Consider the following 131,004-nt stretch of genomic DNA (forward strand, 5'->3'; position numbering starts at 1 on the left):
TTCAAGGGCTATCCACTGTGCCAACTTATAACTAAATCTGAGGGGGGTGCGATGGGGAGGTTCCCTTGTTTGGACATACCTCGTGCATTGAGACCTACAGCTGTGAAGCGGCAGTAACGTTACACAAAGATGAACGAGGATGCAAAAACAGATGAAAATCTTAATGTTTGGATGTCTCTGGATGATACCTGTGTTCAGGAATGAGTGATGAATGATGGCTGATGATGGTGACAGTCAACGCTAGCTTTGTAGCAGGGCCGAGGATTTCCCCGTCGACTTCGTATGTGGGGAAGACCAACTTCTTCCCGCGGAGGTGACAGAGACCAACTCGACCCGCGCTTGCTGCAGCCACGTAACTGGACACACGTTGACGCAGGTTAGTGGGGGCCCCTACCACCCCTCCTCCCTCCCCCCCCCCACCACCTACGGATTGGCTGACTGCCTCGTTCGCCGTACACAGTACTCCAGTAGCGTGCCGCACTTCCACGGAGACGCTGGCGTATGACGTCATCCGCCCCGGTCCAGGAGTTGCGCCGTTTCGCCGACTCCAGCTAAGTCGAGTCAGTATTTTATGGCACATAGTTTTCTACTTTCACACGACAGGGTGCTACGGCCCCGATTCCAATTCCTCGTTCACCATCCGACGATGCTCTGTACCCACCGAAATTGTTTACACAACTCTACAAGCTTTCTTCCCTACCTTTCGTTCGTGTAAGGCAGCGGTTCCCAACCTTTCTGAGACCATTAACCCTGAATGCAATTGGACATTAGCTAGTACCCCCGCTCCCCCGCTTCCCCTGCTGTCTATAGCCCCCCCCCCTCCCATATTATGACCAACTTTTGCACCTATCTAAACTATAGAATGAAAGACTTTTCCTGGAATACTTTTATATTTAAAATGATGAAACTGAATGATATTCACGTTTGTTTGTCTGGCCATCTTTCGCAGCAAGTATATAAATACTTGTTTTGCAAATCGAACTGCCTTTTTCTGCTGCTAGTTACTTTATTTAATCCATACGCGTTTCGCCTTCTCCTGTTTTAAGGCATCACCAGTGGGACCTATAACGATACAGTTTTGTTAGTTATAGATTATCAAACAGTTCACTTCGCCATTTTTTTGTAAAAAATTTAATTACTTAGCCGGCCGGGGTGGCCGAGCGGTTCTAGGCGCTACAGTCTGGAACCGCGTGACCGCTACGGTCGCAGGTTCGAATCCTGCCTCGGGCATGGATGTGTGTGATATCCATAGGTTAGTTAGGTTTAAGTAGTTCTAAGTTCTAGGGGACTGATGACCTCTGAAGTTAAGTCCCATAGTGCTCAGAGCCAATTGAACCATTTGTAATTACTTACGATTTGCTGATTTGCGTTTCCTCACATCTGGTCTGGAGGTCGCACTACCACTTTTATCACTGCTCTATATTCACCTCTTCCTGTTTTCGCCATCCACACGCTGCTCAGCATGTTTGTCACCCTTTTTTGTGGTGGACTATCGTTCTGCTCTCACTCGATACAACTATTTCGTCGTACACTTCTTCCCACAGCGTAAAAAAAAAAAAAAAATATCGGCTCAATCCCCCCCTCTCTCTCTCACTCATACGCACACAGACAGTATAAACAGGATAACAGCATAAAAAGAAGTAGTAACGAACATATACTTCGTTAGGTCGGCAACAAATAGGTAAACATACCAAACAAGATGAAGCACGTAATGGAGTCGCAATATTTACGCTGTGAAAAGAAGTGTACGACGAAATAGTTGTACCGAGTGACAGAAGAGCGATAGTCCACCACAAAAAAGTATGACAAACATGCTGAGCAGTGTGTGGATGGCGAAAACACGAAGAGGTGAATATAGAACAGTGATAAAAGTGGTAGTGCGACCTCCGGACCAGATGTGAGGAAACGCAAATCAGCAAATCGTAAGTAATTACATTTTTTTTACAAAAAATCGCGAAGTGAACTTTTTGATAACATATAAGTAACAAAACTGTATCATTATAGGTCCCACTGATGATGCCTTAAAACAGTTGAAGGCGAAACGCGTATGGATTAAATAAAATAAATAGTATAAGGAAAAGGCAGTTTGATTTGCAAAACAAGAATGATATTCAGTTTGTGTGTGTGTGTGTGTGTGTTAGAATGATGAAGGAATTCGTGGTGCATCGCAAGTGCTACGCTCAACTCCTTCTCAGGAAAGACAGCTAACTAACCTCAGTGAGGGCAGACACTTTTTACGAAACACACTTCCCCTGTATTACTCCTCTCCATTGCTCTCCATTGCGACACTTGCTTGACTCGCTCACTGCAAACCCATTTAAAATCGACCAAGTTATAATGAATACACTGTACTTACAGTTCGCAAATCACTCGTTTGCTGCTCCTTATTTCTGAATTGGCAGAAATTGGAAGACTTGCGGCTGTTTATACACTGTGTCTGACCATAGCCGCTACTACTAATAGTAATAATAATAATAATAATAATAAAGTGTGTACAACACTGTAGTTGTCCTTATGTAGTTACTGCTATGTCGGGCTGCCAATTAATACTGCTATGCCGTGCTGTCAATTAATTCATTTATCTAAGCGAGTAATGAAGCAATTTCTGGACTACTGCCGGTACTAACTACAACTTGGAGAAGACCTTCTCTTAATATATTTAATATTTGTTACCTATATGTCTCACTTTCATCATCAGCGATGTACGGGACAAAGCCCAAAATATGTGTATAGTCGGTGGAGTATGTTAGGAACCTGTAGCCTCCATCGCTTTAGTGCTACTAATTCAGAAAAAGTACGAGTAATTACTGAAAACTTGTATAGTCAATACTACGAGCCGTGTTTTTTTAAGTAAGTACCGGTTTGAAATAGAAAGAAGACGTGCTAAGATATCTCAATAATTTTATTTTTACATGAAAGCCTGTGCCTTAATCTACTTTTCTACACAATTTCCGTCAATATTGAGGCACTTGTCATAACGTTTACCAGTTTGTGAATACCCTCCTCATAGAAGTCTGCCGCCTGACTTGTTAACAACCACTGTATAACCACTGTTATGACTTCGTCATAGTCTTCGTCATCGTCATTGTCTTCGTCGTCGCCTCGCAATGAGACAATCAATGCCGCAGCTTACTGTAAGACATTGCACCATCTGTGCCGTTCAATTCAAATCAGAACAAAAGACGTGGCAAGTTGAGCAAGGGCATCGTTTTGCTGCAAGACGATGCCCGTCCGCATGTGGCGAATCAGACCAAAGATCTCATCACATCTTTTCGGTGGGAAACTCCAGATCATCCCCCGTACAGCCCCGATCTTGCGCCCAGTGACTACCGTCTGTTCCTGCACTTGAAGAAACACCTGGGCGGTCAGCGTCTTCGAGACGATGACGAAGTCAAAACGGTGGTGGTGCAGTGGTTGTTAACAAGTCAGGCGGCAGACTTCTATGAGGAGGGTATTCAGAAACTGGTACAGCGTTATGACAAGTGCCTCAATATTGACGGAAATTATGTAGAAAAGTACATTAAGGTACAGGCTTTCACGTAAAAAAAAATTATTGAGATATCTTAGCATGTCTTTTCTAAATTTCAAAACGGTACTTACTTAAAAAACACGGCTCGTAGATGATGATGATGATGTTTGCTTTGTGGGGCGCTCAACTTCGCCGTTATCAGCGCCCGTACAATTTCCCAACCTTTGCTCAGTCCAATCTCGCCACTTTCGTGAATGATGATGAAATGATGAGGACACCACACACACCGAGTCATCTGGGGCCAGGTGAAAATTCGTGACTCCACCGGGAATCGAACCCGGGACCCTGTGCTCGGGAAGCGAAAACGGGATCGCGAGAGCGCGACATGCGGACATCAATACTAGAGTCTTGCAAAAATGTCATAATAGTAATGATCTTTTATAAATAATTTAGTTTCGTGACCGAAACAGAATCCAAATCGCCGGCCGCGGTGGTCTAGCGGTTCTGGCGCTGCAGTCCGGCACCGCGGCACTGCTACGGTCGCAGGTTCGAATCCTGCCTCGGGCATGGGTGTGTGTGATGTCCTTAGGTTAGTTAGGTTTAAGTAGTTCTAAGTTCTAGGGGACTTATGACCTAAGATGTTGAGTCCCATAGTGCTCAGAGCCATTTGAACCATTTTAGAATCCAAATCGTTTAGTTTTTACCCCTCAGAAAATTTCATTTTACCCCTTAGCGGTTAATTATCTCCAGGGTGGGAAGCACTGGTGTGGCATTATTCGCAATGACGTCGCTCGCGACATGTACGAAAGAACCAAAAATATACTTTCTAGTTTATCTGCTGTGTCAATAGGACATACGAGTACCACAGAACATTCGTGTCGCAGTCGTGATTTTATTCCAATTCGGGATGCATTTCGAGTCCTAACGTCTCATCCTTCAGCTGCTTTGACAATCTACATTGATTATTTCTCCAGATTTTTCGCGGATGATGCTGTAGTATACAGAGAAGTTGCAGCATTAGAAAATTGTAGCGAAATGCAGGAAGATCTGCAGCGGATAGGCACTTGGTGCAGGGAGTGGCAACTGTCCCTTAACATAGACAAATGTAATGTATTGCGAATACATAGAAAGAAGGATCCTTTATTGTATGATTATATGATAGCGGAACAAACACTGGTAGCAGTTACTTCTGTAAAATATCTGGGAGTATGCGTGCGGAACGATTTGAAGTGGAATGATCATATACAATTAATTGTTGGTAAGGCGGGTGCCAGGTTGAGATTCATTGGGAGAGTGCTTAGAAAATGTAGTCCATCAACAAAGGAGGTGGCTTACAAAACACTCGTTCGACCTATACTTGAGTATTGCTCATCAGTGTGGGATCCGTACCAGATCGGGTTGACGGAGGAGATAGAGAAGATCCAAAGAAGAGCGGCGCGTTTCGTCACAGGGTTATTTGGCAACCGTGATAGCGTTACGGAGATGTTTAATAAACTCAAGTGGCAGACTCTGCAAGAGAGGCGCTCTGCATCGCGGTATAGCTTGCTCGCCAGGTTTCGAGAGGGTGCGTTTCTGGATGAGGTATCGAATATATTGCTTCCCCCTACTTATACATCCTGCGGAGGTCACGAATGTAAAATTAGAGAGATTAGAGCGCGCACGGAGGCTTTCAGACAGTCGTTCTTCCCGCGAACCATACGCGACTGGAACAGGAAAGGGAGGTAATGACAGTGGCACGTAAAGTGCCCTCCGCCACACACCGTTGGGTGGCTTGCTGAGTATTAATGTAGATGTAGATGTAGATTTAGGCTAATTCTGGTCCCAGAAAGATTACAACGTTATATTACAAAGCGGGCACAGTCTGAATATTAGTTTACAAAACTAACACAAATGTAAAAGTAACGGCTTCCATTGGTGGATACGTGGTTTTGAAGCACATTGTGACTAAACATGTTTATGTACATATGTACACCTTTCATTCTGTAAATGGAAGTCGAAACAAGCCAAATAATATCGAATGTGAAGATGCTGCACTTCTACAAATACACGGGTGTTATTATTTCAGAGGAGATATAAAGCCATTATATTATTAGTTATACAGGATATTGTGTACAAAACGAATATTTGTGAATATGTCAAATGTGAATAATGTTAGCAAATGGTTTCACTATAAAATATTTGTTTCTGTAGGAAAGAATAAACTTCCGAAATTACTGAAAATACTCTGGCCGCTAAACTCTTGTTTGTTTACCAAAATGTTTTCAGGAGATTTTTCTTCGTGTAACATTATTTTCTAATTTTCTAGTGGAACAAGTTTTTTACCGTGGTATTCTGTGCTACAAAGAACACACCGATGCATTTAGACTAAGCCACATTGACAAATTTACAGTAGCCAACGATTTGTACCTTAAGAGACACAGACAAAGTGACATTTACAACAGCCTAAATGTATTCCACACAGGAAGCCATGGTAATAAGCTTGATCTACTAGAAACAATGAAATAATCTTACACAAAGATGTCGAATGAACAAACAGAGTTTAGTAGCCATGGTTTCGTCAGTAATTTTAAAAATTTATTTTTTCTTAAAGAAACAAATATTTAATAGTGTGAGCATTTGCTAACACAATTCACGTTTTACCTTTACATTTACAAGGTTGAACCACCTGAACATGTCGAACAGTTGCTCCGATGGAATATTGTGGAATTTGCACAGCGTGATCCAGCGGCAAAACCATGAAGACTATTTACTACACATTTTATGTATTCAGAAAGAAATATTCGTTTTGTAAATGACATCCTGTATGAGTAATAATACACTGAAGAGCCAAAGAAACTGGTACAGCTGGCTAATAAAGTGTAGGACCACCGCGAGCACGCAGAAGTGCCGCAACACGACGTGGCATGGACTCGACTAATGTCTGAGGTAGTGCTGGAGGGAACTGACACCATGAATCCCGCATAGCTGTCCATAAATCGATAAGAGTACCAGGGGGTGGAGATCTCTTCTGAACAACACGTTGCAAGGCATCCCAGATACGCTGAATACTGTTTGTGTCTGGGGAGTTTGGTTGCCAGCGGAAGTGTTTAAACTCAGACGAGTGTTCCTGGAGCCACTCTGTAGCAATTCTGGACGTGTGGGGTGTCGCGTTGTCCTACTGGAATTGCCCAAGTCCGTCGGAATGCACAATTGACATGAATGGATGCAGGTAATCAGACAGGATGCTTACGTACGTGTCACCTGACAGGGTCGTATCTAGACGTATCAGGGGTCCCATATCACTCCAACTGCACACGCCCCACACCATTACACAGCCTCCACCTGCTTGAACAGTCCCCTGCTAACATAGAGGGTCCTTAGATTCATGAGGTTGTCTCCATACCCATACACGTCCATCCGCTCGATACAGTTTGAAACGAGACTCGTCCGACCAGGCAACATGTTTTCTATCATTAACAGTCCAATGTCGATGTTGATGGCTTCAGGCGAGGCATAAAGCTTTGAGTCGTGCAGTCATCGAGGATACACGAGTGGGCCTTCCGCCCTGAAAGCCCATATCGATAATGTTTAGTTGAACAGTTGACACTTGTTGATGGTCCAGCATTGAAATCTGCAGCAATTTGCGGAAGGGTTGGACTTCTGTATCGTCGAACGATTCTCTTCAGTCGTTGTTCGTCCCGTTCTTGCAGGATCTTTTTCCGGCCGCAGCGATGTCGGAGATTTGATGTTTTACCGGATTCCCGATATTCACGGTAGAGTCGTGAAATGGTCGTACGGGATAGTCCCCAATTCATCGCTACCTCGCAGATGCTGTATCCCATCGCTCGTGCGCCGACTATAACACGACGTTTAGACTCACTTAAATCTTGGTAACCTGCCATTGTAGCAGCAGTAACCGATCTAACAACTGCACCAGACACTTGTTGTCTCATATAGGCGTTGCCGACCGCAACAACGTACTCTGCCTGTTTACACATCTCTGTATTTGGATACGCATGCATGTAACAGTTTCTTTGGCGCTTCAGTGTGTAATGGCTTTGTATCTCCAATAACAATACGTGTGTACTTGTAGAAACGCAGCGTCTTTACATTTGAAATTTTTTTACTTGTTGGTGCATGTCAGAGTACGGTGCAGCGAGTAAGTGTGCAGACGTTTTCAGACGTGCTAACGGCGACTGTGTGTTGAAAATGGCTCAAAGAACACATATTGATGACGTTATGAGGGGTAGAATACCAGGGCGACTGGAGGCTGGTCAAACACAGCAGGTCGTAGCACGGGCCCCCCGTTTGCCACAAAGTGAGATCTCAAGATCTGGGCAACGATTCCAGCAGACAGGTAACGTGTCCAGGCGCTACAGTACGGGACATCCACAGTGTACAACACCACAAGAAGACCGATATCTCGCCATCAGTGCCCGCAGACGGCCACGGAGTACTGCAGCGAGCCTCGCTCGGGACCTTACCGCAGCCACTGGAACAGTTGTCTCCAGACACACAGTCCACAGACGACTCAACAGACACGGTTTATTCGGCCGGAGACCTGCAGGGTGCATTCCACTGACCCCTGGTCACAGGAGAGCCCGTAAAGCCTGGTGTCAAAAACACAGTACGTGGTCATTGAACAGTGGTCCCAAGTTATGTTCACGGACGAGTCCAGGTATAGTCTGAACAGTGATTCTCGCCGGGTTTTCATCTGGCGTGAACCAGGATCCGTATACCAACCCCTTAATGTCCTCGGAAGCGACCTGTATGGAGGTCGTGGTTTGATGGTGTGGGGTGGGATTATGACTGGTGCACGTACACCCCTGCATGTGTTTGGTAGAGGAACTGTAACAGGTGAGGTGTATCGGGACCGGGACGTCATTTTGCACCAGTATGTCCGCCTTTTCAGGGGTTCAGTGGGTCCCACCTTCCTCCTGATGGATGATAACGCACGGCGTCACCGAGCTGCCATCGTGGAGGAGTACCTTGAAACAGAAGATATCAGGCGAATGGAGTGTCCTGCCTCTTCTCCAGACCTAAACTCCATCGAGCACATCTGGGATGCTCTCGGTCGACGTATCGCTGCACGTCTTCAAACCCCTACGACACTTCAGGAGCTCCGACTGGTGCAAGAATGGGAGGCTATACCCCAGCAGCTGATCCAGAGCATGCCAACCCGCTGTGCGGCCTGTGTACGTGTGCACGGTGATCATGTCCCATATTGATGTCGGGGTACATGCGCAGGAAACAGTTGTGTTTTCTAGCACATGGGTTTAGGGACAGTATTCTCATCTGGAATACCGTGGACTTACAGATGTGTGTCGCGTGTGTTCCCTATGTGCCTATGCTACTAGCGCCAGTTTTGTGTAGTGCCACGTTGTGTGGCACCAACTTTGCACAATTTATGAGCATGAGTATATACACTCCTGGAAATTGAAATAAGAACACCGTGAATTCATTGTCCCAGGAAGGGGAAACTTTATTGACACATTCCTGGGGTCAGATACATCACATGATCACACTGACAGAACCACAGGCACATAGACACAGGCAACAGAGCATGCACAATGTCGGCACTAGTACAGTGTATATCCACCTTTCGCAGCAATGCAGGCTGCTATTCTCCCATGGAGACGATCGTAGAGATGCTGGATGTAGTCCTGTGGAACGGCTTGCCATGCCATTTCCACCTGGCGCCTCAGTTGGACCAGCGTCCGTGCTGGACGTGCAGACCGCGTGAGACGACGCTTCATCCAGTCCCAAACATGCTCAATGGGGGACAGATCCGGAGATCTTGCTGGCCAGGGTAGTTGACTTACACCTTCTAGAGCACGTTGGGTGGCACGGGATACATGCGGACGTGCATTGTCCTGTTGGAACAGCAAGTTCCCTTGCCGGTCTAGGAATGGTAGAACGATGGGTTCGATGACGGTTTGGATGTACCGTGCACTATTCAGTGTCCCCTCGACGATCACCAGTGGTGTACGGCCAGTGTAGGAGATCGCTCCCCACACCATGATGCCGGGTGTTGGCCCTGTGTGCCTCGGTCGTATGCAGTCCTGATTGTGGCGCTCACCTGCACGGCGCCAAACACGCATACGACCATCTTTGGCACCAAGGCAGAAGCGACTCTCATCGCTGAAGACGACACGTCTCCATTCGTCCCTCCATTCACGCCTGTCGCGACACCACTGGAGGCGGGCTGCACGATGTTGGGGCGTGAGCGGAAGACGGCCTAACGGTGTGCGGGACCGTAGCCCAGCTTCATGGAGACGGATGCGAATGGTCCTCGCCGATACCCCAGGAGCAACAGTGTCCCTAATTTGCTGGGAAGTGGCGGTGCGGTCCCCTACGGCACTGCGTAGGATCCTACGGTCTTGGCGTGCATCCGTGCGTCGCTGTGGTCCGGTCCCAGGTCGACGGGCACGTGCACCTTCCGCCGACCACTGGCGACAACATCGATGTACTGTGGAGACCTCACGCCCCACGTGTTGAGCAATTCGGCGGTACGTCCACCCGGCCTCCCGCATGCCCACTATACGCCCTCGCTCAAAGTCCGTCAACTGCACATACGGTTCACGTCCACGCTGTCGCGGCATGCTACCAGTGTTAAAGACTGCGATGGAGCTCCGTATGCCACGGCAAACTGGCTGACACTGACGGCGGCGGTGCACAAATGCTGCGCAGCTAGCGCCATTCGACGGCCAACACCGCGGTTCCTGGTGTGTCCGCTGTGCCGTGCGTGTGATCATTGCTTGTACAGCCCTCTCGCAGTGTCCGGAGCAAGTATGGTGGGTCTGACACACCGGTGTCAATGTGTTCTTTTTTCCATTTCCAGGAGTGTATATGCATTTGGGACAGCGCATGCAGCATAAGTTTGCTTGGCCAAAGCTGACGTTATTGCACACACAGTGGCTTACTTCCTCACCATTACAGAACTGCTGATATGCAAACGCAGCTGTGGTAGAACTTATAACGACTTAAACCTAACTAACCTAAGGACATCACACACATCCATGCCCGAGGCAGGATCCGAACGTGCGAATGTAGCAGTCATGCTGTTTCAGACTGAAGCGCCTAGAACCGCTCGGCCACCGCGGCCGGCACGCACTGGTCCACCGTTGGCCCTTGTACGAGCAGATATTCGGCTTGCCACTGATTGAAAGATTATTGGGCGTCCTCCTGGGTGATATCGCCCCAAACTCTATCCAGTTGGCGCGTCAGATCGTCAAAGTCCCAACATGGTTGGGACTTTGACAGCCCTACCCATGTGGTTCCAATCTTTCTCAAATGGGAGGAGACCCGGCGATCTTGCTGGCCAGCGGAGGATCTGGAGCAAGGACGAAGAGAAGGAGTAGAAACTATCACAGTGTGCGGCCGGGCATTATCTTGCTGAAATGTAAGCCCAGGAAGGCTTGCTATGAAGGGCAAATAAACGGGGTGTGGAATATAGTAGACGTAATGCTGTGCTGTCAGAGGGAAGCGTATGACCATCAAAAGGGTCCTACCAAGAATATAAATGGCTCCCCAGACCATCGGCCCTGGTTGTCGGATAGTATGGCAGGTATCCACTCGCTGTCCAGGGCATCTCCAGAGCCGTCTTTACAGGTCATCGGGGCTCAATGCGGTCTCATCATTGAAGACAATTTTCCTCCAGTCACAGATATGCCAGGCTGAAGATTTGTGAGGAGAGCTCCCAGACAGCAGGGGGGTACCAACCTGATTGTCGCCCGCCATACGATCTGACAACCAAGAGTCATGGGTTGGGCTGCCATTTCTTTTCATAGTGGGACCTCTTTGGTTGTCGTCCTCGGCACCGTTACAGCACTGCGGTTTATCAACCATATTTTACGCCCTGTTTTGGTTCAAATGGCTCTGAGCACTATGGGACTCAACATCTTAGGTCATAAGTCCCCTAGAACTTAGAACTACTTAAACCTAACTAACCTAAGGACATCACACACACCCATGCCCGAGGCAGGATTCGAACCTGCGACCGTAGCAGTCCCGCGGTTCCGGACTGCAGCGCCAGAACCGCTAGACCACCGCGGCCGGCCGCCCTGTTTTGTTGCCAGTCCTGGCCTTACATTTCAGCAAGACAGTGCCTACCCGCACACTGCGAGAGTCCGTAGTGCTTATTTTCGTGCATGCCACACCCTACTTTGGCCAGCAATGTCGCCGGATCTCTCCCCACTTGAGAAAGTTTTGGAACATTATGGGCGGGACCATCCAACCAGCTCGGGATTTTGACGATCTAACGCGCCAACTGGACAGAATTTGGGGCTATAACCCTCGGGAAGACGCCCAACAATTCTATCAATCAATTTCAAGCCGAATAAGACACTATACATTCCGTTCAACTGCTATTCCAAGTGCTTTGCTGTCTCTGACAGAATTACAATGTCATCGGCAAACCTCAAAGTTTTTATTACTTCTCCATGCATTTTAATGGAGAAGTAATAAAAACTTTGAGGTTTGCCGATGACATTGTAATTCTGTCAGAGACAGCAAAGGAATTGGAAGAGCAGTTGAACGGAATGGATAGTGTCTTGAAAGGAGGATATAAGATGAACATCAACGAAAGCAAAACGAGGATAATGGAATGTAGTCGAATTAAGTCGAGTGATGCTGAGGGAATTAGATTAGGAAATGAGAAACTTAAAGTAGTAAAGGAGTTTTGCTATTTGGGGAGCAAAATAACTGATAATGGTCGAAGTAGAGAGGATATAAAATGTAGACTGGCAATGGCAAGGAAAGCGTTTCTGAAAAAGAGAAATTTGTTAACATCGAGTTGGATTTAAGTGTCAGGAAATCATTTCTGAAAGTATTTGTATGGAGTGTAGCCATGTATGGAAGTGAAACATGGACGATAACTAGTTTGGACAAGAAGAGAATAGAAGCTTTCGAAATGTGGTGCTACAGAAGAATGCTGAAGATTAAATGGGTAAATCACATAACTAATGAGGAGGTATTGAATAGGATTGGGGAGAAGAGAAGTTTGTGGCACAGCTTGACTAGAAGAAGGGACCGATTGGTAGGACATGTTCTGAGGCATCAAGGGATCACAAATTTAGTATTGGAGGGCAGCGTGGAGGGTAAAAATCGTAGAGGAAGACCAAGAGATGAATACATTAAGCAGATTCAAAAGGATGTAGGTTGCAGTAGGTACTGGGAGATGAAGAAGCTTGCACAGGATACAGTAGCATGGCGAGCTGCATCAAACCAGCCTCAGGACTGAAGACCACAACAACAACAACAACTGCTTGTACAAAGGCCAAAGGTGGACCAACACGTTATCGACTTGCTCAATTTTTGAATATCTTTCTCTTGAATAAATCATCCAATTTTTGTGAACTTAGCCGCGTGGGATTAGCCGAGCGATCTAAGGCGCTGCTGTCATGGACTGTGCGGCTGATCCTGGCGGAGCTTCGAGTCCTCCCTCGGGCATGGGTGTGTGTGTTTGTCCTTATGATAATTTAGGTTAAGTAGTGTGTAAGCTTAGGGACTGATGACCTTAGCAGTTAAGTCCCATAAGATTTCACACACAATTGAACATTTTTTTTCTGAAATTGTAATCGTTTGTTTGTCTGTAGATGTACAGGCGTCCCATTCGGATAATTCCTTCGTGGTGCGTCCCTTTTTGTCTCAGAGTTATGCAAAGAACAACAGTTGTCCTATCATACTTCCCTGTGCCTCTTCTGACAATAAGAGTTTCTGCGATGAACATTCGTCTTTCAGGACAACGTACTTGGTTCTATTACTGAAAAACAAAAATCGAACCCGTTACAAATCTGAGAACCTAATCCGTATACTCCGGTGTTCGTTAGTAGTCTGTAGTGGGGCACTGTATTAAAGGTTTTCCAGAAATATAGAAGCCCGTTCACAGTAGCAGGTATCTCTTGGTGACTTTTGTACTGACGAAGTATCAGAAAAACATACCAATGCTGTTTTCTATTTTGTGAGAAGATAGAAAGTATGAATGAGTTTGCATTTGCGTTTCCTCAGCTCTGAAAATGCTTGACGACCGACTGATAAAGATGCAGAATTCACTGTGTATCGTACATGTACCTAAGCTGGCCTACCTCTGGTAGCTGTGCCTCCGTGAATCTGGCTGGGAAATAATTGTCGAATGTAAGCTATTTTAATTTACATGGTTCATCCAGGTTTGCAGTCCAGACGCTTTAATAGACCTCTGACGTACTTGTTATGACCAGTTCGAGTCTCACTTATTATAATATGTGCACAGGTAAACTATTTCCCACATACTACACTCGGCTGATGTCCTATAATGTGATTGTTCGAGTGCAGTAAACTAACACTGAACTGGCACAAAAGTTCACGTGTGCCAAACAAATAATCGGCACAGTCACAGACCTACACTCTTAACATAGTGACTTTCACATCTACAACTTAAATCAGCACGAAATACGATATGCACATTAGGGAACTGTTGGAGATAACTTTGTTCATCGTCTCATGCGATTGCCTTAGTAAAAAACATTACTGAATTTTGTTGATGACACTAGTTATATATCCCCTGCCCAATTAATCATTTAAAACAGTCACTAAAATACAGAATGATCACCTGGATGCGAAAGTTAGATAAACTCTTCATTTTTTTTTTTTGAGTTGTAATATGTACTAACACGTCTCCACACATTGTCCAGATCTTGCTCATATCATATCCTTCTGCAGACAGATTTAAATGGTGTTTTATAAGTTTTCGATCATTAAAACTGAACTCAGCTATTCTTGTTTGCTATATTTTCATAAGTTACAATTAAAGATTATATTCCTGATAGTTGAACAGTGAAGAGATATTGGTTGCAATTAGGACATTTAGATGCAACAATAATGTCTATTGTATTACACTGTCTAGTTTGCCAAAATACGGTATAGAATTTCTGTAACAATGTTATGGTTAAGAATGCTAATTACTCGAGGGTTAAATGAATGCAAATGATGCTAACATACAATGATGACCCAAAACATAATGACCAGCTGCTTAATAGCTTATTTGTCCGTCTTAGGAGCGAAATACATCAGTGATCCTGCGTATCAGGGATCCGACAGTTTGTTCGTACGTTTTTGGAGGTATGTGTCATTAGATGTTTACGCACAGGTCACGTACACTACTGGCCATTAAAATTGCTACACCAAGAAGAAATGCAGATGATAAACGGGTATTCATTGGACAAATATACTATACTAGAACTGACATGTGATTACATTTTCACGCAAATTGGGTGCATAGATCCTGAGAAATCAGTACCCAGAAGAACCACCTCTGGCCGTAATAACGGCCTCGATACGCCTGGACATTGAGTCAGAGCTTGGATGGCGTGTGCAGGTACAGCTGCCCATGCAGCTTCAACACGGTACGACAGTTCATCAAGAGTAGTGACTTGTGTATTGTGAGAGATCTGGAGAATGTGCTGGCCAGGGTAGCAGTCGAACATTTTCTTTATCCAGGAAGGCCCGTACAGGACCTGCAACATGCAGTCGTGCATTATCTTGCTGAAGTGTAGGGTTCGCAGGGATCGAATGACGGGTAGAGCCACGGGTCGTAACACATCTGAAATGTAACGTCCACTGTTCAAAGTGCCGTCAATGCGAACAAGAGGTGACCGAGACGTGTAACCAATCGCACCCCATACCATCACGCCGGGTGACACGCCAGTATGGCGATGACGAATACACGCTTCCAATGTGCATTCACCGCGATGTCGCCAAACACGGATGCGACCATCACGATGCTGTAAACAGAACCTGGATTCATCCGAAAAAATGACGTTTTGCCATTCTTGCATCCAGGTTCGTCGTCGAGTACACCATCGCAGGCGCTCCTATCTGTAATGCAGCGTCGAGGGTAACCGCAGCCACGGTCTCCGAGCTGATAGTCCGTGCTGCTGCAAACGTTGTCGAACTGTTCCTGCAGATGCTTGTTGTCTCGCAAACGTCCCCATCTGTTGGCTCAGGGATCGAGACGTGGCTGCACGGTCCGTTACAGCCGTGAGGATAAGATGCCTTTCATCTCGACTGCTAGTGATACGAGGCCGTTGGGATGCAGCACGGCGTTCCGTATTACCCTCCTGAACCCACCGATTCCATATTCTGCCAACAGTCATTGGATCTCGGAGCAGCAATGTCGCGATACGATAAACCGCAATTGCGATAGGCTACAATCCGACCTTTTCCAAAGTCGGAAACGTGATGGTACGCATTTCTCCTCCTTACACGAGGCATCATGACATCGTTTCAGCAGGCAACGCCGGTCAACTGCTGTTTGTGTATGAGTTGGTTCAAATGGTTGAAATGGCTCTGAGCACTATGGGACTTAACATCTAAGGTCATCAGACCCCTAGAACTTAGAACTACTTAAACCTAACACACATCCATGCCCGAGGCAGGATTCGAACCTGCAACCGGAGCGGTCGCTCGGGTCCAGACTGAAGCGCCTAGACCGCACGGCCACACCGGCCGGCTGTGTATGAGTAATCGGTTGGAAACTTTGCTCATGTCAGCACGTTGTAGGTGTCGCCACCGGCGCCAACCTTGTGTGAATGCTTTGAAAAGCTAATCATTTGCATATCACAGCATCTTCTTACTGTCGGTTAAATTTCGCGTCTGTAGCACGTCATCTCCGTGGTGTAGCAATTTTCATGGCCAGTAGTGTAGTTTGCGTAAATAACGGGCCGCTGATTTGCGTACGGGGCGATGGCGCCCGATAGCGACCGAGATGGTTTCTCTAAGATTTACAGCAGGCGAATTTCGTTGCCAAGACATCAACGTCAGTCCACTATGATGCTCCTCAAATCACTGTAGCACGGTTATGGCTGCGAGACACGGACAACTGTACTGCTGCAAGATGACCTCGCCGTCGGGGAAGACATCGAGCGTGTCGGCGATTCGCAGCTGTCAGCGTGTGTTCGATTACTGCCACAGGTCCCATGGAAGCGCAAGAGAATGTCTCCCATACCGCGATACTGCTCCCACCAGCCCGTATACATAGTGCGCTGCACATTTCGAACGGCCGTTCACCTCGATGACGGCGTTTGTGGAGACGACCGTCGCCCCTGTGTAGCAAAAATGTGATTAATACGTATAGTCCGTGAGACGAGTGATTGGTAGTGACAGTTCCGGCGGGCAGACGGCGCTGTTGCCGAACGTGGCTGCCAGCACGCGGCGCCCTGTCTGCTACACGAATTCTCTAGCAGCAGAAATAAAAGGGAGACAAAATACGAGGGCAGTTCAATAAGTAATGCAACACATTTTTTTTCTGAAACAGGGGTTGTTTTATTCAGCATTGAAATACACCAGGTTATTCCCCAATCTTTTAGCTACACAACACTATTTTTCAACGTAATCTCCATTCAATGCTACGGCCTTACGCCACCTTGAAATGAGGGCCTGTATGCCTGCACGGTACCATTCCACTGGTCGATGTCGGAGCCAACGTCGTACTGCATCAATAACTTCTTCATCATCCGCGTAGTGCCTCCCACGGATTGCGTCCTTCATTGGGCCAAACATATGGAAATCCGACGGTGCGAGATCGGGGCTGTAGGGTGCACGAGGAAGAACAGTCCACTGAAGTTTTGTGAGCTCGTCTCGGGTGCGAAGACTTGTGTGAGGTCTTGCGTTGTCACGAAGAAGGAGAAGTTCGTTCTGATTTTTGTGCCTACGAACACGCTGAAGTCGTTTCTTCAATTTCTGAAGAGTAGCACAATACACTTCAGAGTTGATCGTTTGACCGTGGGGAAGGACATCGAACAGAATAACCCCTTCAGCGTCCCAGAAGACTGTAACCGTGACTTTACCGGCTGAGGGTATGGCTTTAAACTTTTTCTCGGTAGGGGAGTGGGTGTGGCGCCACTCCATTGATTGCCGTTTTGTTTCAGGTTCGAAGTGATGAACCCATGTTTCATCGCCTGTAACAATCTTTGACAAGAAATTGTCACCCTCAGCCACATGACGAGCAAGCAATTCCGCACAGATGGTTCTCCTTTGCTCTTTATGGTGTTCGGTTAGACAACGAGGGACCCAGCGGGAACAAACCTTTGAATATCCCAACTGGTGAACAATTGTGACAGCACTACCAACAGAGATGTCAAGTTGAGCACTGAGTTGTTTGATGGTGATCCGTCGATCATCTCGAACGAGTGTGTTCGCACGCTCCGCCATTGCAGGAGTCACAGCTGTGCACGGCCGGCCCGCACGCGGGAGATCAGACAGTCTCGCTTGACCTTGCGGCGAGGATGACACACGCTTTGCCCGACGACTCACCGTGCTTTTGTCCACTGCCAGATCACCGTATACATTATGCAAGCGCCTATGAATATCTGAGATGCCCTGGTTTTCCGCCAAAAGAAACTCGATCACTGCCCGTTGTTTGCAACGCACATCCGTTACAAACGCCATTTTAACAGCTCCGTACAGCGCTGCCACCTGTCGGAAGTCAATGAAACTATACGAGACGAAGCGGGAATGTTTGAAAATATTCCACAAGAAATTTCCGGTTTTTTCAACCAAAATTGGCCGAGAAAAAAAATGTGTTGCATTACTTATTGAACTGCCCTCGTACAAGTCGTATTGGTACGCGTGAATTTATTTAAAGTTGATGCGTGAAATATATTAACTCGAAAACTGATAAGAGCTATTTAGTACAAGTATCTAAGGTGCTGAAACATAATAAAGTTAGCCCGCATCTCGTGGTCGTGCGGTAGCGTTCTCGCTTCCACGCCCGGGTTCCCGGGTTCGATTCCCGGCGGGGTCAGGGATTTTCTCTGCCTCGTGATGGCTGGGTGTTGTGTGCTGTCCTTAGGTTAGTTAGGTTTAACTAGTTCTAAGTTCTAGGGGACTTCTGACCACAGCAGTTGTGTCCCATAGTGCTCAGAGCCATTTGAACCATAATAAAGTTATTTGTTAAACTTCACAACTGAAATGAATACTATTTTCGCAAGTTGTTGAACATTAGCAGTTTTGGTTTCCATTGTTAAGTATTAGCATTATTAATTTGTTCTACTACAAGCTACAGAATAATTGGTCAGTGTATTAAGAGTTACAATCTGAAGAAAGTACTCACAATATGATGATCTGATTGTAGATCGATAGCAAACTCCCTCCTTACGTTCCTGAATACGTTGTAGTTACTGTAATGGAAAAACACCACTCACATCACTGTCAGAATCTGATTTGACATTGTCTTCCTCAGCACTACTCCAACTATCACTGCTCTCTCTCAGATGTATAATTAAATTTTCGATGCATTCTTCCACAACCCCTTCGGTTTTGGCCGCCTCTCTGATGGCACTTGCAGTGCAGTTTACAATTTTAGCCCATGTCTCGCTTGTCACTTTATTGATAGCTGCTGGAAGGAGAGTTTCCACTTCAGAGATCGTGAATTTTTTATTGTTTGCAGCAATGTAATTTTTTATCTGCGGCCACACTCCTTCAATTGCATTGAAGTGACAGTGGTATGGAGGAAGCCGAACGATTTCATGCCCGTGCCTTTTAGCAATCTCGTCAATTACATAGATTGGAAATTGGGGTTTCTTTTGTGCCACAATTTCGAGCAGTTCCGCCTTCCTTCAATCTTCTCTGAAATCTACTTTTCGCCGTTTCAACCACTGAATGATATCGTCTTTTTTTGTTGCCAAGGTTGGTGCCTTATCGTGAACAACGGAATGATAAGGCGCATTGTCCATAACAATCACTGACGGACTTGTCAGATTCGTCATAAGCGATGTCTCGAACCATTCTTGAAATACTACACTGTTCATTTCTTCATGGTAATCTCCCGTCTTTTTTGACCGAAACATTTTCGAGCAGTTTGGCACAAAACCTTTCGATGTTCCTGCATGTAAGACAATAATACGCCCTCCTTTGCCAACAGGCACTGCCATTGTCCCCTCGGGCGTTCCATCATTCCAGCCTCTACGTAAAGAATGGCTGGCATTGACCCAAGTTTCATCTAACCACACTATACTTTCCAATTCCACACCCATGATCCTGCGCAGAAATCTGCACCGCCATGCAACTACACCTGTCCTTTCCATTAATATTTTGCGTCCGTTAAACAGTGAATAGCTGAAGCCTATGTCTTTCAACACTGTACGCAATGAAAATTTGCTCCCTTTAAAAAGATCGTCTTTCTGAAGCGACACCAGTAATTTAGATAGAGTGGGATGTTCCCTTCTCTTATAATACCTGTATATATGACGACGAATAGCGTCTTTCTGAAAATCGTCCAAAGCTGTCACCTGCTTATTTCTCGGTCGCTTCTTTCCTGGTGTGTGCAGCTTTGTTGTACCACTCTCGTCACAATCTACACTATACTGTTCTTTCCCTATCTTTACAACAGTGTTCTTACTTATTTTCAATGCTGTTGCAGTTCTCTTCACGACCTGAACAACAGGAATTAAGGGCCCACCTTTGTCCTTTTCTTTCTCAAAGTAATCCCTCACAGAGCACACGAATTCACGGGCCTGGGTGTGTAGCACACTTTTCTTCCTCCGTTTCACTTCTTCTGTTGGGCTGGTACTACCCACCGCACTAGACATTGTTTACAACGAAACATAAACAAAGAAACACTACAAACAACAAAAACGAAATAAACCGCGAATTCAACTTCAGACAAAGGACGAACGACCGCACCGCCTGCACGCGAGACACTGGTAAGTTTCATAAGCGCGCGCGACCGGGTTTCAGAGCGGCAACGTGGCCCTTGCTACCCGCTCAAACTCAGGCCGTCATTGGCTGCCTGCCTGCGGTCGCTAGGCAACGGAAAGACGCTACCGAGCTGTCAATACCAAAGACTCGTCTCCCAGACTATAGAGCCAACACGTTCCCATTGATCGACGGTCGAATCCCGATGGTACCGTGCCTACTACAATGGTAACTCATGATGTTGGGTCAACATGTGAACACATAGGATTTGTGTGCTCCGAAACACTTGTGCGTGCGCCAGCATTGTGCTCTTACAGCAGAGATGCGACCTGTCACTATCCATCATAATTTTCAGAGCAGAAGAGCCTCCGAACCCCACGTTCTGTGAAGAGAGGTGGACGTCCAACCATTTACACTCCTGGAAATGGAAAAAAGAACAGATTGACAGCGGTGTGTCAGACCCACCATACTTGCTCCGGACACTGCGAGAGGGCTGTACAAGCAATGATCACACGCACGGCACAGCGGACACACCAGGAACCGCGGTGTTGGCTGTCGAACGGCGCTAGCTGCGCAGCATTTGTGCACCGCCGCCGTCAGTGTCAGCCAGTTTGCCGTGGCATACGGAGCTCCATCGCAGTCTTTAACACTGGTAGCATGCCGCGACAGCGTGGACGTGAACCGTATGTGCAGTTGACGGACTTTGAGCGAGGGCGTATAGTGGGCATGCGGGAGGCCGGGTGGACGTACCGCCGAATTGCTCAACACGTGGGGCGTGAGGTCTCCACAGTACATCGATGTTGTCGCCAGTGGTCGGCGGAAGGTGCACGTGCCCGTCGACCTGGGACCGGACCGCAGCGACGCACGGATGCACGCCAAGACCGTAGGATCCTACGCAGTGCCGTAGGGGACCGCACCGCCACTTCCCAGCAAATTAGGGACACTGTTGCTCCTGGGGTATCGGCGAGGACCATTCGCAACCGTCTCCATGAAGCTGGGCTACGGTCCCGCACACCGTTAGGCCGTCTTCCGCTCACGCCCCAACATCGTGCAGCCCGCCTCCAGTGGTGTCGCGACAGGCGTGAATGGAGGGACGAATGGAGACGTGTCGTCTTCAGCGATGAGAGTCGCTTCTGCCTTGGTGCCAATGATGGTCATATGCGTGTTTGGCGCCGTGCAGGTGAGCGCCACAATCAGGACTGCATACGACCGAGGCACACAGGGCCAACACCCGGCATCGTGGTGTGGGGAGCGATCTCCTACACTGGCCGTACACCACTGGTGATCGTCGAGGGGACACTGAATAGTGCACGGTACATCCAAACCGTCATCGAACCCATCGTTCTACCATTCCTAGACCGGCAAGGGAACTTGCTGTTCCAACAGGACAATGCACGTCCGCATGTATCCCGTGCCACCCAACGTGCTCTAGAAGGTGTAAGTCAACTACCCTGGCCAGCAAGATCTCCGGATCTGTCCCCCATTGAGCATGTTTGGGACTGGATGAAGCGTCGTCTCACGCGGTCTGCACGTCCAGCATGAACGCTGGTCCAACTGAGGCACCAGGTGGAAATGGCATGGCAAGCCGTTCCACAGGACTACATCCAGCATCTCTACGATCGTCTCCATGGGAGAATAGCAGCCTGCATTGCTGCGAAAGGTGGATATACACTGTACTAGTGCCGACATTGTGCATGCTCTTTTGCCTGTGTCTATGTGCCTGTGGTTCTGTCAGTGTGATCATGTGATGTATCTGACCCCAGGAATGTGTCAATAAAGTTTCCCCTTCCTGGGACAATGAATTCACGGTGTTCTTATTTCAATTTCCAGGAGTGTAGTACCTAGTGGTAGTTTTACTGTCCTCCTACCTCTTTCCCTAGATGCTCACGACAGTAGCACGTGAACATTCGACCCGCTTTCGCCGTTTTCAAGACACTCATTCACAGGCTTTGTGTAATAATAGTCTTTCCTGTGGCAAAGTCGCTGATCTCACTGGATTTCCCCCTCTGCAGTCCACACCTTCGCTAGGGTGATCCCCTGTTCGTGTCTGCTTCGCTTACATACCTTTGTTACCGCGTCACGTGACCGCAACGTCACCAGGCGGCATCCAACATCGTGGTGGCCGGTGGTCACAGTGTACTGGCTTATGAGAGAATTTCCGGCATTAGTTGCATAAATTCTCTAGTTATTGACATATCTTTTTGATATACTCTATCAGATAATTAGTAATTGTGTATATGTTTACTTATGAACGATGATAGCGAAGTTTTAAAGTTACTGATGATTGTAATTACCACAGTTTTTAGGCAAACTAACTGGCTGATTAACTCCTGATAAGGCAAGGGTTTGTAATCTATATGAATAAAAATGAAAATGTTCGTGTATGTCCGAAAACTCTTAGCTGACTGCTTTGAAATTTTGAAGCAACGTTGCATTCTAATGCAAGCATGTTTTCAGTTATATATGTAGACTGAACTTCAGCATTGACATTAATGATTCCTTTACTCATGGCAAACGGATGGTTAACCGTAGCCATTGTAAGAGGTGGTACTGGTGTTCCAGCTGTTGGTGGCCTCGAGAGTTTCGTCGATAGAGACATTATAGCTTACCGTACCTATCACGTGACTGAACATGCAAATAAAGACTTCGGCAAATCGGCTTATATGTCACCTTCTCCCTTTTCCCTTTATACCTGTAATAGGAGAAAAGTACCTGTAAATGAGTCTGTATTCATTTGGATTAAAGGCAAAGTGTCATTAATATCTATACTAAAATTAAGTCGACATATATATATATATATATATATATATATATATATATATATATATATATATATATATATATATATATATATTGTGTGTGCGTGTGTGTCTGTGTGTAACTTTTTGAGATTTTTTTTTGTAAAGTCGCTTCCGTATTACTAAATCTGTAAAGAATTTTATATTACATATATTAAAAAATAGGTATAAAAACAGATGCATATTCCAATACAACGTTCTCTCAAAATTTCGACGCAATATGTCACAAGCTTCGGGAGATTTGTGATTAGGAACATTTACACTTTCCATATAAGTACAAGCGTAGATCCTCGTTTGTTCAAAATCTCAAATCTCCGAACGTTCACTACGGACGGCTTTCAAATTTGGACACAAAATTACACTCGAACGCCAAAGATTTTCTATATACCTACTGGAACACCGTCTGCTATACATGTAATATATACAGGGTGGTCCATTCATAGTGATCCGGCCAAATATCTCACGAAATAAAAATCAAACGAAAAAACTACAAAGAACAAAACTCGTCCAGCTTGAAGGGGGAAAGCAGATGGCGCTATACTTGGCCCGTGCTGCCATAATTCAAACGGAATAGGACCACCCTGTACATATCTGTGCGTGTTTGTGACTTTTTGAGATTTTTTTTGTAACGTCGCTTCCCTATTATTGAATTTGTAAAGAATTATATATTACAAATATTAAAAAAATAGGTATAAAAACAGATGCGTTTTCCAACGCAACGTTGTGTCAAAATATCAAAGCATTTGGTCACAAACTTTTGGATATTTCCGATTAGGAACATTTACACTTTCTATATAATTACAAACGTAGATGGTCGTTTCTCCAAAATCTCAAAATCCCCGAACTTTCTCCACGGACGGCTTTGAAATTTTGACACAAAATTGCATTCGAATGCCAAAAATTTTCTATATACCCACTGGAACTCTGTCTGCTATATATGTAATGTATGTGTAATGAAACGGGAAACTTTATAAAAAGGTAAATGTTGATTTAGTCACAATCGTTAAGCTCCGAAAGTTCTTGACCGATTGCTTTGAACTTTCGACATGAAGTTGAATTCTAATACGGGCATGTTTTTAGGTATCTAAAAATCTTGTTACCAAAATTCTCAAAATGAACCTTTCCGATTTACTTTAGAGCTATACACGTTAGTATAATGAACGTTTCGAAACATACAAATGGTCCAAATGGCTCTAAGCACTATGGGACTTAACATCTGAGGTCATGAGTCCCCTAGAACTTAGAACTACTTAAACCTAACTAACCTAAGGACATCACATACATCCATGCCCGAGGCAGGATTCGAACCTGCGGCCTTAGCAGCAGCGCGGTTCCGGACTGAAGCGCCTAGAACCGCTCGTCCACAGCGGCCGGCCGGAAACATACAGACTATATACATTTTAATATACATACATAAATATAGAAGATCCAGGATGCGATGTAACAATATAATGAAAAGCGTAGTTGCTACTCACCAAGTAACGGAGATGCTGCGTCGCAGAAAAGCACAACAGAAGGACTGTCACACAATTAGCTTTCGGCCAACAAGACCTTTGTCAAAACTAGATAACATACACTCTGTTAGCTCCAGATGCCAGAGACTGTGCTCATGAGTGTGTGAGTTGTGTTTGCGCCCGTGTGTGTGTGTGTTTTTGTGAGTATGTTGTCTAATTATGCCAAATGCCTTGTTGGGCGAAAGCTAATAGTGTGACACTATTTGTTGTGCCTTTCTGCGGCTCAGCATCTCGGCCATATGTTGTGTATACATAAATATACTATGTGGAACTGTGTTAATAAAGGAAGAAGTTGTATTTATGGCTTACAGGTTTATGATTAGTATACTACCACATATGTTGAATTTGCAATGATAATAAACAAGGCTCAAGTTCATAGAGAGTGGAGAAGATGGACAGAAGGGTGGGAGGAAATGTGTATATGTAACAGGAAGGAGGAGATAGAGAGAGGTGCTGCAGAAGATGGAGAGATGGAGAGGAGGAGAAGGTGAACAGAGAAAGGTGGGAGGAGGAGATAGAGAGAGGGGGAGGGAGAGGAGGTGGACAAAGAAAGGGAATGGTGAGATGGACAGAAGCAGGGGAGATAAGAAGATTAGGGTGTATATCCAACTCCGATCCACATTAGAATTGTGTGCTTTCTGTCTTCCTTCTTTTCCGCTTAAGGAAACTGAGATACAGCGAGACGTGGACAGGTAAAGCCACACTGATGAGCCAAACAAACTGCTACACCTGCCTAAAATCGTGTAAGGGTTCCTCGAGCACGTAGAAGTGCCGCAATACGACGTGGCGTGGATTCAACTAGTGTGTAAAGTAGTGCTGGGAGGGAGCGGACACCATGAATCCTGCAGGGCAGTCCACAAATCAGTAAGAGCACGAGAGGTGGAGGTCTCTTCTGAACAGCACGTTGCAGGGCATCCCAGGTATGCTCAATAATGTTCATGTCTGGAGAGTTTGGTGGCCAGCGGAAGTGTTTAAAGTCAGAAGAGTGTTCCTTCAGCCACTCTGTAGCAACTCAGGACGTGTGGGGTGTCGCATTGTCCTGCTGAAATTTCCCAACTCCGTCGAAATGCACAATGGACATTAATGGATGCAGGTGATCAGACAGGATGGTTAGGTACTTGTCACCTGTCAGATTCGTATCTACAGGGTGTTACAAAAAGGTACGGCCAAACTTTCAGGAAACATTCCTCACACACAAAGAAAGAAAATATGTTATGTGGACATGTGTCCGGAAACGCTTACTTTTCATGTTAGAGCTCATTTTATTACGTCTCTTCAAATCACATTAATCATGGAATGGAAACACACAGCAACAGAACATACCAGCGTGACTTCAAACACTTTGTTGCAGGAAATGTTCAAAATGTCCTCCGTTAGCGAGGATACATGCATCCACCCTCCATCGCACGGAAACCCTGATGCGCTGATGCTGCCCTAGAGAATGGCGTATTGTATCACAGCCGTCCACATTACGAGCACGAAGAGTCTCTACATTTGGTACCGGGGTTGCGTAGACAAGAGCTTTCAAATGCCCCCATGAAATAAAAGTCAAGAGGGTTGAGGTCAGGAGAGCGTGGAGGCCACGGAATTGGTCCGCCTCTACCAATCCGTCGGTCACCGAATCTGTTGTTGAGAAGCGTACGAACACTTTGACTGAAATGTGCAGGAGCTCCATCGTGTATGAACCACATGTTGTGTCGTACTTGTAAAGGCACATGTTCTAGCAGCACAGGTAGAGTATCCCGTATGAAATCGTGATAACGTGCTCCATTGAGCGTTGGTGAAAGAACATGGGGCCGAATCGAGACATCACCAACAATGGCTGCACAAACGTTCACACAAAATCCGTGTTGATGACATGATTGCACAATTGCGTGCGGATTCTCGTCAGCCCACACGTGTTGATTGTGAAAATTTACAATTTGATCACGTTGGAATGAAGCCTCATCAGTAAAGAGAACATTTGCACTGAAATGAGGATTGACACATTGTCGGATGAACCATTCGCAGAAGTGTACCCGTGGAGGCCAATCAGCTGCTGATAGTGCCTGCACACGCTGTACACGGTACGGAAACAACTGGTTCTCCCGTAGCGCTCTCCATACAGTGACGTGGTCAACGTTACCTTGTACAGCAGCAACTTCTCTGACGCTGACATTAGGGTTATCGTCAACTGCACGAAGAATTGCCTCGTCATTGCAGGTGTCCTCGTCGTTCTAGGTCTTCCCCAGTCGCGAGTCATAGGCTGGAGCATCTGCCAACTCCGGATTTGTAAACACTGCACTGACTGCAAAACCACTTTCGTGATGAACACTAACCTGTTGATGCTACGTACTGATGTGCTCGATGCTAGTACTGTAGAGCAATGCGTCGCATGTCAACACAAGCACCGAAGTCAACATTACCTTCCTTCAATTGGGCCAACTGGCGGTGAATCGAGGAAGTACAATACATACTGACGAAACTAAAATGAGCTCTAACATGGAAATTAAGCGTTTCCGGACACATGTCCACATAACATATTTTCTTTATTTGTGTGCGAGGAATGTTTCCTGAAAGTTTGGCCGTATCTTGTTGTAACACCCTGTAGACGTACCAGGGGTCCCATATCATTCCAACAGCCAAGCCCCAAACCATTACAGAGCCTCCACAGGCTTGAACAGTCCCCTGCCGAGATGCAGGGTCCATGGATTCATGATGTTGTCTCCATACCAGTACACGTCCATCCGCTCTATACAATTTGAAACGAGATTCGTCCGACCAGGCAGCATGTTTCCAGTCAGCAACAGTCCAATGTCGGTGTTGACGGGCCCAGGCGAGGCGTAAAGCTTTGTGTCGTGCAGTCATCAAGGGTACACGAGTGGGCCTTTGGCTCCGAAAGCCCATATCGATGATGTTTCGTTGAATGGTTCGCACGCTGACACATGGTGGCCCAGCATTGAAATCTGCAGCAATTTGCCGAAGGGTTGCACTTCTGTCACGTTGAACGATTGTCTTCAGTCGTCGTTGGTCCCGTTCTTGCAGGATCTTTTTCCGGCCGCAGCGATGTCGGAGGTTTGATGTTTTACCGGATTCCTGGTGTTCACAAAAAAATGCTTCAAATGGCTCTGAGCACTATGCGGCTTAACTTCTGACAAGGGAACCTCCCCATCGCACCCCGCCGTCAGATTTAGTTAAAACTTGCACAGTGGATGGGCCTTGAAAAACTGAACACAAATCAGTCGAGAAAAGAGGAAAAAGTTGTGTGGAACTATGAAAAAAATAACCAAAGTATACTAACTGAGTAGTCCATGCGCAAGATAGGCAACATCAAGGAGAATGTGAGCTGAGGAGCGCCGTGGTCTCGTGGATAGCGTGAGCAGTTGCGGAACGAGAGGTTCTTGGTTCAAGTCTTCCCTCGAGGGAAAAGTTTAATTTTTTAATTTCAGACAATTATCAAAGTTCAGGCACTCACACATAATCAACTTCGCTCTTCAAAATTCCAGGACATATTCAGATTTGCTTGCACATACTCAGGAATCGGTTGACCTATGACCTTGCTATCAAATGTTTTCGGTTCCCATTGGAGAGACGCGTCCTTTCATCTACTAATCGCACGGTTTTCGGTGCGGTCACAAAACACAGACACTAAACTTATTACAGTGAACAAGAGACGTCGATGAACGAACGGACAGATCATAACTTTGCGAAAATAAAATTTTGGCTCGAGGAAAGACTTGAACCAAGAACCTCTCGGTCCGCAGCTGCTCACTCTAACCACAGGACCACGGCACTCCTGATCCGATATTATCCATGATGTTGCTTATCTTGTGCATTGGTTAATCAGTTTGTATATTTTGCTTATTTTTTTCGTAGTTCCACACAACTTCTTCCTCTTTTCTTGACTGATCTGTGTTCAGTTTTTCAAGGCTTATCCACTGTGCCAACTTATAACTAAATATGAGGGGGGTGCGATGGGGAGGTTCCCTTGTGAGGTCATCAGTCGCCTAGAACTTAGAACTAATTAAATCTAACCTGAGGACATCACAAACGTCCATGCCCGAGGCAGATTCGAACCTACGACCGAATCGGTCGCCAGGCTCCAGACTGTAGCGCCTAGAACCGCTCGGCCACTCAGGCCGGCCCTGGAGTTCACAGTAGATTTGGCCACTGTTTCTGTGTTTCGATACAGTGTATCGATACGTGGCACTATTTCAGTGTTTCGAAACGACTACGGTTCACTGTTTCGAATCAGTGGTGTTTCATACCGCTCTGTCTCAGATAACGGGACCAGATTCGATCTCGAGCCAGACACAGAAACTGTATCGCTGTTTCAAAATAATGCTGTTTCAGTCCACTTGTGCTTGGAACGGACTAGTTGTAGCGAAACAGTGACGTTTCATTCCGCTCTGTCTCGGGCACGGTACAGGTACTGAAACACATTCAACGTCTCACTTCATGAGACACTTTCAAGTGTGTCGAAATCTATTTGACACACAATAGCACGAAGCTTAAGGTTTCCGAAAATAATGTTTCGTGTCTAATTCACTGCCCTCTTCCGAAATGGCGTAACCCCGACAAACAATAAAATAACGCACACTATTCGCATTCAAAATAATAAAAGTGTGAAAAGCCGGTCGAGGGGCCGTGCGGTTCTAGGCGCTTCAGTCTGGAACCGAGCGACCGCTACGGTCGCTGGTTCGAATCCTGCCTCGGGCATGGATGTGTGTGATGTCCTTAGGTTAGTTAGGTTTAAGTAGTTCTAAGTTCTAGGGGACTGATGACCTCAGCAGTTAAGTCGCATAGTGCTCAGAGCCATTTGAACCAAAAGTGTGATAAACATTCAGTTAAATTACACATCTCTTGTAACATACACGTACTGCATCTTCATAAATGTATGAATATGCCACTGATACACAGATCACAAGATCCATTGCTGTGGTGGAAAGAAAATCATGTGCTGTTTCCTACGCTGTTTGAAATAATGAAGCGACGTCTTTGTATTATGGCCACCTCTGTTCCATGTGAGCGCATATTTTCAAAGCAGGGGCAAACAATAACAGACAGACGATCATGTCTTTCAAGCTAAAAAGTATCAGAGATCATATTCTCAACTAAAACTTAGAATAGGTGAAGTAGATCTACTCAGAAATGAAACAGTAAAATTTCAGATGATTTTGTTCTTCTCTGGGCAGTGTGCACTGAATTTGCATTCGATTGTATTTTGTTTAGTCCACTAAATCTTACATGTAGCTACCTTGCAAGGACATTTTTCTCAGATTTTTTGCACGCAGAAAACACTTAATTTTTTGCTTACCGTTCAGTGTGTTTAATTTTTTTGAGTATGTTTATTTATTTGTGTGTTCGAGAGCAATTATCTGATTTATGTATGTATAAGTTTGTGTGTTGTAAATGTGCTATGTTTGCTTATTACACAATATAGGCATCTTAATACTGGTGTATCATAGATAATTCTCAGGCAAATCAACAACGGTAGTTAGACACTTTTGTTTTTGGCTTTCAGACACTGTGATAAAAATTGCATTTGAACAGCAACTTAACTTTATTTCTGATTTCCTGGGGAAGTTTGTAATAACATGATAATATATCTGCTTGGTGTGAGTACTTGACGGAAGTCTATATACCTGTATATCAAAAAAACTTCCTTAGCAAGAAGTGTAAGTGGTGTAGAGCCACATCTGCCATGATATAGGTATCACAAAGGCATCACACTGTATGAATTAATTTATATTTAGTCTGGATTTTATACTTCAAGGAAACATACCGAAAACAATGGAAAATTTAAGTGTGAGTGGCACACTCATAAATGTTAATTCAGTGCCTCGATTCTCAGAATGCTATCTCAATAAATTATATGCCATGATATGCCTTTTCATTCTTTACAGACGAATGGAAAAACTAGTAGAAGCCGACCTCGGGGAAGATCAGTTTGGATTCCGTAGAAATATTGCAACACATGAGGCAATACTGACCCTACGACTTATCTTGGAAGCTAGATTAAGGAAAGGCAACCTACGTTCCTAGCATTTGTAGACTTAGAGAAAGCTTTTGACAATGTTGACTGGAATACTCTCTTTCAAATTCTGAAGGTGGCAGGGGTAAAATACCGGGAGCAAAAAGCTATTTACAATTTGTACAGAAACCAGATGGCAGTTATAAGAGTCGAGGGACATCAAAGGCAAGCAGTGGTTGGGAAGGGAGTGAGACAGGGTTGTAGCCTATCCCCGATGTTATTCAATCTGTATATTGAGCAAGCAGTAAAGGAAAGAAAAGAAAAATTCGGAGTAGGTATTAAAATCCATGGAGAAGAAATTAAAACTTTAAGGTTCGCCGATGACATTGTATTTCTGTCAGAGACAGCAAAGGACTTGGAAGAGCAGTTGAACGGAATGGATACTGTCTTGAAAGGAGGATATAAGATGAACATCAACAAAATCAAAACGAGGGTAATGGAATGTAGTCGAATTAAGTCGGGTGATGCTGAGGGAATTAGATTAGGAAATGAGACACTTAAAGTAGTAAAGGAGATTTGCTATTTGGGGAGCAAAATAACTGATGATGGTCGAAGTACAGAGGATATAAAATATAGAGTGGCAATGGTAAGAAAAGCGTTTCTGAAGAAGAGAAATTTGTTATCATCGAGTATAGCTTTAAATCTCAGGAAGTCGTTTCTGAAAGTATTTGTATGGAGTGTAGCCATGTATGGAAGTGAAACGTGGACGATAAATAGTTTGGACAAGAAGAGAATAGAAGCTTTCGAAACGTGGTGCTACAGAAGAATGCTGAAGATTAGATGGGTAGAGCACATAACTAATGATAAAGTATTGAATAGAATTGGGGAGAAGAGGAGTTTCTGGCGCAACTTGACAAAAAGAAGGGATCGGTTGGTAGGGCATGTTCTGAGGCATCAAGGGATCACCAATTTAGTAGCATTGGAGGGCAGCGTGGAGGGTAAAAATTGTAGAGGGAGACCAAGAGATGAATACATTAAGCAGATTCAGAAGGATGTAGGTTGCAGTAGGTACTGGGAGATGAAGAAGCTTGCACAGGATGGAGTAGCATAGAGAGCTGCATCAAACCATTCTCAGGACTGAAGATCACAACAACAACAACATGCCTTTTCAATACGCATACAGATAATCACGCATAAAACCTATCAAAATTAGGCATTCGAATACAGGGAAACAAGTTTGTCAAAATCTGTTATGTCAAACACACAAACTCTGACCTCAGCCAATTGGAAAATGTGAAAGTCACATGACACGAAAGCAGCGCATTTGCTGCAGGAAATACGAAACTGCCAAGACGCCCAAGTGAAATTTTCATACTTTCTGCGATGTGATTGGCGCTCTCGCGCCTCATTTGTGTTTATATGGCAATATTTATGCAGTAAACACTCAATATGATATAATGCGTGGGCCCATCACAGTATGCTCTTAGAGTGGTCGCTGCGTTGGAGAGGCTGTACCCCATCGCTTCAGCGTAGAGTATGCCATTGTACTTATAGCCGCAGTAACCGATCTACCAACTACGCGAGACACTTGCTGTCTTGTATAGGCGTTGCCGACCGCAGTCCCGTATTCAGCTTGTTTACATGTCTCTATATTTGAATACGCATGCCCATACCAGTTTCTTTGGCGCTGCAGTGTAGTAGATAAAAATAGTATGTTGGATAAGCCCTGACATACTATTCAATATTTTCATGTAACATGCACATTCCATGTTTTTGTTGTGGTCTTCAGTCTGGTTTGATGCAGCTCTCCATGCTAATCTATCCTGTGCAAGCTTCATCATCTCCCAGTACCTACTGCAGCCTACGTCCTTCTGACTCTGCTTAGAGTATTCGTCTCTTGGTCCCCCTCTACGATTTTTACACTCCACGCTGCCCTCCAATACTAAATTGGTGATCCCTCGATGCCTCAGAATATGCCTTACCAACCGATCCCTTCTTCTAGCCATGATGTGCCACAAATTTCTCTTCTGCCCAATTCTATTCAATACCTCCTCATTAGTTATGTGATCTACGCACCCTATCTTCAGCATTGTTCTGCAGCACTACAATTCGAAAGCTTCTATTCTCTTCTTGGCTAAACTGTTTATCGTCCACGTTTCACTTCCATACATGGCTACACTCCATACAAATACTTTCAGAAACGACTTCCTGACACTTAAACCCATGCTCGATGTTAACAAATTTCTCTTCTTAAGAAACGCTTTCCTTGCCATCGCCAGTCTACATTTTATATTCTCTCTACTTGGACCATCATCAGTTATTTTGCTTCCCAAATAGCAAAACTCCTTTACTACTTTAAGTGTCTCATTTCCTAATCTAATTCCCTCAGCATCACCCGACTTAATTCGACTACATTCCATTATCCTCGTTTTGCTTTTGTTGATGTTCATCCTATATCCTCCTAACAAGACATTCCATTCCGTTCAGCTGCTCTTCCAAGTCCTTAGCTGTCTCTGACAGAATTACAATGTCATCGCCGAACCTCAAAGTTTTAATTTCTTCTCCATGGATTTTAATTCCTACTCCGAATTTTTTTTTCCTTTACTGCTTACTCAATATACAGATTGAATAATATCGGGGATAGGATACAACCCTGTCTCACTCCCTTCCCAACCACAGCTTCCCTTTCACGTCCCTCGACTCTTATAACTGCCATCTGGTTTCTGTACAAATTGTAAATAGCTTTTTGCTCCCTGTATTTTACCCCTGCCACCTTCAGAATTTGAAAGAGAGTATTCCAATCAACATTGTCAAAAGCTTTCTCTAAGTCTACAAATGCTAGGAACGTAGGTTGCCTTTCCTTAATCTAGCTTCTAAGATAAGTTGTAGGGTCAGTATTGCCTCACGTATTCCAACATTTGTACGGAATCCGAACTGATGTTCCCCGAGGTTGGCTTTTACCAGTTTTTCGATTCGTCTCTAAAGAATTCGCTTTGGTATTTGATAGCTGTGGCTTATTAAATTGATGGTTCGGTAATTGTCACATCTATCAGGACCAGCTTTCTTTGGGATTGGAATTATTATATTCTTCTTGAAGTCTGAGGGTATTTCGCCCGTCTCATACATCTTGCTCACCAGATGGTAAGGTTTTGTTAGGGCTGGCTCTCCCAAGGCTATGTTTGTTGTTGTGATCTTCAGTCCTGAGACTGGTTTGATGCAGCTCTGCATGCTACTCTGACCTGTGCAAGCTGCTTCATCTCCCAGTACCTACTGCAACCTACATCCTTCTGAATCTGCTCAGTGTATTCATCTCTTGGTCTCCCTCTACGATTTTTACCCTCCACGCTGCCCTCCAATACTAAATTGGTGATCCCTCGATGTCTCAGAACATGTCCTACCAACCGATCCCTTCTTCTAGGCAAGTTGTGCCACAAGCTCCGCTTCTCCCCAGTTCTATTCAATACCTCTTCATTAGCTATGTGATCTACCCATCTAATCTTCAGCATTCTTCTGTAGCACCACATTTCGAAAGCTTCTATTCTCTTTTTGTCTAAACTAATGGATTGTTGTCTACTCCCGGGGCCTTGTTTCGACTTAGGTCTTTCAGTGCACATTCCATATAAGTGATTATATCTAAGATATTCGCAATAAAATCAATACCAATACTTTTGGGGTGAAGTAAAACATAACAGGCGGATGGGATCCACCTGCTTTGTTGGAACTCGTTACTAACAGTGCCTTGTACAGATGCTTAGGTACCATATGAAACGCTAACGACTTCTGCTTTCACCACAGAGGAGAATTGCCTGCGTGGGCAGATCCGCATGTGACATTAACATCGGCTCGGCAGTGTCGGCAAAGTTAGGCGGCTCTGAACCGAGCGACACGTGAGGCGAACGCTGCGGCTTTCGCCAGGGTCAAGCGAACCAGCCTTAGCGGGGAAACCGGTTGCCGCTCGCGGCACCGCAGGGCCTGCTGCTCTGTGGTTTGGCCTTCGAGATCCTTTCTAGTAGCGACGTACCTCTCTTCCTAGTTGTTCCCCAAACGTCTCTGCGCAAATTTTGCAACGCAAAGGGTGCTATGTTATTAGCCCGAGGGTCTCGATGTGTCATACTGGGGACACGTACACTACGTGATCAAAAGTATCCGGACACCCCCAGTATCATACATTTTTCATATTAGGTGCATTGTGCTGCCACATACTGCCAAGTAGTTCATATCAGCGACCTCAGCAGTCATTAGACATCGTGAGAGAACAGAGTGGGGCGTTCCGCGGAACTCACGGGCGCCGGCCGAAGTGGCCGTGCGGTTAAAGGCGCTGCAGTCTGGAACCGCAAGACCGCTACGGTCGCAGGTTCGAATCCTGCCTCGGGCATGGATGTTTGTGATGTCCTTAGGTTAGTTAGGTTTAACTAGTTCTAAGTTCTAGGGGACTAATGACCTCAGCAGTTGAGTCCCATAGTGCTCAGAGCCATTTGAACCAACTCACGGGCTTTGAACGGGATCAGGTGACTGGGTGTCACTTGTGTCATACGTCTGTACACGAGATTTCCACACTCCTAAACATCCCTAGGTCCACTGTTTCCGATGTGACAGTGAAGTGGAAACGTGAAGTGACACGTACAGCACAAAAGCGTACAGGCCGACCTCGTCTGTTGACTGACAGAGACCGCCGACAGTTGAAGAGGGTCGTATTTAATAGGCAGATGTCTATCCAGACCATCACACAGGTATTCCAAACTGCATCAGGATCCACTGCAAGTACTATGACAGACAGGCGGGAGGTGAGAAAACTTGGATTTCATGGTCGAGCGGCTGCTCATAAGCCACACATCACGCCAGTAAATGCCAAACGACGCTTCGCTGGGCGTAGGGAGCGTAAGCACTCGACGATTGAACAGTGGAAAAACGTTGTGTGGAGCGACGTATCACGGTACACTATGGCAGGGTGTAGGAATGCCTCAAAAAATAAAATAAATAAATAAATAAAAGGTTCAAATGGCTCTGACCACAATGGGACTTCACATCTTAGGTCATCAGTCCTCTAGAACTTAGAACTACTTAAACCTAACTAACCTAAGAACATCACACACATCCACGCCCGAGGCAGGGTTCGATCCTGCGACCGTAGCGGTCGCGCGGCTCCAGATTGAAGAACCGCTCGGCCACACCGGCCGCCGTGGGAATGGCGGTGCCCGGTCAACATCATCTGCCAGCGTGTGTAGTGCCAGCAGTAAAATTCGAAGGCGGTGGTGTTATGGTGTGATCGTGTTTTTCGTGGAGGGGGCTTGCATCCCTTGTTGTTTCGCCTGGGGCTATTATAGCACAGGCCTAGGTTGATGTTTTAAGCACCAGCGTGCTTCCCACTGTTGAAGAGCAATTCGGGGATGGCGACTGCATCTTTCAACACGATCGAGCACCTGTTCATAATGCGCGACATGTGGCGGCGTGATTACACGACAACAGCATCCCTGTAATGGACTGGCCTGCACAGAGTCCTGACCTGAATCCTATAGAACACCTTTGGGATGTTTTGGAACGCCGACTTCGTGCCAGACCTCACCGACCGACATCGATACCTATCCTCAGTGAAGAATGGGCTGCCAATCCCCAAGAAACCTTCCAGCACCTAACGTATGCCTGGGAGAGTGGAAGATTTCATCAAGTCTAAGGGTGGACCAACACCATATTGGATATTATGGAATGACTGATGGAACAGCCATAGGTTCGCCACTGTCACCAGCAATACCGAATTTTTTCATGGAGGACTTCGAAGAACGAGCCCTGAGCAGTGCTCACCTCCGCCCATCATGCTTCTACAGATACGTCGACGATACTTTTTTAATCTGGCCACACGGCAGCGACACGCTGCAGCAGTTCGTCGAACATCTGAATGGTGTACATCCAAACATAAAATTTACATTGGAGGTAGAGAAGGAAGGGAAGTTACCTTTTTTAGATGTGTTGGTAGAGCGAAAGCCGGATGGACGACTGGGCCATTCTGTGTACAGGAAGCCAACCCATACAGACTTATATCTGCATAGCCATAGCTTCCATCATCCGTCTCAGAAGAGAGCTATGCTGAATACTTTAGTACACAGAGCCAGGACTATTTCCGACAAGGACCACCTCGGTCCCGAGATTAACCATTTGACGACTGTTTTCAAGAGGAATGGTTATTCTGCCGGTGAAATTGAATCAGTATTGTCCAAGAAAGTAAGACACGATGCCGGCCACATACAAGAAGAGGACCAACACATAGCGCGGCTTCCTTTTTGCGGTGCTACAACGAGCAAGATAGCCAGAGTCCTGAAGAGGCAAGGAATAAAACCAGTTTTCCGACCACCTAGGAAAATTAAGGAAATCTTGAGACCATTCAAAGATAGTCTCGGCTTAAGAGTGCCGGGAATTTATACTATTCCTTGCGAATGCGGCAAGAATTACGTGGGCCAGTCTGTAAGAACCGTTGCCGACCGCTGCATCGAGCACCAGCGCCACCTAAAATACAGGTATTTGGAAAAATCAGCGGTGGCTGAACATAACCTGCTTAACAAGCATAAGATTTTATTTGTAGAAACCAGAGTAATAGCCCACACATCGAATTACTGGGACTCTGTGATCCGGGAAGCAGTCGAAATTACACTTAGCGATAATAACTTTAATAGAGACAACGGCTATGCACTTAGCAACACTTGGAAGAGTGCACTGGATAAAGAAAAATCGCAGAGAAAAACTTCTCGCACTTTACCTCCTGATTCAAGGGATGGCGCTGCAAGCAACGCGGGATAGCAACTACATCTATGGAAGTAGAGGGCACCACTTCACTACGCGCCATATCGCTGACGTATTCCAGCCAATCAGAAGCCGTCCTTTGCATATAAAAGTGGGAACCTCGCTAGCTCACGACAGTCAGTTTTAGCCCTGACGACGACCATGGAGGTAGTGGTCGAAAGCTTGGAGTTTTATCCTGACTTGACGCGGCATGTACACCGAGAGATTTTTACTCAAGAAATACGTCGCGAAAGACTTCGTAGCCATACCATATTGGATTCCAGCATTACCGATGGAGGGAGCCAGAGCGTGTAAGTCATTTTCAGCCAAATGTCCGGATACTTTTGATCACATAGCGTATTTGGTACAGCCCCTTGAACACGTGAAGCACATGGCGCGGAGGATGCAGATCTGATCACAAATTTATCTGACTGCCTGACTGACAGTAGCGTCTGGATGATTCCCGGACTTACCTACCAGAATGAAGCAAACAAACTGAGGGGATCGAAGTCAAGGTATACCTCCTAATCTCGTGTCGGACTACCTATTGCCTGGCATGTTACAGCAACTCCACGTGGCATAGACTCAGCAACTCGTTAGAAGTCCCCTGCACAAATATTGTGCCATGCTGCCTCTAAAGCCGTCCATAATAGCGAAAGCGTTGCCGCTGCTGGACTTTGTGCCTCGTTTATGTCCCATAAATATTCGAGGGACATTCATGTCGGGCGATGTGAACGGCCAAATCGTTGGCTCGAATTGTCCAGAATGTTCTTCAAACCAGTGGCTACATGGCTGCAACACTAGGAGAATGGATGATCTTCACTACTCAAGGTTAAATCTAACTTTGGCTTAGAAGGGGGTAAATTATGCTGCCACAAAAGTCTTTGGTCACTTCCCTAATAGCATCAAAAGTCTGACAGGTAGTCATATAGCATTTAAAAGGAAATTAAAAGAATTTCTTAATGGCAACTCCTTCTACTCATTAGATGAATTTTTGGATACAGTAAGTGGGTAATTTTCCCAACCCCTACAAAAAAATTAAAAATATTAAGTGTCATGTAATATATTGTGTAATGTAATATCTTGTATAGACACCTTTTATTAACCTGACACGTTCCACATCCTTACGAAGTGTCGTATTCATGATCTATGGAACAAGTACTAATCTAACCAGTCGCGAACAACGGTTGCGAAGTAGATTAGATTAGATTAGATTAATACTAGTTCCATAGATCATGAATACGATATTTCGTAATGATGTGGAACGAGTCGAATTTTCCAATACATGACATAATTAGGTTAATTTAACAACATACTTAAGTTATTATAACAACTTTATTTTTGTGTTTTTTTGTCTTCCTTTATTTTTTTTATTTTTTTTTCTTTTTTTTCTTAATTTATATCTAAAAATTCCTCTATGGAGTAGAAGGAGTTGTCATTCAGAAATTCTTTTAATTTCTTCTTAAATACTTGTTGGTTATCTGTCAGACTTTTGATACTATTTGGTAAGTGACCAAAGACTTTAGTGCCAGTATAATTCACCCCTTTCTGTGCCAAAGTTAGATTTAATCTTGAATAGTGAAGATCATCCTTTCTCCTAGTATTGTAGTTATGCACACTGCTATTACTTTTGAATTGGGTTTGGTTGTTAATAACAAATTTCATAAGAGAGTATATATACTGAGAAGCTACTGTGAATATCCCTAGATCCTTAAATAAATGTCTGCAGGATGATCTTGGGTGGACTCCAGCTATTATTCTGATTACACGCTTTTGTGCAATAAATACTTTATTCCTCAGTGATGAATTACCCCAAAATATGATGCCATATGAAAGCAATGAGTGAAAATAGGCGTAGTAAGCTAATTTACTAAGATGTTTATCACCAAAATTTGCAATGACCCTTATTGCATAAGTAGCTGAACTCAAACGTTTCAGCAGATCATCAATGTGTTTCTTCCAATTTAATCTCTCATCAATGGTCACACCTAAAAATTTGGAATATTCTACCTTAGCTATATGCTTCTGATTAAGGTCTATATTTATTAATGGCGTCATACCATTCACTGTACGGAACTGTATGTACTGCGTCTTATCAAAATTCAGTGAGAGTCCGTTTACATGGAACCACTTAGTAATTTTCTGAAAGACAGTATTGACAATTTCATCAGTTAATTCTTGTTTGTCAGGTGTGATTACTGTACTTGTATCATCAGCAAAGAGACATGGCGCATTGTCACCCATAAAAATTCCACCTATGTTTGGAACATGAATGGCTGCAAATGGTCTTCAGGTAGCCGAACATAATCATTTCCAGTCGACGATCGCTTCAGTTGGACTAGAGGGCCCAATAAATTCCATGTAAACACATTTCACACGATTATGGAGGCACCACGAGCTTGCACACTGCCTTGTTGACAAATTTGGTTCATGGCTTCTTGGATTGTGCGCCACACTCGAACCTTACCATCAGCCCTTACCAAGTGACTTTGGACTCATCTGCCCAAGCCAGGAAAGGCGGTGCAGGCGATTTTGTGCTGTTAGCAAATGCACTCGCATCGGTCGTCTGCTGTCATACCCCATTCACGCTAACTTAAAAAAAAAGAAAGAAAAAAAGTGGTTCAAACGGATCTGAGCACTATGGGACTTAACTTCTGAGGTCATCAGTCCCCTAGAACTTAGAACTACTTAAACCTAACTAACCTAAGGACATCACACACATCCATGCCCGAGGCAGGATTCGAACCTGCGACCGTAGCGGTCGCGCGGTTCCAGACTGTAGCGCCTACAACCGCTCGGCCACTCCGGCCAGCCGCCAAATTTCGCCGAACTCATTTCACGCATTGTTTCTTGGTTGTTGTCACTGACAACTCCACGCAAACGTGGTTGCTCTCGGTCGTTAAGTGAAGGCTGTCGGACACTGTGTTGTCCGTGGTGAGAGGTAATGCGAGTAATCTGGAATTCTCGACATACTCTGCGATTGTGGACCTCGCAATATACAGGGTGAGTCACTAACTATTGGCACCAATGATAGGAGGTGAAAAGTTTGTGGGACAAAAGTTGCATGGGACAACGGGGGCCATGATATGATGCTGCTTTTTTGTTGCTAGGTGTGGTCGCTTCAGAGGTATCAACCTCAACTTTGTTTTATGAAAATGGGATGCTATAGTTTTATTTTCCGATAGCGGCTATCGAGACGAATCCAATGATGTGTAACAGTGAGATCTTTGAAGATCACAAAGGTGGCATGAACGTCCATTTACAGAAGGTGTTCCAAGTGATGGCCATTGGTATCAATGCAGTGCTGCAATCTTCTTATCATCGATTGAGTGGTATTCCTTATCACATCGGCACTTATCGAAGCACATGCTCTGACAGTTCTCTCTCGCATATCTTCAGGTGTCATTGGAATGTCTTTATAAGCAATGTCTTTTACGAATCCCCACAAGGAAAAAACCAGAGGCGTCAAGTCTGGCGAACAAGCCGGTCACGACAAATCTCCCCCGCGTCCAATCCAGCGATTTGGGAATTGTCTCTGCAACTCATTTCTAGCCATCAGCGAATAATGTTCCGGACACCCATCATGTTGATACCACATTCTGTTCCTTCTTCCTAAAGGTATTTCTTCCAATAACAGACCTAATGTTTCTTGCAGGAATGTGGTCTATTTCCTACCATTAACATTTCCTTCTGTCCTCCAGAATCCCACACCATACATTCACCGACCACGGTTTTTTGTGTGCAACTTGCCACAGCCAACATAGACTTTCAGTTGTCCAATAACGCATGTTATGCAAATTAACATTTCCGTGGTTCGTGAATGTAGCCTCGTCAGTAAATAAAATCAAATTAATAAATGTGCCATCCCTCTGAATCTGAAGTTGAGTCTTTTGGCACAATTCAATGCGACGCATACAATCCGTACCAGTTAATTCCTGCTGGAGACTGATGTGGTGAGGACGATATTTACTGCGATGCAGAACACGAAAAACACTACTCTGGCTCATGCCAGATTCTCCTGCGATTTGACGCGAACTAACGCAAGGATTTCAAACCACAGTGGCAAGAGTACCAATTTCCGTTTCCTCGTTAATGACTTTCCTTTGCCGGATATGTTTCCGATGCGTTAAGGATCCAGTTGTTCTCAATTTATCACACACATATTTAAATGTACGACGTGTAGGGCGAGTCCGTTGAGGATATCTTTCAGCGTATAAGACTAGCTCTCACCGAATTTCGTTGGCAATGAGAAGCATGTCTTGCTCTTCGAAGGAGTACATCATTCACATTCGCTTGATTCGACGATACTAGTCTTACCGTTCCTATTAGTGTTGTACTGTGAAACCGTCGTATGGTGTTTACATGTCGCCGGCCGAAGTGGCCGTGCGGTTAAAGGCGCTGCAGTCTGGAACCGCAAGACCGCTACGGTCGCAGGTTCGAATCCTGCCTCGGGCATGGATGTTTGTGCTGTTCTTAGGTTAGTTAGGTTTAAGTAGTTCTAAGTTCTAGGGGACTAATGACCTCAGAAGTTGAGTCCCATAGTGCTCAGAGCCATTTGAACCATTTTTTTGTTTACATGTCGATGGCACGTTAGGATGATACGCCGTATTCGGCTAGTATTTACTATTTGCACGATATACGAGAGAGAATCGTCAGAGCATGTGCTTCGATAAGTGCCGCAGTGATAAGGAATACCACACAGTCCATGATAAGAAGGTTGCAGCACTGCATTGATACCAATGGTCATCATTTCGAACACCTTCTGTAAATGGACGTTCATGCCACCTTTCTGACCTTCATTGACCTCCAAATATCTTACTGTTACACATCATTGGATTCGTCTCGATATCCACTATCAGAAAATAAGTACCAGACTATAGCACCCCAATTAGAAAAAAAAGGAAGTTGAGCTTCATATCTCTGAACCGACACCACCTAGCAAAAAAAAAAAAAAAAAAAAAGGTCACATTATGGCCGTTGTTGTCCCATGCAACATTTGTCCCACAAACTTTTCAGCTACTATCACACTTTCGGAGTTATTCTTGGCGGCAATAGTTAGTGACTCAACGTGCACAATTGCCTAACGATTTCCAAAATGGAACTACCCATGCGTCTAGCTCGACCTACCATTCCGTGTTAAAAGTCTGTTAATTGAGGTCATGCTGCCATAATCACGTCGTAAAAAATTTTCACACGAACCACCTGAGTACAAATGACAGTTCTACCAACGCACTGTGCTTTTATACAGGGTGTCCAAAAAGTCTCTCCACAGTGCCGTATGCTTGTTAGCCGCGCGTGCCGTATGCCATAGTGAATATACGGAAATGAAACTCAGTGAAATACAAGTTTTTAATTTACCGAATATTCATTTTTACTTACGAAATTTTCACATTAAATGTTGAAAGTGTCCCCCGTGTTGTTGTGTTGTTGAACACACAATTCAATTCATCTAATCACGTTTCCAAACAGAAACTGTAACGTTTCTTCTGTAACAGAAGCAGTGAAAGTGGATATTGCAGTTTTCAATTCATCGATGGATTTTGGACACTTTTTATAGACAGTTGCTGTCGCTGCACCCCAGAAGAAAAAGTCAGGTGGTGTTAGGTCAGGCGATCGTGGAGGCCGAAGTCTCTGTGAATTATGCGATTACCAAAAAACATCAGCAAGCAGTGACATTGAAACGCGAACTGTATGCGCGGTTGCACCATCTTGTTGAAAATAACCGTTCAGTATTTCACTTAACACAAGTTCTCCTATCAATGGGCACAGAATATCACTGCAGCATTGTTGTGCGTTTATTGTTTCGTCGAAAAATATGGGACCCACAATCCGACGTCTAGAAATTGCAATAAAAACTCCTCCAGAATGAAGTTGTTCATCATGAATACACAATGGATTTGCAGTACTCCACACACGAGAATTTTTCGAGTTCATGTACACGGATAAATGAAACAACGCCTCATCAGCGAAAAACGTTTTAATAAGAATAACCCTTCCATTTTGCTGAACTATTCTTGCCATTATCAGTATTTTTCAGTTCTTGCACGACTGTCACTTTGTATGGGGAAAGTTCTAATTTTTTCCTTACAGCTGTGTGGGCCGTTCCGACACTAACATCGATTTCCTGGGCGAGTTTCCTTACTGACTTGTTCGGACTCGCGGACATTTTATCGGAAATATGGAGTAGTTTATCCTCACACAAAACGCTAGGACGACGACTTCTCGGTGCATCTGTCACTGAACCCCTACTTCGAAATTTGTTAGTCAAAACCCGGACAGTATCGCTTTGTGGGAGTTTTGTCTCCGGAAAAACTGAATTAAATGTTTGACGAACTGAAACTGTGTTATTTACCGCCAGCTTTGAACACTTGTTCGACTAAAAACACACGTTCTTCAATGGTTAGCATTTTAACAATGACAAAAACGGAAACAAACGAACGAAGCAACTAAACTTAGACGTTCACGTCAACACGTGTAACGACACACACACCAACAATACTACTGACGCTGGCTGAGATGAAGGAAACAGTGGAATGTTGGGAGAGTCCGCTTGAAGGGAAGCAACCCAGGCAGGCGACCAATCATACGGCACTGCGGAGAGACTTTTTGAACACCCTGTACCTTGCGTAAACTGTACTCCGGCCAAGCATATACGTGTTTATCGCTATCTCATCAGTTTTATCACCGAGCGAGGTGGCGCAGTGGTTAGCACACTGGACTCGCATTCGGGAGGACGACGGTTCAATCCCGCGTCCGGCCATCCTGATTTAGGTTTTCCGTGATTTACCTAAATCACTCCAGGTAAATGCCGGGATGGTTCCTCTGAAACGGCACGGCCGATTTCCTTCCCCGTCCTTCCCTAATCCGATGAGACCGATGACCAAGCTGTCTGGTCTCCTTCCCCAAACCAACCAACCAACCATCAGTTTTACCACTTCAGTGTAGACTCGAAAAACAAAAATAAGTCGATGCACCACGAAAGAATTATCGGAATGGGACGAGTAAACAAATGGTTATAATTTCAGAAAAATTGTATGATTCGCTCAAGAGAAAAAAGTTTCACAGACCAAGTCATAACGCGTTGGTCCACCTCTAGCTCTTATGGATGCAGTTATTCGGCCTGGCATCGGAGTTGCTCCTGAGGAGTATCATGGCAGATTCTGTCCAACAGAATTGTGCAGGTGGTTCGATGAACCCAGGCACTTAAATGTGATTTTCAGAGTATCCATGTAGAAGTAGATGTAGACCATTGTAAATGCGTGTTAATTTCCAAAGAGCGAATAATTTAGATATGTACCGCTAGTAATAGCGAATACCCTGTTCAAGAATCACAAGAGGAGGAGGTATACTCGGAAAAGGCCGGGAGATACGGGAAGATTTCAATTAGATTACATCATGGTCAGACAGAGATTCAGAAATCAGATACTGGATTGTAAGGCGTACCCAGGAGCAGATATAGACTCAGATCACAATACAGTAGTGATGAAGAGTAGGCTGAAGTTCAAGAGATTAGTCAGGAAGAATCAATACGCAAAGAAGTGGGATACGGAAGTACTAAGGAATGACGAGATACGTTTGAAGTTCTCTAACGCTATAGATACAGCAGTAAGGAACAGCGCAGTAGGCAGTACAGTTGAAGAGGAATGGACATCTCTAAAAAGGGCCATCACAGAAGTTGGGAAGGAAAACATAGGTACAAAGAAGGTAGCTGCGAAGAAACAATGGGTAACAGAAGAAATCAGTTGATTGATGAAAGGAGGAAGTACAAACATGTTCCGGGAAAATCAGGAATACAGAAATACAAGACGCTGAGGAATGAAATAAATAGGAAGTGCAGGGAAGCTAAGACGAAATGGCTGCAGGAAAAATGTGAAGACGTCGAAAAAGATATGATTGTCGGAAGGACAGACTCAGCATACAGGAAAGTCAAAACAACCTTTGGTGACATTAAAAGCAACGGTGGTAACATTAAGAGTGCAACGGGAATTCCACTGTTAAACGCAGAGGAGAGAGCAGATAGGTGGAAAGAATACATTGAAAGCCTCTATGAGGGTGAAGATTTGTCTGATGTGATAGAAGAAGAAACAGGAGTCGATTTAGAAGAGATAGGGGATCCAGTATTAGAATCGGAATTTAAAAGAGCTTTGGAGGACTTACGGTCAAATAAGGCAGAAGGGATAGATAACATTCCATCAGAATTTCTAAAATCATTGGGAGAAGTGGCAACAAAACGAGTATTCACGTTGGTGTGTAGAATATATGAGTCTGGCGACATACCATCTGACTTTCCACACAATTGCGAAGACGGCAAGAGCTGACAAGTGCGAGAATTATCGCACAATCAGCTTAACAGCTCATGCATCGAAGCTGCTTACAAGAATAATATACAGAAGAATGGAAAAGAAAATTGAGAATGCGCTAGGTGACGATCAGTTTGGCTGTAGGAAAAGTAAAGGGACGAGAGAGGCAATTCTGACGTTACGGCTAATAATGGAAGCAAGGCTAAAGAAAAATCAAGACACTTTCATAGGATTTGTCGATCTGGAAAAAGCGTTCGACAATATAAAATGGTGCAAGCTGTTCGAGATTCTGAAAAAAGTGGGGGTAAGCTATAGGGAGAGACGGGTGATATACAATATTTAAAACAACCAAGAGGGAATAATAAGAGTGGACGATCAAGAATGAAGTGCTCGTATTAAGAAGGGTGTAAGACAAGGCTGTAGCCTTTCGCCCCTACTCTTCAATCTGTACATCGAGGAAGCAATGATGGAAATAAAAGAAAGGTTCAGGAGTGGAATTAAAATACAAGGTGAAAGGATATCAATGATACGATTCGCTGATGACATTGCTATCCTGAGTGAAAGTGAAGAAGAATTAAATAATCTGCTGAACGGAATGAACAGTCTAATGAGTACACAGTATGGTTTGAGAGTAAATCGGAGAAAGACGAAGGTAATGAGAAGTAGTAGAAATGAGAACAGCGAGAAACTTAACATCAGGATTGATGGCTACGGACGGAGCAAGGAGGACATCAAAAGCAGACTCGCTATGGCAAAAAAGGCATTTCTGGCCAAGAGAAGTCTACTAATATCAAATACCTGCCTTAATTCGAGGACGAAATTTCTGAGGATGTACGTCTGGAGTACAGCATTGTATGGTAGTGAAACATGGACTGTGGGAAAACCGGAACAGAAGAGAATCGAAGCATTTGAGATGTGGTGCTATAGACGAATGTTGAAAATTAGGTGGACTGATAAGGTAAGGAATGAGGAAGTTCTACGCAGAATCGGAGAGGAAAGGAATATGTGGAAAACACTGATAAGGAGAAGGGACAGGATGATAGGACATCTGCTAAGACATGAGGGAATGACTTCCATGGTACTAGAGGGAGCTGTAGAGGGCAAAAACTGTAGAGGAAGACAGAGATTGGAATATGTCAAGCAAATAATTGAGGACGTAGGTTGCAAGTGCTACTCTGAGATGAAGAGGTTAGCACAGGAATTCGTGGCGGGCCGCATCAAACCAGTCAGTAAAAAAAAAAAAAAAAAAAAAAAAAAAAAAAAAAAAAAAAAAAAAAAAAAAACAACCGGACGGGAGTGATCCAAGTTGCTGGCGGTGAGTTTTGTACGAAACAGGAGCTCCGCAGCGCTGCAGTTACCTCCCATATGCAAGAGGGCAACTGCTTCCGAGAATCCAGTTTACGTCATCGGCGGCGCCTGAAGACCTGTGGCGCAGTGCGTGCGACATGCAGCACAGCTGCTGGCGTACCACTGACTAAATACACAGAAGTGTTATAAGTCACGGAACAGCGATGTACATATGTACAGATGGCGGTGGTATCGTGTACACAAGGTGTAATAGGGCAGCGCACTGGCGGAGCTGACATTTGCACTCAGCTGATTCGTGTGGAAAGGTTTCCGACGTGACTATCGCAGTACGACGGGGACCAACAGACTTTGAACGCGAAATGGTAGTTGGAGCTACACGCACAGGAGATTCGATTCCGGAAATCGTTAGGGAGTTCAATACTCCGAGATCCACAGGGTCGAGAAAAAACCGAAGTTCAAACATTACCTCTACCATGGACAACGCAGTGGTTGATGGCCTTCACTTAACGCCCAAGAGCAGCGTCCTTTGCGTACAGTTGTCGGTGCTAACAGACAAGCAACACTGCCTGAAATAACCGCGGAAATCAATGTGGAATGTTAGGACAGTGCGGCGAAACTTGGCGTTAATGGCCTATGGCTTTGCTAACTGCACAACATCGCCTGCAGCGCATCTCCTGGCGTGGGGGACGTATCGGTTCTGAGACCTGATTGGTAGGTACTCAGAGAGCTCACAGGGTAAGGTTAAGGTTGTGGATGGCACCGTAAACAGTTACTAAGAGTTGCACAATCAAACACACAACTTTATTTTTCTAACAAGGGAACCTCCCCATCGCACCCCCCTCAGATTTAGTTATAAGTTGGCACAGTGGATAGGCCTTGAAAAACTGAACACAGATCAATCGAGAAAACAGGAAGAAGTTGTGTGGAACTATGAAAAAAATAAGCAAAATATACAAACTGAGTAGGCAACATCAAGAACGATAATGTGAGCTCAGGAGCGCCGTGGTCCCGTGGTTAGCGTGAGCAGCTGCGGAACGAAAGGTCCTTGGTTCAAGTCTTCCCTCGAGTGAAAAGTTTTAATTTTTTATTTTCAGACAATTATTATCTGTCCGTCCGTCCGTCCGTCCAATGCGATCACTTTTTTGGGAGTGATTATCACATCCACAAGAAAACCTAAATCGGGCAAGGTAGAAGAATCTTTTTACCCATTCGCCAAGTGTACAAGTTAGGTGGGTCGACAACATATTCCTGTCATGTGACGCACATGCCGTCATCAGTGTCCTATAGAATATATCAGACGTGTTTTCCTGTGGAGGAATCGCTTGACCTATGACCTTGCGATCAAATGTTTTCGGTTCCCATTGGAGAGGCACGTCCTTTCGTCTACTAATCGCACGGTTTTGCGGTGCGGTCGCAAAACACAGAGACTAAACTTATTACAGTGGACAGTTGCAAAAATAAAGAAAGTAAAATTTTCACTCGAGGGAAGACTTGAACCAAAAACCTCTCGCTCCGCAGCTGCTCACGCTAACCACGGGACCACGGCGCTCCTGAGCTCATTATCCTTCTTGATGTTGCCTTTGTTCTCATCGACTACTCAGTTTGTATATTTTGCTTATTTTTTTCATACTTCCACACAACTTCTTCCTGTTTTCTCGGTTGATCTGTGTTCAGTTTTTCAAGGGCTATCCACTGTGCCAACTTATAACTAAATCTGAGGGGGGTGCGATGGGGAGGTTCCCTTGTAAGAACCACTTATTTACACATTGGCTTAAGAGATCACAATTAAAAAAATGGTTCAAATGGCTCTCAGCGCAATGGGACTTAACATCTGAGGTCATCAGTCCCCTAGAACTTGGATCTACTTAAATATAACTAACCTAAGGACATCACACACATCCATTCCCGAGGCAGGATTCGAACCTGCGACCGTAGTGGTCGCGCGCTTCCAGACTGAAGCGCCTAGAACCGCTCGGCCAGACCGGCCGGCGATCACAATTAAACAATACGGCTCAAGGCCTAGTTAAAGAAAACTTGAGGTGCTTTCTGGGCTGACGGCCCAAAACCACAGTCGTGCGGTAGCGTTCTCGCTTCCCACGCCCGGGTTCCCGGGTTCGATTCCCGGCGGTGTCAGGGATTTTCTCTGCCTCGTGATGACTGGGTGTTCTGTGCTGTCCTTAGGTTAGTTAGGTGTAAGTAGTTCTAAGTTCTAGGGGACTGATGACCATAGATGTTAAGTCCCATAGTGCTCAGAGCCATTTTTTTGAACCAAAACCACACAGCAAACACAAGAACAGCTGAAGGCCTGGCTTAGAAATCAAAAGTAATTAAAAAAGAAGTTAAATAAAGTTTAGAAAAAACCATGCATTGAAAACAATGAATGGCTGCAGGCCTACACTACATGTCTGAAGGACAACTATAATTAAGGCGCAACAGTAAACAATTTTTTTTAGCAAGGAAATTTCTTTTTAAACTTACAACAGAACAGCAGAGACCTGATCAACTTATTACATAGCTGAAGGCCACAAACAAATATGAAACAACGGCTGAAGGCCTGAACAACAAGTCAGATAAATAATTTAAACCCCTTGCTTCTTGTAAAAAAATTTTCCTTTAAAGAACACACACAGTGAAACGTGTGCTTCAACTGACACACAATATTTTTTTAGCGCAACACAGTCTGACTTTCAATAATCCCTACAAAAGAATGGCCCTGACTAACATTAACCTATACCTTTCACAAATCACTTACCTCACAAAAATCTTCGTTACTCGAACTACTGCAATACAGCGAGCGCCACTACTGCCAACTAAATAAAAGATTCAAACTACGGAAGGTACTAACTACTGATAGGCATAGTTAGCAAATGAAAGATTTTAATAGAGAACAAACAATGTATTTACCTTAATAGTCATAATATATATATCAGTTCATGACATCCAGTCTTACAAATTTCAAAACTCCGCCTACTCTCTCCCCACATCCACCACTGCTGGCGGCTCACCTCCAACTGCGCAACGCTATGCGCTGTTAACAGCCAACAGCCCAACACTACAATGGCGAGTATTACAACAATGTAAAGCAGCCACAGACTGCACACAGCACAGCCAGTGATTTTCATCAGAGCGCTACGTGGCGTTACCAATAAAAAAACATAAACAGCCTACTGACATAGCCCCCATGCTCCCCACAAAAAATTTTACAAATTGTTTTGGGCAGTGGCCAATAATGATTTGATAAAATTTTTCATAATTACAGTAACAAAGATATCAAATGCACACACTTATTAATACAATGTTGGTCAAAAGCTAAAATTTTCTCACAGTCCATAAAGACAGTCCTGATCATTCATCACAGTAAAACTGCCGTTTCTTTTCTCAAAGTCAGAGCAGTAAAAGAAAATGCACACGGAAGTAGTGAATTTCCATGCAGTCTTGAAGAAGTAGTGTTGTCCTTCCAACGCAAAGACAGTGCTGACTCTCGACATGCAGACAGGTAATGGACCATAACAGAGCAAACCCACAGCAGAGTCATTCGAAGTTTTGAAGAATACTGGTAGGTAGGTCATCACAGAGTAGACCCACTGTAGTCCTTGTAGAAATAATGGTACTGGTGGGCCATCAAAGATGCAGACCCACTGTAGTCCTTGTAGAGACGGCCAGCAGCCATCTGTTGCGACTGTGCAGGTGCACAATCACCATCGAAGAGTCTTGCGGAGAATATAGCAAGTGCATAGACCACCACTTGTGCACTCACAAAAAATTTGTTTGAAATGTCCTTAGAACCAGCAATGCTGTTATCCAGTCCCTTGCTGAATTATTAACACATGTGCAAACACTAGAGTCCCTACTTCTCACATATTGTCCATATATTATGACCAACAGAAACACGTGCACTGAAATGAAACTTAACTTGAAGAAATGGTGTCTATACAATTATAAATTTACAATATAAGAATACAATTACAAAGGTACAAAATACATCATTAAAGAACATAACAGTACAGATAACATTTGTAGTAACACAGGCTTTACAAAAGAATAGAAATAAACATATACATCAGTGTTACAAGAATTATGACATAAGTACATACATAAAAGAACAGAATAACTTTTGAAACATCAACTTCACACATGAGCATTAAAACAAAACAGAATAAATAATGTCTAAACATCTTTACGAAGTAAATAACATATCATTGATGCAAATTATATTTGAGGATAATAGTATTCCTCATCATAGTGAATGTAGCTTAGTATTAGAAGAGAAAAAAATCTATGAAACAGTACACAAAGACTGGAAGAAAACAAATACACAAGGGTACACAAACACATAGTGGGATAACACAAAAGGAAAGGACAGGGTTTGTTTTCATTGTGACATTTGGTACTGCAGTCCAACCCAAAACTTCATTCCATAGATCTTTCGTCTTATTTCAACATTTGTTTTCACCAAAATATCCTATCCAAAGCATGCTTTCTGTATTTATATGTTCACATATTTCTTACCTCATTATTTATTTTCCATTATCTTACATCATTTATTTCCAAGAAAATCCTACCTAAACTTGTTGTCTCTAAACCCTACTTTTTTGTTCATATCCTCTTTCAAATTACTCTTTTGGCCAAACCATATTCTTATAGCTTCTCAATGCATTTATTCCAATTCATCACAACTCATTCTCTTATATAGTCTACCCCCTCTTAAGCTAACTTAAATCTACTGAGCTCAGATGCTAAACTAACGAACAAGGCAATGCAGCAGCACAAAACAATTAACGCAAACAGCAATGATAAAAAAAATGGAAATTGTCAAGGCAAGGAGCAATATTACAACTAATATAAGGCAATGAGCAGCAAACAAGAAAAATAAATCAGTAGTAAAACTGGCTTAACAGAGTAATGCAAAGTGAAATTTAATAGCACTATGCCTGGCAAACAGCAGCAGCAAATGCAATAACTTATGTCTAAACATGACATAGCTCAAGCAGAAAAAAAATAGTACACTAAAGACAACAACGCAGATAAGGGAAATGTATATTCACATCTTAATATCTATGTCATTAAAGTGGTGCACCAGAACTTATTCTACAAAATAAATTACCAAGTACTTGAAAAGAAAATTATGAATGCAGTTCCTGTGAAGGTAAATGTCTTTTATGCTCCCTTATTTTTTTAAAAAAATTATTATTTACTCGATCTGTAGACATAAAATATTTATATTAGTACATCTATAAAACTTTATTTTAACCAATGCTGCAGTGCAGGTAGAAACTAGATATTAAACAAAATGAGCAATCTCTCAACTAGAAAGACAATGAATGTAAAATGTTTCTCATCATTTCATTAGGCATTTTAGTAAATATCATAAATTAAGAGCTCCACAGTGTAATCATATGTTTTCAAGTTCGAGCGTGTCGTATTTGCGATGCTTTCTACAAAGGAATGTCAATAGCGAGGATAATGGCCTCTTTTTTTTTCTCCACCTGTGCCTCTGAAAGGCACACACTAATGGCTTTTTTTTCAGGCGATTGTCACGCAGCTGGGTGCCCACGACGCATTACGTGAAGGTGGTCACTTAACTTTCTTATCGAAATATTTACGACAGCAGTAACACTCTCATATAAAAATTTCACAGGTCGAGAATTTGCGTTACAAATGTGTAGAAACAAAATCCTATGAATATAACAGTGTCCAAAAAATTTTCGTCGGCATTGAGGTACATTCACGCATTTACATACATTTCATAAATCTTAAAGTACGTTTCTTGGTTTCCAACATCCTTTTTCACAAGTCAGAGTCCCTAACCACTACTCATTATTCCTTACCTTATTGCTCATATACATATTCGTCGACACTTCTTCAATACTTCATCATAATAAATATGTAGCATAATCAAATTCCTCATATAGCATCAGCTTATTGATCATAAACATACCTCAGCAGCGTAATACACATCGTTGTCATAAAAATAACATCATAACACCTCAGTCAAATCTCAAAAATGTCGTAGCTTTCTGCAATAATGTCAAAACCTAAAAAAAATTCTCTGCTCATTTCAATAGTGCCATCTACCTCAAACGTACTTTAAAATCGTGCTCCCTTAGCAAATACATTATTCAAAGCTCTCATAGTATCACAATGGTTCCGAAAAAATATGAACAGTTGACAAAGTACAGACAAAATACAGTTTCATAAGTGTGAAGTTATCCAACTGTGTAATTGCGTAAACATGTGTCACTGATGTAGTAAAAAAAAATGTTTGTCTCTCAGTTAAATGATCAGATAGCTGTATAATTTATGTGTTAGAGAAATATGGTACCGATGTGTAAAGTTGTATAAGCAAATACCATATTAGCTAGGGCTCCTTGTGCTCGCCACACACATGGTACACAAAGTAAGCGTGTACCCCCCCTGAGGATTAATGTAATTATACCCTCAGGTGTTACAGATTACAGCAATGGAATGAAATGTATCACGGAAAACTTTCTTTGTAATTAAAAAATCTTGAAAAATAAATGGTTTAAGTACAAAATTAATCACTCAAATGCGTGTCCTGTAGCGCTAAACTGTGCTCTTGTTGTAAGATAATCTCTGTGGAAATGTTGTAGTTATCGTCCTCTGAAAGCTAAGTTCTGCAGAAGTCAATGTACTTACCTCATGATAAACAAAAGTGAAATGCCTTGCGTATAGATATCGTAGTTATTACGTACCTTACTGTGATCAAGAAAGTACTACACTGTAACTTATTGTTGTGCTACAAAAAAAGAAGGCTGTCTTATTGTAGCTATACCACAAAGTTACTATTAAACATGTTTTACTTTCCAGAAGAATTCAGAAAAACTGTGCAGATATAAAACAGAAACACCGCAAAAGCAACATTGTAAATTGTCACTCATTAGTAGCGTCGTGATAAAATCGTGTAGCTGTCACATAAACTAGCCACTGTGTCATCTGGTATCTCACAGAAAGTACTTTAAATCCAGAGTGTATTTTCAAGTAAACCAAAATGTTGCATTAAAATCTCATTAGCAGTACTGGTAAATGTTCTAAGTATGTAAGCCTTATAGTCGTTACGTAATCGTGCAACTAACAAGCAAGAATGTACACACACAATAACACTGTGTCGTCTGTTCACAATAACAATGCAGTTGTAATTTCTGTTGAAATAAGTTCTCTTGGTTCTTGACTGGATATTTAACTTCAAACATTGTTGCATGTTAACAGATTCTGAGTCTGACAAAGCATACTAGTAATGTAAAGTGAAAATTTTTATAGCAAAGACTAAGTTAAAAAAAACAGATTATCTTTCAATAAACGGTTTTACATGTGAAATGTGGTGCAGTCTTTTACTCTTCCTAGTACGCAGAGTTTCAGTTTCAACGCAATTATCATGTGGTTACGTCGGTAAGGAACACTGGAATTTTTCTCAAGGTTAGCGTCTGTGTTATTTTTCTCTGAGCCAGCCGGCGCATGCAGCTGCCTCCGGTGCGAGTCATTGTCTGTTTCTTTGTTGGCGCGCGTCGTTATTGGGATTAGGAGACCTAACTTCTACAAATTCGCCTTGCCGAGAGGGCCCTGCTCTGTTTGAATCCCGCCAGTTCTGATGCAATTCAGGTCTGTCGTTACGATCATATCGTCTGTCGTCATGTCGGTAGATTCCATAATTTCTTTCTTGTCGGTTAAGTGGTGGAGAACTTCTCCCTGAATCGTAACTGCGCGCTGGATCGTTGCGTCTAAAGTTATTCTGTCTCCCTTGATAATAATTATTTTGGTTCCCAAATTGTCTGTTTCTCTGATTTTCTCTGTGATAGTCACTACCGCGGAGAGGTGATCTTTCCCTGTAATTATTACTACTCTGCCAACGGTTGTCATACGGGCGGTGTCTGTTTTGGTCACGATTTGTGTTGTGAGAATAGCCTTGTCGTGGCTTTCATCGCGGAATTGCGACGGATGTGACCTGTAATTGTTGTGTTCCTGTTTTCGCGTTCCGCGATTATCAGTGTCAATTTCTAATTCTTGTAAGAGTCCCTGAAAAGCTTCAATGTCGTCTTTGCAACGTCCTGCTAAAATAATATGTCGTAAATGTTCAGGCAGTTTGATTAAGCAAATGCGGATGAGTTCTGAGGGGCTGTATGGGTTTGAAAGATACTGATTCTTATGCAACATGTCTTCAAAATATTTCATAAGACTGGAAAATTCAGATTGTTCGAAACGTTTCATCATTATGATGCTATGTTTTACTCAGTCTTGTGTAGCTTGAGACCAATACGCTGAAAGGAAGGCATGATAAAATTCTCCTTCACTGTGGCAATCGTGAATGACCGATCGTATTCTTACAGCTGGTTCATTCTCCAAGTAGCCACACATAAATTCTAACCTGTGCTCCAATGACCAGTTGGGAGGAAAACAATGAGAGAATTGATGAAGCCACGCTTGTGGATGAATGTCGTTGCCGGAATTCTTTAATGTTTTGAATTTACGTGTAGTAATGAACAGCTTATAGTCAAAATCATCGTGTCAGCGAATCACACATCGCTCATTGTTACTTCGTTTAGGCGGTTCCATCTTAAAATCCAATGCGCCTTGCCAATTTATTTCATAATTTCCGAAGTGTCCTGTGTTATTATTTTGTGGTTGCTCCGTATTTCTATGTCCTCTTCCCGTACTGGAGCGCGAGTGTCCTCTGAAATATGTAATTCTTGTATTACTTGTGCCAACTGATCTTGTACTTCCCGGATTTCTCTTTTGTATTGCGTATTAATTTGATTCTGATTTTGTTTGAATTTCTTAATTTGTTCATACTCTTCAGTGTCCGTGAAGGCTACAGGTCTTGTGTCATTCAGATCATCATCTACCTTTGTAGATAAGTTAGTGAACTGATCTGAAAGTTCGGCTACTTTATCCGTTAGTGAAATTATTTCCTCTGTGTGTTTTTCTGAACCAAGTTTCAGAGTGTCCATTTGTGTTGAAATCGTATCTACTGTGTCCTTTAAGTTTTCCTGAGTTTTTGCAAGTTGCGTAACCGAATCGGTAGATGCAACTGAGTCAATTTTAGCTTGCAAGGTCTCATGATTTTCATGAACAATAATTTGCAGTTCTTTTATAGCTGCTTCGTGATTCTGTAATGCATTTTCATGCCGCGAAAAAATAGGTTGAAAATGCTCACAAATTTGTGTTTTTACGTCATTACAGGCTTTTTGACATTTCGATTCAATGTTATGTAACTCAGTTGTTAAATCTTCAAGTGTTTGTTCAAGTGTGGTGTGAAGATTTTGTTCCATTGCGTCTAACTGTTGCTGTGTTTGTCTCTGATTTTGTTCCATTGTGTCTAACTTTTGAAGATTTTGTCCCATTTGTTTCAGATTTTGTTCAAGCGTTGTATCTAACTTTTGTAGCCTTTGTCCCATTTGTTTCTGATTTTGTTCCATTTGTTGCATTAATTGCAATAATAATGTATTAATGTCTGGAATGTGTTTTTCTATGCTTTTTGGCAGTGCATTTTTACCGGCAACATTCACGTTTTGACAAGCAGAAAATGTGTCTTGACTCATTTGAGAAAACGGTGAGGACCCAAAACCGGAGTCTACAGTATTTGCAATATTGTGTCCTGTCATTTCGGATTCCTGAGGCGAGCTGTTGCCGACCGATCGATCGATAATGCATCCCTGTTCACTACCTGTTTCACTGTCTACGCCATTGTTTGTAGCCCGCTCCATTTCCCTATGTACAATTACCAAATTACTACTTTGAATATTAGTTAATTCATTACACGGTGGCGCTAACACACTGCTTCCGTCTTCACTGTCATTTCTCAGTTTACTTTGGAGCCTAGTGTTACGTTTTTCACACGCCATTATTGTCACAATATTTCACACGACAACACAGAAAAACACAATTTGAAGAGCAAAAATAGGGGAACACATTAACATAGCACTGAAAATAATATCTAGTTAATTGCAAGCGCAGCTGCGAAATACTTGGTGCAAATCTACATGCATGCCACAACTGTGTACGACAATGAAAAACTACAACTACAAAGGAAATTCTCTCTATAATTACGCGCTAGCAATAAACAAAATCTACACTAATTACACAAACTACAAGAAAAAAATCAGTCAGTAGCGAGCCAGTGGGTGTGTTGGACCTTCCATCGAGCTACGGACCCCCTTGAAGATGTCTCCCGCAGTCGGAGACGAAACGTCGAGAATTGACACAGAATTCATCAGCCGACCACGGCATAACAGCCCGGATAATTATAATGGACATGGTATTTCTGGCCGTGAAAGTCTACATTTTAGTATACGGATCCAAGTTGTCAACAGTGGACTGTGCAAGCTGATGGTTGGCTCCATAGTGGTATGGACTGTGTTTACGTGGAACTGAAGCGATCGTGAACTGGAAAGTAGGAGACCATCTGCAGCCATTCATGGACCTCATGTTCCCAAACAACGGTGGGATTGTTATAGATTACAATGCGCCATGTCGCTGGGCTACAATTGTTCACGATTGCTTGGAAGAACATTGTTGACAATTTGAGTGAATGACTTAGCCAACCAGGTCGCCTGACATGAATCCCATGGAATATTTATGGGGCGTGTTCGAGAGGTCAGATAGTGCACAACATCTTGTAGCAGAAACACTTAAGCCGGCCGGAGTGGCCGAGCGGTTCTAGGTGCTACAGTCTGGAACCGCGCTACCGCTACGGTCGCAGGTTCGAATCCTGCCTCGGGCATGGATGTGTGTGATGTCCTTAGGTTAGTTAGGTTTAAGGGGCTCCGGAACGCCCTATACTTGTAATGTTAAAATAACGCTTATAAATTACATCTTTCCTCACAAAGTATTTGAGGTAGGAAGTTGAACTTTTTACAGATTATTTATTGGAATATGGGCTACAACTTAACACAGGGATTTTACAAAATTTTAGTTCAGTTATTAAAGATGATTTTTTTTTTCAATTGTAATGAAAATTCACAACTTTTTTTGCCATTTTTTATTTATATATTCAAAAATATACAGTTTTTTGGAAAAAGGCAGAAGGTACTGTGTAACATTTTACTGAAAGTTTGAAACAAATATGTTTGGAAGATCCTTAGAAAACATGTAATTAGTATGAGAAAATAAAAGTTTTGGGAATCGAGCGACAAAGATTGGATTAACTTTTTAGTGCATTCCAGGTCCATAGGATGGATTATCTTCATCCTCTGCAAACTCCTCCTCCAGCTTCCTCTTGTTCCTCCTCCTGTTTACTCTTGCTTGTATTTCTAGACTCTTTACAGCCCTGTCTGCAGCCCGAAGGCGTTCCTTGTCTAAAGCAAGCATCGCTCGTACCATGTTAGAACCTATCTTCATTCCCATATTTCTAAATACCTAGCACCTTACAATCTTGCCATCATTGAAAGTCGCAACAGCATCATACACACCAAAGTGAAGTGTTTCTATTCCAACAAATACAGTCTTGGGGATTCTCGACCATATAACACTATTTACACTTTCATTGGGGTTTTGAGTTTTTCCGTGAATACACTTTTTCAACAGTTCAGGTGCTGCTAAGTCTCTGAAAATAGGTTTTATCACCTCATTGAAACAAGCTTCTTCTGTGAAGTATTTTCTTTCCCACTTTGACTGCTATGGGCAGGTGTACTGGAGAGGTTAGGTTCACTCACTTGGTTATCGTCTTTATTGTTTACAGTAATAACACATACCTTTGGCTTTCCAACATTTCTCCTTTTCTTAAAAGCCTTCAGAGGATTTCTAATAACTTTACTTTTACTCATTATTATACTTCAACAAAACAGAGACTCAAGAAACAGAATTAATTACGAATATTTTCGAGATAACGACAGAGTAAATAAACATGAAACAATCGACAATCACACCAGCGATATATATTGAACCATCACAGGTTAGCCACAACACATACTTTATCTCACATCACTAAAATGTACCTGATGAACAAGGACGTTAATAATAACACCATTTGACAGCAGTTTAACAGCGCCACAGTGGGTCACGCCCATGTAGAACACATTTCAAAAAAAATTTAAAAATAGTTGTAGTCTTCGGAATTGAATAAATTATATATCTATTAAAAGGTAATAGTCTGCAGATTCAGAAAACGCAAAAAAGTAAAAATTGAACTTTTCATGATTTTGAGCCTTTCCGGAGCCCCTTAAGTAGTTCTAAGTTCTAGGGGACTGATGACCTCAGATGTTAAGTCCCATAGTGCTCAGACCCATTTGAACCAGAAACGCATACGCAATTATGGACGGCTATAGATGCAGCATGGATCAATATTTCTGCAAGTCAACGACTTATTCATGCCAAGTCGAGTTGCTTAACTATGCCGGGCAAGAGGAAAAAATGGCTCCGAGCACTATGGGACTTAACATCTGTGGTCATCAGTCCCCTAGAACTTAGAACTACTTAAACCTAACTAAGGACATCACACACAACCATGCCCGAGGCAGGATTTGAACCTGCGACCGCAGCGGTCACGCGGTTCCAGACCGAAGCGCCTAGAACCGCTCGGCCACAGCGGCCGGACGGGCAAGAGGAGGTCCGACACAGCGTTAGCACGTATGCCATGTTTTTCGTCACCTCAGTGCAACACACTCTTCGTATAAACAGACAACAAACCATTTCCTTATTAGGTCGACATATCGCACACTTCCTACCAAAGCGACACACTTGAAAAATCTTAATTTTTGAGCTGTTACTATGACAGAGTTGAAGAAACGATTCTAGACCAGTCATCAAAAGTGTGTAGCTATAATTTCATAATTTGGCTGTTAGAGGACAGCTGTCTCACTTTAATTGTTCGGAGTAGCAAGGTGCTCATAACAAAAGCGCTGCGTTGTTAATTGGGCAGTGAATTCCATAGGGAACTGACCACTCTTAAGAACTTGAAAACTGTGTTATTTTGAGTTGTGTTGCCCTTAGGAATTGAAGTCACAAAACGCAGCGTGATATTTCTGTTTGTGTCACTTTAGTCAGTCAAAGTAAGCGTAGGGTGGTTAAATACACTCCTGGAAATTGAAATAAGAACACCGTGAATTCATTGTCCCAGGAAGGGGAAACTTTATTGACACATTCCTGGGGTCAGATACATCACATGATCACACTGACAGAACCACAGGCACATAGACACAGGCAACAGAGCATGCACAATGTCGGCACTAGTACAGTGTATATCCACCTTTCGCAGCAATGCAGGCTGCTTTCTCCCATCGTAGAGATGCTGGATGTAGTCCTGTGGAACGGCTTGCCATGCCGTTTCCACCTGGCGCCTCAGTTGGACCAGCGTTCGTGCTGGACGTGCAGACCGCGTGAGACTACGCTTCATCCAGTCCCAAACATGCTCAATGGGGGACAGATCCGGAGATCTTGCTGGCCAGGGTAGTTGACTTACACCTTCTAGAGCACGTTGGGTGGCACGGGATACATGCGGACGTGCATTGTCCTGTTGGAACAGCAAGTTCCCTTGCCGGTCTAGGAATGGTAGAACGATGGGTTCGATGACGGTTTGGATGTACCGTGCACTATTCAGTGTCCCCTCGACGATCACCAGTGGTGTACGGCCAGTGTAGGAGATCGCTCCCCACACCATGATGCCGGGTGTTGGCCCTGTGTGCCTCGGTCGTATGCAGTCCTGATTGTGGCGCTCACCTGCACGGCGCCAAACACGCATACGACCATCATTGGCACCACGGCAGAAGCGACTCTCATCGCTGAAGACGGCACGTCTCCATTCGTCCCTCCATTCACGCCTGTCGCGACACCACTGGAGGTGGGCTGCACGATGTTGGGGCGTGAGCGGAAGACGGCCTAACGGTGTGCGGGACCGTAGCCCAGCTTCATGGAGACGGTTGCGAATGGTCCTTGCCGATACCCCAGGAGCAACAGTGTCCCTAATTTGCTGGGAAGTGGCGGTGCGGTCCCCTACGGCACTGCGTAGGATCCTACGGTGTTGGCGTGCATCCGTGCGTCGCTGCGGTCCGGTCTCAGGTCGACGGGCACGTGCACCTTCCGCCGACCACTGGCGACAACATCGATGTACTGTGGAGACCTCACGCCCCACGTGTTGAGCAATTCGGCGGTACGTCCACCCGGCCTCCCGCATGCCCACTATACGCCCTCGCTCAAAGTCCGTCAACTGCACATACGGTTCACGTCCACGCTGTCGCGGCATGCTACCAGTGTTAAAGACTGCGATGGAGCTCCGTATGCCACGGCAAACTGGCTGACACTGACGGCGGCGGTGCACAAATGCTGCGCAGCTAGCGCCATTCGACGGCCAACACCGCGGTTCCTGGTGTGTCCGCTGTGCCGTGCGTGTGATCATTGCTTGTACAGCCCTCTCGCAGTGTCCGGAGCAAGTATGGTGGGTCTGACACACCGGTGTCAATGTGTTCTTTTTTCCATTTCCAGGAGTGTAGTTTTGATTATAATAGTAAGTCAATTATTATCTGGAATTTAGTTATATTTTTGTATATTTTGGTAGTACTGGCCTTTTACGTTGATGACGCATGCTTTGATTATTTGTTGATATATCGTTGCAATTTTCAAGCTGCCAGGTTATTTTCGTTATCGCCACCGTGCTGTTAATGATGGCTGCTCCGCTGTCCATTTGCACCAAACAAGAGCTACGTTCAGTGATCCGTTTTTTTGTGGTCGGAAGGCGTATCAGGGGCCGAAATTCATCGAATACTTTCGGTACAGTACGGGGACATTGTTTTGCCACAACGGAGTGTCTACGAAAACATTGAAAAATTCCGAAATGGTCGCACAAGTATTATGTACGATGAAGGAGCCAGACGACCGTATACCGCCACAAATGAAGAAACCATTGAGCTCTCACGTGAAATGATTCTCTTAGACAGACGATTAACTATTGACGAAGTGGCACATCTTCTGCATATTAGTCACGGTTCTGCCTACGGAATCATCCACAACAGACTTGGGTTTCATAAACTTTGTGCAACATGGGTCTCAAAACAACTCATACGGTTGCATAAACAAACGCGCTTGGACATCTGCAAAAAAACAATTGGATCGCTATGGTAACGAAGGGGACAACTTCTCAGACAGGATCGTTACTGATGACGAAACATGGATCCAGCATTACGAGCCGGAGAGTAAAGAGCAGAGTATGGAATGGAAACATCCAAATTCGCCGTGCAAGAAAAAGTTCAAGACCCAACCCTGCGCAGGAAAACTGATGCTTACAGTTTTTTGGTACGCACAAGGTCCTGTATTTGAATATCATGGGGAAAGGGACACAACAGTAAACAGTGTAAGTTACAGTGAGATGCTTACCGCCAGGCTAAAGCCTGCAGTTCGAAGCAAACGCCGAGGATTGTTGTGACAAGGTGTTGTGTTGTTGCACGACAATGCCCGCCCGCATACTGCTGCCCACACTGCTGAAACGCTCCAGAAACTCACATTTGAAGTACTGGATCATCCTCCATATAGTCCCCATCTTGTCCCTTCTATCACTTGTTTGGTCCACTGGAACAGGCATTAAGGGGCCGTCGATTTGCCTCGGACGAAGCAGTGAAAGAAGCGGCGCATTCCTGGCTCGCAGCTCAACCGAGAACCTTCTTTTTTCAGGGCATCAGGAAGCTTGTGCAACGATGGACCAAGTGCGTTGAAACGCAAGGAGACTATGTCGAAAAACGATGTTCTTGTAAGTTTCCTATTTGATTAGAATGAAATTTATAACTACTGTGCGGATAATAATTGACTTACCCTCGTATATTGTGAATTGTATTATTTGGGACGATTTATAGTTGTTATGAGTTGTTTCGCTATAGAATAATTATTTTCTAACTTTCTCAGTTGTGGAAGTTTTGAAGAAGTGGATTATAATATTTTGAGTTGTGTCATTTTTCAAGAATGTACTCATCCTTTTCTATTCCCTTTTCATGCAGAATAATGGTGTTGTCATTAGGGTGTTCGCCTGTCATATTGTAGAATAATACGGAGCATGGACGTTATGCTGATGTAAAGAGAAGCCCATAAAACAAATCCAAGGGTCAAGGAAGCAAAGGAAGAACATAATGAAATACTTTATGAATTAAATTGTCATCATCTCTAATGAATTCCTATAATGAAATAGGATCAGTTGTTGACGCTACCAGTTCCGATGCGGATAGAAGTGACGTTTTACTGTTGTATGCAGATCAAAAAGAAGATTGTTTAAAGCTTATTCTGACCCGTTTTCTCTGTCTGAAAACAAGAAAAAACGGAATTCAACATCTCGAAACAATATCATTCCAAATTCTTACTACTACTTATTATAAAGGCGTTCCCGGTATTAGCTGAATATTTGATCTGTTCGTTGTGATTCCATCATTTTAGTGTGTGATAACTGTTAGACTTGCATAATGCTAAATTATACTACGAGGGTTGACTGAAAAGTAATGCCTCCACCTTCGTAACTCTTCAACAGTTGGCAGCATTGGTATGCGGCAGGTACTGGTTTGTCCCGTAGCCTCTTCTCTACAGCTCCAGTTGGCGGGGAGCCTTACCATTGAACGGTTGTGTCGTTACAGTGTAAGGTACGGAACCCTGCGCGGACGGTCGGTCAAAGCGATTTAAGCAACGTGCAGTCAGTGAATTCTTGACAGCAGAAGGTGTCACCCCAAAGTAGATTCATCAGAGATTGAAAGCAGTTCGTGGTGATTGTGTTGATGTGAGCACTGTGCGTCTTCATTCTCCTAAAACGAGACGAGTTCCTGGCAAATTTCATATCTGCACGCTTTCATTTCAGGAGTCAGCATCCGGGATACCCATCGTGCACAGATCTTCCGATAGCCACGCAAAGCAATAATGTGACTCACACGTTCTTGTGAAATGCCGACTGTGCTCCATAAACTGATTTCATTTTCTGGTGAATCTCCTTTGGTGTGACAACCTTCTCCAGTCAGGAAATCAATGACTGCACGTTGCTTAAATCGCATTGACCGACCGTCTGCGCAAGATTCCGTACTTTACACTGTAACAACAGAACCTTTCAATGGTAAGGCTTGCCGCCAACTGGAGCTGTAGAGAAGAGGCTACGGGACAAACCAGTAGCTGCCGCGTACCAATGCTGCCAACTGTTCAAGAGTTACAAAGGTGGAGGCATTACTTTTCAGTCAACGCTCGTATCATTTGACTTATGCATTCGAGTCCATGAAAGATTGTGTTAAATGTGTCTTTGCAGCAATGGATACCAAAAACTTATTAGTCAAAATCTGTTCTACACAATTTGCGAATAATTAGAAATAAAACATTATTAATAAGCACAAATGAAACATAAAAAGATGCATATGTATAAGTTTTATTCTCAAAAACTGCCAGAACTCTAAATAACCAACAACTGTATGTTTGATAAAGATACTACACGTGACATAACTGAACTGCTAGAAACTGCTAAAACATCATTTGTCTTGGTGTTGTGTCCATTCTCTTTTTTTTTTGTCCGCAGCTCGTGGTCGTGCGGTAGCGTTCTCGCTTCCCACGCCCGGGTTCCCGGGTTCGATTCCCGGCGGGGTCAGGGATTTTCTCTGCCTCGTGATGACTGGGTGTTGTGTGATGTCCTTAGGTTAGTTAGGTTTAAGTAGTTCTAAGTTCTAGGGGACTGATGACCATAGATGCTAAGTCCCATAGTGCTCAGAGCCATTTGATACATTTGTTTGTCTTAATAATATTTCGCTATTGCCAAATAATACGTTGGTTTATGGAAAACCTGACATTTTGAGTGGTGTCACTTTTGTAGCAAAAATGGTTCAAATGGCTCTGAGCACTATGGGACTTAACATCTGAGGTCATCAGTCGCCTAGAAGTTAGAACTACTTAAACCTAACTAACCTAAGGACATCACACACTGCCCGAGGCAGGATTCGAACCTGCGACCGTAGCGGTCGCGAATCCGAGACTGAAGCGCCTAGTACCGCTCGGCCACAGCGGCCGGCTTATTAGCAAGAGTGTGATATGTCGTTCATTGTGCATCGCGGTCTTTGGAGTTGTCTCTTCGAGCATCCTATTTTTCGCAGAGTTCATATAAACAGACTCTGGCCTAAATCCGGACAACTGGGGCTGGGCACTGCTGTCTCTCGTATCTCAAGCCCAAATCATAGCAAACTGCAGCCATTACCAAGACTCTTAGTTGTTTTCCATGGTGGCTCTCTCTTTTCGCTGTTGAACTTTTATTAATTAGCATACACATTCTAAGAAAAAATGCGACGCACAAGGAAGAAATTATCCGAACGGAACGGAAATCCGTAGGAATGATGTACATGTAGAGACAGAAAACGACTACATACTTTCAGAAAAATTGGATGATTTATTCAAGAGAAACAACTTCACAGATCGAGCAAATCGATAATACATTGGTGTACATCTGATGCTGACGCAAGTAGTTATTCGGCTTGACGTAGATTGACAGAGTCGTTTGAGGTCCTCCTGGGGGTTACTGTGCCAAATTCTGTCCAATTGGCGCTTTGGATCGTCAGAATTCCGTTAGAGGGCCGCGCCCGTAGACCTCCAAACGTTCTCGAAAGGGGAGGCCGCCAATTGTGAAATTCAGATTCGATTCATACTGCGCAAAATAAAAGCTCATGGCCAGAGGTATAATGGGGCAAAGCACCAAGATGCACTTCTCAGCCGTTGTCGAGAAAATTGACAGTTAAAAGAAACCGTTGCTCTGAAATACTCTCTACGACTAAGAATTTTCTACAGCGTCGTGGCGCAGCGGTAAGCACTCCGGTTCGTAATCCGAAGGTCGCCGGATCGAATCTCGCGCCATGCAACATTTTTTTATTATTAGTTTATTGTAATTCAAATATAACATGCATAAGCAATTCATTAATAGTTTATATATATATATATATATAAAACTATTATATATATATATATAAACTATTAATGAATTGCATATATATATATATATATATATATATATATATATATATATATATATATGAATTGCTTATGCATGTTGGTGAAGGCGGATCGCTCTGCAATTGTACCGCCTCCATTTTTCCGTTTGTTTAACAGGGTGTACCAAAGCTCTCACGTCCGCACTGATTTTCGACGATGTTATAAGTTGCGCTAGGGGCCGCATCTTCCTTCTTTCGAAGTTAGCAGGCAACTACGCTGTAATGCGGCTGCTCGTTTCGGCCCATTCAACATCTGTCCTTCAAGTGTAACGAGCGAGTAACGGAGTTTATATTTCATACCTGCCACAGCAAATTTGTGTTCGTGGGGTTTCTATTCTAATTCGAACGTTTGACTTACGCTATACGTATTCGTTTCGGAATATCGTTTCTACGTCTTCCGTTAACTATACGTGGTTAACATTATGAAGACAATTAATAACATTTGTGAAATACAACTTTGTTTGGGGAAAACATAATGATGTTCGAAGTCGCCAGTTTTTCCACGACGACTTTCAACAACTTATTATATGCATTATTGTTGCAACTGATTGTGTGTGTGTGTGTGTGTGTGTGCATATATATACACACACACATTTGAATTACAAAAAACAAATACTAAAAAAGAAAAAGGTTGCATGGCACGAGATTCGATCCGGCGACCTTCGGATTACGAACCGGAGCGCTTACCGCTGCGCCGCGACGCTGTAGAAAATTCTTAGTCGTAGAGAGTATTTCACGGCAACGGTTTCTTTTAACTGTCTATTTTCTCGACAACGGCTGAGAAGTGCATCTGGTGCTTTGCCACATTACGCCTCTGGCCATGAGCTTTTATTATGCGCAGTATGAATCGAATCTGAATTTCACAATTGGCGGCCTCCCCTTGTCAGTTGGGGAGAGATCCGGCGTCCTTGCTGGCCAAGGTAGGAGTTGGGAAGCACGAGCATATCTAGTAGAAATTCACACCAAGTTCGGCCGGCCATTATCTTGCTGAAATGTAAGGCCAGGATGGCTTGCCAAGAAGGGCACCAAAACGCTGAGTAGAATATCGTCGACGTACCGATGTGCTGTAAGGGTACCGCGGATGATATGATCCTACACTCATGCTCATAAATGAAGGATAATACTGATAGATGGTGAAACAACGCTTTGGTGGGCGGTTTGCGGGTTTAAATCACCTCGGGGTCTGACCGTGCGGTGCATTTGACCTGCGGTCGTCGCACAGTTGCGCTGGCAGCAGTCCACATACGCACAGGTGTGTTGGTGCTTGTCAGAGTACGGTGCAGCGAGTAAGTGTGCAGACGTTTTCAGACGTGCTAATGGTGACTGTGTGTTGAAAATGGCTCAGAGGACACGTATTGATGACGTTATGAGGGTTAGAATACCAGGGAGACTGGAGGGTGGTCAAACACAGCAGGTCGTAGCACAGGCCGACCGTGTGCCACAAAGTGTGATCTCAAGATTACGGCAACGATTCCAGCAGACAGGAAACGTGTCCAGGCGCTACAGTACGGGACGTCCACAGTGTACAACACCACAAGAAGACCGATTTCTCACCATCAGTGCCCGCAGACGGCCACTGAGTACTGCAGGTAGCCTCGCTCGGGACCTTACCGCAGCCACTGGAACAGTTGTCTCCAGACACACAGTCTACAGACGACTGAACAGACGTGGTTTATTCGGCCGGAGACCTGCAAGGTGCATTCCACTGACCCCTGGTCACAGGAGAGCCCGTAAAGCCTGGTGTCAATAACACAGTACGTGGTCATTGGAACAGTGGTCCCAGGTTATGTTTACGGACTAGTCTAGGTATAGTCTGAACAGTGATTCCCGCCGGGTTTTCATCTATCGTGAACCAGGAACCAGATAGCAACCCCTTAATGTCGTTGAAAAGGATCTGTATGGAGGTCGTGGTTTGATGGGTGGGATTATGATTGGTGCACGTACACCCCTGCACGTCTTTGACAGAGGAACTGTAACAGGTCAGGTGTATCGGGACGTCATTTTGCACCAGTATGTCCACCTTTTCAGGGCTGCAGTGGGTCCCACCTTCCTCCTGACGGATGATAACGCACGGCCCCACCGATCTGCCATCGTGGAGGAGTACCTCGAAACAGAAGACATCAGGCGAATGGAGTGGCCTGCCTGTTCTCCAGACCTAAACCCCTTCGAGCACGTCTGGGATGCTCTCGGTCGACGTATCGCTGCACGTCTTCGAACCGCTACGACACTTCAGGAGCTCCGACAGGCACTGGTGCAAGAATGGGAGGCTATACCCCAGCAGCTGCTCGACCACCTGATCCAGAGTATGCCAACCCATTGTGCGGCCTATGTACGTGTGCATGGTGATCATACCCCATACTGATGTCGGGGTACATGCGCAGGAAACAGTGGCGCTTGGTAGCACATGCGTTTTTCACCAATACTGTGGACTTACAGATCTGTCGTGTGTGTTCCCTATGTCCCTATGCTATTAGCGCCAGTTTTGTGTACTGCCACGTTGTGTGGCACCACATTCTGCAATTGTGCTTAGTTTATGAGCATGAATGTACACTCCTGGAAATGGAAAAAAGAACACATTGACACCGGTGTGTCAGACCCACCATACTTGCTCCGGACACTGCGAGAGGGCTGTACAAGCAATGATCACACGCACGGCACAGTGGACACACCAGGAACCGCGGTGTTGGCCGTCGAATGGCGCTAGCTGCGCAGCATTTGTGCACCGCCGCCGTCAGTGTCAGCCAGTTTGCCGTGGCATACGGAGCCCCATCGCAGTCTTTAACACTGGTAGCATGCCGCGACAGCGTGGACGTGAACCGTATGTGCAGTTGACGGACTTTGAGCGAGGGCGTATAGTGGGCATGCGGGAGGCCGGGTGGACGTACCGCCGAATTGCTCAACACGTGGGGCGTGAGGTCTCCACAGTACATCGATGTTGTCGCCAGTGGTCGGCGGAAGGTGCACGTGCCCGTCGACCTGGGACCGGACCGCAGCGACGCACGGATGCACGCCGAGACCGTAGGATCCTACGCAGTGCCGTAGGGGACCGCACCGCCACTTCCCAGCAAATTAGGGACACTGTTGCTCCTGGGGTATCGGCGAGGACCATTCGCAACCGTCTCCACGAAGCTGGGCTACGGTCCCGCACACCGTTAGGCCGTCTTCCGCTCACGCCCCAACATCGTGCAGCCCGCCTCCAGTGGTGTCGCGACAGGCGTGAATGGAGGGACGAATGGAGACGTGTCGTCTTCAGCGATGAGAGTCGCTTCTGCCTTGGTGCCAATGATGGTCGTATGCGTGTTTGGCGCCGTGCAGGTGAGCGCCACAATCAGGACTGCATACGATCGAGGCACACAGGGCCAACACCCGGCATCATGGTGTGGGGAGTGATCTCCTACACTGGCCGTACACCACTGGTGATCGTCGAGGGGACACTGAATAGTGCACGGTACATCCAAACCGTCATCGAACCCATCGTTCTACCATTCCTAGACCGGCAAGGGAACTTGCTGTTCCAACAGGACAATGCACATCCGCATGTATCCCGTGCCACCCAACGTGCTCTAGAAGGTGTAAGTCAACTACCCTGGCCAGCAAGATCTCCGGATCTGTCCCCCATTGAGCATGTTTGGGACTGGATGAAGCGTCGTCTCACGCGGTCTGCACGTCCAGCACGAACGCTGGTCCAACTGAGGCGCCAGGTGGAAATGGCATGGCAAGCCGTTCCACAGGACTACATCCAGCATCTCTACGATCGTCTCCATGGGAGAATAGCTGCCTGCATTGCTGCGAAAGGTGGATATACACTGTACTAGTGCCGACATTGTGCATGCTCTGTTGCCTGTGTCTATGTGCCTGTGGTTCTGTCAGTGTGATCATGTGATGTATCTGACCCCAGGAATGTGTCAATAAAGTTTCCCCTTCCTGGGACAATGAATTCACGGTGTTCTTATTTCAATTTCCAGGAGTGTAGTTCAGAAGCTGTGGATTGAAATTGCAGGTTTATTGGAAACAACAAGCAGGCAAAATCTTTTTCGGAAATTTTAGGTGTAAATTATAACCTTAAAAAACAGTTTGTTCAAGTGAGAAGGATGGCGTATCTAACGCTTAAAAGTTCCTCTTTTGGATCTTTTCTGGGTTCTGGTATGTAGACATTCGCTGACTACAGAATATTATTACTACTTGCTAGCGTTTTTATGCCAGTAGGGTGACGATTCTGTTATATGAGGTGATTTGAAAATGTGGTGTTGTGTGTGTCCACTTTTTAGTGCTTTACGTGTTCAGGGTATCTCATTCTAAATCTGAACTTTATGTTCCACACGTATGCTAAATGACAGTCATTGAAGGTTAATTAACGTATGACTGCACAACTTCAATAAATTCAGCAAAACATAGCGTTTATAATCTTGCTTTTCAGGGTCATCACTTATCATCTTGAGCATGTGAAGCCAAAGACTCAACAGTGAAACACTTTCGCATAACGAAAGCTAATTTCGAGTACTTGTAGAGGCGTTATTCTAGCTCGGTTAAAAAAACCGACACTTACTTTAAAGATGCAGTTCGGGCACAAATAAAAGTAGACGGGACACTTGACATCTGGCGATTACATCTTTCCACTACTGAAGCCTATATCACGTACTGAAAATCACAATTCCGAAGTTTTTGTTTGATATGTTGGATGTGTGGTGTCACCGCCAGACACCACACTTGCTAGGTGGTAGCCTTTAAACCGGCCGCGGTCCGTTAGTATACGTCGGACCCGCGTGTCGCCACTATCAGTGATTGCAGACCGAGCGCCGCCACACGGCAGGTCTAGAGAGACTTCCTAGCACTCGCCCCAGTTGTACAGCCGACTTTGCTAGCGATGGTTCACTGACAAAATACGCTCTCATTTGCCGAGACGATAGTTAGCATAGCCTTCAGCTACGTCATTTGCTACGACCTAGCAAGGCGCCATTACCAGTTACTATTGATGCTGTGAAACATGTACAGTCAAGAGCGATGTTCACCATTTATGGATTAAAGTTAAGTATTCCACAGCTACGTCCTTTTTTGCTAGTCTAATTTCCTTGACCTGTTCCAGACCTCACGCCAGCCTGCGTGAGCTAAAACGCGTGCCTTTCGGATTCCTCTCACACCGGGTTGGCTCTCTTGCCAATCCACAACAGGATCCTTTTTATGATGCTCTGACGACTAATTTAAAATCTAATATCTTCACTCTTCCACACGAAATACTACGAAATTTTAAAATCTACACTATGTGATCAAAAGTATCCCGACACCTGGCTGAAAATGTCTTACAAGTTCGTGGCGCCCTCCATCGGTAATGCTGGAATTCAATATTGTGTTGGCCCACCCTTAGCCTAGATGACACATTCCACTCTCGCAGGCATACGTTCAGTCAGGTGCTGGAAGGTTTCTTGGGGAATGGCAGCCCATTCTTCACCGAGTGCTGCACTGAGGAGAGGTATCGATGTTGGTTGGTGAGGCCTGGCACGAAGTCGGCGTGTCAAAACATCTCCGTGTTGTTCTGTAGCATTCAGGACAGGACTCTGTGCAGGCCATTCCATTACAGGGATGTTATTGTCGTGTAACCACTCCGACACAGGCCGTGCATTATGAACAGGTGCTCGATTGTCTTGAAGGATGCAATCGCCATCCCCGAATTCCTCTTCAACAGTGGGAAGCAAGGATTTGTTTAAAACATCAATGTAGGCCTGTGCTGTGATAGTGGCACGCAAAACAAAAGGGCTGCAAGCCCCCTCCGTGAAAAACACGACCACACCATAACACCACCGCCTCCGAATTTTAGTGTTGGCACTACGCACGCTGGCAGATGACGTTCACCGGGCATTCGCCATACCCACACCCTGCCGTCATATCGCCACGTTGTGTACCGTGATTCGTCATTTCACACAACGTTTTACCACTGTTCAGTCGTCCAATGTTTACGCTCCTTACACCAAGCGAGCCGTCGTTTGGCATTTATCGGCGTCATGTGTGGCTTATGAGCAGCTGCTCGACCATGAGATCCAAGTTTTCTCACCTCCCGCCTAACAGTCGTAGTACTTGCAGTGGATCCAGATGCAGTTTGAAATTCCTGTGTGATGGTCTGGATAGATGTTAGCTTATTACACATTACTACCCTCTTCAAATGTCGGCGGTCTCTGCCAGTCAATAGACGAGGTCGGCCTGTACGCTTTTGTGCTGTACGTGTCCCTTCACGTTTCCACTTCACTATCACATCGGAAACAGTGGACCTAGGGATGCTTTGGAGTGTGGAGATCTTGGGTACAGACGTATGACACAAGTGACACCCAATCACCTGACCACGTTCGAAGTCCGTGAGTTCCGCGGAGCGCCCCATTCTGCTCTCTCATGATATCTAATGACTACTGAGGTCGCTGATATGGAGTACCTGGCAGTAGGTGGCAGCACAATCCACTTAATATGAAAAACGTATGTTTTTGAGGGTGTCCGGATACTTATGATCACATAGTGTACTTCATACCGAATTCTGAAGCTGTGCTTTGTGCAAGTACACTAAACAGACAGTATGGTATAGATGATTTCCTTCATTAAACGCTACACTCAGTCTGAAATAATACTGCCAACACAAACCTTGTTACTTTCTTTCTCAAATCCACTAAGCAAGTGCTTAAAGGGCATTGAAGTTTCCAGTACTAGAATCTGATTATCGAAATATTCTGCCAGTATTACATTAATTTTCACCAGTAATGGGAAATCACATATCTATTTTCCATTAATTAAATAATACTTGCTTTCTCGCACTCCGATTTTATGCATCATATGGTAACAGAAACAGCATCTACTTTCACCATGTAACCATTACGTCCTCATAACCTCAATGGCAAAACCTTTATAAACCGAAGTCGCATATCCCACCACTGTAGCGTAATAAACCGAGCTCGTCTGAGACAGATCATTAATGCGATGTATCACCTATACTACATATACATTCTTATAAGTATGGAATGCACCAAGAACGGCATGTTCGATTCAAAGGTCGCTGGTATTTAAAGCAGCGCATGCGGAAGAACCGGGCTGTTCCCATTTGAATAGCGAACTCATAAAACGATTCCAGATTGAGGTTTTCACTCTGCAGCGGAGTGTGCGCTGATATGAAACTTCCTTACAGATTAAAGCTGTGTGCCGGACCGAGAATCGAACTCGGGACCTTCGCGTTTCGCGGGCAAGTGCTCTACCAACTGAGCTACCCAAGCACGACTCACGACGCTTCCTCACAGCTTCAATTCAGCCAGTACCTCGTCTCCTACCTTCCAAACTTCACAGAAGCTCTTCTGTGAACCTTGCAAAACTAGCACTCCTGAAAGAAAGGATATTGCGGAGACATGGCTTAGCCACAGCCTGGGGGATGTTTCCAGAATGAGATTTTCACTCTGCAGCGGAGTGTGCGCTGATATGAAACTTCCTGGCAGATTAAAACTGTGTGCCGGACCGAGACTCGAACTCGGGACCTTTGCCATTCGCGGACAAGTTCTCTACCTAGTAAAGGTCCCGAGTCCGAGTCTCGGTCCGGCGCACAGTTTTAATCTGTCAAGAAGTTTCATAAAACGATTCTTTCTACAAGTCATACGAACAACGAGTGTAAGTTAGTAAATTTTGAAGTGTTTACTGTAGGTATAAAATGGCGTGAAGTCTATGGTGACATGTGCTTCGATGACTAAAGCGTTGTTGTCTAATGTTTACCGCCTAATAAACTTATCATAGCTTACGAAAATGCCTAAGGATGGAAAGAGGAAGTATCACTTTTTGGATGATTACCGAAGAGTGTGTTGTTGTGTTTTTTTTTTATCAAGAGAGGAGATAATTAACAGCAAGCGTCGTGTGACATTTCTAGCTCTTTCACCTCAGTAACTCACGGAGGTAAGGCAGATGTGAGGCATCACATTTCTACGAAGAATCGAACAAAGAGATTCGCGGTAGCATCGACATCAAAGCCTGTTTCTACACACATGATTGCGCAAGATACCGAGGAAGAATTGCTCGTTGCTGATGCAGAACTAACAACAGCGTATAAAGTTGGCAAGCATTATCAATCCTTCAGTTCTCTTGACTGTGCCGTGAAACTGAATGTCGCAGTGTATGCTGACTCCAAGGTCGCCACAAAGCAGTCTACAGCCAACACGAAAGAAAGATACAGCGATAATTTGCACAACGAAATTCTGTCTCGAAATCTGGCAGAAAACCCAAAGAGATTCTTCGTATATCGGTAACTGAAATGGACGATTTGGGACGTCAGCTAGTACAATATACAGGGTGAGTCACCTAACATTACCGCTGGATATATTTCGTAAACCACATCAAATACTGACGAACCGATTCTACAGACCGAACGTGAGGAGAGGGGCTAGTGTTATTGCTTAATACAAACCACAAAAAAATGCACGGAAGTATGTCTTTTAACACAAACCTACGTTTTTTTGAATGGAACCCCGTTAGTTTTGTTAGCACATCTGAACATATAAACAAATACGTAATCAGTGCCGTTTGTTGCACTGTAAAATGTTAATTACATCCGGAGATATTGTAACCTAAAGTTGACGCTTGAGTACCACTCCTCCGCTGTTCGATCGTGTGTATCAGAGAGCACCGAATTACGTAGGGATCCAAATGCAACGGTGATGGACCTTAGGTACAGAAGAGACTGGAACAGCACATTACGTTCACATGCTAACACCTTTTTATTGGTCTTTTTCACTGACTCACATGTACATTACCATGAGGCGTGAGGTACACGTACACACGTGGTTTCCGTTTTCAATTACGGAGTGGAATAGAGTGTGTCCCGACATGTCAGGCTAATAGATGTTCAATGTGGTGGCCATCATTTGCTGCACACAATTGCAATCTCTGGCGTAATGAATGTCGTAGACGCCGCAGTACATCTGGTGTAATGTCGCCGCAGGCTGCCACAATACGTTGTTTCATATCCTCTGGGGTTGTAGGCACATCACGGTACACATTCTCCTTTAACGTACCCCACAGAAAGAAGTCCAGAGGTGTAAGATCAGGAGAACGGGCTGGCCAATTTATGCGTCCTCCACGTCCTATGAAACGCCCGTCGAACGTGTACCTCACCCCTCATGGTAATGTACATGTGCGTCAGTGAAAAAGACCAATAAAAAGGTGTTAGCATGTGGACGTAATGTGCTGTTCCAGTCTCTTCCATACCTAAGGTCCATCACCGTTCCCTTTGGATCCCTGCGTAATACGGTGCTCTCCGATACACACGATCGAACAGCGGAGGAGTGGTACTCAAGCGTCAACTTTAGGTTACAATATCTCCGGATGTAATTAACATTTTACAATGCAACAAACGGCACTGATTACGTATTTGTTTATATGTTCAGATGTGCTAACAAAACTAACGGGGTTCCATTTTAAAAAACGTAGGTTTGTGTTAAAAAACATACTTCCGTGCATTTTTGTATGGTTTGTATTAACCAATTACACTAGCCCCTCTCCTCACGTTCGGTCTGTGGAATCGGTTCGTCAGTATTTGATGTGGTTTACGAAATATATCCAGCGGTAACGTTAGGTGACTCACCCTGTATGTTAAAAAATGACGAACTTCTTCGAGCTGTAATAAGGTGTTGGTTTTACTGGCGACTAGTTTTGATGTTGTTAGAACATCATCTTCAGGTCCATACTTGGTGACAGCAACCGTAAGTGTAGTAGTCAGTGGTGAGATAGGCGTGTTCCATGAGGAAGGCAGGTAGTAACTGATTCGGTTGCTGTTAACAAGTATGGACCTGAAGATGATGTTGTAACAACATCGAAACTAGTCGCCAATAAAAGCAACACGTTCATACAGCTGGAGGAATTTCGTCATTTTTTAACAGGGAGATTCTGGTCACACATAAAGCACACCAGTGGCAAGGCGCAATCAATACCTTCACTGCGCGATAACAACGGTGAAGTCACTGATGACAGTGCGCTAAAGCAGAGTTATTAAACACGATTTTCCGAAACTCCTTTGGCAAAGAAGACGAGGTAAATATTCCAGAATTCCAATCAAGAACAACTGCCAAGATGAGAAACATAGAAGTAGATATCCTATCCAAACCATCACACAGGAACAAACTGCATCTGGATCCACTGCAAGTACTACGACTGTTAAGCGGCAGGTGAGAAAACTTGGATTTCATGGTCGACCGGCTGCTCATAAGACACACATCACGCCGGTAAATGCCAAACGACGCCTCGCTTAGTGTAAGGAGCGTAAACATTGGACAATTGAACAGTGGAAAAACGTTGTGTGCAGTGAAGAATCACGGTACACAGTGTGGCGATCCGATGGCAGGGTGTGGATATGGCGAATGCCCGGTGAACGAAGCAGCTTAAATTACTTAATAAAAGCAAGGCCTCCGGTCCAGATTGTTTACCAGTCAGGATCCTCACAGAGTATGCTGATAAAATAGCTCCATATTTAGCAGTTATATACAACCACTTGCTCACAGAAAGATCCGTACCTAAAGACTGGAAAATTGCTCAAGTCACACCAATACCCAAAAATGGAAGTAGGAGTAATCCGCTAAATTACAGGCCTATATCACTAACGTCGATTTGCAGTAGGGTTTTGGAACATACACTGTGTTAGAACATCGTGAAGTACCTCGAAGAAAACGATTTATTGACAAAAAGACGGCACGGTTTCACAAAATATCGTTCTTGTGAAACACAACTAGCTCTTTATACTCATGAAGTAGGGGATGTCAAATTGATTCCATATTTTTAGATTTCCAGAAGGCTTTCGACACCGTTCCTCACAAGCGTCTTCTAACCAAACTGCGTGCCTACGGAGTATCGCCTCAGTTGTGCGACTGGATTCGTGATTTCCTGTCAGAAAGGTCAGAGTTCGTAGTAATAGACGGAAAGACATCGAGTAAAACGGAAGTAATATCCGGCGTTCCCCAAGGAAGTGTTATAGGCCCTCTATTGTTCCTGATCTATATTGACGACATAGGAGACAATCTGAGTAGCCGTCTTAGATTGTTTGCAGATGATGCTGTCATTTACCGTCTTGTAAAGTTATCAGATGATCAAAACGACTTGCAAAATGATTTAGATAAGATATCTGTACGGTGCGAAAAGTGGCAATTGACCCCGAATAAGGAAAAGTGTAAAGTTATTCACATGAGTACTAAAAGAAATCAGCTAAATTTCGATTACGCGATAAGTCACACAAATCTGAAGGCTGTACATTCAACTAAATACTTAGGGATTACAAATACAAATAGCCTACACTGGAACATCACGTAGATTCTGTTGTGGGTAGAGCAAACCAAAGACTGCGATTCATTGGCAGAACACTTAGAAGGTGCAACAGGTCTACTAAAGAGACTGCTTACACCACGCTTGTCCGCCCTATTCTGGAGTATTGCTGTGCGGTGTGGGATTCGCATCAGGTGGGACAGACGGATGACATCGAAAAAGTACAAAGAAGGGCAGCTCTTTTTGTATTATCGCGAAATAGGGGAGATAGTGTGACAGACATCATACGTAAATTGGAGTGGCAATCATTAAAACAAAGGCGTTTTTCGTTGCGACGGGATTTTCTCATGAAATTTCAATCACCAGTTTCCTCCTTCGATTGCGAAAACATTCTGTTGGCACCCATCTACATAGGGAGAAATGATCATCACGATAAAATAAGAGAAATCAGAAAAATTTAGGTGCTCGTTTTTCCCGCGTGCCGTTTGAGAGTGGAACGGTAGAGAGACAGCTTAAAGGTGGTTCATTGAACCCTCTGCCAGGCACTTTATGTGAATAGCAGAGTAACCACGTAGATGTAGATGTAGATTGTTAAAAATATTCTCGCACCATATTCCGTGTCCGAAGGTGGGAATTAAAGACATTTTGCGGCATAAGCACCGACGCCTCGAAGCTCAATACTGAAAGGTGTTTCCTTCAGTTTTTCTATACTGACGGAATCCAACAAAAGCTGTTGAAGTTTGATTCGGTGAATAACGAAACATCGGACACAATTGCCAAGTTCTGTCTGGACTCTTTAAGGGGAGGTTTACTATATTTCGCCCGTAAAAACCTTGTTCTTTGAGAATTTTTTTCTCGGTATGTGTTATAGATATCAGTGTCAAATTTGGTCAAAATGTTTATTGATATTTGCCCCGATATCACCAAATTTCTCTTCTTCAGAAACGTTTTTCTTGGCAATGCCAGTCTACATTTGATATCCCCCCTACTTCGACCGTCATCAGTTATTTTGCTCCCCAAATAGCAAAACTAGTCTACTACTTTCTGTGTCTCATTTTCTAACCTAATTCCCTCGGCATCACCTGATTTAATTGGACTACATTCCATTATTCTCGTTTTGCTTTTGTTGATGTTCATCTTATGTCCTCCTTTCAAGACACTTTCCATTCCGTTCAACTGCTCTTCCAAGTTCTTTGCTGTCTCTGACAGAATTACAATGTCATTTTATTTCTTCTCCATGCATTTTAATACTTTCTCCGAATTTTTCTTTTGTTTCCTTCACTGCTTGCTCAATATACAGATTGAATAACATCGGGGAGAGGCTACAACTCTGTCTCACTCCCTTCCCAACCACTGCTTCCCTTTCATGCCCCTTGACTCTTATAACTGCCATCTGGTTTCTGTACAAATAGCCTTTCGCTCTCTGTATTTTACCCCTTCCACCTTTATTTATGAAGATGTCCTTAATAACAAAAATATTTGTGAATGTGGTAAATGCTTTCATATATTTTATAAAATGGTTACATTACTGGACACTTGTTTCTGTAGGGAACAAACCGAGTTTAGCAGTTACAATCTTTCCAGTAATTTTAAAAGTTTATTTTTTCCTACAGAAACAAGTATTTAATAATGTAACCATTTCATAAAATATGGGCACAATTACCACATTCACAAATATTTGCATTATTAAGGACATCTATGTAAATAATAATGTAACACCTTGTAAATAATATCTGTGTATTTATAAGAAATGAAGCATCTTCGTAGTCGAAATTCATTGACTTGTTTTGAATTGTGTCCGAAAATGTGCTGTTTCAAAATGATTCTGCGAATGTGCTGTTCAATAGAAAGTGTATACTTGTACATAGACGTTCTCCAGTACCATACACCTGCTACGAGAAACAGTAATTTACTTTTCGATTAATGGCAGTTTTATAAATATATATTTCATAATGTGGCATTTTGCAATATGAGAATGTGATCTTGCCATGCCCAGAATTAAACGAAATATAAAGTTGATGTAGAACGTCAAAGCACCTGAAGATGAGCTCTCACTGATCTAAATGGATCGTGCATTTTGATAAAATCATGATTTGAGGCTGAAGGTGGTTGTTCTTTATTATTACGAAGCTGAAATCTTTCGAAAAGTATTGTGTACCAATTACGAGGGTCAGTCAAAAAGTAATGCCTCCTATTTTTTTTTCTACGTTTAATTGTCAGGAAATTTAAATGCAATTACATAGGTTGAAAACCACAACATTGAGGATCATTTTGTCATTTTTCAATGTAATCTCCGCCCATCTCTACAGTTTTGGTCCATCTTTGAACAAGGGCATGTATCCCAGCACGGTAAAAATCACAGCTCTGCTTCCTAAGCCATTGACGCACGGATGTTTTGACGGCCTCCTCATCTTCAAAATGAATCCCACGATGAGCTTCTTTTAGTGGCCCGAACAGATGGAAGTCTGATGGTGCCAGGTCAGGGCTGTATGGGGGATGAGGCAAAACTTCCCATCCAATTTTGACAATCTCGTCAGAGGTGTGACGACTGGTGTGTGGTCTTGCATTGTCATGCAAAAGAAGAACATCTGCCATTGATTTTGTTGGGCGAACTCGCTGAAGACGTGCTTTAAGTTTTTTGAGGGTTGTGACGTATTGAACAGAATTTATTGTGCATCCCTGCTCCAAAAAATCAACCAGAATCACACCCTCTGTATCCCAGAAAACTGTTGCCATAACTTTCCCTGCCGATCGCACAGTTTTGAATTTTTTCTTCCTCGGCGAGCTTGTGTGACGCCACTCCATTGACTGCCTCTTTGATTCGGGTTCAAAAAAATGCACCCGTGTTTCGTCCCCGGTCACAATTTTTTTCAGAAACTCATCTCCCTCCAAACGGAAGCGCTGCAAGTGTTGGGAGGCTATTGTTTTCCTTGCCTCTTTATTCTGATCGGTTAACATTCTTGGAACCCACCGTGCACAAACTTTTGAGTACCCCAATTGTTTAATAATCGTGATCACACTGCCTTTACTAAGAGAAATAATGCGACACACTTCATCTGCAGTCACCCGACGGTCACCACGAATGATGTCATCAACTTGCTGAATGTTGTGTGGAGTCACTGCACTCACCGGCCTGCCGCTCCGCTTTTCGTCAGTCAACGGTGTTTGCCCTTCAGCTTCCTTACAACGACGAACCCATCGTCTAACAGTGCTGACATCCACTGTCACAACACCATACACCTTCTTCAGTCTTTCATGAATGCGTATGGGCGTTTCACCTTCCGCATTCAAGAATTCAATCACACAACGCTGTCTCAAACGAACAACGATGTCGGCCATCTTACAAACTTCTGCTGTGCTGCCACCTGTTGACACAGAAAGTTACTACTGCAGTGGATTGCAGAAGAAGGTTTGAGGAATGGCGCCAAATTCAAATTTTTCACTTAACTTAATTTCTTTAAGTAGAAAAAAAATGGGAGGCATTACTTTTTGACCGACCCTCGTAATTAAATAAATTTGTTACTTCATTTCTACACCCTCATTTCAGAGTGTCCCTACGAGGTCCCAGATAGCTATGGGAACTCTGGCTTCTAGCAAGCTAGACGTTGCCGGGATATAATACAAAAAGCTTACTACACTGAAGAGCCAAAGAAACTGGTATACCTCCCTAATATCGTGCAGGCCCCCACGAGCACGCAAAAGTGCCGCAACACGACGTGGCGTGGATTCGGCTAATGTGTGAAGTACTGCTGGAGGGAACTGACACCGTGAATCCCGCAGGGCTGTCCATAAATCCGCAAGACTACGAGGGGGTGCAGATCTCTTCTGAACAGCACGTTGCAAGGCATCCCAGATATGCTCCATAATGTTCATGTATGGGGAGTTTTGTGCCCAGCGGAAGTGACTTTAAACTCAGACGAGTGTTCCTGGGACCGCTCTGTAGCAATTCTGGACGTATGGCTTGTCACATTGTCCTGCTGGAATAAAATGGTTCAAATGGCTCTCAGCATTATGGGACTTAACTTCTGAGATCATAAGCCCCTAGAACTTAGAACTATTTAAAGCTAACTAACCTAAGGACATCACATACATCCATGCCCGAGGCAGGACCCGAACCTGCGACCGTAGCGGTCGCGCGGTACCAGACTGTAGCGCCTAGAACCGCTCGGCCACCCCACGGCCGGCTGCTGGAATATCCCGCCAGGCGGGGAAGCTGCCGGCGGTGGAGCACGCACCACCGGGTAAAGACTAGAGATGGGCAAAACTGTTCTTTTCAGAGATTGGATCAGAACTGTTCACTCCCTGAAATGAATTAGCTCTTTTTCATGACTCACCACTCATTTACAATAGAAAATAAATGGAAGGCACATTGCCCTTTAAACTTGGTTTATTCCAGTACTATACCTGTATTTTGATCTTATTTGATCCTATTTTGAAGTAACACAGATAATGAGTAGGAATTTTGTATTGTTTATTGAAATTTCCACGATATGAAAAAGTTTTTGATTATTGATTTATTTTGCACTATCGTGGTTTTTTGGGTGATCGGAAAATGTTGTAACTTGAGATTTACATTAACAATATATTTGGCTATAATGTATTAAAATTTCATTAACCTCATACAAACACATCGCAAGCCACATATTTTTAAACTGAAGGTTTCCTTCCGAAGACGCCTAAAATCGCAAAATCCGTACCAGAATAAGAAAAAAATATATAAATTTGACTGTAAAACGAAAGTGCTGCATATAGCCTTACGCAGAATAAAACAAGGAAAATATTGGTGTATCACATTTTGCGATACGTTTATCGGTTCGCTCGTAATTAAAGCATAAATTCGAGTGTCCATAATAAAAATCCTATGGTAAGAGGAGTCATCAGGAACCTAATCTAATCAGTTTAAACAAATAAAAATAAAATAAAAACGATTGATGTATACATAACATAATAATGTAATATACATAGCGGTATTACTACGAAGAACAATATCCAGTGGGGACGAACTCCGATGCAGAGGCGCTGAGTCGAGCAGGTCGAGCCGCGAGCTGTATTACTGCATGAGCTGAGACCGCAGAGACCAGAGTGACACCTGAGTCGCTTTGCTCAACGCTCTGGCTGGAGTCGAGACGGTGGGGTGAGACGGTGGGGTGAGCGTTGAGCGGGCGAGTTCCGAGGGTGGGGGGAGCGGTGAACTCACCCGCTCCGAGACAAATCGTCCGTTCCCTTGCGAGCAGGTTGTTGCAAGTAGTTCCTATGTTATCCGCTAGGTGGCTCTCTGTCCTGTTGCTCGCATCAACTGCCCAGAGGGCAGGACGTGCGACTGAAATGATCGCCGACAGAGTGCGATGCGAAGTTAAGCTGCGCCAGACACTGCACGCGGCAGACGACGCACAGAGACGGCACGGCATATGTGAAACACAAAATCCAATGGGGCACTGCACAATGCAGGCAGCCAAGGTAGAAGCAGGGCAGAGGCCGGCGCTGGCTGTGTTGTGTGGCGTGCAGTGTGCTCTGACCAGCAGAGGTGCTGCTGATATGCTCCGTGTCTCTCTCTCTCTCTCTCTCTCTCTCTCTCTCTCTCTCTCTGCCGTGGGAAACGTTTGGAGCTACCGTTCTTTTTTTCTGAATCACTGATCGTTCACTCCTTTGAAAGATTCAACTCTATGAATTAGTTCAAGAGCGGATCCCCCATGTCTAGTAAAGACAGGACGAGTCAGACGACAGACTACCGACCACTGACAACAACGGACCACGACCGACTATGAGCGACACAACGAGGAAGAGATAAACAACGGAGACTTGTGGAAACCACAACACCAAACACCAAACGTAAATCCACTCGGAACCAGGGCCAGGCAAATGTCAACAACGAGCAACGACCAGAACGCAGTACCGCCGACATAGAAACGAAATCCAGGGCGAGTACCAGACTGGCTGGACTAGGGCAGAGTGGGTCCCTACATACGAAACCGAAGGGAGCGGCTATTGGCCGCTGTCTGCACGTGGCTTAGCGGTGGCGCCCTCGCTGCGCGAGAGCGGCTGCGCGGAATAGCCGCTGCGGAGGCGGAGCCCTCTATGGGCTGACCACGTCCATTTGTTCTGCCGCGTGTTCGACTTCAGCGGCGGAAGGTACTAGAATATGCTCAATAATGTTCATGTCTGGAGAATTTGTTGGCTGGCGGAAGTGTTTAAACTCAGAAGAGTGTTCCTGGAGCCACCCTGTTGCAATTCTGGACGCATAGTGTGGTGTCACCGCCAGACACCACACTTACTAGGTGGTAGCCTTTAAATCGGCCGCGGTCCGTTAGTATACGTGGGACCCGCGTGTCGCCACTATCAGTGATTGCAGACCGAGCGCCGCCACACGGGAGGTCTAGAGAGACTTCCTAGCACTCGCCCCAGTTGTACAGCCGACTTTGCTAGCGATGGGCCAAATTACGCTCTCATTTGCCGAGACGATAGTTAGCATAGCCTTCAGCTACGTCATTTGCTACGACCTAGCAAGGCGCCATTATCATTTGCTATTATCTTGTGATGCATGTACCGTCAGACCGATGTTCACCAATTATGAATTAAAGTTAAGTATTCCAGTAGTTACTTACGTTCTTTGCTAGTATAACTCCTTTAACTGTTCCAGACCTCACGCCAACCTGCGTGAGCTTAAACGCGTGCCTTTCGGCTTCCTCTCCTAGTGGCTTGGCTGTCTTGCCAAGTCACAACACATAGGGTGTCGCATTGTGCTGCTGGAATTGCCCAGGTCCGTCAGAATGCACAATGGACATGAATGGATGCAGGTGATCAGACAGGATGCTTACGTACGTGTCACCTGTCAGAGTCGTATCCAGACGTATCGGGGGTCCCATATCACTCCAACTGCACGCGCCCCACACCATTACAGAGCCTCCACCAGCTTGAACAGTCCCCTGCTGACATGCAGGGTCCATGGATTCATGAGGTTGTCTCCGTACCCGTACACGTCAATCCGCTGGATACAATTTGGAACGAGACTCGTCCGACCAGGCAACATGTTTCCAGTCGTCAAGAGTCCATTGTCGGTGTTGACTGGCCCAGGCGAGGCGTTAGCCTTCGTGTCGTGCAGTCATCAAGGGTACACGATTGGGCCTTCGACTCCGAAAGCCCATATTGATGATGTTTTGTTGAATGGTTCGCACGCTGACACTTGATCATGACCCAGAATTGCGATATGCAGCAATTTGCGGAAGGGTTGCACTTCTGTCACGTTGAACGATTCTCTGCAGTTGCCGTTGGTCCCGTTCATGTAGGGCTTTTTCCGGCCGCAGCAATGTCTGAGATTTGATATTTTACCGGATTCCTGATATTCACGGTACACTCGTGAAATGGTCGTACGGGAAAATAGGCACTTCATCGCTACCTCGGAGATGCTGTGTCCCATTGCTCGCACGCCGACTGTAACACCACGGTCAAACTCAAACCTTGATAACCTGCCATTTGAAACGTCCCCTTTTTAACAATTTTACACGACTGTCCTTAAACTGACGCACAATATTTTTAGCGCAACGCAATCTGACTTTCAATAATCTCTACAAGAGAATGGCCCTGACTAATATTAACCTGTACTTTTCACAAATCACTAAAGCACTTACCTCACAATAATCTTCGTTACTCCCACTACTGCAATATAGCAAGCGCCACTACTGCCAGCTAAATAAAAGATTCAAACTATGGAAGGCACTAACTACTGATAGGGATAGTTAGCAAATGAAAGATATTAATAGAGAACAAACGTTGTATTTACCTTAATAGTCATCATATATATATATATATATATATATATATATATATATATATATATATATATATATATAGCAGTTCATGACAAATTTCAAAACTCCGCCATCTCTCTCCCCACATCCACCACTGCTGGCGGCTCACCTCCAACTGCGCAACGCTACGCGCTGTTCACAGCCAGCTGCCTGACACTACAATGGCGAGTATTACAACAATCCAAAGCAGCCACAGACTGCACACAGCACAGCCAGTGATTTTCATACAGAGGTGGCGTTACCAATAAAAAACCTAAACAGCCTACTTACATAGCCCCCATGCTCACCACAAAAAAATTTTACAAATTGGTTTGGGCAGTGGCCAATACAGATTTGAAAAAATTTTTTCATAATTACAATAACAAAGAAATCAAATGCACACACTGATTGATACAATGTTGGTCAAAAGCTAAAATTTTCTCACAGTCCATAAAGACAGTCCTGATCATTCATCACATTGCAATGTTTTTCTCAAAGTCTGAGCAGTAAAAGAAAATGCACACGGAAGTAGTGGATTTCCATGCAATCTTGAAGAAGTAGCGTTGTCCTTCCAACGGAAAGACAGTGCTGACTCTCGACATGCTGACAGGTAATGGGCCACAACAGAGCAAACCCACCACAGAGTCAGTCGAAGTTTTGAAGAGTATTGGTGGGTAGGTCATCACAGAGCAGACCCACTGTAGTCCTGGTAGAGATTACGGTATTGGTGGGCCACCAGAGGTGCAGACCCAGTGCAGTCCTTGTAGAAATAATGGTATTGATGAATCATCAAAGATGCAGACCCACTGTGGTCCTTGTAGAGATAATGGTACTGGTGGGTCATCAAAGATGCAGACCCACTGTAGTCCTTGTAGAGATGGCCAGCAGCCATCTGTTGTGACTATGCAGGTGCACAATCACCATTGAAGAGTCTTGCGGATAATAGAGCAAGTCCATAACCACCACTTGTGCACTCACAAAGTTTTTGAATTGTCCTGAGAACCAGCAATGCTGTTAACCAGTCCCTTGCTGAATTATTAACACACGTGCAAACACTAACAGTCCCTACTTCTCACATATTGTCCATATACTATGACCAATAGAAACGTGTGCAGTGAAATGTAACTTACAAGTTACTTAATTTGATGACCTGGTGTCAATTACAATTTTATAACAGAAGAATACAATTACAAAGGTACAAAATACATCATTAAAGAATATAACAATACATATAACATTTGTAGTACAGGTTTTACAATAGAATAGAAATAAACATATACATCAGTGTTACAAAAATAATGACGTAAGTACATACATAAAGATCAGAATAAATTTTGAAACATCAACTTCACACATGAGCATTAAAACAAAACAGAATAAATAATGTCTAAACATCTTTACAAAGAAAATAACATATTATTAATGCAAATTATATTTGAGGATAACAGTATTCCTCATCATAGTGAATGTAGCTTAGTACTAGAACAGAAAAAAATTTCTATGAAACAGTACACAGAGACAGGAAGAAAAGAAATACACAAGGGTACACAAACACATAGTGGGATAACACAAAAGGAATGGACAGGGTTTGTTTTCAGTGTAACATTTGGTACTGCAGCCCAACCCAAAACTTCATTCCATAGATCTTTCGTCTTATTTCAACCTTTCCTTCCACCAAAAAAATCCTATCCAAGCATGCTTTCTGTATTTTTCTCGTATAGCCTCTCAGTGCATTTCTTCAAATTCATCGCAACTCATTCTCTTATAGTCTACCCCCTCTTAAGCTAACTTAAATCTACTGAGCTCAGATGCTAAACTAAGGGACGAGGCAATGCAGCAGCACATAAAACGATTAATACAAACAGCAATGACAAAATATTCAAATTCGCAAAGCAAGCAGCAATATTACAACTAATATAAGGCAATGTGCAGCAAACAATAAAAATAAATCATTAGTAAAACTGGCTTAACAGAATAATACAAAGTCAAATTCAGTAACACTATGCCTGGCAAACAGCAGATATCTAAACATGACAGAGTTCAAGCAGAAAAATCTTACACTAAAAATGGCCATGTCTAATACCTATGTCACATCTTAACACTAGAGTGATGCATCACAATTTATTCTACAAAAGAAATTAACAAGTACTTGAAAAGAAAACTATGATTGCAGTTCCTGTGAAGATAAATGTCTTTTTGTGCTCCCTCATTTTTTTTGAAAAAATTATTATTTACTCGATCTGTAGACAGAAAATATTTATATTAGTACATCTATAAAATTTTATTTTAACCAATGCTGCAGTGCAGCTAGAAACTAGATATTAAACAAAATGAGTAAATAAATACATAAAGCAAGCCATATGGCGTTTCATAAGTAGTAAAAAAATCTCTCATCTAGAAAGACAGCAGTCATAATCACGTGTGTAGACAAATTATTTCTTGTCATTTCATTAGGAATTTCAGTAAATATCAGAAAGTACAATATGTTTCCATGTAATGAGCGTGTCCTATTTGCGATGCTTTCTACAAAGGAATGTCAGAAGCGAGGTTAATGACCTCTTTTTTTTCTCCACCTAATGGCTTTTTCTCCAGGCGGCTGGCACAGGTGGCCGCTCAAGACGCATTACGTCAAGGTCACTTACCTTTCTTACGGAAATATTTACGACAGCAGTTTCCGCTACAGTGGCAGTCTCATATAAAAATATTTCACAGGTCAAGAATTAGCATTGCAAATCTGTAGAAACAAAATCCTATAAATATAACTGTCCAAAAAAAATATTCGTCAGCATTGTGATACAGTCACACATTTACACACATTTCATAACTCTAAAAGTACGATTCTTGGTTTCCAACATACTTCTTATTCCTCATATACGGTAGCATTATGTTATTGATCATAAACATATCTCAACAGCATAGTACACATCGTCGTCGTAATAATATCATAACATCTCAGTCAATTCTCAAAAATGTCGTAGCTTTCTGCAATAATTTCAAAACCTAAAAAAAATTCTCTGCTCATGTCAAAAGTGTCATCTGCCTCAAACGTACTTTAAAAATCATGCTCCCTTACCAAATACATCTTTCAAAGCTCTCATAGTATCACAATGGTTCCAAAAAAATACGAACAGTTCACAAAGTACAGACAAAATACAATTTCATAAGTGTGAAGTTACCCAACTGTGTAATTACGTAAACATCTGTCACTAATGTAGTAAAAAAATGTTTGTTTCCTTGTTAAACAATCAGATAGCTGTGTAATTTATGTGTTAGAGAAATATGGTACCGATGTGTAAAGTTGTATAAGCAAATACCATTTTAGCTAGGGCTCCTTGTGCTCGCCAAACACATGGTACACAAAGTAGGCGTGTACCCCCCTGAGGATTAATGTAATTATACCCTCAAGTGTTACAGATTACAGCAATGGAATGAAATGTATCACGGAAAACTTTCTTTGTAATTCAAAAATCTTTAAAAATAAATGTTTTAAGTACAAAATTAATCACTCAAATACGTGTACTGTAGTGCTAAACTGTGCGTCTTGTAAGATAATCTCTGTGGAAGTCTCGTAGTTATCGTCCTCTGTAAGCAAAGTTCTGCTGAAGTCAATGTACTTACCTCATGATAAACAAAAGTGAAATGCTTTGCGTATAGATATCGTAGTTATTATGCTTATTGGCGTGATGAAGAAAGTACTGTACAGTAACGTATTGTTGTGCCACGAAAAAGGCTGTCTCATGGTTGCTATACCACAAAAGTTACTACTAAAACATGTTTTTCTTTCCAGAAGAATTCAGAAAACTGTGCAGATATAAAACAGATACACCGCAAAAGCAACATTGTAAATTGTCACTCATTAGTAGCGTCGTGATAAAAATCGTGTAGCTGTCACATAAACTAACCACTGTGTCATCTGGTATCTCACTGAAAGTACTTTAAATCCAGAATGTATTTTCAAGTAAACCAAAATGTTGCATTAAAATCTCAAGTTAAAAAAAGCACATTATCTCTCAATAAATGGTTTTATGTGTGAAATGTGGTGTAAACCTTTGCTCTTCCTAGTACGCAGAGTTTCAACTGAAAAGCAATTGTCATGTTTTATACGTCGGTAAAGAATACTGGAATTTTTCTCAAGGTTAGCGTCTATGTTATTTTTCTCAGAGCCAGCGGGCGCACGCGGCTGCCTGCTGTGCGAGTCATTGTCTGTCTCTTTGTTGGCGCGCGCCGTTATTGGGATTAGGAGACCTAACTTCTATAAATTCACTCTGACGAGAAGGCCCTGCCCTGTTTGAATCCCGCCAGTTCTGATGCAAATCAGGTCTGTCGTTATGAATATATCGTCTGTCGTCATGTCGGTAGATTCCGTAGTTTCTTCGTTGTCCGTCACGTGGTGGAGAATTTCTCCCTGAATCGTAACTGTGCGCCGAACTGTTGCGTCTGAAGTTATTCTGCCTCCCTTGATAATAATTGTTTTGGTTCCCATATTGTCTGTTTCTCTGATTGTCTCTGTGATAGTCGTTACTACGGAAATGCGATCTTTCTCTGTAACTATTACTCTGCGAGTGGTTGTCATACGGGTGGTGTCTGTTTTGGTCACGATATGTGTTGTGAGAATAGCCTTGTCGTGTCCAGTTATTATTTCTGTCGTCACGGAATTGTGACGGATGTGACCTGTAGTGATTGCTTTCCTGTTTTCGCATCCCGCGACTGTCTGTGTCAATTTCTAGTCTTGTAACAGTCCCTGAAAAGCTTCAATGTCGTCTTTGCAACGTCCTGCTAAAATAATATGTCGTAAATGTTCAGGCAGTTTGATTAAGCAAATGCGGATGAGTTCTGAGGGGCTGTATGGGTTTGACAGGTACTGATTCTTGTGCAACATGTCTTCAAAATATTTCACAAGACAGGAGAATTCAGATTGTTCGAAATGTTTCATCATTATGATGCCATGTTTTACTCGGTCTTGTGTGGCTTGAGACCAATATGCTGAGAGGAAGGCATGGTAAAATTCTCCTTCACTATGACAATCGTGAATGACCGAACGCATTCTTACAGCTGGTTCATTCTCTAAATAGCCACACATAAATTCTAATCTGTGTTCTAACGACCAGTTGGGAGGAAAACAATGAGAGAATTGATAAAGCCACGCTTGTGGGTGAATGTCGTTGGCAGAATTCTTAAACGTTTTGAATTTACGTGTAGTAATGAACAGCTTATAGTCAAAATCATCGTGTCGGCGAGTCGCATATCGGTCATTGTTGCGTCGTGTCGGCGGTTCAATCTCAAAATTCGTTGCACATTGCCAATTTCTTACATAATTTCCGAAATGCCCTGTGTTATTATTTTGCGGCTTTTCCGTATTTCTAAGTCCCTCTTCCCGTGTTGGAGCGCGAGTGTCCTTTGAAATACGTAATTCTTGTATTACCTGTGTCAGCTGATCTTGTACTTCCCGGATTTCTACTTGGTGTTGCGTATTAATTTGATTCAGATTTTGTTTCAGTTTCCTAATTTGTTCGCTCTCTTCTGTGTCATTAAAGACTACCGGTTTTGTGTCATTCAGATTATCATCTACCTTCGTAGATAAATTATTTAGCTGATCCGAAAGTTTAACTACTTTCTCTGATAATGTACTAATTTCCTCCATGTGTCTTTCTACTGTGTCCTTTAAGTTTTCCTGGGTTTTTGCAAGTTGCGTAACCGAATCGGTAGATGCAACTGAGTCAATTTTAGCTTGCAAGGTCTCATGATTTTCATGAACAATAATTTGCAGTTCTTTTATGGCTGCTTCGTGATTCTGTAATGCATTTTCATGCCGCGAAAAAATAGGTTGAAAATGCTCACAAATTTGTGTTTTTACATCATTACAGACTTTTTGACATTTCGATTCAATGTTATGTAACTCGGTAGTTAAATCTTCACATGTCTGTTCAAGCTTATTTTCCACTGAGTCTAACTTTTGAAGCTTTTGTTCCATTGCGTCTAACTGTTGCTGTGTTTGTCTCTGGTGTTGTTCCATTATGTCTAACTTTTGAAGATTTTCTTCCATTGTGTCTAATTTTTGAAGCTTTTGCTGTGTTTGTCTCTGATTTTGTTCCATTGTGTCTAATTTTTTAAGATTTTGTTCCACTGTGTCTAACTTTCGAAGATTTTGTTCCATTGTGTCTAACTTTTGAAGCTTTTGTTGTGTTTGTCCCATTTGTTGTATTAATTGTAATAACAATGCACTGGTGTCTGGAACATGTTCCTCAGTGCTTTTCGGCAGTGAATTTGCACCGGAAACATTCACATTTTGACAAGCAGAAAATGTGTCTTGACTTATTTGAGAAAACGGTGAGGATCCAAAACCTGAATCTACAGTATTTGCGAGATCGTGTCGTGTCATTTCGGATTCCTGAGCCGAGCTATTACCGACCGATCGATCGATAATGCTTCCCTGTTCTCTAATTGTTTCGCTGTCTACACCATTGTTTGCCGCCCGCTGCATTTCCCTATGCACAATTACCAAATTACTACTTTGAACATTAGTTAATTCATTACTCGGTGGCGCTAACACACTGCTTTCGTCTTTACTGTCATACCTCAGTTTACTTTGGAGCCTAGTATTACGTTTTTCACACGCCATTATTGTCACAGTATTTCACACGACAACACAGAAAAACACAATTTGAAGAGCAAAAATAGGGGAACACATTAACATAGCACTGAAAATAATTTCTAGTTAATTGCAGCTGCGAAATACTTGGTGCAAATCTACATGCATACCACAACTGCTTTACTGTACAACAATGAAAGACTGCAACTACAAAGGAGATTTTCTCTACAATTACGCGCTAGCAATAAACAAAAGCTACACTAATTACACAAACTACAAGAAAAAATCAGAAGACTCCAGTGAGGTATCCTGGGCTAAGGGTCGACATATGAAACGTCGCCTTTTTAACAATTTTACACGACTGTCCTTAAACTGACGCACAATATTTTTAGCGCAACGCAATCTGACTTTCAATAATCTCTACAAGAGAATGGCCCTGACTAACATTAACCTGTACTTTTCACAAATCACTAAAGCACTTACCTCACAATAATCTTCGTTACTCCCACTACTGCAATACAGCAAGCGCCACTACTGCCAGCTAAATAAAAGATTCAAACTATGGAAGGCACTAACTACTGATAGGGATAGTTAGCAAATGAAAGATATTAATAGAGAATAAACAATGTATTTACCTTGATATCATCATATATATATATATAGCAGTTCATGACAAATTTCAAAACTCCGCCATCTCTCTCCCCACATCCACCACTGCTGGCGGCTCACCTCCAACTGCGCAACGCTACGCGCTGTTCACAGCCAGCTGCCTGACACTACAATGGCGAGTATTACAACAATCCAAAGCAGCCACAGACTGCACACAGCACAGCCAGTGATTTTCATACAGATGTGGCGTTACCAATAAAAAACCTAAACAGCCTACTTACACATTGTAGCAGCAGTAACCGATCTAACAACTACGCCACACACTTGCTGTCTTATGTAGACGTAGCCGACTGCAGCGCCGTGTTCTGCCTGTATCTCTGCATTTGAATACGTATGCCTATACCACTTTCTTTGGTGCTTCAGTGTAAAAAACTAAACTAATACGAGAAATGCTACGTAAGCAGTAATAATAGCAATACCAGTAGTGGCAGCTGTAATCGTAGAAGAAATGTAAACAGAAAGTATACAGGGTGGTCCGTTGATAGTGACCGGGCGAAACATCTCACGAAATAAGCATCAAACGAAAAAACTACAAAGAGCGAAACTCGTCTAGCTTGAAGGGGGAAACCAGATGGCGCTACGGTTGGCCCGCTGGATGGGGCTGCCATAGGTCAAACGGATATCAACTGCGTTTTCTTAAATAGGAACCCCTATTATTTATTACATATTCGTCTAGTACGTAAAGAAATATCAATGTTTTAGTGGGACCACTTTTTTCGCTTTGTGAAAGATGGCGCTGTAATAGTCACAAACGTATAAGTACGTGGTGTCACGTAACATTCCGCCAGTGCGGACGGTATTTGCTTCGTGATACATTACCCGTGTTAAAATGGACCGTTCACCAATTGCGGAAAAGGTCGATATCGTGTTGATGTGTGGCTATTGTGATGAAAATGCCCAACGGGCGTGTGCTATGTATGCTGCTCGGTATCCTGGACGACATCGTCCAAGTGTCCGGACCGTTCGCCGGATAGTTACGTTATTTAAGGAAACAGGAAGTGTTCAGCCACGTGTCAAACGCCAACCACGACCTGCAGCAAATGATGATGCCCAAGTAGGTGTTTTAAATGCTGTCGCGGCTAATCCGCACATCAGTAGCAGACAAATTGCGCGAGAATCGGGAATCTCAAAAACGTCGGTGTTGAGAATGCTACGTCAACATCGATTGCACCCGTACCATATTTCTATGCACCAGGAATTGCATGGCGACGACTTTGAACGTCGTGTACAGTTCTGCCACTGGGCACAAGAGAAATTACGGGACGATGCCAGATTTTTTGCACGCGTTCTATCAAGCGTCATTCTCCAACAGCGGTATCGTAAACCGGTATAATACGCACTGTTGGGCAACGAAAAATCCGCGATGGCTGCGACAAGTGGAACATCATCGACCTTGGCGGGTTAATGTATGGTGCGGAATTATGGGAGGAAGGATAATTGGCCCCCATTTTATCGATGGCGATCTAAATGGTGCAATGTATGCCGATTTCCTACGTAATATTCTACCGATGTTACTACAAGATGTTTCACCATATGACAGAATGGCGAAGTACTTCCAACATGATGGATGTCCAGCACATAGCTCGCGTGAGTTTGAAGCGGTATTGAATAGCGTATTTCGTTACAGATGGATTGGTCGTCGAAGCACCATACCGTGGCCCGCACGTTCACCGGATCTGACGTCCCCGGATTTCTTTCTGTGGGGAAAGTTGAAGGATATTTGCTATCGTGATCCACCGACAACGTTTGACAACGTGCGTCAGCTTATTGTCAATGCATGTGCGAACATTACGGAAGGCGAACTACTCGCTGTTGAGAGGAATGTCGTTACACGTATTGCCAAATGCAATGAGGTTGACGGTCATCATTTTGAGCATTTATTGCATTAATGTGGTATTTCCAGGTTACCACGTTGTAACAGCATGCGTTCTGTGAAATGATAAGTTCACAAAGGTACATGTATCACATTGGAACAACCGAAATGAAATGTTCAAACGTACTTGTGTTCTGTATTTTAAATTAAAAAAACGTACCTGTTACCAACTGTTCGTCTAAAATTGTGAGCCGTATGTTTGTGACTATCACAGCACCATCTATCACAAAGCGAAAAAAGTGGTCCAAGAAAAACACTCATATTTCTTTACGTACTACATCAATATGTAATAAAAAATGGATGTTGCTATTTAAAAAACGCAGTTGATATCCGTTTGACCCATGGCAGCGCCATCTGGCGGGCCAACCGTAGCGCCATCTGGTTTGCCCCTTCAAGCTAGACGAGTTTCGTTCTTTGTAGTTTTTTCGTTTAACGCTTATTTCGTGAGATGTTTGGCCCGGTCACGAACACTGGACCACCCTGTGTATTGTGTCCTTGATTTCTAAGTTCTAAAAGTTGCAAGGTTCTTCGAGTGCAATCGAGCGAACGTCTTTCGTAGCTTACGAGTATGCTGGCGACGTTTGCTGGTCTTTCCTACGCGCGTGGGATTCGCAGAATGCGTAATAGGGGCCCCCCGCGGGGGAAACAAGTCATTTCCTGTTGGGAAACGAATTCGCTCGCGGCGGAGAACGAACTCTCCTCTGGTTGTTTCCCGGATGCGGAAGGCGGCCGCAACGTAGGTAGCCCGGCGACGTCAAGGCGCGCTTCGCGGTAGGTCGGGCAACACAGCTGGCGACGCTGAAGCACGGGGCGTTTCCCCTCATTACGGAACAGACTGGGGTACGAAATGTAGTTGACGCTGATACATACCGGCCTCCCACGAGCTAAGATACACTCTAAGGAAAAACAAAAATCCGAATGGGACGGAAATCGGTAGATGTTTTGTGCATGTTGTTGTTGTGGCCTTCAGTCCAGAGACTGGTTTGATGCAGCTCTCCATGCTGCTATATCCTGTGCAAGACTCTTCATCTCCCAGTACCTACTGCACCCTCCATCCTTCTGAATCTGCTTAGAGTATTCATCTCTTGGTCTCCCTCTACAATTTTTACACTTCACCCTGCCCTCCAATACTAAATTGGTGATCCCTCGATGCCTCGGAATATGCCCTACCAACCGATCCCTTCTTCTAGCCATGTTGTGCCACAAATTTCTCTTCTGCCCAATTCTATTCAATACCTCCTCATTAGTTATGTGATCTACCCATCTAATCTTCAGCATTCTTCTGTAACACCACATTTCGAAAGCTTCTATTCTCTTCTTGTCCAAACTATTTATCGTCCATGTTTCGCTTCCATACATGACTACACTCCATACACGTACTTTTAGAAACGACTTCCTGACACTTAAATCTATACTCGATGATAACAAATTTTTCTTCTTCAGAAACGCTTTCCTTACCATTGCCAGTCTACATTTTATATCCTCTCTACTTCGACCATCATCAGTTAATCTGCTCCCCAAATAGCAAAACTCCTTTACTACTTTAAGTGTCTCATTTCCTAATTCCCTCAGCATCACCCAACTTAATTCGACTACATTCCATTATCCTCGTTTTGCTTTTGTTGATGTTCATCTTATATCCTCCTTTCAAGACACTGTCCATTCCGTTCAACTGCTCTTCCAAGTCCTTTGCTGTCTCTGTAAGAATTACAATGTCATCGGCAAACCTCAAAGTTTTTATTTCTTCTCCATGGATTTTAATACCTACTCTGAATTTTTCTTTTGTTTCCTTTACTGCCTGCTCAATATACAGATTTAATAACATTGGGGAGAGGCTACAACCCTGTCTCACTCCCTTCCCAACCACTGCTTCCCTTTCATGCTCCTCTACTCTTCTAACTGGCATCTGGTTTCTGTACAAATTGTAAATAGCCTTTCGCTCCCTGTATTTTACTCCTGCCACCTTCAGCATTTGAAAGAGAAACATCGTCAAAAGCTTTCTCTAAGTCTACAAATGCTAGAAACGTATGTTTGCCTTTCCTTAATCTTTCTCCTAAGATAAGTCTTAGGGTCAGTATTGCCTCACGTGTTCCAACATTTCTACGGAATCCAAACTGATCTTCCGCGAGGTCGGCGTCTACCAGTTTTTCCATTCGTCTGTAAAGAATTCGCGTTAGTATTTTGCTGCTGTGACTTATTAAACTGATAGTTCGGTAATTTTCACACCTGTCAACACCTGCTTTCTTTGGGATTGCAATTATTATATTCTTCTTGATGTCTGCGGGAATTTCGCCTGTCTCATACATCTTGCTCAGTAGAGTTTTGTCAGGACTGGCTTTCCCAAGGCTGTCAGTAATTCTAATGGAATGTTGTCTACTGCCGGGCCTTGTTTCGACTCAGGTCTTTCAGTGCTCTGTCAAACTCTTCACGCAGTATCATATCTCGCATTTCATCTTCATTGAGCATGTAAAAACTATGAATTTCGACTTTTTTTAAATTATCCGAAATCTGATTCACGATATTTAAACAAATATCGTCATCTACATCTACTACATCTACATGATTACTCTGCAATTCACATTTATGTGCTTGGCAGAGGGTTCATCGAACCACAATCATACTATCTCTCTACCATTCCACTCCCGAACAGCGCGCAGGAAAAACGAACACCAAAACCTTTCTGTTCGAGCTCTGATTTCTCTTATTTTATTTTTATGATCATTCCTACCTATGTAGCTTGGGCTCAACAAAATATTTTCGCATTCGGAAGAGAAAGTTGGTGACTGAGATTTCGTAAATAGATCTCGCCGCGACGAAAATCGTCTTTGCTTTAATGACTTCCATCCCAACTCGCGTATCATATCTGCCACACTCTCTCCCCTATTACGCGATAATACAAAACGAGCTGCCCTTCTTTGCACCCTTTCGATGTCCTCGGTCAATCCCACAGGATCCTACACCGCGCAGCAATATTCTAACAGAGGACGAACGAGTGTCTCTTTAGTGGACTTGTTGCATCTTCCAAGTGTCCTGCCAATGAAACGCAACCTTCGGCTCGCCTTCTATGTGGTCTTTCCAACTGAAGTTGTTCGTAATTTTAACACCCAGGTACTTAGTTGAATTGACAGCCTTGAGAATTGTACTATTTATCGAGTAATCGAATTGCGACGGATTTCTTTTGGAACTCGTGTGGATCACCTCACACTTTTCGTTATTTGGCGTCAACTGCCACCTGCCACACCATATAGCAATCTTTTCTAAATCGCTTTGCAACTGATACTGGTCTTCGGATGACCTTACTAGACGGTAAATTACAGCATCATCTGCGAACAACCTAAGAGAACTGCTCAGATTGTCACCCAGGTCATTTATATAGATCAGGAACAGCAGAGGTCCCAGGACGCTTCCCTGGGGAACACCTGATATCACTTCAGTTTTACTCGACGATTTGCCGTCTATTACTACGAACTGCGACCTTCCTGACAGGAAATCACGAATCCAGTCGCACAACTGAGACGATACCCCATAGGCCCGCAGCTCGATTAGAAGTCGCTTGTGAGGAACGGTGTCAAAAGCTTTCCGGAAATCTAAAAATACGGAATCAACTCGAGATCCCCTGTCGATAGCGACCATTACTTCGTGCGTATAAAGAGCCAGCTGCGTTGCACAAAAACGATGTTTTCTGAAATCGTGCTGATTACGTATCAATAGATCGTTCCCTTCGAGGTGATTCATAATGTTTGAATACAGTATATGCTCCAAAACCCTACTGCAAACCGGCTCTTGATAAACCGTAAAATAGCATCGGTATATCGGATGAGAAAATACCAACGTACATAAATATCGGCTGCACATTGTAAACATACTGTCATTTTAGAGCTGTTTATTTAAGCACTGGCTTTTTTTCTCATCAGTGTTCTGACTGGATTGATGCGTCCCGCCACGAATTCCTGTCCTTCGCCGACCTGTTCATGTCAGAGTAGCACTTGCAACGTACATCCTCAGTTATTTGCTGGACGTATTCTCCAACCTCTGGCTTCCTGTACAGTTTTTGCCCTCTGCAGCTCCCTCTAGTACCATGGGAGACATCCCCTGCTGCCACAACAGATGTCCTATCATCCTGCCCCTTCTCTTCGTCAGTGTTTTCCACATATTCCTTTCCTCTCCGATTCTGCGCAGAACCTGCTCATTCCTTACCTTATCAGTCCACCTAATTTTCAACATTCGTCTGTAGCTCCACATTTCAAATGCTTCGATTCTCTTCTGTTCCGTTTTTCCGCAGTCCATGTTTCACTACCTTACAACGCTGCGCTCAGTATAAATTTGAAAACTGAATAAATCACGGAATAATGTAGATAGAGAGGTACAAATTGACACACATGCTTTGAATGACCTGGGGTTTTATTAGAACCAAAAAAATACAAAAGTTCAAAAAATGTGCGACAGATGGCGCTTCATCTGTTCAGAATAGCAATAATTAGCATTACAAAGAAAGCAAAGATGATGTTCTTTACAGGAAATGCTCAATATGTCCACCATCATTCCTCAACAATAGCTGTAGTCGAGGAATAATGTTGTGAACAGCATTGTAAAGCATGTCCGGAGTTACGGTGAGGCATTGGCGTCGGATGTTGTCTTTCAGCATCCCTAGAGATGTCGGTCGATCACGATACACTCGCGACTTCAGGTAACTCCAAAGCCAATAATCGCATGGACTGAGGTCTGGGGACCTGGGAGGCCAAGCGTGACGAAAGTGGCGGCTGAGCACACGATCATCACCAAACGAGGCGCATCTGTCGGACATTTTGTGAACTTTTTTTTTGTTCTAATAAAACCCCATGTGATTCCAAGCATGTGTGTCAATTTTTACCTCTCTATCTACATTATTCCGTGATTTATTCACTTTTCAAATTTATACTGACGTTTTGATCACCCGGTACATTCTCAGAAATTTCTTCCTCAAATTAAGGCCGGTATTTGATATTAGTAGACAACTCTCGGTCAGCAATGCCCTTTTCACCAGTGCTAGTCTGCTTTTGATGTCCTCCTTGCTCCGTCCGTCATTCGTTATTTTGCTGCCTAGGTAGCAGAATTCCTTAATTTCATCTACTTCGAGACCATCAATCGTGATATTAAGTTTCTCGCTGTTCTCATTTCTACTACTTCTCATTACCTTCGTCTTTCTCCGATTTACTCTCAAACCGTACTGTGTACTCATTAGACTGTTCATTCCGTTCAGCAGATCATTTAATTCTTCTTCACTTTCACTCAGGATAGCAATGTCATCAGCGAATCGTATCATTGATATGCTTTCACCTTGAATTTTAATTCCACTCCTAAACCTTTCTTTTATTTGCATCATTGCTTCCTCGATGTACAGATTGAAGAGTAGGGGCGAAAGGCTACAGCCTTGTCTCACACCCTTTTTAATACTGAAACGTTCCCTCAGAAAAATTATTGAATTACTGTGCTGATAAACCTCTTACATTATCTGATTTTCAAACAGCTGAGCAGAACTGAACGTACTCAGGCATTTCGCTCTTTACCTATTCTGATCAACACTAAACTGACAGCCAATATTTTTAGCGCAACGCAGTCTGGCTTTCAATAATCCCTACAAAAGAATGGCCCTGACTAACATTAACCTATACGTTTCACAAATCACTTACCTCACAAAAATCTTCGTTACTCGAACTACTGCAATACAGCGAGCGTCACTACTGCCAGCGAAATAAAAGATTCAAAATACTGAAGGCACTAACTACTGATAGGCATAGTTAGCAAATGAAAGATTTTGATAGAGAACAAACAATGTATTTACCTTAATAATGTTCAAAAGTCGTTTTATATATAAATCAGTTCATAATATCCAGTATTACAAATTTACTGTATCTGGCGGACACACGTCCAGATCGTCCGCTCTCAAAACTCTGCCATCTCTCTCCCCACATCCACCACTGCTGGCGGCTCACCTCCAACTGCGCAACGCTACGCGCTGTTAACAACCAACTGCCCAACACTACAATAGCAAATTCCAACAATGCAAACCAGCACAGCCAGTGATTTTCATACAGAGCGCTACGTGGAGTTACCTACATAAAAACCTAAACAGCCTACTTACAATACGAGCACTTTGTTCTTGGTGTCCACTCTTATTATTCCCCCTCGGCTGTTGTACATATTGTATATGACCCGTCTCTCCATATAGCTTACCCCAAATTTTCTCAAATACTGTTTTATCATTAGATATTCTGTAAATCAAGAAGCTAGCATCCTGCTTATCCCCCTTAGAGCAAGAATTGAAACCGGACGCGGTGGCCGAGCGGTTCTAGGCGCTTCAGTCCGGAACCGGGCGACCGCTACGGTCGCAGGTTCGAATCCTGCCTCGGGCATGGATGTGTGTGATGTCCTTAGGTTAGTTAGGTTTAAGTAGTTCTGAGTTCTAGGGGAATGATGACCTCAGATCTTAAGTCCCATAGTGCTCAGTAGAGATGGGCGAACTGAAACACGTAACTGTTTCGAAACAAATGAAACAGTACAATGTAATGTTTCGATACGCTGTTTCGAAACAGTGAAACAGTATGTGTTTTGTAATTTAATAAACCTACACATTTTATCGTCTTGAATGTCTACTGTATAAGTATGTCCACATAAACACAAATGAGGTGCGAAAACACTAATCATATAGCAGAAAGTATGAAACTATCACTTAGGCGTCTTGGCAGTTTCGTATTTCCTGCAGCAAATGCGCTGCTTTCGTGTCGTGTGACTTTCACACTTTTCAATTGGCTGAGGACAGCCATAGCTGAAGACAGAAGAACCACCACGAACGGAACTGGAGGTGGGAGCAAACTGCAGAAACAACGGATATGCTACTGGGATCCCCACATTCCGTTAGTATGGGCAATTTACCCGTCCTGCTAATTTCCATGCTCACAAAGGGAATCATTGTGGATAATAGGCACAGTGGCTATAGACTCACAAATAACGCCAAATAACTCGAATAAATAACAAAATACAACAGAAAAAAATTTTGTCTTTCAAGGTGTTTCGAACCGTAACTATAAATTCACCATAATTCCCAGACCTTCCCATTCACCATTACACTATCAGTGATTTGTCAAACTGATTGCCTGCAATTATACCTACATCAAATTTATGTATATGTCTAATAACTGTCACTCTACGCCTTTTTTTATTCAAAATGTTGTAGGCTTACTTGCGTTTCTTAATATGATTACTGTACATGAACAGAGAAGCGTATGTTATAAAAAAAGTGTAATTTAACTGAACGATTTTCACATATTTATTATTTTGAATGTGAATAGTATGCGTTGTCTTATTGTTTGGTTAGTGTTTATAAAGCAGATGTTACGCCATTTCGGAATAGGACAGTCAGCTAGAAACGAAGCTTTATTTTTGGATATCTTAAGCTTCATGCTATTGCTTGTCAAAAAGATTTCGGCACTCTTGAAAGTGTTTCACGAAGTGGTATGTTGTGTTTCAGTACCTGTGCCGAGCCCGAATTTCATCCGACACAGAGCGGAATGAAACATCACTGTTTCGATACAATTAGTCCGTTTCAAGCGCAGGTGGACTGAAACAGCCTTATTTTGAAACAACGATACAGTTTCTGTGTTTGGTTCGAGATCGAATCTGGTCCGGTTATCCGAGACAGGGGCGGAATGAAACACCACTGTTTCGAAACAGTGAACCACAGCCGTTCCGAAACACTGAAACAGTTCCACGTATCGATACACTGAATCGAAACATAGAAACAGTGACCAAGTCTAGTGCTCAGCGCCATTTGAACCGTTTTCGAACCAAGAATTGAAAGGAAAATGATGCACGTTCGCGCTTGGCGATAACCAATTTGCTAATAACAGTATCTGCACGTAAGGGACGCAATGAAAGGTTTTTGATGGGTCACCTATAGGATTAGTCCGGAACATTTCATGTCGACTTACCTCTTTTCTCATTTTTGCTAACGCCAGCGACCTAGCAGTCGTAGTGTCAACACTGCGTGTACTGCGTGTGGCAAAGTTAAAAGTTGCAGTTTCTGTTTCGTAGCGCCGAGCGCCGATTTTGTCAGCATTTCCCCTCACACGTCTCTGTCCACAACAACCACCAATCTTGTCACTGATATCTTTGTTCGCAATTTTCAGAATCTGTTTTTGAAGAATTGCGTTAAAATATTTTTTAACGCAACTGGTGTCCTGTTTGTACATATCGAAATCTTTTCCATTCACACCGACACTCTCCAGTGCAGTCGGTGTTCCTCTTTTCTGCCGCCTATACTTGCTTCACACAGTTAAAGATGTAAGTAGGCTGTTTAGGTTTTTATGTTAGCAACGTCACCTAGCGCTCTGTATGAAAATCACTGGCTGTGCTGGGAGCATGGGGGCTATGTAAGTAGGCTGTTTAGGTTTTTATATTGGTAACGCCACGTAGCGCTCTGTATGAAAATCACTGGCTGTGCTGTGTGCAGTCTGTGGCTGGTTGCCATTGTTGTAATATTCGCTATTGTAGTGTTGGGTAGTTGGATGTGAACAGCGCGTAGCGTTGCGCAGTTGGAGGTAAGTCGCCAGCAGTGGTGGATGTGGGGAGAGAAATGGCGGAGTTTTGAGAGCGGATGATCTGGACGTGTGTCCATGAGAGACAGTAAATTTGTAAGACTGGATGTCATGAACTGATATATATATATATATATATATATATATATATATATATATATATATATATATATAATGACTTTTGAACCCTATTAAGGTAAATACATTGCTTGTTCTCTATCAAAATCTTTCATTTGCTAACTATATGCCTATCAGTAGTTAGTGCCTTCAGTAGTTAGAATCTTTTATTTAGCTGGCAGTATTGGCGCTCGCTGTATTGCAGTAGTTCGAGTAATGAAGATTTTTGTGAGGTAAGTCATTAATGAAAGATATAGGCTACTGTTAGTCAGGGCCATTCTTTTGTAGGGATTATTAAAAGTCGGATTGCGTTGCGCTAAAAAATATTGTGTGTCACTTTAAGCACAGTCATTTATAATTTTTCTAATGGGACGTTTCATAAAGAGAAAGACTGGACGTGATGAAACCTCAAAAAGTGCTAAGAATCCTTCATACAGTGAAGGTAAATTTATGTTCTACTTTAGTTTCAAAAGAACAAATATTTAAAGGAAATTGTGAAAAAAAAATATTAAATAAAAATATCGGCACTCGATATTGTTTTTCTCATTTCGATACATGCATATAAAGGCGTAAAACTGTCACAAATGTATATCGATATTTTCTGGAAGTTCGATATATCGATGTTTCATTGTCAGCCCTACTAAAAACAAACATCTGGTTACAATTTCAGAAAAATTGGACGATTTATTCAAAAGAAAGGACGTCAAAAATTGAACAAGTCAATAACCGAGTTGCCCCACCTCTGGCCCTTATACAATCAGTTATTCGGCTTGCCATTGATTAATAGAACTGTTGGGTGTCCTCCTGGGTGGTATTGTGCCAAGTTGTGACCAATGGCGGCCTTAGACTGTCAAAATTCCGCTCTGATTGGACGGCACTGACCATAATGCTCCAAGAGGTCTCGACCTTGCTTGCCAAGGTAGGATTTGGCATGCACGAAGACAAGCAATAGAAACTCTCGCCTTGTGCGGACGGCCATTATCTTGCTGAAATATAAGCCCAGGGTGGTTTGCCATGAAGGGCAACAAAACGGGGCGTAGAATATCGCCGGTGTACAGCTGTGCTGTGTAACCTCCCCACTATATTCGTTTCTCTATGAAATTGTTGCATCCTTGAGCCCCCGATTATCAGATGTACATCTAGCGGTTTTAGGCTGACGCCCCCGGTTACAGGAGTCAAGGATAACACTTCGTTAATAATTATAATACAAAGTAATATGACCAGTTACAGTTACATTCTCAGCAAGTACACCAAGTCCTTTCATCCATATATGTATTTTCTCATCATTGGAAACTTTTCAACATGAGCGGGTATACAGAGTAAAAGGCATATTACTATAAACAAAACTAGGTCTACTTTGGCTCTTCGGGTCGATTCCACAGTGTCAAGTCCTGTAGGCGATGACATCTGGGTCGGCAAAAGATTCTAGTCGTAGCGATTCGTTCTCACAGCGGACAATAGCGAGTGTAAACCACCCACTGCCAGCTGCTCCAGTTGTGACATCGAGTGAAAAATTAACTCGACAACCACGGAAGAAAATAGGTCCATTAAGAATAACAGATTGTGCAGTGCCATTTACTCCAAGTTTGTTTTCAAGGCTAATTATGGTTCAAATGTCTCTGAGCACTATGGGACTTAACTTCTGAGGTCATAAGTCCCCTAGAACTCAGAACTACTTAAACCTAACTAACCTAAGGACATCACACACATCCATGCCCGAGGCAGGATTCGAACCTGCGACCGTAGCGGCCGCGCAGTTCCAGACTGAAGCGCCTAGAACCGCTCGGCCACACCGGCCGGCAAGGCTAATTATGTGTTTATAAAATGGCATGCGGTGGCGACGATGACGATACACACGTCGACGAGGCATAGTGCTTCAATGCTGTTGCAGATAGAGCTCACAGCGGAATGATTCCTCCCACTCTATAAAGATCTACGTATTACCATAACTACGTATTCACAAAGTGTTATCTCACTTACACTCGTATGCTAACGTTTGACTAACAGACCAGACTTGTAACCTCCCCCTCACTTATCGACCTTAATTACAGTGAAAAATTAAACCGCGTGCACCTAATGGAAAGTTGGGAAAAGCAATTGTCACCGAAGTTAATTTGTCGGTAAAGAGGGAGGAAAGGGTTACATCTAAATGAAAGGAAAAATGTAAATGAAACTGGTGGAAATTAATTTTGAAAAGGGGTAAAGTTAATAAAGAAAGTAAATGTGCGGTCGTTACGTTAACAATTAATCGGCGTTAATTAGATATTTGAGATTTGGGGAAAATTACGGTCGCCAGTCCTATGGACAACAACTGTAATAACTGAAAATGAAAGATTAATGCACATATAATTAGCACTAAAAGCGTGGCAACTGAAGGTTGACAAGTGTAGTGTAAAAAATGAATGTTTGTCAGAAGTAATAAATTTCGCTACACTCTGACTTAATTTAGCAAAAGAATTAATAAAACCGGAAAATTGAAAGTTAATTTAGTGACTGAAATTAATAGTGAACTTTGTTTGTGAAGCACTACGAAATTCAATAAAATAAGGTTAGTCTTGGGCTACCTCAACAATCATTTCAAAAGCTACTTGAATCTAAGCAATTTAGAAATAAGATATTTAACTCTGAACTTCAATTAAATGATTCTGAACAATTAACAATAGAAATATTTGACCCAAGCTCAGTTGCAGTCACAGGTAAGCTAAAATATGGTAACAAAACTCGCACTGTTAATTTGTGCTTGTGTAATCTAAATCTTGTAGTCAGCTATGAATACTTTAACTGAACTTTGAAATTAAAGGGGTGAAATGGGATGATATTACTTTAATACTGGCGTTTGAATTTCAACGACACTCGGGTTCATTCCGGAAAAGGAAGGGACCCTGCTTGGTAATGCAATTGGGACAATGAGCAACAAAGGTTCATGCTACGTTGCTGTAATTTTGTGAGGCAAATTAAACAGTTTGAAAAGCTGAGGTCTGCCATACAGTTCTCAAACTTTACGTGCTTTTAGTCTTCCTTGTCGGCTGATTGAAGGTTTGCAGTCGTCGATCGAGGAGGTGGCGACAGTCACTCATTGTCGGCCGTCGCTGTTGCAGAAGCTGGATGTTGGCGCGCCTTCTTCTCGACACGGTCACCAGGCGAAACGGGCTCTTGATGTGCGCCAGCTAATGCTTCCCGTCCGCGACACCGTGCCAGAAACTATCATAGCAAGTCGAGCGCAATTACATGCTGCCAAACCCCGGAAGCGCGGCAATTCGCGGGAGCGTCACTCAACACACCTGCTCCACCGCCCTACTCCAGCCAGACTCCGCTCTGCCCGCGCTCCATGCGGCAGAGTTAACACTACCAAAGATCCTAAACACTTTGGTTCTCCACATGGCATATCGATGTAATCGTTCGATAGCAAAGTTTTCCCTAGGCAAGACCCAACGTAAAAATACAAATAATATTTACAAAACAAACCATCGACATAAATATACATTTGTGCGCTCTGTTATACACTCCTGGAAATGGAAAAAAGAACACATTGACACCGGTGTGTCAGACCCACCATACTTGCTCCGGACACTGCGAGAGGGCTGTACAAGCAATGATCACACGCACGGCACAGCGGACACACCAGGAACCGCGGTGTTGGCCGTCGAATGGCGCTAGCTGCGCAGCATTTGTGCACCGCCGCCGTCAGTGTCAGCCAGTTTGCCGTGGCATACGGAGCTCCATCGCAGTCTTTAACACTGGTAGCATGCCGCGACAGCGTGGACGTGAACCGTATGTGCAGTTGGCGGACTTTGAGCGAGGGCGTATAGTGGGCATGCGGGAGGCCGGGTGGACGTACCGCCGAATTGCTCAACACGTGGGGCGTGAGGTCTCCACAGTACATCGATGTTGTCGCCAGTGGTCGGCGGAAGGTGCACGTGCCCGTCGACCTGGGACCGGACCGCAGCGACGCACGGATGCACGCCAAGACCGTAGGATCCTACGCAGTGCCGTAGGGGACCGCACCGCCACTTCCCAGCAAATTAGGGACACTGTTGCTCCTGGGGTATCGGCGAGGACCATTCGCAACCGTCTCCATGAAGCTGGGCTACGGTCCCGCACACCGTTAGGCCGTCTTCCGCTCACGCCCCAACATCGTGCAGCCCGCCTCCAGTGGTGTCGCGACAGGCGTGAATGGAGGGACGAATGGAGACGTGTCGTCTTCAGCGATGAGAGTCGCTTCTGCCTTGGTGCCAATGATGGTCGTATGCGTGAATGGCGCCGTGCAGGTGAGCGCCACAATCAGCATACGACCGAGGCACACAGGGCCAACACCCGGCATCATGGTGTGGGGAGCGATCTCCTACACTGGCCGTACACCACTGGTGATCGTCGAGGGGACACTGAATAGTGCACGGTACATCCAAACCGTCATCGAACCCATCGTTCTAACATTCCTAGACCGGCAAGGGAACTTGCTGTTCCAACAGGACAATGCACGTCCGCATGTATCCCGTGCCACCCAACGTGCTCTAGAAGGTGTAAGTCAACTACCCTGGCCAGCAAGATCTCCGGATCTGTCCCCCATTGAGCATGTTTGGGACTGGATGAAGCGTCGTCTCACGCGGTCTGCACGTCCAGCACGAACGCTGGTCCAACTGAGGCGCCAGGTGGAAATGGCATGGCAAGCCGTTCCACAGGACTACATCCAGCATCTCTACGATCGTCTCCATGGGAGAATAGCAGCCTGCATTGCTGCGAAAGGTGGATATACACTGTACTAGTGCCGACATTGTGCATGCTCTGTTGCCTGTGTCTATGTGCCTGTGGTTCTGTCAGTGTGATCATGTGATGTATTTGACCCCAGGAATGTGTCAATAAAGTTTCCCCTTCCTGGGACAATGAATCCACGGTGTTCTTATTTCAATTTCCAGGAGTGTATATACAAATAGTAAAACAATTACAATATATAAAGACACAGAAATGTCATAACTTCAGGTAACAAAATAAGGAAAAAAAATTATTTATAGTACAATAGATGGAAATAGGAGGATATGCATTTCCAGCGTTACAAACTGTAACTGATCTGAATGGAACTTGTTTTATATTACATGCGCAACTAATGTAAAGCAATCATCTTGTGGTGATGCAGTTATTCTTATGTCCCTCCTTGCTATGAAAATAGGACGAGGAATTCCACCTTATGCAAGACACCTCTTCGGTTTCGTTTTGCCCAAACATGTTTCAGCACTTTTTGTGGGTTATTCAAAAATGGTTCAAATGGTTCTGAGCACTATGGGACTTAACATCTGAGGTCATCAGTCCCCTAGAACTTAGAACTACTTAAACCTAAATAAGCTAAGGACATCACACACGTCCATGCCCGAGGCAGGATTCGAACCTGGGACCATACAGCAGCGCGGTTCCCGACTGAAGCACCTAGAACCGCTCGGTCACAGAGGCCGGCCTCAGTGGGTTATTTTCTTACTGTAAAATTGTTGTTACATATTAACATTCAGAGGAACTTTTCGTACAAAATATTTACAATTGTGAATGAATAATTGTTGTAAAAGATTATACGTAATTTGTTCACAGTTCACAGCTGAGATATGTATTAACGACCTGATGCACTGTGTGTTGTTTATAACATTATGTCCAAAGTTCTAGTTATAGCTTAACTGGCAAAAGAGGGGATGTATGCATTAGTTCGCATACCTTACATGAAGCTATTGGATATTTATATTAGTAGCTAGTCTGCTATACAGAACAACTTGTCATCTGCAAACAGCAAAACGTAATTTTTATTTTTCTGTTTATTATGCATTTACAAACGGAAATGAGGATATATCACGTTTTTTGTGTGTAACTTGCGGCTTTGATGTTGTGGTGTTTTCTGATATGTTGTTGACGAGGTGAATATAGCCTTGACCTATAGCTATTCCTGTTTAACCTTTCCATTTTCTGACAATCTCATTTTTTAGGGGTCTGTATTCCCCTTCGCTTGCTTCATTTCCTGCATCTTAACATTTTCTGTCTTTCTCTATTAAATTCAACATCTGTGATATCTGGCGTTCTCAAAGGAAATGTTATAGCTGCTCTGAATCCATATAAATCACTTAAGAGGCAATCTGAGCATCCCTCTTAGACAGTTTGCAGACGATCATTTATCGTCTTGTAAAGCCATCAAAAGATCACAACCAATAGCAAAATGATTTACGATGTGTATGGTTCGAAAAGTGGCATTTGACTCTTTGTAATCAAAAGTATAAAGTCATCCACGTGAGTGCTAAAAAAGGAACCCGTTAAATTTCGATCACATGATAAATCTCACAAATGTGAAGTCTGTCAATTCAACAAAATGGTTAGGGGTTACAGTTACAAGCAACTTGAATTTGGAACGAACACATAGGCGCCTTCAGATTATTATCTTTTTCAGCTCCCTGAAGGCACACACTAGTTGAATTAAATTTTCAGTCCATGAGCAGGTGCAGAAAGAGATCGGAAAGTGGGGCAAGGAGTTGGCGGGAGGCTTCATCGAGAAAGGCACGAAGAACCTTGTGACACAGCTAACCACGTACATTGAACAAGTTGGCGATTATGTGAAAAAATAGTCAACCGTTACATCAACAGTATCTTGTAATTTTTTCAAATACACTTCTTCTGATAAATATAAAAATCTAGTATACTTACATCCTGGGCATGCTACGTAGAAAAATAGTACATGTCATAGCCTACTGTCACAAAATTCTAACTCTTAAGAACAACTCGCAGGAGAGCTTCTGTAAAGTTTGGAAGGTAGGAGACGAGATACTGGCAGAAGTGAAGCTGTGAGAGGGGGCGTGAGTCGTGCTTCGGTAGCTCAGTTGGTAGAGCACTTGCCCGCGAAAGGCAAAGGTCCCGAGTTCGAGTCTCGGTCGGGCACACAGTTTTAATCTGCCAGGAAGTTTCTTAAGAACATATATCGATCATTTATTGAACGACTTTTAAGTATGCATAATAATACACTACTGGCCATTAAAATTGCTACACCACGGAGATGACGTGCTACAGACGCGAAATTTAACCGAGAGGAAGAAGATGCTGTGATATGCAAATGATCAGCTTTTCAGAGCATTCGCACAAGGTTGGCGCCGGTGGCGACACCTACAACGTGCTGACATGAGGAAGGTTTACAACCGATTTCTCATACACAAACAGCAGTTGACCGGCGTTGTCTGGTGAAACGTTGTTGTGATGGCTCGTGTAAGGAGGAGAAATGCGTACCATCACGTTTCCGACTTTGATAAAGGTCGGATTGTAGCCTATCGCGATTGCGGTTTATCGTATCGCGACATTGCTGCTCGCGTTGGTCGAGATCCAATGACTGTTAGGAGAATATGGAAGCGGTGGGTTCCGGAGGGTAATACGGAACGCCGTACTGGATCCCAACGGCGTCGTATCACTAGCAGTCGAGATGACAGGCATCTTATCCGCACGGCTGTAACGGATCGTGCAGCCACGTCTCGATCCCTGAGTCAACAGATGGGGACGTTTGCAAGACAACAACCACCTGCACGAACAGTTCGACGACGTTTGCTTCAGCACGAACTAACAGCTCGGAGACCGTGGCTGTGGTTACCCTTGACGCTGCATCACGGACAGGAGCGCCTGCGATGGTGTACTCGACGACGAACCTCGGTGCACGAATGGCAAAACGTCATTTTTTCGGGTGAATCCAGGTTCTGTTTACAACATCGTGATGGTCGCATCCGTGTTTGGCGACATCGTGGTGAACGCACGTTGGAAGCATGTATTCGTCATCGCCATACTGGCGTATCACCCGGCGTGATGGTATGGTGTGCCATTGGTTACACGTCTAGGTCACCTTTTGTTCGCATTGACGGCACTTTGAACAGTGGACGTTACGTTTCAGATGTGTTTCGACCCATGGCTCTACCCTGTGAAACCCTACATTTCAGCAGGATAATGCACGGCCGCATGTTGCAGGTCCTGTACGGGCCTTTCTGGATACAGAAAATGTTCGGCTGTGCCCTGGCCAGCACATTCTCCACATCTTTCACTAATTGAAATCGTCTGGTCAATGGTGGCCGAGCAACTGGCTCGTCACAATACGCCAGTCACTACTCTTGATGAACTGTGACTTCGTGTTGAAGCTGCATGGGCAGCTGTACCTGTACACGCCATCCGAGCTCTGTTTGACTCAATGCCCAGGCGTATCAAGGCCGTTATTGCGACCAGAGGTGTTTGTTCTGGGTACTGATTTCTCAGGATCTATGCACCCAAAGCGCGTGAAAATGTAATCACATGTCAGTTCTAGTATAATATGGTTGTCCAATGAATACCCGTTTATCATCTGCATTTCTTCTTGATGTAGCAGTTTTAATGGCTAGTAGTGTATGTGTCCTGTGCATCGCATTTTGCAGTTATTTGTGAAACGTAGATCAAATAAAACTCTGTGGTTCCAGAGACGTTTTCAAGTCTTGAAAACCATCTGGGCTGTGTATGTGAAGAGTGAACTGATGTGGTAACGACTGTGCCAGCATGGCGAAGTGGCTTTCCACAACTGCTGTTCGAGTTTAGGGGGAATTTCAAGGGCACTGAGGCGTGAATGGGAATTTGGATTGAGGAGTTGTGCAAAGTCATGGTGGCGTAGTACTTAGCGTTGGGTGATTGGTTAATTTAAGGGAGGGGACCAAACAGTGATGTCGTTGGTCCCATCACATAAGAGAAGGAACCATTCCAGCATTTGCCTGAAACGATTTAGGGAAATCACAGGAAACCCAAATCAGGACCGAGCGAGGTGGCGCAGTTGTTAGCACACTGGACTCCCATTCGGGAGGACGATGGTTCAATCCCGCGTCCGGCCATCCTGATTTAGGTTTTCTGTGATTTCCCTAAATCGCTCCAGGCAAATGCCGGGATGGTTCCTTTCAAAGAGCATGGCCGACTTCCTTACCTAATCCAATGAGACCGATGACCTTGTAGTTTGGTCTCTTCCCTCAAGAACAACTGTGGTGTGTGTACTGTAAGACCTTCGGTACACACACCATCAGATTATTTGACTTGTCGCTCTAAAGAAGTAGGCGAGTGTCAGCAATATGTCTCGTCGTCTTATCGTGGCGTGTTTATCTTCTGCCGTTAGGTCAGACGATAGGAATGCCACTTGCACACTTAGAGTAGCAGATTGACGGTGACCAACTTTAAACATAACTTGATTAATTTTCACACACATTTATTAAAATAATAACAATCATAAACCTTACTTAACTTGATTTTGGATGCTATTTACAATTGACAATCTGAAGTACCTTTGGTCTTGGTATGTTAATCTTATTCTCACATATCTCTGATACTTGACAAAGTGTCTATACATTTATCTTCATGGCTATGTACAGGATATGATAATCTTCTTAGGTGCAGACTGAAACTTGACTATAGACTGGTACAGACTAATGCAGACTGACTAATCGGAGGTCTGTACACTCGTTATAATACTTCGCGCGTTCAGGTATCACTGCGCGAGTGTGATCCGTGAGGAGAAAAGGTTCTGCGTTAGCAGCAATCTCATTGGCTGCATTACACATTAATACACGGATCAGCAGAAGCAGAATTTGGTCCGTCTCTAAGGCAGCGCCATCTCGTAGTGCGGGGACGGACGAGCGCTGCGCCTGCGCTGTTGTGCTTAGCGGGGCGCGCTCTAGTGGGAGAGTTGTGTACGCGCTGACTACGCGGAACTATGTACACAATAACAACCCAACCCCAAATCAGGATGGCTGGACGCAGGTTTGGACTGTAGTCCTCCCGAATGTCCAATGTGCTGACTAACTCGTCACCTCGGTCGGTAGTATACAGCACATCTGTCTAGCGAGCAGGAGACTAGCGAGTAGGAAATCTGGGTTCGACTACCAGTCTTCATACAAATTTTCGTTAGTAACTTTAGTCTGCATATATACACTGATAAGCCAAAACAGTATGACCACTGCCCAGTACGACATTGGATGCCGCACGGTAGCATTGCAGTCACATGACACAGTACCAAAAGTACCTAAGTGGAGCACTCACAAACGGGGCATCATCCTAGTGAAGATTTGGGCTACAAATGGGGAAATTCAGTGGGATAATCCTCTTTGACAAAGGGTTGCATGTTATTACACACAGCCTGTGAACGAGTGTCGCGAAACTGGTCGAATGTTCACGCGCTACTGTCGTATCTAAGGAAAGAGGTGGAAGGACAGTGAAACTAGGCGTCAAATGGTTGGATGTTCACGACTCTTCACAGAACATGGACCGAGCGAGGTGGCGCAGTGGTTAGACACTGGACTCGCATTCGGGAGGACGACGGTTCAATCCCGTGTCCGGCCATCCTGATTTAGGTTTTCCGTGATTTCCCTAAATCACTCCAGGCAAATGCCGGGATGGTTCCTCTGAAAGGGCACGGCCGACTTCGTTCCCCATCCTTCCCTAATCCGATGAGACCGATGACCACGCTGTCTGGTCTCCTTCCCCAAGCAACCAACCAACAGAACATGGAGTTTAGAGGCCTGTCTACTCTGTATAGTTGGATGGATGGTGATCTCTGGTACCTCTGCCGACAGAGCGCAATGCTAGTGCACGCACAGTGGTTGGAGCACACTGTTCATTGTAGGCTGTTGAACATGGAGCTCCTCAGTAGAACACCCATTCATGTTGACGCCACTACACCGTCAGTGACGACCGAAGTGGGCAGGGGACAATCAGGATTCGACCGTCGATCAATGGGAACGTGTCAGCTCTTCGGACGAATCACAGTTTTGCTACAGTAGGTCGGTGGTCACCTCCACAAATGTCGTCATCGACGTGAACGGCGGCTCGAAACGAGAAGCGCGCCACAGACGCTGTGGGAGGCATTCTCGTGCGCTTGAAGGGGATCTGTAGTAGCAATCGAAGAGACGCTTCCAGCTGCGAACTACGTGCATCCCTTCATGCTCTGACAGTGACATCGTCTCCCAGCAGTATAACTGTCCTTGTCTTCGAGCCAGAACTGTACTTTAAGGGGCTCCGGAACGCCCTATACTTGCAATGTTAAAATAACGCTTATAAATTACATCTTTCCTCACAAAGTACTTGAGGTAGGAAGTTGAACTTTTTACAGATTATTTATTGGAATATGGGCTACAACTTAACACAGGGATTTTACAAAATTTTAGTTCAGTTATTAAAGATGATTTTTTTAAATTGTTATCAAAATTCACAACTTTTTGCAATTTTTTATTTATATATTCAAAAATATACAGTTTTTTTTGGAAGAAGGCTGTGTTAAATTATGCAGAAGGTACTGTGTAACATTTACTGAAAGTTTGAAACAAATATGTTTGGAAGATCCCTAGAAAACATGTAATTAGTATGAGAAAATAAAAGTTTTGGGAATCGAGCGACAAAGATTGGATTAACTTTTTAGTGCATTCCAGGTCCATAGGATGGATTATCTTCATCCTCTGCAAACTCCTCCTCCAGCTTCCTCTTGTTCCTCCTCCTGCTTACTCTTGCTTGTATTTCTAGACTCTTTACAGCCCTGTCTGCAGCCCGAAGGCGTTCCTTGTCTAAAGCAAGCATCGCTCGTTGTTGTGTTCGTAGATTTTGCTACCATTTTCTTCAGTTGCAGTTACTGCAACACTGTTCCAAAAGGTGGTCATGTATGAACACTTACCACATTTCAGTTGTATTTCACTAGCAAGTCCTACGTGCTTTATTATGGAGAGTTCCAGACCAACTTCACTACAATGAATACATCTTACACAGTTTGAAAAAATTCCTTTGAGAACCGACATATCAAATATTTCATTCACATCCGATTCGCCCATAAAACATTCATAGTTTTCACTCATTGAACCAAGCTTCTTCTGTGAAGTATTTTCTTTCCCACTTTGACTGCTATGGGCAGGTGTACTTGAGAGGTTAGGTTCACTCACTTGGTTATCGTCTTTATTGTTTACAGTAATAACACATACCTTTGGCTTTCCAACATTTCTCCTTTTCTTAAAAGCCTTCAGAGGATTTCTAATAACTTTACTTTTACTCATTATTATACTTCAACAAAACAGAGACTCAAGAAACAGAATTAATTACGAATATTTTCGAGATAACGACAGAGTAAATAAACATGAAACAATCGACAATCACACCAGCGATATATACTGAACCATCACAGGTTAGCCACAACACATACTTTATCTCACATCACTAAAATGTACCTGATGAACACGGACGTTAATAATAACACCATTTGACAGCAGTTTAACAGCGCCACAGTGGGTCACGCCCATGTAGAACACATTTCAAAAAAAAATTTAAAAATAGTTGTAGTCTTCGGAATTGAATAAATTATATATCTATTAAAAGGTAATAGTCTGCAGATTCAGGAAACGCAAAAAAGTAAAAATTGAACTTTTCATGATTTTGAGCCTTTCCGGAGCCCCTTAATGGTTTGAGGAACATTACAGTGAAGTCATGTTGACGTCTCTGCGACCAGATTCGCCTGGTACTATGTCACCCATCTCGGTCGCTATCGAGCGCTGCGCCATCACCGCGTATGCAAAACAGCGTTCCATTATTTATGCGAATTACACACAAAAAAAAAGTTTTGCATCACCCCAGTTACCAGACTCCTGAAGATAGACGTCGACTGTGGATATTGTATCACAGACACAGTCCCTTTGACTGTTCAGAGGTATCACTAAAGCCGCCCAAAGACGTAAACAACCGTGCATGAGCAGCACCTGTTATGTGGAGGGGGTCTGACAGCCGATCAGTTCCAGTCATTCCACCAGCAAGGAGGTACACGGCTCGTGTTTGTAGTTCAACCGTGCCTAGACAGTCAATACCGCGGTTCCGTCGCGTCCGCATTGTTACTTTGTCCCAGGGAGAGCTCCCAACAAGTGTCCAGGCGTCTTGGAGTGAGCCAATGCGAAGTTGTTTGGACGTCGACGTCGATGACATGCCTCGCTCAGGACGCCCGAGGGCTACTACTAGAATGGATGAGTGTTACCTACGGATTATTAGGAACCCTGACAGCAACGCCACCATGTTGAATAATGCTTTTCGTGCAGCCACAGGATGTCGTTTTATGACTCAGACTATGTGCAATAGGCTGCATGATGTGTAACTTCACTCCCGACATCCACGGCGAGGTCCATCTTTGCAACCACAACACCGTGCAGCGCGATACAGATGGGCCCAGCAACATGTCGAATGGACTGCTCAGGACTGGCATGACGTTCTCTTCACTGATGGGTGTTGCATATGCCTTCAACCAGACAATCGTCGGAGACGTGTTTGGAGACAACCTGGCCAGGCTGAACGCCTTAGACTCACTGTCCAGCGAGTGCAGCAAGGTGGAGGTTCCCTGATGGTTCAAATGGTTCAAATGGCTCTGAGCACTATGCGACTTAACTTCTGAGGTCATCAGTCGCCTAGAACTTAGAACTACTTAAACCTAACTAACCTAAGGACAGCACACACATCCACGCCCGAGGCAGGATTTGAACCTGCGACCGCAGCGGTCCCTCGGTTCCAGACTGCAGCGCCTAGAACCGCACAGCTACTCCAGCCAGCCGGTTCCCTGATGTTTTGGGGTCGCATTATGTGGGGCCGATGTACGCCTCTGGTGCTCGACCAGAGTGGCCAGCATGTTCTGCAGACATGAACCCTATCGAACATGCCCGGGATAGATTCAATGGGCTGTTTATGATGTGACCCACCAACGTCTCTGAGGCAAGTACACCGAAGCGCCCTTGAGAAGTGGGACAATCTGGGCCAACAGTTCCTTGATGAAGTAGTGGATAGTATGCCACAAGGAGACAGGCACGCATCAATGCAAGAGGACGTGCTACTGGGTATCAGAGGTACAGATGTGTACAGCAATCTGGAGGTCTCGCTGTATGATGGTACAACATGTAATGTGAAGTTTTCATGAGTGATAAAAATGATGTTCATGTTGATCTCTATACCAAAAATTCTGTACAGGTTCCTGAACTCTCGAACCGAGGTGATGCAAAACTTTTATTGATGTGTGTATGTGACCTATGCATAGACATGTAATGCCACATACCTCCAGGCGGAATCCTTGGAGCATTTCGTACCAGATACAGACAAACAAGCTATTAAGCAGGTGGTGATAATGTTTCGGCTCATCAGTGTACATGAAACCTCTATGTAGTTAGCTGACATTATGAGATTTTCACTCTGCAGCGGAGTGTGCGCTGATATGAAACTTCCTGGCAGATTAAAACTGTGTGCCCGACCGAGACTCGAACTCGGGACCTTTGCCTTTCGCGGGCAAGTGCTCTACCAACTGAGCTACCGAAGCACGACTCACGCCCGGTACTCACAGCTTTACTTCTGCCAGTATCTCGTCTCCTACCTTCCAAACTTTACAGAAGCTCTCCTGCGAAACTTGCAGAACTAGCACTCCTGATAGAAAGGATATTGCGGAGACATGGCTTAGCCACAGCCTGGGGGATGTTTCCAGAATGAGATTTTCACTCTGCAGCGGAGTGTGCGCTGATATGAAACTTCCTGGCAGATTAAAACTGTGAGCCCGACCGAGACTCGAACTCGGGACCTTTGCCTTTCGCGGGCAAGTGCTCTACCAACTGAGCTACCGAAGCACGACTCACGCCCGGTACTCACAGCTTTACTTCTGCCAGTCGTCTCCTACCTTCCAAACTTTACAGAAGCTCTCCTGCGAACCATGCAGAACTAGCACTCCTGAAAGAAAGGATATAGCGGAGACATGGCTTAGCCACAGCCTGGGGGGATGTTTCCAGAATGAGATTTTCACTCTGCAGCGGAGTGTGCGCTGATATGAAACTTCCTGGCAGATTAAAACTGTGAGCCCGACCGAGACTCGAACTCGGGACCTTTGCCTTTCGCGGGCAAGTGCTCTACCAACTGAGCTACCGAAGCACGACTCACGCCCGGTACTCACAGCTTTATTTCTGCCAGTATCTCGTCTCCTACCTTCCAAACTTTACAGAAGCTCTCCTGCGAACCTGGAAGGTAGGAGACGAGATACTGGCAGAAGTAAAGCTGTGAGTACCGGGCGTGAGTCATGCTTCGGTAGCTCAGTTGGTAGACCACTTGCCCGCGAAAGGCAAAGGTCCCGAGTTCGAGTCTCGGTCGGGCACACAGTTTTAATCTGCCAGGAAGTTTCTCAGCTGACATTGTTTGACAAGGTGCTAACCATGTGTCGGGCTGTCTGCAGGATGCACGTGTGCTGGTGGCGGCTGATCGTGGCGATGGTGGCGCTGCCGTTGGTGGCGGGCGTGGTCATCATCCTCATGTGCTTCGTCTGCTGCCCGCTGCTGTGGAAGGAGATACCCAATACGGAGCAGAGCGACTACTACCGCACGCCGCTCTACGTGGTGGGAGTGCTGGCGCTGTGGGTGCTCTTCGCCATCGGCATCTTCTTCCTGTGGTGGCGCCGCAAGCCCAAAGTGATCGTCGACGATTCCACTGAAGTGATCGTCGACGAGCCCACCAAAGTGATCTTCGACGAGCCCATCAAAGTGATCTTCGACGAGGCCACCAAAGTGATCGTCGACGAGCCCACCAAAATGATCGTCGACGAGCGCACCAAAGTGATCGTCGACGAGGCTAGCAAGGTGATCGTCGACGAGACCACCGTGCTCCCTGCCGCCGAGGCGTGACGGCCCGTCCACTTGCCGGTACCTCCGAGACGCGACGTATGGCTGTGACATCAATGAGGCCACTTTGTAACGTTTTGGTAGACCTCTGGGATGTACATCTCTCCTGGAAAGCGACCTTTATATTGACGATCCAGCATTATATGGAACAAATCTCCACATTACTCTGCAAGTTTTCAGCTGACACACAGGTGTTTGTACCTGAGGCTCCAGTTGCGATTCGTGCTATGCGAAAATTTTTTGTCGATGCGGAGCTTCTCTTGCTACAAACAATGCAAAGAGCGCCACACCACTGCAGGGGAAGGTCGATTTACTCACAAGGGAACCTCCCCATCGCACCCCCCTCAGATTTAGTTCCAAGTTCGCAGAGTGGATAGGCCTTGAAAAACTGAACACAGATCAATCGAGAAAAGAGGAAGAAGTTGTGTGGAACTATGAAAAAAATAAGCAAAGTATACAAACTGGGTAGTCCATGCGCAAGATAGGCAACATCAAGGAGAATGGGAGCTCGGGAGCTCCGTGGTCTCGTGGTTAGCGTGAGCACCTGTGGAACGAGAGGTCATCAGTTCAAGTCTTCCCTCGAGTGAAAATTTTACTTTCTTTATTTTCGCAAAGTTACGATCTGTCCGTTCGTTCATTAACGTCTCTGTTCACTGTAATAAGTTTAGTGTCTGTGTTTTGCGACCGCACCGCAAAACCGTGCGACTAGTAGACGAAAGGACGTGCCTCTCCAATGGGAACCGAAAACATTTGATCGCAAGGTCATAGGTCAACCGATTCCTCCACAGGAAAACACGTCTGATATATTCTATAAGACACTGGTGACGGCAGTGCGTCACATGACAGGAATATTTTGTTGACCCACCTAACTTGTACACTTGGCGAATGGGTAAAAAGATTCTTCTACCTTGCCCGAATTAGGTTTTCTTGTGGATGTGATAATCACTCCCAAAAGTGTGATGAAAACATAATAGTTTGTCACATAAACTGTAACAAAAGAATGCAACAGTTTCACAGTCGCACAGTTATCCCTGTGCTCGGTCAAAATATATGTTTTTAACGTTTTCAAATTTTTCCGTGTGTAGACCGTCAAATCCTGCATATGTCCAAGCAAATCTGAACATGTCCTGGAATTTTGGAGAGCGAAGTTGATTATGTGTGAGTGCCTGAACTTTGATAATTGTCTGAAAATAAAGAATTAAACTTTTCACTCGAGGGTAGACTTTAATCAAGAACCTCTCGCTCCGTAGCTGCTCACGCTAACCACGGGACCACGGAGCTCCTGAGCTCACATTCTCCTTGATGTTGCCTATCTTGCGCATGGACTACCCAGTTTGTATATTTTGCTTATTTTTTTCATAGTTCCACACAACTTCTTCCTCTTTTCTCGATTGATCTGTGTTCAGTTTTTCAAGGCCTATCCACTGTGCCAACCTACAACTAAATCTGAGGGGGGTGCGATAGGGAGGTTCCCTTGTCAGTTGTATGGCACCCCATACTGTACCCTAATATGAAGAAAATACACTCTAAAACAGGAAAAATAGACATGCCACGAAGAAATTATCCGAATGGGACGGAAATCGGTAGAAGTGATGTACATATGCGTACACACTAATGATTGGATGTACCGCAAAACTGGATGATATTTTCACGAGAAAGTCCTTCACACACTGAACAAGTCAAGACCTCGTTAGTCCAGCTTTGGCCGATATGCGAGCAGCTTTTCACGACATCCCTCAGGAGCACATCCAGTAACGTAATCAATCCATCGCAAGCTGAATAACTCAGTGCATAAGGGTCAGAGATTGAATTCCTCAATTTGTTGAGTGCTTTCTGTTGAATAAATCATCCAATGTTTCTAAAATTGTAGCTTTGTTTGTTTGCCTGTACACTTACATCGTAATTGCCGTGTTCCGACTCATTCGGATTTTCTCTTGGAGTGTAAATTCTAAAACCGACATTTATAATTTGCTAGAAGAGCAGCTTGTCGGAAACCTGTCTCTTGCTCGTTGTGCCATAAGAGGTTTTGTTTTATAGTTTCGTGAAATACAGATTGACAAATAACTGCACAATACTGGTGAAACAAATAAATTTTTCTCAACCGATTCCCATAATAGTCACAGAGACAAGGATGATGGCCATTGTAGTTTGAAGTCTCGTACGAGACTGTGAGTTTCTCTCACTGATGTTCAGCTTCTGATAGGCAGTCAGAAGTGGTTTTTACTCTTAGTAACAGTTAAATAAAACTAGTTTGTGCATCATTGTCAGTAAGTTACAAATAACATTTTCAAAAATCACTGTACACATCCCATTACAGCGTTCAATAAAATATCTAAAACAAGTGTAAGTTGATTTATTTAGATCCTATAAGAGCCATCCATGAAATGTTAAAGTAATTATTTCTAGAATGAACAATAAAGCAACACTAATGTACAAAGCTACTGGTACACGAATTGTACGAGTACAACAAAAAGAGCACTTTCTACGCATTAAGTGCAATATCCAAAACAAACCTCAAAAAGATGCAGGCAGTAACACAATATATTTTTACATATTACGACTGGGAAATAAGTTAATTAACAGTGTTTAGCAGAGATTAGAAGAAGACGAAAATTAGTGTGATTTACCATGAGGGAGTTAGTTCTGAATTACGGTTTAGTATGATTTCACGTAAGTTTCAGAAAGTAATTTCAGACAGTTTACGGCAATTCGAGTTTCAGTGAAACAGACTGTAATGACAGGGAGGCCAATATTACAACGAGCGAGGTCGTGCAGTGGTTAGCATACTGGAATCGCATTCGGAGGTCTACGGTTCGAATCCGTGTCAGGCCATCCTGAGTTAGGTTTTCCGTGATTTCCCAAAATCGCTTTATTCAAATGCCGGGATGGTTGGTTTCTCATCCTTCCCTAATCTGATGAGACTGATGACCTCGCTGTTTGGTACCCCCGAAACCAATCAAATGGTTCAAATGGCTCTGGGCACTACGGGAGGTCATCAGTCCCCTAGGACTTAGAACTACTTAAACATAACTAACCTAAGGACATCACACACATACATGTCCGAGGCGTGGTGGCCAAGCGGTTAAAGGCGCTACAGTCTGGAACCGCGCGACCGCTGCGGTCGCAGGTTCGAATCCTGCCTCGGGCATGGCTGTGTGTGATGTCCTTAGGTTAGTTAGGTTTAAGTAGTTCTAAGTTCTAGAAGACTGATGACCTTAGAAGTTAAGTCCCACAGTGCTCAGAGCCGTTTGAACCATGTCCGAGGCAGGATCCAACTGCGACCGTAGCAGCCGCATGGTTCCGGACTGAAGTACTACCACTGCCGGCCCCAAATCAATCAACCAGCCAATATTACAATACAATTTGCAGTCTACCAAGGCACCTCAATATGAAACGAGAGCTCGGCCTGAGGAATGCCACACGGATGGGAATCATGAGTAGCAAAGTTGTTCATAGTGATTTTCCAGCATCTGCTCCTTCATGTAACGGTCAGGAATCTGTCAGTCGTCACCGATTTCCACGTCTAAGAATGAAGAACCTTCTGTACTGCGAGCATACGTCTCTCGTACAAATGTCTTCCATTATCTCACAGAACAACCCAACCTCACAGATGTGATGTCCTCAACACGGAACTCCTAAAATTCAATATTTGCAGAATATGGAATTTTTATGTGGCAAGTTCCTATGGGACCAAACTGCTGAGGTCATTGGTCCCTAAGCTTTCCTAACTTAAATCAACTTACGCTAAGGAGAACACACACACGCTTACCCGAGGGTCAGGGGAAGCCGCGCGAACCGTGGCAAGGCGCCTCGGACCACGTGGCTACCACGTGCGGCTACAGAATATGCTGTCCATTTTTGTTTAATGAATTCGTGAACTATTTTAAGTAAAACTTGGCAGCGACACGAAAGTACGAGGGCGTTCAATAAGTAAAGCAGCTCATTTTGTTTTCTAGGACTTCAAAATGGCGTCTGTAGCATAGGTGTACTCTAGGCAGAGAGCTGACACTGAGTTTCTTTTGGCGGAAAACCAGAGCGTCGTAGGTATTCGTAGGAGCTTGCTGAATGTCTACAGAGAACTGGCAGTGAACAAAAGCACGGCGAGTCGTTGGGCGAGTCGTGTGTCAGGGTCGCACAAACCAGTCCGTTCTCCCCCTTGCCATCCCGCCGCACACGGCTGTGACTCCTACAACGCCGGAACGTGTGGACACTCTCATTCGTAGGAGCTTGCTGAATGTCTACAGAGAACTGGCAGTGAACAAAAGCACGGCGAGTCGTTGGGCGAGTCGTGTGTCAGGGTCGCACAAACCAGTCCGTTCTCCCCCTTGCCATCCCACCGCACACGGCTGTGACTCCTACAACGCCGGAACGTGTGGACACTCTCATTCGTAGGAGCTTGCTGAATGTCTACAGAGAACTGGCAGTGAACAAAAGCACGGCGAGTCGTTGGGCGAGACGTCTGTCAGGGTCGCACAAACCAGTCCGTTCTCCCCCTTGCCATCCCACCGCACATGGCTGTGACTCCTACAACGCCGGAACGTGTGGACACTCTCATTCGAGGTGATCCACGGATCGCATTCAAACACCTGGCTACTCAACTGGACGTCTGTGTTGGGGGCGTTGACACAGTCGCCCACCAGTTGGTGTACTCAAAGGTGTGCGTGTGTGTGTGTGTGTGTGTGTGTGTGTGTGTGTGTGTGTGTGTGTGTTAGAATGAATGACGAAGGAATTCGTCGTGCATCGCAAGTGATACCTACCCTTCCTTCACACATAAGAAAGCTAGCTACCCTCAGTGAGGGCAGAGGCTTGTTACAAAACACGCTTCCCCTGCAATGCTCCTCTCTGTTGCGACACTTGCTCGACGTGCACGCTGCAACCCCATTTAAAATGGAACAAGTTCACATGTGTGCACTATGCTTATTGTTCGTAAATCACATGATTGCTGCACTCTTTACATCTCAACTGGCAGTAATTGAAAGACTTCAGGCTATTAATGCCACGAATAGTAATAGTAATAATAATAATAATAATGTGTACAGCAATATAGTAGCCTTTATGTAGTTACTGCTGTCATACTGACAATTCATTTATCTCTTTCGAAGTGAGCAATGAAGCAGTTTCTGGACTGGCTGGTTCAAATGGTTCAAATGGCTCTGAGCACTATGGGACTTAACATCTATGGTCATCAGTCCCCTAGAACTTAGAACTACTTAAACCTAACTAACCTAAGAACATCACACACATCCATGCCCGAGGCAGGATTCGAACCTGCGACCGTAGCAGTCGCGCGGCTCCGGACTGAGCGCCTAGAACCGCTAGACTACCGCGGCCGGCAGTTTCTGGACTACTGTAGGTACTATCTACAAATTGGAGAAGACATTTCCTCGAGATATTTAGCATTTGTTACGTATGTGTCTCACTTTTACCGGCAGCGACGTATGGGACACATCACAACGTATGTGCAGTGTGTGGACTATGTAAGGAACTTCTGACCTTCATTATACGGGATGGACTGTTCGCCTGCCTGGGTTACTTCCCTTCAAGTGAACTCTCCCAACATTCCATTAAGTGAAAATTTGTAAGTAAAAATGAATATTCTATAAATTAAAACTTGTATTTTACTGAGTTTCATTTCGGTATATTCACTGCGGCATACGGCACGCGCAACAACCATACGGCACTGTGGAGAGACTTTTTGAACACCCCGTATCAATGATACTAATTGAAAAAAGTAATTATATTCTAGCAAAACTGTGGTAAAAGTAATGATCTGTAGCAAATTATGTAGTTTCTTGACGGAAACAGAAACGAACCTTTTAGTTTTTACCCCTCAGAAAATTTAATTTTACCTCTCAGGGAGTAATTAGGCCCAAGTTGGGACTCGCATTCGGGAGGACGACGGTTCAATCCCGCGTCCGGCCATCCTGATTTAGGTTTTCCGTGATTTCCCTAAATCGCTCCAGGCGAATGCCTGGATGGTTCCTTTGAAAGGGCACTGCCAAATTCCTTCCCCGTCCTTCCCTAATGCGATGAGACCGATGACCTCGCTGTCTGGTCTCCTCTCCCAAAAACAACAACAACCCAAGTTGGGAACCACTGCTGCAGACAATACACTGATAAAAGCTAGGTCGCTATAAACGGTATCAATTATACATTGAACTTTTCTATAACTTTGAGTCTTAATCTGTTTTAACAGAGTTGTACAGTATCTGATTTTTAATTCAATATTGTTTTAACAAAAAACCGTCCCGCCAAGGTAGCCGAGAACGCAGTTGCACAGCTTCCTGGACTCAGGTAGGCGCGCCGGCCCTGTATCGAGTAAGCCTGGCGGATTAACGACGACGACCGGTCTGCCGGCCAACCTGGATGTGGTTTTTAGGCGGTTTTCCACATCCCACTAGGTGAATACCGGGCTGGTCCCCACATGCCACCTCAGTTACACACCTCACAGACATTTGGATACGTTCGCGCTATTCCATGGCTTACACTGGATGCAGACAGATGGGTGTACACTACTTCCACCCCTGGTGGTTCAGGGTGTGGGCAGGAAGAGCTTCTGGCCACCCTCTGCAACTAACACTGCCAAATCACGGCTGACCATGTGTGAAATGGGACTAAGGCCCCAAGCAAGAAAGAGTGGTTGTTACAGAAAACTAATACATACTTCTAATTTTCTGTACTGTAATCACTTCTGTTGCATTTAATAAATAACAGTTAGTTGTTTTTGTACACGAAACTATACAGGAGAGCCCACACGACTGTTTGTAGGCGAGGTGGGCATGGGCTAGACCTGCGGTATGGAGTATTTTTAATATTTTGGAAGACGAATGGCGACTTTTAAGTAGCCATAACAAAGTTCCGTTTCTGACCGTTCTAAAGACCAGCATAACGTCAACTTTTAACTCATTTTCTATACAGAAAAGCAACTGACTATATTACACTTTTACCTTTCCCTGAGAGCTAGGGGTGGAGCGGGTTATCATCCCGCTTTTGTCCCCAAGTATGGGCGCACATGCTAATATCCGTTTTTTTAAAACTAGATTTCTAAAAACGACATCGATAATCAGGCATAACTGGTATTCAGAAACTGACAGATCCCTGATCATACCGGACTATCAAGGTCCTACTGTATATGTGACGTAGCTGTCACAGTTCCTCTGTCATAGATGCGTTGTATACACCAAGGCGACGAAACTCACCAGATAGTGGTATGCACATTTACGACTGCCATTAGTATCATGTAGATAAGGTATTAAAGGTCAGTGCAGTGGCAAGTTGTTATTTTGAGTCAACTGATTTACTGAAATGTTGTTGTTGTTGCGGACTTTAGTCCTGAGACTGGTTTGATGCAGCTCTCCATGCTACCCTATCCTGTGCAAGCTTCTTCATTTCCCAGTACCTACTGCACCTTACATCCTTCTGAATCTGTTTAGTGTATTCATCTTTTGCTCTCCCTATACGATTTTTACCCTGCACGCTGCCCTCCAATACTAAATTGGTGATCCCTCGATGCCTCAGGACCTACCAACCGATCCCCTCTTCTAGTCAAGTTGTGCCACAAATTTCTCTTCTCCCCAATTCTGTTCAATACCTCCTCATTAGTTACGTGATCTACCCATCTAATCTTCATCATTCTTCTGTAGCACAGCATTTCGAAAGCTTCTATTCTCTTCTTGTCCAAACTATTTATCGTGCATGTTTCATTTCCATACATGGCTACAATCTATACAAATACTTTCAGAAACGACTTCCTGACACTTAAATCTATACTCGATGTTAACAAATTTCTCTTCTTCAGAAACGCTTTCCTTGCCATTGCCAGTCTACATTTTATATCCTCTCTACTTCGACCCTCATCAGTTATTTTGCTCCCCAAATAGCAAAACTCCTTTACTACTTTAAGTGTCTCATTTCCTAATCCCCTCAGCATCACCCGACTAAATTCGACTACATTCCACTATCCTCGTTTTGCTTTTGTTGGTGTTCATCTTATGTCCTCCTATTTACTGAAAAAGTTTGCGACGTGATTATGACCGCACGACAGGAATTACCAGCCGTTGAACACTGAATCGTAGTTGGAGCTAGACTTATCTGACATCCCACTTCGTCAGTCGTCAGGGAATTCACTGTTACGAGATCCATGATGTCAAGAGTGTACGAAGAATACCAAATGTCACCGCCCACCACTCACCCTACTGTGAGGGCGGATCCACCGCTTCGTCTTCAGCAGGAGGTGCCTCGGAAGCAGAGCCCGTGGGCAAACGGAGCGAAACCTGGGGTGTCCCGTGCGACACGTCAGGTGCTCCAACGTCGTTACACCCCTCGGCAGCAGCCTGAAGCTGACTGATCGCACACGTCGTAGCCACCCTAGCACGACTAACTCAAGAAGTAAACAACAAAAGCAGACAATCCTGGATATGCAACTCGCTGCCATCCCGATATGTCAGTAGCAGAAGCTGATGCACTAATGGGCTACGTAGTCAGTTCACTGTCAGTTCAGTGAGCAGCTATTGCGCTACAGAGAATGAATTTACACTTAGAAAAAGGCGAGAAACCCGCACTAGACTCTCGCTAATTCGGCGCTCAGTACGCCGGTCGGGGTGGCCGAGCGGCTCTAGGCGCTCAGTCCGGAACCGCGTGACTGCTACGGTCGCAGGTTCAGATCCTGCCTGGGGCATGGATGTGCGTGATGTCCTTAGGTTAGTTAGGTTTAAGTAGTTCTAAGTTCTAGGGGACTGATGGCCTCAGATGTTCAGTCCCATAGTGCTCAGAACCATTTTTCGGCCCTCAGTAGAGAATAGAAGCTTTCGAAATGTGGTGCTACAGAAGAATGCTGAAGATTAGGTGGGTAGATCACATAACTAATGAGGTGGTATTGAATAGGATTGGGGAGAAGAGAAGTTTGTCGAACAATTTGACTAGAAGAAGGGATCGGTTGGTAGGACATGTCCTGAGACATCGAGGGATCACCAATTTAGTACTGGAGGGCAGCGTGAAGGGTAAAAATCGTAGAGGAAGACCAAGAGATGAATACACTAAGCAGATTCAGAAGGATGTATGTTGCAGTTGGTACTGGGAGACGAAGAAGCTTTCACAGGATAGAGTAGCATGGAGAGCTGCATCAAACCAGTCTCTGGACTGAAGACCACCACCACAACACTAGTCCGGCCTCTCAGTAATCCGGCGCACATCCAAAAACACGTGCACAATGAATTATCGTGCACAACAATGCTTAGTTAAACAATGCTTTATATACTGTATTTGAAACTGTAGCTTTCTTTACAGTTCGGAATCAAATGTTCTAAAAGGAAACAAGTTACACTAGACCTCAAGCAGAAACTCGAAATTTTAGACAAGTTAAATCGCGTTTCTTCACAGAAAGCCATTGCTGCTGAGTTCAATGTTGGACGAGCAACTACGTATGACATAAAAAAGAAAGAAGATTTTATTCAACAGTACTCAACACAAATGGATAGTGAGTTGTGAAAACGGAAGGTTATGCGAAAGAGTGAGAATGAAGAACTGGACGTAGCTGTTTATAGATGATTCGTACAACAACGCAGTAAAGGAAGTCAGTGGCCCGATTATGAAGGAAAAAGCAGCTGCATTTAACAGACAACTTGGAGGTAGTAACTTGTTTGCAGCGAGAGAAGGTTAGCTATCAAAGTGGAAATAACGACATGGCATTGGGCAGCTGACAGTCACCGAGGGAATGCTGCTCAGCTAATGATAAGGATGCTGGTGAGTTTGTAAGCAAGATACGGAGGATAATAAAGGAATAAGAATGGTTCAAATGGCTCTGAGCACTATGGGACTCAACTGCTGAGGTCATTAGTCCCCTATAACTTAGAACTAGTTAAACCTAACTAACCTAAGGACACCACAAACATCCATGCCCGAGGCAGGATTCGAACCTGCGACCGTAGCGGTCTTGCGGTTCCAGACTGCAGCGCCTTTAACCGCACGGCCACTTTGGCCGGCAGAGGAATAAGATTTAACTCCTCATGCCTTGTGTAATACTGATGAAACAGGACTCTTTTTACAAGATGCTTCCTTAAAAAACATTAGCTGACAACAACGAGAAGGAAGATCGTGTTTACGACCAACAGAAACAGCGAGTAACATTAATGGCGTGTTGTAATGCATATGGGAGTCATAAACTGCTGCTTATGGTGATTGGAAAATCCCAACATCTACGTTGCTTTAACACACTGACATAAATACTCTACCAGTGCACTTTTGCGCTCATAAGAAAGCGTGGATGGACAGACAAATATTCTCTTGGCGCTAACATGAAACGTTTGTAGCAGCAGTGAGAAGACAGCTAAGAAGAAAAAAAAGCTTCCATTGATAGCTCTGCTTATAACTGACAATGCTCCCAGTCATTCTTCAGATCTACATCTACATCTACATTTATACTCCGCAAGCCCCCCAACGGTGCGTGGCGGAGGGCACTTTACGTGCCACTGTCATTACCTCCCTTTCCTGTTCCAGTCGTGTATGGTTCGCGGGTAGAACGACTGTCTGAAAGCCTCCGTGCGCGCTCGAATCTCTCTAATTTTACATTCGTGATCTCCTCGGGAGGTATAAGTAGGGGGAAGCAATATATTCGATACCTCATCCAGAAACGCACCCTCTCGAAACCTGGCGAGCAAGCTACACCGCGATGCAGAGCGCCTCTCTTGCAGAGTCTGCCACTCGAGTTTATTAAACATCTCCGTAACGCTATCACGGTTACCAAATAACCCTGTGACGAAACGCGCCGCTCTTCTTTGGATCTTCACTATCTCCTCTGTCAACCCGATCTGGTACGGATCCCACACTGATGAGCAATACTCAAGTTTAGGTCGAACGAGTGTTTCGTAAGCCACCTCCTTTGTTGATGGACTACATCTTCTAAGGACTTTCCCAATGAATCTCAACCTGGCACCCGCCTTACCAACAATTAATTTTATATGATCATTCCTCTTCAGATCATTCCGCACGTATACTCCCACATATTTTACAGAAGTAACTGCTACCATTGTTTGTTCCGCTATCATACAATCTTTCTATGTATTCGCAATACATTACATTTGTCTATGTTAAGGGTCAGTTGCCACTCCCTGCACCAAGTGCCTATCCGCTGCAGATCTTCCTGCATTTCGCTGCAATTTTCTAATGCTGCAACTTTTCTGTATACTACAGCATCATCCGCGAAAAGCCGTATGGAACTTCCGACACTATCTACTAGGTCATTTATATATATTGTGAAAAGCAATGGTCCCATAACACTCCCCTGTGGCACGCCAGAGGTTACTTTAACGTCTGTAGTCTCTCCATTGATAATAACATGCTGTGTTCTGTTTGCTAAAAACTCTTCAATCCAGCCACACAGCTGGTCTGATATTCCGTAGGCTCTTACTTTGTTTATCAGACGACAGTGCGGAACTGTATCGAACGCCTTCCGGAGGTCAAGGAAAATGGCATCTACCTGGGAGCCTGTATCTAATATTTTCTGGGTCTGATGAACAAATAAGGCGAGTTGGGTCTCACACGATCGCTGTTTCCGGAATCCATGTTGATTCGTACAGAGTAGATTCTGGGTTTCCAAAAAGGACATGATACTCGAGCAAAAAACATGTTCTAAAATTCTACAACAGATGCATGTCAGAGATATAGGCCTATAGTTTTGCGCATCTGCTCGCCGACCCTTCTTGAAGACTGGGACTACCTGTGCTCTTTTTCAATCATTTGGAACCTTCCGTTCCTCTAGAGACTTGCGGTACACGGCTGTTAGAATCGAACTGGTATCCCGTCAGGTCCAGTGGACTTTCCTCTGTTGAGTGATTTCAGTTGCTTTTCTATTCCTTGGACACTTATTTCGATGTCAGCCAGTTTTTCGTTTGTGCGAGGATTTAGAGAAGGAACTGCAGTGCGGTCTTCCTCTGTGAAACAGCTTTCGAAAAAGGTGTTTAGAATTTCAGCTTTACGCGTGTCATCCTCTGTTTCAATGCGATCATCATTCACTAAAGTCCGATGGTATACAAGAACTCTTTCTCCCACGCAATGTTACAACCCTAATTCAGCCAATGGGACAGTGAATTTTGGAATCAATTAAACGTCATTATCGACATTCACTTCCCGTCTCCTTACTCAACCAAAATGAAAACCATTCTATCGAGACTATGCCGAAGGCTTGTGAAGCCCTTAATACGTCATGTTGTTTTCCAAGTAGCCAAAGCATGGGATAAAGTGGTGAGTGCTACCATAATGAAGAGTTGGAGAAAATTGTGGACATCTATCAATTCGAAATTATCAATTCAAAAATGGTTCAAATGGCTCTAAGCACAATGGGACTCAACATCTGAGGTCATCAGCCCCCTAGACGTAGAACTACTTAAACCTAAGGACATCACAGACATCCATGCCCGAGGCAGGATTCGAACCTGCGACTGTAGCAACAGCGCGATTCAGGACTGGAGCGCCTAGGACCGCTCGGCCACAACGGACCGCTGGAATTATCAATTACTTTGTACACTGACATGTTCCACAACGTTTTAGGAAGAGAATAAATTGATGATGACGTTACTAAATGGCCGAATGAGGAAAACTATGATACGGACCAAACTTTAACAGATGAAGTCATAATCAAAAGCGCGCAAGAAGGTAATGACGAAACTGATGAAGAAGTGGACGCAGGAGGGAAGAGCATGAATATTTCTCACACTGCTGGTACTGAATCTGCCGCGGTCTTCCTGGAGTACATAATGCAACAACCAGGTACATGCAGTACCCATACAGTGCTCG

At 44.0% G+C, this 131,004-nt stretch overlaps 1 protein-coding gene across 1 annotated transcript; it reads left to right on the forward strand.

Moving 5' to 3' along the window:
* The first annotated feature begins 450 nt into the window (after window positions 1-450).
* Window positions 451-120,557, forward strand: LOC126213279 (uncharacterized). The gene is made up of 2 exons (XM_049940941.1): window positions 451-560; window positions 117,774-120,557. The coding sequence occupies exon 2, from the start codon at window positions 117,775-117,777 to the stop codon at window positions 118,216-118,218; it is 444 nt and encodes a 147-aa protein (XP_049796898.1). The 5' UTR covers window positions 451-560; window position 117,774; the 3' UTR covers window positions 118,219-120,557.
* The last annotated feature ends 10,447 nt before the right edge of the window (window positions 120,558-131,004 follow it).

Source organism: Schistocerca nitens, chromosome 11, assembly GCF_023898315.1.
Source record: "Schistocerca nitens isolate TAMUIC-IGC-003100 chromosome 11, iqSchNite1.1, whole genome shotgun sequence".
NCBI lineage: Eukaryota > Metazoa > Arthropoda > Insecta > Orthoptera > Acrididae > Schistocerca > Schistocerca nitens.

Coding starts and splice junctions, on each gene's coding strand:
- LOC126213279 (XM_049940941.1), top strand. CDS start 117,775: ATGCACGTGTGCTGGTGGCGGCTGATCGTGGCGATGGTGGCGCTGCCG.